At 34.9% G+C, this 144179-nt stretch overlaps 1 non-coding gene and 1 pseudogene across 1 annotated transcript; both read right to left on the bottom strand.

Annotated features, from left to right (window-relative positions):
- Window positions 1-19072: 19072 nt before the first annotated feature.
- LOC112133959 (U6 spliceosomal RNA) lies at window positions 19073-19179 on the bottom strand. The gene has a single exon (XR_002915557.1). It is a non-coding gene; the product is annotated as a U6 spliceosomal RNA (small nuclear RNA).
- Window positions 19180-33285: 14106 nt separating this feature from the next.
- LOC129059835 (ATP synthase subunit a-like) lies at window positions 33286-122533 on the bottom strand (annotated as a pseudogene).
- Between the last annotated feature and the right edge of the window lie 21646 nt (window positions 122534-144179).

The raw sequence follows: 144179 nt of genomic DNA, 5'->3' as shown, positions 1-144179 counted from the left end.
GTCAACCCATTGTTGATTCATTGTAGATATCAGAAGAAACAAGGCAAACATAAGCCAGAGGTCAGAGAAGGAGTTGTTATTGGACTGGCAAAAATAAAATAAAATAAAATTACTTTGCTTACTGATCAAGGAAACTTTGGGTATAGGCATGATTTGCAGAGATATGAGAAATTTATGCAAGGCAAGGGTGAGTTTAAATGGATGAATTTAAGTGGTTAGATACAATATGGACCCTCGTGTAAAATTCCTCATAGAAGAATTTCAGAATGTGGGTAATTTACTCCAGTTCTCTTGGCTCCCAGCTGTATTCTCACCATTCTGGGTTCTCCTTTGCATATCAGGGAGCTCCAGCAGTGTTGGCAGTGGTTTTTAAAGAGCAGAAGCAGGAGTGCAAATTCCAGCCCCTTAGCTGAGGTACAGTTCAGTGGCAGTGGATGCTTGAGAGTGCAGGCAGAAACATGGGAGACACTTCGGGCTCAGACAGAGAACTGGGATGCCAGTAATTCTGTCCCATTGTCTAAAGGCAGGTAATATGACGGAACCCAAAGTCAAAGAGTTGTGATCCTTTAATGCAGGGTGTCAAATCTTTAAAATCTGCATTAAAGGATCTGCATTAAAATCTGTTGTGATCCTTTAATGCAGGGTGTCAAATTAAAATCCTTTAATGCAGGGTGTCAAATCTTTTGGCTTCCGTAGGGCACATTGGAGGAAGAATTGTCTTGGACCACACATAAAGTACACTAACACTAACAATAGCTGATGAGCTTTAAAATAATTGCAAAAAAGATCTCCTAATGTTTTAAGAAAGTTACAAATTTGTGTTGGGCTGCATTCAAAGCCTTCCCGGGTTGCGTGCGGCCATGAGCCGTGGGTTGGACAAGCTTGCTTTAGTGAAAGTAACTGCAAAATCACGTACAAAAGACATCAAGGATTGGGGCAAATAATGCAGTCTGCCACATGTGCTTACTATGTTCCTAATTAGACAAGAACTGACATTAAATGCAAATGCCTGAAACATGATTGTCTGGCTTGAGGAACATAGACTGCAATTATTCATCTTTACTGTTTCTTTAGAAAACAGGGTAATATAATAGGAAGAAGGTGAAGACTCTGAAAAAAGAAAATTTTAACCAGAACAGATTTAAATGTACATTTGGTCAGAAAACAGCAGATAAATAATCTGAAATCTGATTTACTGCTGAGGATTGTTTTTGCTGCTAAATATAATCTGTGTCAAAAAAACCTGATTTCTATAAATATTATAAATGAGTGATGATCTATTAGAAATTTTTTTCATTTCTATACATAGAGACATTAAAAAGTACTTATATTTGTATATAAAAATATTTTCCATCATATTATTTTGTATAACGCTATTTTTTCTGTTTTTATTTTCCTTAAGGTGATACAAAATCACAAAGATTATGTTTGTACTTTAATAGCATTTTTAAAAAAACCGTCCTCAGATGATGCTAATTTGTGGCATACTCAAAGACTCTAAATAGTAAAAAAAAAAAAAAAAGATCTAAAAAAGATATAAAAGGGCTATGAAAATCCTCAAAAAGACAGAATTCTATCTTATGCCCAAGGGCATGCTATAGAGAAGGCATAATTAGTTTCAGGATTTCCTAAGTTTGCCTTTTTTAGTCAATAAAAATTATGACTGCATTTGAGCTTTCTGATATTTTAACTATGTAAGAAATTACAAAAAGGTTCTTGAAACTCTGCGATACAATTAAGAAGGTTTAAGAGGGAACTAGGGACAACTACAAAGAGAAGAAGCAGAAAAGCCTAGAAGGTATTTTTATAATTTCGTATCTTAACTAGAGTGTTTACTGGTGAGCTAAAAAGTACTTGACATATGTGAATATATCCCAAAATGCAGTAGCATTCAAGAAAGTGGGAACAAATCAGTTGATTATCGATATTTCAATAGCAATCTGAAAAATATGTATATTTAACATCATTTATTCCAGTATCCAAAGACAAGAATGCAATTTTCTGTGAAAGTTGAGGTTTACACATTAACAAAATTGTCATTTTTCATGACAAAAAAATGGAACTAAAAGTTTGGGAGATGCCAAGTCGATGCTCTACTCCAATGAACATACCTCTCTGTGTTTTTAATTAAGCTTTCTGTAAGGGGTCCTTTCATCTCAATTACTGACCCTATTATGGAGAGGTCATTTCACCATGGCAAATGGTAATCAGAGACAATGCATTTGTATGCCATGATCAATTTTTAGCCATGGTAAAAGTCCTATAATTTAGAAATGACCTCTAGTTTTGCATGTGTGTGTTAGTGTTAGTTTTCTTTGTTTTTAAAAGGAGATTTTTGCTTCTTGCCGTGGTGGAGTAACAGAAACTGGATTTGCCTTTGTGTTGTAATAAAAATAAGAAATCTGGGCAAAAGATATGAAGCCATAGGTATAGGTATTGGAAAATAAGCATGGCATGGCTGTGATTCTTGAGGAAAGAGAAAAATAAAAATACTAAGTGAACCTTCAGTAGCCCCTGACTTTATTCCTGAAAGCACACTCCAGAGAGATGGCCAGGCCAAGTGGAGTAGGGTGGTCCCACTGAATCTAGGGCACAGAGATTGAAGTTAGTGACACTGAGGTGAATGGAAATAGCAGGCTGAGGTTCCAGACATGAAATGGCTCTATAGATAAGTTCCAGAACTTTGTATCGGGGTCTTTGAAGGGCCTTGTGTCTTTGGTAAATACAAAGTATGCATGTATAGGTTAACATGCTTTGAAATTGGGCAAAGAGTGAGTCTTGAGGTTTTGCTGAATACAAAGATGTTCATCTAACCCAAAGATGGGTTAGATCTCAAAAACACCTGACACAAAAGCAACTGGGGAGCTGTGAGTTGAATAGTTCTCAGAGCTGTCATGCTTTGGAGTTCTACCTAGTCATGGTGGGGAGCCTCATCTGTCACTCACTGAATTTAGTAGAGATGCCAGAATAACAAACTCTAATAGTGGGGCTAAATCCTCCCTAGAGTAAGACTACCAACTACCCACCCCAACGAAGATCATTCACAAGCCCTGAAAGGATTAAAATGAACCATGAGTAACTTAACTGGCTACCCAAATAAAGCCTTCCATTTTTGAAAAGGAAACCAAAATCCAGACACTCAATAATGTAAAATCAAGATATCTATCATGGCAACCATCAAAATGTATTAGGTATATTATGGCACATGAAAACGTGACCCTTAATCATGAGAAATATCAGTCAAGGGAGAGAGTTTGATTTTACATAGAAATCAAACTAATAGATCCCAAGAAGGAAAACCAGAACCTTTCTCAGGTAAGCATAGTTCTTTTCCTTCTTAGGAATACTCAGTTCTTTTCCTTCTTAAAGACACCTGTCTATCTCTAGATTTGGGATTGATAGTTCGCCCTACAACCTCAAGTTTCCAATGGGTTAAAAAAAATTGTAATTGGCACTTTATTCAGATATTTTTATTTTGGTAAGTGTGGGAGCAATGCTTTTTCTGGTATTCCACATCCTGAACTAAACTGGAAACCTCAACACTCTTTTAATAATTAGAATTTATAATATACTTTTATATTTTATAATTTCCATCCTATTAAAAAATGGGTAAAAAATGGCATACATCACTTGTTAGAGATACATGTCATTCCAGGAACTCTTTTTTCTGCTAATTAAAATATGAAATTTAATTTGCATTTCCTAATTGGTCAGTACTCTATATAAGAATCTGTTTTATTCTTCATTTGTAGTTCTATGCTCTCCATTTTGATGAGCTCTATTTGTTTGGCAATTGATTCCATTGAATTTTCTAGGTAGACAACCACGTTAGCTATAAATAAGAACAGCATGCCATCTTATATCCAATATTAAAATTTACTCTTTTTTTCTTGTTTTTGTACTGATTAGTATCTCTACCACAATGGTGAATACTTGTATTGATTTGGGAATAATTGCAATTTTTCTACTTTAATGGGAATGCTTCTACTATTTTGATATCAAGCATAATATTTGCTGTTGGTTTGTGATAACTAATATTTATTATTTTAAGCAATTTTCTTTCCCTTCCTAGTTTTAAAAATCATGAACAAATGTTGCAATTTATAAAATGCCCCTGCCTTCCTTCAAGTTAAACATATGACTTTGCTCCTTTAGATTTACCTAAAAATTTACACTGAAAAAAAATTCTGGTGTCGAACAATTCTTACAACCTTAGGATAAACTTGCTTGGACATACCCTTTTAGTTCATGGTGGTCTGTGCTATTCCTGTTCTGCTTGGAACCTGAGTAAACAAGAGCTGTAAAACAAAGGTATATTCTGCATCCTGGAATCATTTCCTAAGATAGGAGTTCTCTGTGTTCTGTGCTGTCTGCAACATGCCCTTCCCACGGCCATCAGAACTATGTCACCTAGCAGGAAGAAGAAGCTCCAGCATTCTGCCATAAGAACCTCATTCTGTGATAAGAACCTCACATCCTCATACCTCCGCTGCCTCCCTCCTCAACTTAAACAGCTTCACTACTGCAACCTGTCTCCACAATCGTTAGGACTGGTTTCTCATTCTTTTTTATTCCTGTTTACATTGATAATCAAGAAGCCTATATCTTCCAGGTCACCACGTGTACTTCATTCTCAAATGAGTCTGTACATCCTCACATGGCTCCTCTCTTCACTCCCTGCTAAGCATACCAAACTGTCACTGAAATGTCAGGTTCTCTGTCCATGTTCCATTGCCAGGGAAGAAGCCTTTATTCCAGTGCTGCAGACAATGAGAATGGTTTTATGTACATCTCCCTGAACCAACTAAAATTAGGGGTTTATATAGTAAGGAAGGCAGGAGAACAGGAATTAAGGAGGGATAAGGAAGAAATCATGATGGATGAGGAGTCTGGTGTCTCATTGCCTGCATACAGCTATCTGATAACTTTCAGCTCCTTGCCTGAGCAAGGAATTCAGGTAAGGCAAATGTAAGTTTCAAGTTTTAAGACCAGGGAGGGTCCATTTCTCTGTTTATTCAAAAAAACATAAATAAGAGTTCTGTGGAACAATTGGGCTGGTTTCAAAACTATGCACTTTGCCTTCTATAACTAATGATCAATAAAAGAATTCTCTATGCCCTTTCTTCTCTAGATGTTTTCAATGTATTACTCTAAATAAAACCTAACTATTCCCTCCAATAACACTGTTTCCTTATAGCTGTCTTAAGTGGTGGCTGATTTATCTTACTATTGTCATGGGATTGGTACTGGAATAGGTATTTCCTCTTTGCTCCTTTCGTCACTATCTTTCTTTCTAAAAGCTCACTGCTTGGAAGTTCATTCTAGTAGTATATGCCTCAGTTTTCAAAGACTGTTCTCCATTCATGAGTTAGTCAATCTAACCAAGAGTGTACCCTTGGTCCCCTTCATTGTGTGAAGATTTTAGCTTCTAAATCCAACCCTACCCAACATTACCTCATACTTTTTTGGTGACCTCAATATCCATTTAGATAATACATTCAACACCCAACACTCTACATTCTTTGACAGTTTTTACTATAATAATCTTGACTTCCATTCCATATTAGCTTCTTACTGCCAAGTTCATACTGAATGCCATGTTATAACCAATAATTGGACTTCATCTGTAAAATATTAAACACCCTAATATTTTCTGTTCTAGTTTACTGCCTCCAGGACTCTGACTTTCATAATATTTTAACTTGATTTTGATCTGTACTTAATTATTTAAAAAAAAAACTATCATCAGAGTGAACAGGCAACCTACAGAATGGGAGAAAATTTTTGCAATCTATCCATCTGACAAAGGGCTAATATCCAGAATCTACAAAGAACTTAAACAGATTTACAAGAAAAAACCAAAACACCCCATCAAAAAGTGGGCAAAGGATATAAACAGACACTTTTCAAAAGAAGACATTTATGCACCCAACAAACGTGAAAAAAAGTTCATCACCACTGTCATTAGAGAAATGCAAATCAAAACCACAATGAGATACCATGTCACGCCAGCTAGAATGGCGATCATTAAAAAGTCAGGAAACAACAGATGCTGGAGAGGATGTGGAGAAATAGGAACGCTTTTACACTGTTGGTGGGAGTGTAAATTAGTTCAACCATTGTAGAAGACAGTGTGGTGATTCCTCAAGGATCTAGAATTAGAAATAACATTTGACCCAGCAATCCCATTACTGGGCATATACCCAAAGGATTATAAATCATTCTATGATAAAGATACATGCACACATATGTTTATTTTGGCACTATTCACAATAGCAAAGACTTGGAACCAACCCAACTGTCCATCAATGATAGACTGGATAAAGAAGATGTGGCAGATATACACCATGGAGTACTATGCAGCCATAAAGGATGAGTTTGGCCAGGTGCGGTGGCTCACACCTGTAATTCTAGCACTTTGGGAGGCTGAGGCGGGCAGATCACGGGGTCAGGAGATCAAGACCATCCTGGCTAACATAGTGAAACCCCGTCTCTATTAAAAATACAAAAAATTAGCCTGTCGTGGTGGCAGGTGCCTGTAGTCCCAGTCCCAGCTACTCGGGAGGGTGAGGCAGGAGAATGGCATGAACCCAGGAGGCGGAGCTTGCAGTGAGCAGAGATTGAGCCACTGCACTCCAGCCTGGGTGACAGAGTGAGACTCCATCTCAAAAAAAAAAAAAAGATTGGGTTCATGTCCTTTGCAGGGACATGGATGAAGCTGGAAACCATCATTCTCAGCAAATGATCTGGATTAAGAAAATGTGGCACATATACACCATGGAATACTATGCAGCTTTTTAAAAAGGATGTTCATGTCCTTTGCAGGGACATAGATGAAGCTGGAAACCATCATTCTCAGCAAACTATCACAAGATCAGAAAGCCAAACACTGCATGTTCTCACTCATAAGTGGGAGTTGAACAATGACAACACATGGACACAGGGAGGGGACCATCACACACTGGGGTCTATGGGGGGTGGGGGACTAGGGGAGGGATTAAAAAAAGGTGGTATGCAACAGTAAGAAAAGACGTTTTACTGATATATGTAAAACATGCAAAAACATAGAGAATCTCACAAACATGAGCAAAAGAAGCTAGACACAAAAGATTACATATTGCTTGAACTAACATGAATCTTAATGACAGGCAAAACTTATTTATGCTAATATAAGAGTGGTAACTTTTGGGGAGTTATTGGCATAGAGGGGCATAAGGGACAATTCTTAGGTAATAGGAATGTTTTGTATCCTAACCTAGGTAGTGTTTATTTAGGAGTACAAATATGTGTATTTGAACTGTACAATTTTCTTACTGTATATCTACTGTAACATTAGTATAAATAAGTTTTGCCTGTCATTAAGATTCATAAATTAATTCAAACAATATGTAATCTTTTGTGTCTAGCTTCTTTCTCATAGTTATGTTTGTGAGATTCTCTATGTTTTTGCATGTTTTAAATGCATCAGTAAAATGTTTAGGAGTACAAATACATGTATTTGAACTGTACAATATTTTTTACTGTACTATATACTTATATCCCAATAAAGTAATAAACAATGACAACAACAAAAAAGAAAAGTAAACAAGCCTGTTAATTTATCCAGAAGTGTTGTTTTTGTAGGGGGTTAGATTTTTTATTAAATTATTGGCAGGCTCTAATAAGATTGTGAATATACAAAAAAAGTTTGTGTGTCATGCCATTCTATATGTAAGTTAAAATTAATGCTTATTTTTAAATATCAGACACAAAACTATTAATTGACTAATAAAATACTCTCCTAAACATGGAATTATTAAGCCTGGGGTCTTCTTGTCCCTTTAAACATGCAAAAGCCCCAAGTTCCTCAAAGACAATAGTGTGTGTTGTTTTCTAAAATGTCCCCTATAAAGCTTAATTTTAATTTATTTTTTACTTTTACCTATAAAACTTTTTGGGAAAATTGAAGGTCCTCATCTCCATCCTATTATCTTTCCTCATTTCTCTTCAGCACAAACAATACCATGTACCTCATGTTTAGTTACAGTCTTGGAGAATGAAAGAGCTTTAGGTGGAAGTCAGATTCTGGCATTTCTGTGCTTTGGAGGTTAATAACTGGTCTGGGACAGGCCTGATGAATTACAGAAATTCTAAAACAGTTTAGCCAGTGAATGACCCCTCCAAACCATCTGTGAGATTTAATCATATAGTCTTTGGGATCAATTTGATGAAATTATCCTATCATCATCATTACTGTGGTTGGATGAACAACTACTTTCAGGGCTAGAGGAAGGGTGGGAATAAACAAAAATCTAAGAATAATTGCTTTCTTAGAAACCCCAAAAGAACAGGTGCCATTTAATTGGACTGTACTAGGCATGTCAAGGAGCAAATTCAGAGCTGACATGTTATGGTGCCAATAATTATAGGAACAGTTTTCTTTGGCCAATGATACTAGGTTCCCTGCTTAAAGAATGTTTCTTCGTTTGAAGTGGCACCCACAGTAAAACAATATTCTGATCTAATTGTTTACCTATGGCTAAGTGAAATTTTGCCAGAATTTTATAATAATTTCTCCCCTTGAAAATCAATCACTTCCTACTGAAGTTAATGTCTAACCCAATAGATTAGAACATTGTCTATAAGCCAAGAGAAATTAATTTGTTTTTCATTGTATGTGGACAAATTAATCTCATTAAAATTAATTGCAAATAGAATATATTAATGAGGACTATGATTTTTAACTGCTCTAAAAAAAGCAAGATTTTAATACTGATTCCACTGCTTATGAACTGTGATCACAAGTGAGTATATTAATTTCCCTCTGTTTGTGTTTTTCTCACATACAAAATAGGGCTAACATGAAGATTGTTTTGATGATTAGTCTATTTTTGCCATCTTTTTAAATATTTCACCCAGTCATAAACGAAATTACCTTATCTTTATTCATCCCCACTCAAAAAAAAAAAAAAAAAAAAACAGCCTGTCATGATAATTAATGGATGTCTTTTTTTTTTTTTCTTTTTTTAATTATTATTCTTATTCTTATTCTTATTATACTTTAGGCTCTATGGTACATGTGCACAACGTGCAGGTAAGTTACATGTGTATACATGTGCCATGCTGGTGCGCTGCACCCACCAACTCGTCATCTAGCATTAGGTATATCTCCCAATGCTATCCCTCCCCCCTCCCCCCACCCCACAACAGTCCCTGAAGTGTGATGTTCCCCTTCCTGTGTCCATGTGTTCTCATTGTTCAATTCCCACCTATGAGTGAGAATATGCGGTGTTTGGTTTTTTGTTCTTGCGATAGTTTACTGAGAATGATGATTTCCAATTTCATCCATGTCCCTACAAAGGACATGAACTCATCATTTTTTATGGCTGCATAGTATTCCATGGTGTATATGTGCCACATTTTCTTAATCCAGTCTATCATTGTTGGACATTTGGGTTGGTTCCAAGTCTTTGCTATTGTGAATAATGCTGCAATAAACATACGTGTGCATGTGTCTTTATAGCAGCATGATTTATAGTCTTTTGGGTATATGCCCAGTAATGGGATGGCTGGGTCAAATGGAATTTCTAGTTCTAGATCCCTGAGGAATCGCCACACTGACTTCCACAAGGGTTGAACTAGTTTACAGTCCCACCAACAGTGTAAAAGTGTTCCTATTTCTCCACATCCTCTCCGGCACCTGTTGTTTCCTGACTTTTTAATAATTGCCATTCTAACTGGTGTGAGATGGTATCTCATTGTGGTTTTGATTTGCATTTCTCTGATGGCCAGTGATGGTGAGCATTTTTTCATGTGTTTTTTGGCTGCATAAATGTCTTCTTTTGAGAAGTGTCTGTTCATGTCCTTCGCCCACTTTTTGATGGGGTTGTTTGTTTTTTTCTTGTAAATTTGTTGGTGTTCATTGTAGATTCTGGATATTAGCCCTTTGTCAGATGAGTAGGTTGCGAAAATTTTCTCCCATTTTGCAGGTTGCCTGTTCACTCTGATGGTAGTTTCCTTTGCTGTGCAGAAGCTCTTTAGTTTAATTAGATCCCATTTGTCAATTTTGGCTTTTGTTGCCATTGCTTTTGGTGTTTTAGACATGAAGTCCTTGCCCATGCCTATGTCCTGAATGGTAATGCCTAGGTTTTCTTCTAGGGTTTTTATGGTTTTAGGTCTAACATTTAAGTCTTTAATCCATCTTGAATTGATTTTTGTATACGGTGTAAGGAAGGGATCCAGTTTCAGCTTTCTACATATGGCTAGCCAGTTTTCCCAGCACCATTTATTAAATAGGGAATCCTTTCCCCATTTCTTGTTTTTCTCAGGTTTGTCAAAGATCAGATAGTTGTAGATATGTGGCATTATTTCTGACGGCTCTGTTCTGTTCCATTGATCTGTATCTCTGTTTTGGTACCAGTACCATGCTGTTTTGGTTACTGTAGCCTTGTAGTATAGTTTGAAGTCAGGTAGTGTGATGCCTCCAGCTTTGTTCTTTTGGCTTAGGATTGACTTGGCGATGCGGGCTCTTTTTTGGTTCCATATGAACTTTAAAGTCGTTTTTTCCAATTCTGTGAAGAAAGTCATTGGTAGCTTGATGGGGATGGCATTGAATCTGTAAATTACCTTGGGAAGGATGGCCATTTTCACAATATTGATTCTTCCTATCCATGAGCATGGAATGTTCTTCCATTTGTTTGCATCCTCTATTATTTCCTTGAGCAGTGGTTTGTAGTTCTCCTTGAAGAGGTCCTTCACATCCCTTGTAAGTTGGATTCCTAGGTATTTTATTCTCTTTGAAGCAATTGTGAATGGGAGTTCACTCATGATTTGGCTCTCTGTTTGTCTGTTATTGATGTATAAGAATGCTTGTGATTTTTGTACATTGATTTTGTATCCTGAGACTTTGCTGAAGTTGCTTATCAGCTGAAGGAGATTTTGGGCTGAGACAATGGGGTTTTCTAGATGTACTATCATGTCATCTGCAAACAGGGACAATTTGACTTCCTCTTTTCCTAATTGAATACCCTTGATTTCCTTCTCTTGCCTAATTGCCCTGGCCAGAACTTCCAACACTATGTTGAATAGAAGTGGTGAGAGAGGGCATCCCTGTCTTGTGCCAGTTTTCAAAGGGAATGCTTCCAGTTTTTGCCCATTCAGTATGATATTGGCTGTGGGTTTGTCATAAATAGCTCTTATTATTTTGAGATACGTCCCATCAATACCTAATTTATTGAGAGTTTTTAGCATGAAGGGTTGTTGAATTTTGTCAAAGGCCTTTTCTGCATCTATTGAGATAATCATGTGGTTTTTGTCTTTGGTTCTGTTTATATGCTGGATTACATTTATTGATTTGCGTATATTGAACCAGCCTTGCATCCCAGGGATGAAGCCCACTTGATCATGGTGGATAAGCTTTTTGATGTGCTGCTGGATTCTGTTTGCCAGTATTTCATTGAGGATTTTTACAACAATGTTCATCAAGGATATTGGTCTAAAATTCTCTTTTTTTGTTGTGTCTCTGCCAGGCTTTGGTATCAGGATGATGCTGGCCTCATAAAATGAGTTAGGGAGGATTCTCTCTTTTTCTATTGATTGGAATAGTTTCAGAAGGAATGGTACCAGCTCCTCCTTGTACCTCTGGTAGAATTCGGCTGTGAACCCATCTGGTCCTGGACTTTTTTTGGTTGGTAAGCTATTGATTATTGCCACAATTTCAGCTCCTGTTTTTGGTCTATTCAGAGATTCAATTTCTTCCTGGTTTAGTCTTGGGAGGGTGTATGTGTTGAGGAATTTATCCATTTCTTCTAGATTTTCTAGTTTATTTGCATAGAGGTGTTTGTAATATTCTCTGATGATGGTTTGTATTTCTGTGGGATCGGTGGTGATATCCCCTTTATCATTTTTTATTGCATCTATTTGATTCTTCTCTCTTTTTTTCCTTATTAATCTTGCTAGTGGTCTATCAATTTTGTTGATCCTTTCAAAAAACCAGCTCCTGGATTCATTGATTTTTTGAAGGGTTTTTTGTGTCTCTATTTCCTTCAGTTCTGCTCTGATTTTAGTTATTTCTTGCCTTCTGCTAGCTTTTGAATGTGTTTTCTCTTGCTTTTCTAGTTCTTTTAATTGTGATGTTAGGGTGTCAATTTTGGATCTTTCCTGCTTTCTCTTGTGGGCATTTAGTGCTATAAATTTCCCTCTACACACTGCTTTGAATGCATCCCAGAGATTCTGGTATGTTGTGTCTTGGTTCTCGTTGGTTTCAAAGAACATCTTTATTTCTGCCTTCATTTCGTTATGTACCCAGTAGTCATTCAGGAGCAGGTTGTTCAGTTTCCACGTAGTTGAGCGGTTTTGAGTGAGATTCTTAATCCTGAGTTCTAGCTTGATTGCACTGTGATCTGAGAGATAGTTTGTTATAATTTCTGTTCTTTTACATTTATTGAGGAGAGCTTTACTTCCAAGTATATGGTCAATTTTGGAATAGGTGTGGTGTGCTGCTAAAAAAATGTATATTCTGTTGATTTGGGGTGGAGAGTTCTGTAGATGTCTATTAGGTCCACTTGGTGCAGAGCTGAGTTCAATTCCTGGGTATCCTTGTTGACTTTCTGTCTCGTTGATCTGTCTAATGTTGACAGTGGGGTGTTAAAGTCTCCCATTATTAATGTGTGGGAGTCTAAGTCTCTTTGTAGGTCACTCAGGACTTGCTTTATGAATCTGGGTGCTCCTGTATTGGGTGCATATATATTTAGGATAGTAAGCTCTTCTTGTTGAATTAATCCCTTTACCATTATGTAATGGCCTTCTTTGTCTCTTTTGATCTTTGTTGGTTTAAAGTCTGTTTTATCAGAGACTAGGATTGCAACCCCTGCCTTTTTTTGTTTTCCATTTGCTTGGTAGATCTTCCTCCATCCTTTTATTCTGAGCCTATGTGTGTCTCTGCACGTGAGATGGGTTTCCTGAATACAGCACACTGTTGGGTCTTGAGTCTTTATCCAATTTGCCAGTCTGTGTCTTTTAATTGGAGCATTTAGTCCATTTACATTTAAAGTTAATATTGTTATGTGTGAATCTGATCCTGTCATTATGATGTTAGCTGGTTATTTTGCTTATTAGTTGATGCAGTCTCTTCCTAGTCTCGATGGTCTTTACATTTCGGTATGATTTTGCAGTGGCTGGTACCGGTTGTGCCTTTCCATGTTTAGCGCTTCCTTCAGGAGCTCTTTTAGGGCAGGCCTGGTGGTGACAAAATCTCTCAGCATTTGCTTGTCTGTAAAGTATTTTATTTCTCCTTCACTTATGAAGCTTAGTTTAGCAGGATATGAAATTCTGGGTTGAAAATTCTTTTCTTTAAGAATGTTGAATATTGGCCCCCACTCTCTTCTGGCTTGTAGGGTTTCTGCCGAGAGATCTGCTGTTAGTCTGATGGGCTTCCCTTTGATGGTAACCCGACCTTTCTCTCTGGCTGCCCTTAACATTTTTTCCTTCATTTCAACTTTGGTGAATCTGACAATTATGTGTCTTGGAGTTGCTCTTCTCGAGGAGTATCTTTGTGGTGTTCTCTGTATTTCCTGAATCTGAATGTTGGCCTGCCTTGCTAGATTGGGGAAATTCTCCTGGATAATATCCTGCAGAGTGTTTTCCAACTTGGTTCCATTCTCCCCGTCACTTTAAGGTACACCAATCAGACGTAGATTTGGTCTTTTCACATAGTCCCACATTTCTTGAAGGCTTTGCTCGTTTCTTTTTATTCTTTTTTCTCTAAACTTCCCTTCTCACTTCATTTCATTCATTTCATCTTCCAGGGCTGATACCCTTTCTTCCATTTGATCGCATCAGCTCCTGAGGCTTCTGCATTCTTCACGTAGTTCTTGAGCCTTGGTTTTCATCTCCATCAGCTCCTTTAAGCACTTCTCTGTATTGGTTATTCTAGTTATACATTCTTCTAAATTTTTTTCAAAGTTTTCAACTTCTTTGCCTTTGGTTTGAATATCCTCCCATAGCTCGGAGTAATTTGACCGTCTGAAGCCTTCTTCTCTCAGCTTGTCAAAGTCATTCTCCGTCCAGCTTTGTTCCGTTGCTGGTGAGGAACTGCGTTCCTTTGGAGGAGGAGAGGTACTCTGGTTTTTAGAGTTTCCAGTTTTTCTGCTCTGTTTTTTCCCCATCTTTGTGGTTTTATCTACTTTTGGTCTTTGATGATGGTGATGTACAGATGGGTTTTTGGTGTGGATGTCCTTTCTGTTAGTTTTCCTTCTAACAGACAGGACCCTCAGCTGCAGGTCTGTTGGATTACCTGGCCGGCCGTGTGAGGTGTCAGTCTGCCCCTGCTGGGGGGTGCCTCCCAGTTAGGCTGCTCGGGGGTCGGGGGTCAGGGACCCACTTGAGGAGGCAGTCAGCCCATTCTCAGATCTCCAGCTGCGTGCTGGGAGAACCACTGCTCTCCTCAAAGCTGTCAGACAGGGACATTTAAGTCTGCAGAGGTTACTGCTGTCTTTTTGTTTGTCTGTGCCCTGCCCCCAGAGGTGGAGCCTACAGAGGCAGGCAGGCCTCCTTGAGCTGTGGTGGGCTCCACTCAGTTCAAGCTTCCAGGCTGCTTTGTTTACCTAAGGGAGCCTGGGCAATGGCGGGCGCCCCTCCCCCAGCCTCGCTGCCAACTTGCTGTTTGATCTCAGACTGCTGTGCTAGCAATCAGTGAGACTCCGTGGGCGTAGGACCCTCTGAGCCAGGTGCGGGCTATACTCTCCTGGGGCACCATTTCCTAAGCCCGTCGGAAAAGCACAGTATTCGGGTGGGAGTGGCCCGATTTTCCAGGTGCTGTCTGTCACCCCTGGAAAGGGAACTCCCTGACCCCTTGAGCTTTCCGAGTGAGGCAATGCCTCGCCCCTGCTTCGGCTGGCGCACGGTGCACTCACCCACTGACCTGCGCCCACTGTCTGGCACTCCCTAGTGAGATGAACACAGTACCTCAGATGGAAATGCAGAAATCACCCGTCTTCTGCGTCACTCGCGCTGGGAGCTGTAGATGGGAGCTGTTCCTATTCGGCCATCTTGGCTCCTCCCTCCAATTAATGGATGTCTTAACTGCCACATCCAATGATTTCCTCTCGGTCTTCACTCTCTTGAGATGTCTTCACTATTGCAGTTTAATCTTTTAATCAAGAAATTATTTTGCCTTGGCTTCTTTGATAATATTATCTTCTATCTTTTTTCTGACTCCATGAGAGCTCTTTTCTCTCTTTAAATGCAATGAGTGTCAGTGTTTCTTGGTCATTTATTTTTGTCTCATTTAACACACTTGTCTTGGGTAATAACGCCAGATATTACCTGTTCAGTGGTGACCCAGAATTTTTATCACTTAGGATAATCTCTTCCAGATTAATCCAGATATTCTAAAGACATTAAAGTTATCATATATCCAAAATTCCAGATTACTTTTATCCCCTTGTATCACAAAGGGTCCTAAACTGAAAGCTTTCAGTTGTTTTCTAATTGCCACGACAACTACCATCACCATCAGCATCACTGTCAGAAATGTAATATCTACCTATTATTGAACGTTCACTGTAATCCAGGGATCAATAAATGATTTGGGAACATTATCTTATTTAATCATCCCAAACACTCCATGTAACAATATAAGAAAATGAGGGTAAGTGAGGTTAAACCAATTGCCTATAGTGTTATTGTTATCAGGTGGCAAAGCTGAAATTGTATCAAAATTGTATCATTGTTTCATTTGACAGCCAAGGTTATGATTTTAACTACTACTCTCTATTACCTCTCTCAAAGGACACTTATTTATGTCTCAAATGTGCCTCAAACTTTTCTCATCTGGTTATTATCCTCCTACTTCAGATTTTTACTTCTCATTTCTAAACAAACCAATTTAAGACTAATTTTACTTCAACTCATATTTAAATTAAAAGGAAAATTCCTTGCTTCTCAGGAAGGCAACACTTTTTTATCTTCATTTTTATTCTTAAGATATTCCTTAGTTTCAAGGGTACATGTGCATGTTTGTTATTTAGGTAAACTGCGTGTTGTGGAGGTTTGGCTACAGAATATTTTGTCATTCACATAATAAGCATAGTACCCAACAGGTAGTTTTTTGATCTCAGTCTCCTTTCACCCTCCCACCTCAAATTGGCTCTGATGTCTATTGTTCCCTTCTTTGTGTCTATCTCTACTCAATGTTTAGCTCCCACTTATAAACGAGAACATGTGACACTTGATTTTCTATTCCTGCATTAGTTCACTTAGGATAATGTCCTCCAGCTCCATCCATGTTGCTGCAAAACGCATAATCTCATTCTTTTATTTTATGGCTGTGTGGTATTGCATGGTGTACATGTACCACATTTTCTTTATCCAGTCTACTGTTGATGGACATTTAGGTTAATTCCATGTATTTTCTATTGTTAATAGTGCTGTGATGAACATATAAGTGCATGTTTCTTTATGGTAGAATGGTGTATTAGTCTGTTTTCACACTGCTGATAAAGACATACCCATACTGGGCAATTTACAAAAGAAAGAGGTTTATTGGACTTACAGTTCCACATGCCTGGGGAGGCCTCACAATCATGGTGGAAGGCAAGAAGGAGCAAGTCACATCTTACATGGATGGCAGCAGGCAAAGAAAGACAGCTTGTGCAGGGAAACTCCCATTTTTAAAACCATCAGATCTCATGAAACTTATTCATTATCATGAGAACAGTATGGGAAAGACCCATTCCCAAGATTCAGTTATTTCCCACTGGGTCCCTCCCACAACACATGGGAAATGGGAGCTACAAGATGAGATTTGGGTGGGGACACAGAACCAAACCATATCAAATGGTTTATATCCCTTTGAGTATATACACCCAATGATGGGATTGCTGGGTTGAATGGTAATTCTGTTTTAAGTTCTTAGAGAGAGGATCAAACTGGTTTCCACAATGGCTGAACTAATTTATATTCCCACTAGTGGTGTTTAAGCATTCCCTTTCCTCCGCAACCCCACCAGCACCTGTTATTTTTTGACTGGTGTGAGATGGTATCTTCTTGCCATTTTGATTTGCATTTCTCAAATGATTAGTGATGTTGAGGATTTTTTCATATGCTTGTTGGTCCTGTGCATATCTTCTTTTGAATAGTGTGTTCATGTCCTTTGCCCACTTTTTAGTGGGGTTGTTTCTTTTTTTGCTTATAAAATTGTTTAAGTTCCTTATAGATTCTAGATATCAGACTTTTCTCAGATGCATAGTTTGCAAATATTTTCTCCCATTCTGTGAGTTATCTCTTTATCCTGCTGATGATTTCTTTTGCTGTGCAGAAGGTCTCTAGTTTAATTAGGTTCCATTTGTCAAGTTTTGTTTTTGTTGCAATTACTTTAGGTATCTTTGTCATAAGATCTTTGCTTATTCTTATATCCAAAATGGTATTTCCTAGGCTTTCTTCCAGAGTTTTTATAGTCTTAAGTTTTATATTTAAGTCTTCTTTTTTTGTTTTTTTGCAATGGGGGTCTCACTCTGTCACCCAGGCTGGAGTGCAGTGGCATGATCTCGGCTCACTGCAACCTCTGCCTCCCAGGTTCCAGCGATTCTCCTGCCTCAGCCTCCTGAGTAGCTGGGATGACAGGCATGCACCGCCACACCAGGCTAATTTTTGTACTTTTAGTAGAGACGAGGTTTCACCATGTTGGCCAGGCTAGTCTTGAACTCCTGACCTCAGGTGATCCACCCATCTCGGCCTCCCAAAGTGATGGGATTACAGGCATGAGCCACCACATCCAGCCTACATTTAAGTCTTTAATCCATCTTGAGTTGATTTGTATATGATTTAAGGAATGGATTCAGTTTCAGTCTTCTGCATATGGTTAGCCAGTTATCCCAGTGTCATTTATTGAATAGGGAGTCCTTTCTCCATTGCTTGTTGTTGTTGAATTTGTTAAAGAGAAGATGGTTGTAAGTGTATGGCCATATTTCTGGGCTCTCTATTCTGTTCCATTGGTCTGTGTGTTTGTTATTATACAGTATCATACCATTTTGGTTACTGTAGTCTTGTGATATAGTCTAAAGTTGGGTTATATGATGCTTCCAGCATTGTTCATTTTGCTTATAATTGCCTTGGATCTTCAGGCTCTTTTTTGGTTCCATAGAATTTTAGAATAATTTTTTCTAATTCTGCGGAAAATGTCATTGGTAGTTTGATAGGAATAGCATTGAATCTGTAAATTGCTTTGGAAAACATGGTCATTTTAACAATATTGATTCTTATTATTCCTGAGCATGGAATGTTTTTCCATCTGTTTGTGTTGTCTCTGATTTCCTTGAGGAGTATTTTGTAATTCTTATTGTAGAGATCTTCTTTCATGTTAACCTTGAAAAGTCTGATGAGTATATGTCTTGAAGATGCTCATCTCGTATGTTATCTTGCAAGGGCTCTCTGCATTTTCTGAATTTAAATGTTGGCCTTTCTAGCAACGTCAGGGAAATTTTCATGAACAATATCCTCAAATATATTTTCCAAGTTTCTTGCCTTTTCTCTCTCTCTTTCAGGGAAGCCAATGAATTGTAGATTTGGTCTCTTTATATAATCTCATGTTTCTTGGAGGTTTTATTCATTCTTTTTTTTTCTTTGTTTTTGTCTGACCGAAATAATTTGAAGAATTGGTATTCAAGCTCTGAAATTCTTTCCTCAGCTTGGTCTATTCTGCTGTTAATACTTAACAATTGTATTATGAAATGCTTTTGGTGAGTTTCCCAACTTTATCAGATCAGTTTGGTTCTTTCTTGAAATGGCTATTTCATCTTTCAGCTCCTGTATTTTTTTCCTGAATTCCTTAGATTCCTTGCATTAGGTTTTGGATTTCTGCTGAATCATGATGATCTTCATTTCTATCTTGATTCTGAATTTTATGTCTATCATTTCAGCCATTTCAGTTAAGGACTATTGCTGGAGAACTAGTGTGGCCATTTGGAGGTAAAAAGACACTCTGGCTTTTTGAGTTGCCAGAATTCTTGCACTGGTTCTTTCTCATCTGTATGGGCTGATGTTCCTTTAAACTTTGAAGTTGCTATCCTTTGGATGGGTTTTTTACTTTTATATTAAAAATATGGAATGCTTCACAAATTTGCATGTCATCCTCGCACAGGGACCATGCTAATCTTGTCTGTATCCTTCCAATTTTAGTATATGTGCTGCTGAAGTGAGTGCAAACAATTTTTAAATTTTAGTTTTACTTTATGTTTGTGATGCATATGGCTCATTATATTGAGAGAAGTAAGAGGCAATAATATAATTTGTCAAAAATGGAAAATAGACTCAATCATGGTTTGCTATTATCATGTCAGTGTTAAAAATGTGGCATACACCTTTTATTTAATTTGATTCTATTAGATTAGTAAATCAGGTAAAATATTTAAATCTAATTGGGATGCAAGCATTTGTACTTCTAATGAAGAAAAATGTACTGAATATAATCCAGGGTAAACCATTAACTTTTCATATTATTCTATTACAATTTTATATTATTTTTATAGATTTAGAAGCTATAACCACAGTTTTGTTACATGGATATATGACATAGTTGTGTTGTCTGAGCTTTTAGTGTAACATTGAACTCATTAATTTCTTATCCCTAATCAACCTCCCATGTTTCTGAGTCTCTGATGTCTGTTATTCCACTCTCTATGTCCATATGTACACATTATTTAGCTCCAATTTATAAGTAAGAATACCTGATATTTGACTTTCTGTTTCTAAGTTATCTGACTAAAGATGATGGCCTTCAGTTCCATTCATGTTGCTGCAGAAGACATGATTTCATATTTTTATGGCTGAGTAGTATTCCTTGGGGTGTGTGTGTGTGCATGTGTGTGTCTATTACATTTTCTTTTTTTAATCATTCATTCATGGACACTTAGGTTGATTCCATGTATTTGCTATTTTTAATATTGCTACAATAAATATATGAGTGCAGATATCTTTTGGATATAATGATTTCTTTTCCTTTGGGTATATATTCAGTAGTGGGATTGCTGGATTCAATGGTAGTTCTGTTTTTAGTTCTTTGAGAAATTTCCATACTGTTTTTAATAGAGATTATATTAATGTACATTCCTAGCAATGGTGTGTGTTCTGCTTTCTTTGCATCCTCGCCAACATTTTTTTTTTTTTTTACATTTTATTAATAGCCATCTCACTAGTGTAAAATGGTACTTCTTTGTGGTTTTAAGTTACATTTCTCTGATGATAAGTGATGTGGAACATTTTTTCATGTGCTTGTTGCCTTCTTATGTATCTTCCTTTGATAATTGACTGTTCATGTCCTTTGCCCAACTTTTAAGGGGTTATTGGCTTTTTCCTGTTGAGAAGTTCAAGTTCCTTGAAGATTCTGGATATTAGCCTTTTGCTGGATGCGTAGTTTGCAATTATTTTCTCCTATGTTGTAGGCTCTCTGTTCACTGTGTTGATTATTTCTTTCACTGTGCAGAAGCTTTTTAGTTTAAAAATCCCATTTATTTATTTTTGTTTTTGTTATATTTGCTTTTGAGATCTTGGTTATGAATTCTTTGCCTGGGTCAATGTCCAAAAGAGTTTTTCTTAGGTTTTCTTCTAGAATTTTTATAGCTTCAGGCCTTATGTTTAAGTCTTTACTCCATTTTGAGTTAATTTTTGTGTATGGTGAGTGTTACAGGTCCAGTTTCATTCCTCTGCATGGGGCTATCAAATTTTCCCAGCACCGTTTATTGTATAGGGTGTCCTTTCCTCAGTGTATGTTTTTGTTGACTTTGTCAAAGATCAGTTGGCTGTAGGTATGTGGCTTTTTTCTTGGTAATTTTTTATACTAAAAATATTGAATAAATCACATGCAAAAAATCAATGTTTATGGAATGAGTCACATGCAGTTAATATGTAACAGATCTTTTCCATTCAAAGTAATGCTTTTTAAAACTATCTGATAAGTCAAGTTCATGATAACCAGTATTTATTGAGGGCTGAAATAGTATCAAACATTGTTCTAAGCACTTTACGTGAATCAAACTATTTAATCATACCAACCCCAATTTGCCAATGAGAAATTACGGCACACAGAGGTGAAGTGATTTGCTCACAAAGCCAACATTTAACACCTGGCAGTCTAGCTCCAAAGCCAAAGTCTTAAATTATCTAGTCCATAAACATATTTTTAATAGAAAGAATCAAGAAACATCTAATATATCCTTAATAATTACTATTGCACATTGTTTTTGTATTTATCATTATAGTTGATATGGTTTAAAAGACAGGGTGGGTAGTGTGCAATTTGAGAAATCATGTAAGTGGATCTTATAATAAACTAACACATTACTAATAGAGACCTCTTATATTACAAATTTAATGACAAAAAAAAATGTGTGCTGATTTAAATGCAGGTGGAATTCACATACCAGAGCCTCTATCAAGAAGTGCTGTTAACACTATTTCAGCAAAACAGTGGAGAACAGACCAACAAACAAACTTATTTAAATGTGATACTTTCCAATATCTTAATCACTGCATCACAAGATGATTTTCCCCAAATCATGCTGCTATAAAGACACATGCACATGTATGTTTATTGCGGCACTATTCGCAATAGCAAAGACTTGGAACCAACCCAAATGTCCAACAATGATAGACTGGATTAAGAAAATGTGGCACATATACACCGTGGAATACTATGCAGCCATAAAAAAGGATGAGTTCATGTCCTTTGTAGGGACATGGATGAAGCTGGAAACCATCATTCTGAGCAAACTATTGCAAGGACAGAAAACCAAACACCACATGTTCTCACTCATAGGTGGAAATTGAACAATGAGAACACTTGGACACAGGGTGGGGAACATCACACACTGGAACCTGTCGTGGGGTGGGGAAAATGGGGAGGGATAACACTGATGAATTAATGGGTGCAGCACACCAACATGGCACATGTATACATATGTAACAAGCCTGCATGTTGTGCACATGTACCCTAGAACTTAAAGTATAATAAAAAAAAACAATGCAAATCCAATGAATAATGGAATTTGCATTACAATTTTGGCATACATTCATCTTGTTGGAATGAATGATTTTTCTATTTTTCAAAGTGTGTACAGTCATGTGTCACTTAACAGCCAAGATCTGTTCTGAGAAATGTGTCATTAGGCAATTTTGTCATGTGAATGACATAGAATGCACTTACACAAACCTAGATGGTATAGCCTAATACATACCTAGGCTAAATATTGTAGCCTATTACCCTTAGGCTACAAATTTCTTCAGCATACTGCTACACTGAATACTGTAGGAAATTGTAACACAATGATGAACATTTGTATATCTAAACATATAAAAGGCATAATAAAAATACAGTATTTAAAAAAGAAAAAAAAGAAAGTGTTAATTTTTCCCCAGGGGAAAACAATTCACGAGCTATTACCTAGGAAAATGGGTTAAAACTGAAGCATTCAGCCTTCTGAGATTACCAAGCAGTAAGGTGAACTGGTATACCTGCCCTCCACGAATGATTTCAGCCTCCTAGTCCCTTAACCAATTTTGTTGTAAAGTGTAGCATAGTAATAGTCACTGCAGATGGCTCTTTCAAGGAAAATGGGCAAAGTAACTAGAAATTCAAACAAGTTAATATAGCGTGACTTAATTTATTGCATTTTAATTAGTTTTGTCCAGTGTTTCTTCTTTCTTTTTCATTTTTCAAAGTTTATTTTTTTCTACCTTATAGGGAATGTTCTGTTAGAGACCTACTAATTTTTCCTTCTTTAAATTTGTGGGGCATACTTAGAATTCCTCTTGTAGTTCTAGTTCTTAATCTTAAAGAGAAAAAGATAGTCCAGATGCCAGATGGTCTATATGCATTATGTGATTCATTGAGTGTCTTCTTTATTCCTCCCTTTAATAAAATCTAAGTTGTTTTACATGATCTCATTTGCATTCTGCAGTCTTATTAGCATTCATCATAATCACTGAGAGAAATCACCAAGATAAATCATCCCTTATTTCTTAGGACTTCATCAGTTCCTTGCTTCATCTCACAGAGCTTTTACAGAACAGGAAAGCTTGTAAAAAGATCATTTTTCTTTTGTGAAATCTCATTATATCTAAAATGTTGTGAGCCTTTTTTTTAAGCTTTTGGGTTTCAAAGAACATGAAGAAATGTCTTTTCCTCATATCTTATTATGGGCAGTCTCACGACATATCATTCTTAGATGTTCTGAATAATCTCAAAGTAAAGGGGGAATTTTGGATATCAAATATTAGCTGAAAAATTAAAAAGTGATTGTTGAAATATGGAGCACAATCAGTAGCACTTTTCTAAGAGAATGCACTGATTTGCTCCTCCTTGCAGAACTGAGATACTGTCTTGATTCCGTCGATAGTTTTTCAAATGAAGATTTTGTTACATAACTTCTTAAAGTTCCCAACAAGTATGTAGGAATGATATTGAGCATAACTGAATAAACTTTTCTTTTTAAAAATGTTATATTAGTCTCAAGAAAGAACTTATATTTGGAGGTTAGATTAAGTTTAAAATGGAAAAAAAAGTTCGATTAGAATATTGTCTTTATAAAATTCGGTTAGCATACAGGTCTCAAGATTCAGAGCTCAAAATCTGAGCCTACACTTTAAGGAGTATTAAAATAAACTTAGTGTGAGTTTATACGGCCTAATAATGAGAAAATTATTGCTAGAAAGGAGAGTGTCATTGAAAGGGTTATGTACTATAGCAAACATTTCTAAAATGAAAACAATCCTAAAATTCATATCCTCAAAGCAGTGGCATCAACCGTTACAGATATTGTAATAGCAACATATGCAATGCAATGTAATACATTATCTGCTCGTGATGTTTCCTCGGTGGCTTTATGAAAGAACCACTTTAAAATTGCATTGTTTTGATTCTCATCTAAGTGGCTGTGGGTTCTAACCTAATTTTTTACCCAATTGACCCTATAGGAAAATGGAGACAGTTCAATTTCAGACCTCTCAACATGGAGTGCTGATGAGAGCCGGTAAATCAAAACAATGCTTGGGCAAAACTGTATACAGCAAACACAGCAAACAATTTCATGTTTTCATTATTTTCATTGTTTTAAATTTTAAACAAGGCAAGATAGAGATAAATGGACTAGGAGAAAATCAAGAGATTACAAGGAACTGCAAATAGAATTCCATTTGACCCAGCAGTCTCATTACTGGGTATATACCCACAGGAAAATAAATCATTTTACCAAAGACACCTGCTCTTGCATGTTTATTGCAGCACTATTCACGATAGAAAAGACATGGAATCCACCTAGGTGCCCATCAGTGGTGTATTGGATAAAGAAAATGTGGTCACCGTGGGACACTACACAGCCATAAAAACGGAAATCATGTCCTTTTCAGCAACATGGATGCAGCTGGAGGCCATTAGCCTAAGTGAATTAACACAGAAACAGAACATCAAATACTGCATGTTCCCCCTTATAAGTGGAAGCTAAACATTGGATACACATGAACACAAAGATAGGAACAATAGACACGGGGACTCCAAAAACGGGGAGGAAGGGAGGAGAGAAAGGGCTGAAAAACTACCTATTGGGTCTACTTATTGCGTGTTGAAAAGCTACCTATTTGAGTGACAGGTTCAACTGAAGCCCAAACCTCAGCATCATGCAATGTATCCATGTAACAAACCTGCACATGTACCCCCAAATCTAAAATTAATAATATTAAAAATAAAGATGCAAAAAAAAAAGTTTGAAAAATTCCAAAAAAATTAAGCTCGTATAAATCAACTTAAAGGAATCATTGCTAAATTTTTATGATACTTATTTCCAGTCTTCTAGTCTTCTTCTAATTCTTTTAAAAAATCTTAGTAAAATACATATAGATTATTTAGCTTTTTTATGCATTGTTTACTAACAATGATGACATACTTTTTCTAGAGTTGATCTATAATACTGTAATTATCTATAACATAATTACATCTATAACATATAATTAAGTCATAGAACCATTTTTAGAAAAGTGACATCTTCAGTGTTTGATAAGTGCATCAAATCATCTTAGTCAGCGTTCTGTTCCCTACATATATAGTGGGGATGCACATTCGTATCACTCGAAGGAGTATCCTTCTTTTTCTCCACTAGACAATTGTGGATCACCTATGTGAGGGTTTTTTACCTGTGCTGATTCTTAGTGTCATTGTTGTTTTATATGTGGTTCAAGATGTGGGAAAGGCAAATTACTAGAACTGTGTATAAGGTGAAGTTAATGTATTCAGGAGCAAGGCAGGAAGTTCAAGGTCAGAGAAATCCTGATATCAAAAGTGCTTTGTTTCTGAACCCAGATCTGTTACATCACTAGGGTGTCAATAAAATTTGGAAATATCAAAATATATTTGCAGATATGACATATTGCAGAATGAACCATAAAGTAAGCAAAAATAAGTAAATGAGACAAAAGACAGAGATTTTCATTAGCTTTCACATTTTATAATTCTCAAGTCCAAATAGAAAGATATTACAGTCAGCTTTGCCTTAATTCCTATTTTGAAAACAAATTTGGTCCAATGTGACTAATATATTAGGGAACCATTTGAGCATAACTTGAATTTCATGTTTACTTATGCTTGATTTTATCTGCAAGAAATACTCTGAATCAAAAAACTGTACCTGGATGAATCCAAGGGGTAGAAACACATAAGAAACACACATGTACTCACCTCAAACACCTACCAGCTACCTCAGTTCATTGTGCATATTTTGAGCCACGCCCATCCATATCTGGTGCTGGAAATTTCCATCTGATTTCAGATAACCCTCCTCCATCACTTCACAAAAATTCGTAACCCGTAATCCCTCAGATACCCACTTCCAATTTTTCACCAAGTAAAATGTTATATTTACTATAGTAGTTATGTATTTTTAAACAATCAAATATGTAAAATTATGCTAAAGTTTTTATTACTTTCTTTTCCTATTTTTTATATATCACAGAGTTGTTTGGTGTTATGCTCCAAAGCCCATTTTTCCTTATTCTCTCTAAAATTTTATTATTGATTTTGCCTAGAGCAGAAATTTTTAGGAGTTCATGTCAGGTTGCAGCAGAACTGTTTGGATTTTATGCTGAGGATCTCAATTAGTGTATAAAATCTTGTTTTCTTAGTTGTTAAATGTAAACAGATATTAAAAATAAATTTTAAACTACATAAAAATTGGGATACAGGTCAATTATAGAAACTTTCACTTGTTAAATTTAGAAACATATTAAAATACGTTTTAGAAACAATTGGAAAAAGTCTCACTAGATAACTCATCTCAATTTTATTTTTTAAATGCTTAGAAAAAATGTGAAAAATTATTGGCTTTAGAGAAAACTATTATGGAGACACATTAAAGTCTAGAATAATCATGGCTATGCTAGTATCATGAACTGTACCATAATATCTGAGTCTCATATACAATTTACTTAATATGAATCTTTAAACTTAAAAAAAGGAAATTAACATAAATAAATAGGGACAAATACCATGCCATTTTATTCTGTTGGTAAATTATTTGTAGAGTCACAGAAAATGTTGAAGAAGAAAAGAGAATACAAGGTAAATTGAACCTGCAAGCTTCCAGCAACTTCCAAAATTAGCTGATTTAAACTAAATGAATGCTGATGTCTCTAAAATATGTTTTGCAAAATTTTAGAAAAATGGTAGCGTTTTTATTATTCATTAAGAAACTGGTTATTGTTGATCAAGTTTAAACTTACTAAGTCCTAAAGCATGTATTAGCACCTCATCAACATTTTCTTTATGCAGGGGCTGAAGGTTTGATAGGCAACTTTTATTAGAAAGCTCAGATGCCACAATTTGCATTAATTATAATTTTTGTTTTTTCTACTTTTAAAGGTATTTTCTACTTTTAAAGGTTTTTCTGCTTTTAAAGGTACCTTGCTTACTGATGTTAAATTGCTTAAAAATAGATCGTGGATATTATTGTCAACCTTAACTGTTAAATATCGAAAGATATTGTTGATACCCATCATCCAAAGACCACCAGGAACAAATCTATAGTCAAATAAATGTGGGCTTCTTGACTCATTGCAATGAGAGAGACAATATACTATGGGCAATGATGTGGTATCTCAGTAACAGGATGTTAGGAGGGGTGTGCTACAGAATTTGAACTTGTATTAATGATTTGTAGAACAATTGAGACAATAGTGGTTTTTCTCAGGATTGCATCATATTAAAAGTGGAGGCAGTTCTATCATTGAATCCTTATATTTTTTATCTAGAAGGCAGGATGAATGAACTGGAGCTAAACACTAATTAGCAAAGCAACAAAAGTTTTTCACACTAGCCAAGAGAGAGGCATGTTTGACCAGTTTTGTGGTTGGTGCATTGCAATCTTGTCTGGTGTGGATATTCTGTGAAATTGTTTATAATCAACAGGAAAACACTGTGGTCCAGCTGTTAGTGCCAGACTAGCTCCCATCTAATAGCTTTCATCTCCCACATGCCACATTTATTAATTTTTGCTTTATATACTTTATACATAATGTTATTTTCTTGCCTATTTTTAGTTTTCAGCAGATTTTTCCTTTTATTATTATTTAGGGTTTACTTTGAAATAAATACATTTTGTATAATATAATACCTGATATGAATATCATACATAGTTTTTTGTTGTTTAGTGTTTTCTAGGTTTAATAGTTGCTATGATTTTTTCCATTCCTTTATTTTCAACAAGTATATTTTTTTCCACAAAACGTGACTTCTGTAAGCTTTATATAGCTGGATTCTAATCTCTCTCGTGCATCCTCTCTCAATCTCTTTTGCTCAGTAAATTAGCTTACTCCAGTAACATTTACGTGATTAATGATCTATTTGTATTTTTTCTGCCATCTATTTGTATTTTTAATTACCATGATGGTATTAGTTATCTACTGGCTATACAGCAAATTATGACAAATTTAACAGCTTAAAATAATACATATTTATTAGCTCATGCTATGATATAAATGTTCACATCCCCCCCAAATTCAGATGTTGCAATATTAACCCCTAAGGTGGCAATATTAGGAGGTGGAGTCTTTGGGAGGTAATTAGTTCATGATAGTAGAACCTTCAAGAATGGAATTAGTACCCTTATAAAAGAGACCTCAGAGAGCTAGCTAACCCCTCCAACTGTGTATGGACATGGTACATGGTACATGGTATGAAGGCAGTGTCTATGAGGAAGTAGTTCCTCCTCCTGAGACACCAAATCTGTTGCTGCCTTGATCTGGGACATCCTAGTTCCAGAACTGTGAAAAATAAATTTGTTTTTTTAATAAACTACTTAGTTTATGGCAGTTTTTGTAGCAGCCTGAATTAACTAAGATATATTACAACCTGTGGGTCATAAATCCAGGCATATCTTAGTTGAATAAATCTTCTGCTTCAAAAAACTGAATCCAAATGGTGGCTGCAGCTGTCTGAATACTTGACTGGGGAAGGCTTCACTTCCAAGATCACTCATATGGTTTTTAGTAGTTCCTTAATGGTTGTTACAGTGGGGGCCTCAGTACTTATCTGTCTGTTGGTAAGAAGCCCTCCTTCAGTTTCTTGCTATGTGGACTTCTTCATACAGCAGCTTGCTGTATCGGAGTAACATAACACATCTTGCTTTATCGGAGTAAGCATGAAAGAAGAGCCACAGAGAGAGAGACACAGACTGAGACAGAGACAGAGACTGGAGAAAGGGAATATGCAAGCCAGATTAAAACTACCATCTTTTATTACCTAATCTTGAATGAAACATCCCATCACTTTGCATGTTAGAAGCAAACCACTGAGTGTCAGATAGCTGGCAAATCAATAACAAGATCTTCAGCTGAGTTGAATCTGCCTGATAGCATTTAAAATTTTGTTTAATTGTCGCTATGGCTTGAATGTTTGTGTTTCCCTATATTTATATTCTGAAACGTTAATCCTCAATGTGGTGGTGATATTTGGAGATGGGGCCATTGGAAGGCAATTAGATCATGAGAGTTGAGCTCTCATGATGGGATTAGTGCCCTCATAAAGAAAAGTCACAAGATAATTCACTTCCCTCCAATCTCTTCCATGTGAGGACACAACAAGACTTCCATCTGGAAACTAGGAAGAGGGCCTCCACTAGAAATATAATCAATATTCACCTTGATGTTGAAAGCCTTGAACTTCCCAGCCTCCAGAACTGTGAGAAATAAACATTTGTGGTTTACACCACTCAGTCTATGGTATTTTTGTTATAGCAGCCTGAACTGAATAAGACAGTTTTAAATAAGGTATTTTGAACAATTATTATTTAAAATATATTTTTTAAAATTGATGTATTATGTTATAATTAAAACAATAAATATTCAGAGTGAAAAAGAGACTTAAATATTGATTACTGATTCAAATATTAAGATTTATTTTTAACTAAAAGAATGTTTGATGGTCCAAGGGATTATTTTAAAATATCAGGTCTATTTTTCCAGATTACTGTGGCAACTTGAACATTACTAATCATAGTAGCTGGCATTGACATTATATGAAACTTGATTAATAAGAGTAAGCTAGCATTGTCTGACTCATAGTTCACCAAGAAGATATGCTTGAAAAATGGGGGCACTGCTGAAATAATTTCTTTTGTTTGTAGAAATATCAATCGCAAAATAAGAGTGGCAAGCAATCATCTTTATCATTTGTCTTGGATAAAAAACTCTTCCTTATTCATATTATTTATTGAAAGCCTTTCAAATTGTTTAACTAATCAAATCATTGCTAGAAACATGTGCATTATTTTTAGCTGATAAGCAGTATAAAATGAACTGATTTTCATTTTATCTGGACTTCCTTTAATTGAATGCCTTTAGAATGAATTAGACAATTGTTCATATAATTATGAAAAAAATTTACTTTCCATGGTACTTTCTGTTTATAAGTCTTCCTTTATTTTTCAAATATGAAGTCAGATGTTGTCTTAATTGATTCTTTCAGTAATCTTTTGAAGTGGATGAGGTAGCTATTGTATTTAAACCTCAGTTCTTCCTGTGAAATTAAATTAAAATGAAGTCATTCTTTCTGAAGAAAAATAATTCATTTTGCACCATGTATAACATCTTAAAGTTTTCTGTCCTGTAGTTAAGATGCTTCATTTGAAACTAGTAATCTTTATTGTTCAATCATCCCTGGAGGATTAAGAGCATTAACATACAATATTATCCCGATGCAAAGTTCCTATTTGTATATAGACTTCTTGGTGTTGATGATTGCCAGTGTTTCTTTCACATTCTCTAATGACATACACTTGTGAAGGAAAATAAATCTTGGGACCCCAGACTCATTAAGCCAAAGGGAAAAGTTAAGCTGGGAAGTGGGTCACGCAAACCTGCCTCTCCCTTTTTGTTCCTAAATAAGATGGTTACAAGATGAAAAGCTACACACCTTCCTCATATTTTGCCCACAAGGAAATTCTTAGTGAGCTCCAAGATATTTACCCTATAGTATTTCTGTTAAAATTCACCATGGCAATGTAAATGGATAGCTTATCTTTATAGATGCAGTCACTCCTCTGCCCACCTGCCACAAATGCATATCTGATTGTTCCCCTGCCCCACTTATCTTTGTTGGCTTATGTAAAAACACAGAATCCCTGCATTTTCCCCTGTTTGTCTATGCTACCTTATGTAAAAATGCAGATTCACTGAGTCAGACGAAAGCATGAATATGTTCTTTCTAGTCCCCTCTTACATGAAAATTGTGTACTTCTCAACATCTAGCATTTTATATAGGCCGTGGTGCCTATAAAACTTCAGGCCGCTTGAATGAGAATAGCTACCGTAACGAGTGCCATGTGGCTTATGGAGGAGTAAGCAATGAGTGACTTTAGACCGGTTTGGCATAGACAAATGGAGCCTGTCATGATTATTCCCCATAGGGATAGTATGAGGAAAGAGTAGGCTATGTATTCTGTCATGGGATTAAAGATTAGAGTGAGCCCTATCATTCCGTAGCCGCCTCATTTTAGGAGTACTGCTGCAAGTACTACTGAGCCAGCAATGGGGGCTTCTACGTGGGCTTCAGGGAGTCACAGGTGGAGTCCAGAGAGAGGCATTTTTACCAAAAATGCCATGATGTATGCTAGTCATAGAAGGTTGCTGGATCAGGAGGTTGCCAATTCTTGGGAAGTATATGTTGTTATTAATATGTTTAGTAAGCTGAATGCATTTTGAGTATAGATAAGTGCTACGAGCAAAGGTAAAGATCCTACCAGTGTATAAAATAAGAAGTATAAGTCTGCGTTAAGGCGTTCTGTTTGATTACCTCAACGCGTAATAATAATTAGGGTGGGGACTAGCGTGGCTTCAAAGAGAATGTAAGATGTGATTAGTTCTGTGGCTGTGAATGTTATAATTGAAGATATCTGTAGAGAAACTAACATTAAGATATAAAGCTTCTTTTTTAGGAGTGATTCTTTGGGTAGATGATATTGGCTTGCTAAAATTATAAGGGGCAGTAACCAGTATTAGAATTCAGTAACCAGAATTAGAAGGGGTGATGACAGTGGATCAGGAAAGAAAGTTAATGAGAAGTTGGATGAATCATCATTAAATTGGTTGAAGAATAGCAGGCTGATGAGACTGATGAGTCAACTGTGGGAGGCTGTATTAATTCAGATTATAGAGTTCTTAGAGCATCATGTTATTGGAAGTAGTATAATAGTTGGGATAATAATTTTTAACATTGGAGTAAATTCAGGCTTTGTACATAATCTAGCCCATAGGTACTGGAGGACATAACCAGTAAGACTAAACCTACAGCGGCTTCACAGGCTGCCAAAACTAATTGGATAATAGGTATTATGGATGCTAGTGTGAAATGTATGTTTAAAGTTATGAGAGTACTTATGATAAATATTGATAGTATTATGCCTTCTAGGCATAGTAGGGATGATATCAGGTGGGATCGATAGATTATTACTCCTATTAAAGACATAATAAAAGGTAATGTAATGTTAATATAAATAGAGGGCATTTGGTCATTATAATCTATCATAATTTAATGAGTTGAAATCATTTATTTTGACTTAAACTAATTATCAACTCAGTTCATTCTAATCCTTTTTGGGTTCATTCATAGGCTAAGCCTAAGATTAAAATGATAATTAATATGAGGGCTGTACTAATTATTAATTTTAGGTCAGTTGTCTGAAAAGCTCATGGTAGGGGTAGTAGTAGGGAAGTTTCTAGATCAAAGAGGAGAAATGTGTGACTACTAGGAAAAACTTCATGGAAAAGGGGAGGCGGGTAGAGCCTATTGGGTGAAACCCACAATCATAGGGGCTGGATTTTTCTGTATAGATGTTAAGTTGTAGGAATCAAAATGCGATTGTTACTAGTAAGAGTGTCAGTAAGGTGTCAGTTGCTAGGGCTAATGTTAGATTAATTACTCTTTTTCACATAATACCAAAGCTAATTGTTTGGAAATCAATTGTACTATTTTGTACTAAAAGAGTAAGATCCTCATCAATAGATAGAAACATATAGGAATAGACGTACTGTATCTACAAAGTGCCAGTACCAGGTAGTGGCTTCAAATTCAAAATAGTGGTAGGATGAAAGGTGAAATTTTGGTGGGCGGAATAGGGAGACAGTAAGAAATGTTGATCCAATAATAACATGAAATCCGTGAAAGCCTGTAGCTATGAAGAATATTGAGACGTAAACCCTGCCAGAGATAGTGAAAGGGGCTTCAAAATACTCTGAGGCTTATAGAAGTGTAAAGTAAATACCTAAGGCAATTGTGATGGACAGTGCCTGAAGTATGTGACTTTGGTTACCTTCTATTAAGTTGTGGTGAGCCCAAATAATTGAAACTCCAGATGGAAGTAAAACAGATGTATTAAGGAGAGGGACTTCTAGAGAGTTAAAAGGGTAAATGCCTGTTGGAGGCCAGCATCTCCCTAGTTCTGGAGTCGGGGCTAGGCTAGAATGGTAGGATGCTCAGAAGAAGCCAGTGGAAAAAATCACCTCTGAAATAACAAGTAAGATTATTCTGTATCGAAGGCCTTTTTGGATGATTGATGTATGGTGGCCTTGGAATGTGCCTTCTTGGATAACATCACATCATCATTGATGTATTGTTAATGTATTGGTTAATAGGCCTAGAGTTAGTTAGGAGAGGAGTAGAGTTAAAATGAAATCATATGGCTAGGCTGGATGTTATCAGTAGTGCTGAAAGGGCTCCCGTTAGCGGTCAGAGGCTAAGGTTAACTATGTGGTAAGCATGAGTTTGGTGGATCATTATGTGCTGTCGTGTAGGCAGAGGCTTACTGGGAGTGTAAAGACATAGGCTAGAATAAGGGCTATAGCAAAGTCGAGGATGGTTAGTAAAGCTAGAATAATAAATGTAATTGAAGCTGTGGGTAAACTAATAGTTGATAATGCTAAAGTAGCTTCTCCAATTAAGTGCATTAGTAGGTGGATGGCTGTAATGTTGTCTGTTAATCATAAAGCTGGTGCTATTGGTTTAATGAATAGGCTAATAGTATCAATGATTACTAATATGGGGATAAGTGGGATAGGTGTGCCTTGTGGTAGGAAATGGAAGGAAGTGGGTTAAGAAAGCTTTTTTCTTAAAGTGGAAGCTGGTGATCACTGCTCCAGCACACAAAGGAATTGCTATCCCTTAGTTTATTGATAATTGAGTAGTTGGTGTGAATGAATGAGGTAGAAGTCCAAGAAGATTAGTTGAACCAATAAAGAGAATCAGGGAAATTAACATAAGGGATCAGGTTCGTCTCTTGATATTATGCATTGTTATTATTTGTTTAAATACAAGTTGGATTAGTCACTGTTGAATAGAGGTCAGTCAGTTGTTGACTAAATGGCTAAGGGTGGGAAGTAGCAGAGTGGGAAATAAAATAATTAAGATTGCCATAGGTAGACTTAATATTTGTTGGGGTAATGAACGAGGCAAATAAATTTTCATTTATTTTAATTCTCAAGGGGTTGAGTGTTTTTGCGTCTTAATTGCTTTTGGTGTGGGATTCAAAGGGTAAATAAAACTTGAGACTTTTAATTGAAAAATGATGAATAGAGTTATGATTATGGATAAAATAGTAATGAGTCACATGGATGTGTCTAGTTGGGGCATTTTACTGCAGGGGAGTTTAGAATCCTGAATCTTTAACTTAAAAGGTTAATGCTAATTAGCTTTACAGTGACATTGGAGTATGGATGTAGATCAGGTTTCAAAGCATTTTAGGGAGACTAATTCTAGAACAATGGGTATAAAGCTGTGGTTGGGTCCACAGATTTCTGAGCATTGGTCATAGTAAAGGCCTGGCCATGTGGTGGTCAAGATCATTTGGTTTAAGCGCCTGGGGATGGCATCTGTTTTGAGGCCCAGTGATGGGACAGCTCATGAGTGTAGAATATCTTCTGATGAAATTAATACACAATAGCAATTTCTACTGGGAGAACTACTCGATTGTCAACTTTGAGGAGTTGTAGTTCTCCTGGTTTTAAGTCTGTTGTAGGGATTATGTAAGAATCGAAGCCTAAGTCCTCATAATCTGTATATTCATAAATTCAATATCACTGATGGCCAATTGTTTTGACAGTGAGAAAGCGGTTATTAATTTCATCTATCATATATAGGATATGCTGAGATGGGAGGACAATTAAAATTAGGGTAATAGCAGGCAGGTAAGATATTCCATATAGTTTCTACTTCATGGGCATCTGTAGTGCTGGTGTGTGTTAATTCTGTTGTCACTATGAGGGAAATAATATAGAAAACCAGAGAACTAATTAGTAAAACAATTATAAGAGTGTGGTCATTAAAATTAAGTAATTCTTCTATAGTAGGAGATATAGCATCTTGAAGACCTCATTGAAATGGATGAGCCATTAAGACACATAGAGTTTTAACCTATAAATTAACTTTGACAAAGTTATGTAATAGTTTTACCAATATCTCATGGAAAAAGTCATAGAAGTTATGAGATTGGCTTGAAACCAGTTTTTGGGGTTCAATTCCTTCCTTTCTCCCTTTAAATTTGGAGCCCTCAAAACCATCTTCAGAGAAAGGGATAGACTTGTCTTCTGGGAGTGCATCCTTAACTTTGGCAAATAAACCTCCTAAAATGACTGAGACCTGTCTCATCATTTTTGTCAACTGACACACTTATAACCAAAATTCTTTTGGAAGGTAAAGCCAGTTTGTATTATAGCCATTATCTTCTATGCACAGACTGTGTATGCTTACATAATGTTGTTGTCAAATGTACAACTTGATAAAATTGTTTTATTTAGTCCCATTGATGATGAGGATTAAAGTTGTTATAAAGAGGTTATTAGCAAAGTCAATTCAGGCATGGATAATTTATTAATATGGATAATTTATTCAATACATTATAGATAATTTACTGATTTTTTTAGTAAATGGATAATTTATTAATTCAACACATTATGTTATTTAAAGGGGATTATAAAAAGAGGAAGCAAATATATTCGTAATAAATCATCATGAAATTCAAACTTGGCAATATTTTATGTTACACTTTGAGCATAAGTGACAGTCTTTGCATCTCTTGTTCCAAAATAAAGCTAAATGATTCGGAAATTCAACAAATAAATAAAATCTTCTTAATCTTATATTATGTGTTGGTCTCTACTCCTTCCTTGCAAAATTTATTCAGACAAATAGATTTAATAGAGCAAGTAATGCATGACTATGCTTTATACAGCCACAGAATAAAAAACTTAGAAATAAAACTAATGTTTAATAAAATACACTTTTTGATGTATATTCCACTTTGCATTATCCTGTATTACTTAATGTTTTGATACACGAAAGCAACATACAAATAAATAAAACATCCCAATGAGATAAGCCTTGCTGTGATATTTTACCTAGTGGAAAAAATAGTTTATTATCAATTTTAGTTAATATGGTATAAGTTAAAAATTAAACATTTAATAATTTTAGTGTAGTGCACAGATAAAGATTGTATAAGAATTTCTATATTGTGGTAAAATGTTGTCTTTTTCTTCATTTTAATATTAATCATTTTTTAAAATATAAGGTTTAAATAATCAGCTAAAACTAATATTAAAAGTATAAAAACATATTACTCTTCATTTTTTATTTGAATAGTTTACAAGGTCCATTAGACTTTTGAGATTTTTGAGACTATATTATAATCAAGTACATTCAAAGTAAACTTTGAAAGGGCTGTTACACTATGAAATACCCCATGGAACCTACGAACCCCAAAAATCTGAGACAGGTCTCAATTAATTTAGAAAGTTTATTTTGCCAAGGTTGAGGACACACACCCATGACACAGCCTCAGGAAGTCCTGATACATGTGCCCAAGATAGTAGGGGCACAGCTTGGTTTTATACATTTTGGGGAGACATGAGACATCAATCAATATGTGTAAGATGTACATTGGTTCAGTCCAGAAAGGTGGGACAACTCAAGGTGAAGGCAGGACAAACAAGGTAGGGAGGGGGCTTCCGGGTCATAGGTAGATAAGAGACAAATGGTTGCCTTCTTTTGAGTTTCTGATTAGTCTCTCCAAATGAGGCAATCAGATATGCATTTATCTCAGTGAGTAGAGGGGTGACTTTGAGTAGAATGAGAGGCAAGTTTGCCCTAAGCAGTTCCCAGCTTGACTTTTCCCTTTAGCTTAGTGAGTTTGGGACCCCAAGATTTATTTTCCTTTCACAAACTGAACTAAATAATAACTAGTAAAGAAACATGAAATCAAATAATTTAAAACTGTATAAAATTCAATATACCTTGAATTAATTTTGGCCATTGAAATATTTTGTTGCAATTCTCCCTTATAAATATGTACATTAAAATGTTTTTAGATAGCTTAAGAATTAAGATAAGAAATATTTGTATTAAGACAAAAAATATTTTCAATTCAGGTACACTTTTTAACACAAGATAATTGTATGTGAGGAATGATGTTAACAAGTTGGTAGAACAGAAAGCCCCAGACCGTTTTCCTCCAAAGACAATTGATCTAACAGCAATATATTTCCAAAAAGCTTCTATAGAAACTTCAGAAACCAGTTAAGAATTTGTAATCCACCAAGCAAGCAAAAAAGCCAAGAATAGCCACATTGGAAGGGGTAAGAAAAACCATTGCATTTTCTCTTTGATGGCCCTTCCTTAATCTGGCACAGCTAGGAATAACCAGGAGAAAAGGTTCAATTTACAGCTATTCTCTTGTGAGGAAATGTAAAGAGTGGGTCTAATGTTCAATGTCCTGGTGTTTGGGAGGTGCAGAAGGAACTGGTTTCTGTTTTGCCTGATTTGTAGCATTGATGGAGAACTGGCATAATTTGCATGGCTGGAGGCTTCTGAGAACAAAGGAGAGATTGGTGGGTTCTTGAAACACAATAGAGCCTGGACTACTGTAGACAGACACCAGAGGGAGGAAGAGAATACGAGATGCTAAAAAATAAACTTTGCAACTTTTCTAATTGGAAAGTTAGATCTGCAAGCCAAGAGAAGTCATGTCTCCAGAAAAAGTTGGAGAGGGCTCCAAAATGTTAAGCTAGATTGAGTAGTGAAGCTCTTCCACTCTGTGAATCCAGTCCTTGAAGACTGGGAGAAGTAACTGTTTTGTTTTAAGTGCCAAAATCCCAGTAAAATTTAACAAGACATATGAAGAAACAGGAAAATCTGATCAAATCAAAAGAAAAAGAAACCTCCAGAAAAGTATCCTAAAGAAGTGAAGATCTATGAACTACTTGACAAAGAATTCAAAGCAACCATTTTAAAGAAACTCAATGAGCTAAAAGAGAACAGACAGACAAGTAAACAGAATCAGGAAAATAATGCACTGACGATGAGATAGGAACTATATCAAAGAACCAAATAAATTCTGAAGCTGAATAATGCAATAACTTAAAGAATTTACTAGAAATGTTTAACAACAGACTTGATCATGTAGAAAAAAGAATCAACAAACTTAAAGACAGATGATCTGAAATTAGCATTCAGAGGAACAAAAAAAAAGTATGAAGAAATGTGAAGAAAGTCTAAGGAACTTATGGGACACCATCAGGCAGACCAATACGTGAATTATGGATGTATCAGAAGGAAAATAGGAAAAGGGGCAGAGAGCTTATTGGAAGAAATGGTGGCCTAAAACTTCCCAAATCTGAGGAAAGAAATGAACATTCACATTTGAGAAGTTCAATGTACTGTGACTAGGATAAACTCAAGAAGGCCAATATCAAGGCAGGTTATAATCAAACTGTCAAATGTCAAAGACAAAGAGAGAATCCTGAAAGAAGTATGAGAAAAGCAATTTGTTACATACAATAGAACTTCCATAAGATAATCAGTAAAGAAAATAATAAACATTAGAGCAGAAACAAACAAGATACAGAATAGAAAACAATATAAAAAAAATCAGCAAAACCAAGAAAGGGTTTTTTGAAAAGAACAACATATAGAAAAAATCTTTAGGCTAATTAAAAAATAAAAGAAGACTCAAATAACAAAAACTAGAAGTAAAAGAGACATCACAATACCACAGAAATAAAACGAATTTATGAGACTATCATGAACAATAGGCCAACAAATTGGACAACCCAGAAGAAGTAGATAAATTCAATACGTAAAACCTGCCATGATTGAATCACGAAGAAATAAAAAATCTGGATAGACCTATAAATAGTAAGGAGATTGAATCAATAAACAAAAACCTTCCAACAATAAAAATGGCAGGACCAGATGGCTCCACTGGCAAAATCTATCAGTCATTAAAGAGAGATTAACAGAATCATTTTCAAAGTCTTTCAAAAACTGAAGAAGGGAGAACATTTTCTCATTATATGAGGCCAGTATTACCCAAAGCCAGACAAAGATACTACCAAAAAAAAAAATTATAGGCCAATATCCCCTGATGAGTATTGATGCAAAAATTCTGAACAGAATACAAGCAAATCAAATTCACAAGTACATTAAAAGAATTATACAACCATAAACAAATGGAATATTAATATAATCTTGCAACGAAAAGATAGTTCAACTTGTGAAAATCAATGTATAAAGCACATTAATCGAATGAAGGTCAAAAACTACATGATTATCTCAAATCATGCAGAAAAAGCATTTGACAAAATTCAACACCGTTTCATGGTACAAAAACTCATCTCGTTAGAAATGGAAGGAAGTTACCTCAATATAATAAATATTGTATATGAAAAGCCCACAGCTAGCATTATACTTAGTGGTGAAAAACTCAGAGCTTTCCTCTAAGATCAAGAACAAGGCAAGGATGCCTACTCTTACCACTATTATTAAACATAATACTGGAAGTCTTAGAGCTATTAGGATAGAGAAAGAAAGAAAATAAATCCAAATGGAAAAGGCAGAAGTAAAATTATCTGTTTGCAGATGATACGATCTTACACGTAGAAACCATAAGATTCCACAAATTTATCTATTAGAATCAATAAACAAATTAAAGTTATAGATACAAAATATATCTCCAAATACACCTCCAAATTAGTAGTTTTTGTTTATTTGTTTTTTTGAGACAGAGTCTTGCTCTGTCGCCAGGCTGGAGTGCAGTGGTGTGATCTTGGCTCACTGCAATCTCTACCTCCCAGGTTCAAGCGATTGTCCTGCCTCAGCCTCCCAATTAGCTGGGATTACAGGCGTGCACCACTACACCCAGCTAATTTTTGTATTTTTAGTAGAAACAGGGTTTAACCATGTTGGCCAGGCTGCTCTCCAACTCCTGACCTCCTTATCCGCCCACCTTGGCCTACCAAAGTGCTGGGATTACAGGCATGAGCCATTGTACCTGGCCTAGTAGTTTTTAATACATGTACAATTAATAATCCAAAAAGAAAATTATTAAAACAATACCATTTCTAATAGCATAAAAAATAATACAATATTTAGGAATAAACTTAACCAAGCAGGCAAAAGACTTGTATACTGAAAACTGTAGAATATTGCTAAATGAAATTAAAGTCATAAGTGAATGGAAAGGCATTCCCTGTTCATATATGGAATATTTAATATTGTCAAAATATTTATACTACCCAAAGCAATCTACAGTTTCAATGCAATTCCTACCAAAATCCAAATGGCACTTTTTGCAGAAAAAAAAAAAAAAAGAAAAAACTAAAGGACTCACACTTCCTGATGTCAAAACATGTACAAAGCTACCCTAATTAAAACAGTATGAGCCAGGCACAGTGGTGTGTGCCTGTAGTCCCAGCCACAAGCAAAATGGCAAAATTCTATCTTACATTGGAGATGAGTGTTTGAGTCTCTCATGTATTTTGCATGTGAGTGGTAAGATTGGATGTTAATTGGGGAAATGTATTGTCAATATGATGTCCTTTGTAATTTAAATCAGTACTCCTGATTTGCAGAGGAATCTTCAGATTCATGCTGGAATCAGATTCATGGCTTCATGCTGGAAGCCAGTTGAGTAAGTTTAAATGTTTTTCTGAGACTATAGCAAAGTCCATGTAAAATGTTCGCTATTACTATATAATAAACTACCCCAAATCCCAGTGATTAAAGCAATAGGAATTTAGCATTTGTCATGAGTTCACTATCAATTGGGCAAATCTGCCTGTACGGTCAAGTTTGACTGATCTTTTCTGGACTTGCTAAGGTATCAATGATCAGCTGACAGGGTTGGCTAGTAGCTTAGCTGGCCATCTAGGATGGCCACTCTAATATATCTGGCTGTCACCTTGGGTGATGGGTGTGAATAGCCATGAGACTCTTAACATCTAGAAAACTGTTTTTTAGTCAGTGGTTGAATTTCAAGAGCAACAAGGGGCAAAAGGCAACATTTGGAAGTACTTTGCCAAGTTTCTTTTTAGGTCACATTTAGTACCATCCTATTGACAAAAGCAAGCGACGAGGACGGCCCAGAGTCAGGAGCTGAAAAGTCATGTTGCAAAGGACAAGTATTTAAACAAGTTTGAACAACTGGGGGGAATTCTTGCAATAAATCTTCCATCAATGTATGCAATTTCAAGATCTCTCACGCAATCAGTGGCTATGGGGTCAAGGTATAAACATGCCAGAGTCAGGAATATACAGGGAAATTTTTAAAGAGTTTTCCAATGAATCAAGTAGAATGAGAGCACACTTGTGCTTTGAATTTGCTCTGTCATTCCAGGATTTCTTTTTATCCATGTAAGCTTAGAACAGCAGACTGTAACTTGGAATTATGGTGTTTTTCTCAGCAGTATCAAGGATGATTTTTTTTTTAAATAAAAGGTTGCATTAAATTATATTTAACAAAGAAATGAAATCTGTAAACTAATTTTTATATCAACTAGATTTTTTTCAAAGTTTCAGGATAAGATTGAAAAATTATGTTTGTCTAAAAGTAGAACTATAATCCACTTATCTAAAACAATTTTCATGAGAAAAGTAAATTTCAATTAATGGCCTATTGGTTTAAAGAAGAAAAACATACATGTGTATTTTTTAAAGCAGGCACTGATTGATTTAAGTTTGAAAACTGTACTTCTAAAATGGATTTAGACACAGAATGATATGTCCTCAATTTATATATGAGAAGCATTTTGATGCCTAGTTATCCATGAAGTGTTTTTGGAAAAGAAATTTATACTCTCATCAAAGGTACTTAAACTTGTACAACTGGGGCTTTTGGAAAGAGAGGGGAAGGGGGAAGTAGTATACTTAATGTGAACTGAGATTTTCAGAAGAATGGATATGTCTCTAGAGAAAATTGGCTAAAAAATAAATTTCATGGAAAGTATGAAAAATAAATTTCATGGAAAGTATACTTCATTGGGAAGTATGGTGGTGTAATTAATTATTTAAATCAGTAGACATGGAGTAAAGCAGATTACCCTCCATAAATGTGGCTGAACTTCATCTTATGAGTTAAAGGCCTTAAGAGAAAAAAACTGAGGTCCCTTTTGGAAGTTGGATTTCTGCCTCCAGACTTTCAGACTGAGACTGCAACATTAACTCTTCCCTGCTCTCATTTAAGATTTGCCAGCTCCCCCACAATCATGTGAACCGACTGCTTAAAATAAATCTCTCTCCTCTCTCCTTCTGTCTCTTTTTCTCTCGATAGATAGAGGATAGATAGATAGATAGCTAGATAGCTAGATAGATAAATAGATAGATAGATAACCTTCTATGGGTTCTGTTTCTCTGGATAACCTGGATTAATACAGGGAGTTAAGAAAGGACACACTACACTACCCATGGATGCAGTAATATTTTCAGAGTCTCAGGGTCAACATTTTATAGAAGCAATACTAATTTGCATAAGAAGTTGTTATATATACATTGTTTATCATTTAATTTATAGAAGTGATTCTAATTTGCATAACTATTTAGTGAGTACATCCTGCTTTTCATTATATTTTAAAATTAAATTTACTATTTATTCCTTCCCTAGAAGAACCATTATATATGGTTGTACATATTTTTTGCTACACAAGAGCGTCTAGCTGAAGGGGCAAATGGGATGGGAATAAAATCTCTGCTCCACATGTAAATTGATTACCCTGGGAATAGGATGCACTCACTTACAGAGATCTCTTTTCCGTATAAAATAACTTTCACTTGCTAAACTACGATTAAATGACACTTTGTTTACCTACAGTAGGTGGTTTTTTTGAATTTGCTCGAAGATACTTTATGTGGTAGAAACAGTCTTCTCCCTCCCTAATTATTGAGAACTTGATTCCATTTGTATTCTTACATTGTATGATGACAAAGCTACCTCATGTTGTTTCATGCAAAAACAATATATGTGTTTCAAGCCAAACTTAAAAGCTGTGTTTTCCAAAGTGAATAAATATGAACCCTCATGTAAAAACTTATTTATTAGCTAAAATATTGATTTGTGCATTTGCAAAAAGATATGTAGGGTTTACTCAGGTTTGGATTAAAACAATTATTTTAAATGAAATTTTCAGTAGAATTAATAGAAGTCAATAAAATGAAATCAAATCATTGTATAAGTCAGGTTATTATCTTGCCATAATTGATTAACATTGATATTTTTAACTCAAAGAAAAAAATAAAATTAAGTACATCATGTTCTAAGCCTCAAACTTGTCATTTAATTTAAGCAGTCCCATTCTTTTAATGATCTGGTTACATTATATGGAGCTTGTGTTGTGGTGGCAAAATGAAATGACATTTTAATCATTTTTCAAATTATGTTGAGCCAAGCGTATGATCAGTTCAACATAACTTTTTTATCAAGTACAAGACTTCGATGTTTCCTCATAGTATTTAAATGCTTCTTTAACTTATTTTCCCATGGCTTTAAAATCACTTAGTCATTCCTATGAACATATTCAAAATTAAACAGTCATTTTCTTATTGACTTTGCTCATAACTTTTTACTTCTGTTTAAAATGTTAAGAGCATTGACACAGTCACCAACACATTGCATCCTCTCCACCTCCCTTTCTCATTTAATCATTATTCCTTTCAATGCTGTCTCCCGTCTGCTTGCTTGATCTTTCTCCAACTTCGCAATCCTACTGCCGCTTCATTTTCGTAACAACTGTTGAAATACTTTCCTAAATGATCTTTCTGCTGTCTAGCCCTAATACTTCAGTGAACAACAGCCAAGCAATAAATAAGTGGTGTGGCGTGTGTGTGTGTGTGTGTTTCCATGCATGTGAGCATACTGGCATTTGTTTGTATGAACAAAGGTGTGGATGCAGAATGATACTATTTATACTAGTCTGTTAGCATTGGACACCTCCGGGGGATGGCGCTGAGAGAAATAGTAATATTTTATTTCATAAATCTTTGTAACATTTGACTGCTAAAAAAGAAAAAAAACCTAAACTTTTGAAGATGCTCTATTAATTACCTTTATTGTGACCATTTTTAATACTGTATTAAAACCACAGTATGGTGCCAATTTCTTAAAAGCTGTCTTTGTGGCAAGGTTAACAGATAATTGCCAAATGAAAGCCAGGCAAAGTCAATTCAGAGTGGAGCTTTTTCTATCAGCAAAAATAGGTCTAATGACTGAGAAATTTGGCTTATAGTCTAGAAGAACGAATAAATAACCCAGGTGATTATGTAATGATTATGTTTAAAAATGCGTGTAGACACAGTATCTAAATAACACAACACCTACAAATATATGTGCATACTTCTATTAAAAACAGAGTTCACCATTTTACTCCAGTTTGGCCTAAACATTTCTAAAGGAAAGCTCACTGTAATTATCAATGGGGATACCTGATTTGGCACTATTATCGTATAGATTCTTTCAGTGGAAGAACTGAGGATTGTGCACGAGGGAGGGAAAAGGAACATGACTTCTGTTAACAACGTATCTGGATGTAAATCTACTGAGATGGTATTTTCTAGTGTATTTACACACATTTAATTTATTCAAAATAAAATTACATTTCTGAGTTCAACCTGAAATGTTTAGGGAAAGGTAATGAAATGTGTATGTGGGCATTTATGCATGAACACACATATATTTGTGAGTATTGTTAAAAAAGAATTGCTCAGAAATTTGCTTGTTTCCCCTTCTGTTTTACCCTGCAGAATATATATATATATATATATATATATATATTTTTTTTTTTTTTTTTTTTTTTTTTTTTGAGACGGAGTCTCGCTCTGTCAGCCAGGCTGGAGTGCAGTGCAGGATCTCGGCTCACTGCAAGCTCCGCCTCCCGGGTTCATGCCATTCTCCTGCCTCAGCCTCCCGAGTAGCTGGGACTGCCGGTGCCCGCCACCTCGCCTGGCTACTTTTTGTTGTATTTTTAGTAGAGACGGGGTTTCACCGTGTTAGCCAGGATGGTCTCAATCTCCTGACCTCAAGATCCGCCCGCCTTGGCCTCCCAAAGTGCTGGGATTACAGGCATGAGCCACTGCACCATGCCTACCCTGCAGAATATTTAGTGATGACGCATCAGTCTCACAGGCATCATCGAATCTTCTACAGCCTCAATAACATTTTCCAACCAAATAGGACACAGTTATTTAAGAAATCAGTTTAAGGAGGGTTACAGTGAATCATAAAATTGTTGATTTCTGCAAACTTAAGCAAAGTTCCCAGTTTATTAGAAAGAAAAAAATCAATACCAATATGAAATATTACAGGATGTGAAGTGTCTTTTAATTTCAAACTGCAGAGAATGCTTGGGTATTCAGAAGATAATCAGATTTGATGTCTGTTAGCTAACTTTGGCAATGCAAAAGAATTGCTGAAGTCTTGAATCTGACAAAATAGGACTCAAAATCAGCAGAACAGAATTTTGCTTATTGACTCTGGTTTTCCCTTTGTGACTCAAATTTAACTCTGGCAACAACCACTGAGTTCATTTAGAACAATCTTCTTGTTTTACAAATGAGGAAACTTAGCTTCATCAAGCTTAATTGTCAAGGTTATGTCATGGCACATCACAGATTAGAACCCTGGGCTTCAGTAATGCTTCAATTTCAGTGTAAAAAGGTGGATGGGGGAAATGAGGGTGGGATAAATGGGAGGGGCAGGAATATTCCTTACATCCTGCCTGGAAAAATATAGTGTGGCTGAAGCCCTATCTTTGGAAAACCACTGACAGAGACAGACCATGGACCTGGTCAAGGTTTACCTACAGGTCTTCCTCCTGTCAAGCTTCAGCAGTCTACAGTCATCCCTGGGTATTTGCAGGGGATTGGTTCCAGGACAAGTCAGTGGATACCAAAATTTATGGATGCTCTAGTCCCTGATGTAAAATGGTATGGTATTTGTTTATAACCTATATATATTCTCCCATGTACTTTAAATCATCTCTAGATTACGTATAAGGCCTAATAAAATGTTAAATGCGGTGTAAATAGTTGTTATTGTATTTTTGTTTGTATTATTATTATTATTATTATTATTATTATTATTATTATTATTATTTTGAGACAGGGTCTCACTCTGTCATCCAGGCTGGAGTGCAATGGCACAATCTGCACTCACTGCAGCCTTGACCTCCTGGATTCAGATAATCCTCCCACCTCAGCCTCCCAAGTAGCTGGGACTATAGATGTGTGTCACCGCACCCAGCTAATTTTTGGTAGAGAGGGAGTTGTGCCATGTTGCGCAGGCTGGTTTCTGACTCCTGTGCTCAAGCAATCCTCCCACCTCAGCCTCCCAAAAATGCTAAGATTACAGGTGTGAGCCACTGTGCCTGGCCTTGTTTGCATTATTTTTTATTGTTGCATTATTATTTATTATTATTTTCCAAAATATTTTGTATCAGTAAAATCTGCAGATGGGAGCCTATGGATCCAGCGGGCTAACTGTAAATTGACTATAGGCAGTCACCAGGGGAGTACTTTTCCTTACAAAGAAAGCTGGTAAGAGCTCCTTGCTTAGGTTGGTTAGAACATACTCTGAAACATAATCTGACTCTTGGTAAAATCCTATGAGTTTGTTAAGAAATTATCAAATAAATATTAAATATTTATTTCAAATTCTAAACTTTATAAACTGCCGTTTTATAGAATAACTTTCAGAGTTTCTCAAAAATATTTCGCTTAAAAAATCAAGGATATGACAAAGATTACTAGCTGTCCATCAAATATTCATGTTCTTCTTTCCATAGCAGATAGTTATTTTTTAAATGGTTTGTCTCCAAGAACATCATATCCCAGGTATCTCCAGTTCAGTGTGAGCATGTGGCTTAAATCTAGTCAACGGAGTGTACTTAGGATACTAGGCATCACTTCTAAGCCTGTTTCATAAAATCTTCCCCGAGACGTTTCTCCTGATCTTTTGTCCAGCTGGCTGCTTATCACGGACATCTTTTCAGGACCACCTGCGAACTCCCAAGTAGATCACACAGCCTTGCTCAGCCTGAATCTGTGGAATATTGCATGGAAGTACACCCCTAGCCTACCAAGCCCCTAACCCCTTAGATATGCTTAGCAATTGGCACTATCTATTCCATGATCAGGAAGTAAACTTACATTGTGTTTGAATCAATATATACCATGAATTCATAGTATACATAGCAATCAGGCAGCCTGAGCAAATGAAAAGTAAAATTCAAGATGGACACAGTTGTATCAGATTCAAATATTGTTTTTAAGGATAAAATGTAATTCTTTTAACACCTACTGTTCATAATTACAAATATATGTACCTACAACTTAATTACCTTCTTACGTCTGTGATCATTTCAAGATTTCTTTGATATGTTTTATATTTACTCTAACCCCACCATTATAAAGATAGAAAATGTAAAAGCACTAGAGATTATTTAGTTTATCTCTCCAATTTCATCAGTCAAGGAATTAAGTTGTTAAGATATGTAATAAATTATGGAATGTCATACTAATGAAGTGATGAAATCAGAATTCTTTCCCTGATTCCTAGAGTGTTTATTACAATAGATTGATCTTCTTCCAGAATAATAATTGCACCTACATTTCCTTCTTAACAATGGTTTCTACACTGCTCTTAGCATAATGGGTATTCAAAAAATGTCGTCTAGATGTATCAATGAGCTTAGGAATTAAATAAAAATTAACAAACTAGATTTATATAAATTTCTGCTGGGAATGGATTGGGTTACTAAAATGGTATTCTCTAAGCAAACAAGCTATTTCATGACAAAATGAAAATTAAATTTTGTAACCACATAATGCATTTTTGGGCAAAGCATATTAAATATTAGATATTATTCCTTTTAATGAAAGTTCAATGCAAATTACATATCTTGCTCATTATTATAAGTTGATTTAAATATCATTATTTTCTAAGTTGAAATGTGGACTGTCTTTTTTGAACTTGGCACATCTAAGCAGCAAAAAATTTGAAACTAGCTCTAATGAATACATTTTATCATTTGTCAGATTTTTAAATTTGTTTTCTGTATATATGTTTAAAACTTGTTTACTAGTTAAACCTGCCAATAATATAAATGTAATTACTGAATTGTATGTCTCTGTATAAATGAACATACTTAGAAAGTAGTAAACATTAAGTATGGTTTTCAGTTGTACAATTCATGATAAATGATTTGGTTGGTAAAGGATAAAGTTATGGCAAATTTCCAAAAAACTTGGAAAATCTTTGGTTAGAAGGAATGCTTACATGATAGCTACTTTAAAAAGTAAAACCTACATCTAACCACTTATACATTTAAAGTTATATTTTTGTTTTAGAATATTTTCATAGTGTTATCTTTTAGAAAGATTTTTTATAGATAGAAAATTGCTTTTATACAATTAATTTAGGTGTTATATATTTAAATATCATATGAAATAACCTACTTGTGTCTTTAGTAGTATTGAATTTTTCAGTATAAGCCTTGTTTCTTTAATTGTCTTATTCATTTTTATGGTATAAAATATATTTTACTATACATAATATCTCACAGTACCACCATACTGTTGAAACATTTGTATGGTGAAAGTTTTGAGAAAGCTAAAATGTACTTGCCACTTCTACTCATCATTTATCACAAAAATTGCCTTACATGAGATAATTTGAAAATCAGTGACAAAATCTAAACCCCTTCCAAGAACAAAAATAAATTAATACCCTGAAATTATGTTTTATCCTTTTCATCTGTATTTTCCCTGTCTTCAAGATACTAAAAGGGAAGCTCCTTCAGAAGCATTTACAACCTCTGTTATGCTTGAAAACAGTCACCTGAAAGGTGAGCCTACTCTTTCAGGCGCTTATTTTTAGGAAAGGGTTTACTTCCAGGGACCAACAGATGGATGACAGATGAGCCTTTTTAGGTGACATGAGGGTGTGATCAGAAAGATATTAAATGAGATACAGCCTCATTAGTCATTGGAAGAAAACTGGGCATATCTTATATTCACGTGTTAAAATACTATTTAGTAGTGAAAATGAATAAACTACCACTTCAAAAGGATAAATGCCACAAATATAATGTTGAACAAAAGAAATGTCGCTCAGTTCAAAAAATATTTTTAAATGTAAAGTCAAATATGTAGAATGTTGTATATTTAAATATAAAATACATACATTAATGTATGTTTATATAGTAAAGCTAAAATTTAAGTGAATGACAAACACACAGCCCTTCATGATAGCCATATATATGGGGGTGGGGAGGTTGGTGTTAATGGCAAAAGGGATGAATTCACCAATTGACTGGATAATCATCTATATCTTAATCTCTGTGATGGGCACTTTGGGGTCCTTTTATTGTTACTAATTTTGTGAATAACAGTATGCATTATTTTATCTGTATGAAATATTTTATTACGAGCAATAAGATAGATTGAAAAATTAATGGAAGGTTGATTCCTCAGGAAAAATGTGAAGGAGCCACTAATGAATAAAATATCAGATGCAGCTTTTCTTGAAGTCTTTCTTTTTCCTAAAGAGAAAAATGAGCAGTTTATTACCTGTTAAACATGGTATTTAAATTAATGGGTTTGCCTATTAGTAAGATAACCATTGAAAAAAATATATAAACCTAGATTCCTTTTTTGCTACTTCTATGTCTCAGGATTCCAGATGCCCTTAGATGACTAAATGTAAAAATATAAAAGCTATTTAAAAACCCATAAGTAATTAATTTTATAATTTTGAGAGGGGAGATCTTCCAAATCCAGGGCTGGGCTAGGATGAACTGAATGAGGCAAGTGCCTCACTGACCTCTTGTGCACAATTAGAGGGGATGCCAAAAAGCTCAGTGATCAAGATAATACTTAAAACATTATGCTGAAATATTTTTAATATTTAAACATTCTAAAAATCAAAGCTATCTATCATGAACAAAATTTTAACTAAGGAGAGGATTATTATTATTGATGTTTGAATTAAATCGTTGCCCTAAATCCAGAAGCCGTGAAGAAACAACAAAGAACAAACATGATAACATGAAAATTAAATGATGAATGGTGATGATAAACTATGTATGCCCACATTTTTACCAAAAAAAATCAAAGGACAAGAGAGAATTGAGTATAAATTGATTATAACATGTCTTACAAATGTTATAACATATCTTACAATTCAATATAAAAAATTGGAAAATGATATAAAAGTTTTAAAAGAATAATAAATGTTCAACTAATATATAAAAATGTTTAACTCCAAACATAATTAAGTAAACACATATCAAATCAATAAATTATCATTTATAATGTAATCAGATAATTTATAAACTATTATAGGTAATATATAATTAATATATTCTGATAAATAATAACAAAGATATATATGTACATATATATAAAACAAAGTTGATATCTTGAAATATGGTCATCACTTATAAATTGCCATGCAAACTTGAACAAATAAAATGAAATTTAATTCAGTTGGACAAAAATAATTGTTTAACCATTTGATTCTAGAAATCAAAGAACACAAATTATTACAATAATGAGAAACTAATCTCATACTCTAGATGAGAAAAGAACAATAATTAATGATACTCACTCTTTGTAAACCGTGATTTAAGGAAAGTCTGAGATACTTCTGCTCAGTGTATGGTAATTTCAATTCTGGAACTTTCCCCAAGAAATAGTCAAAAGACAAATGTAATGGAAGTTCATTTCAGTGTAAATTATATTTGTGAAAAATAGAAAGAGATATTGATAAAATAAAAATTAAAAACCTGCACATTAAGACATAAGTTTTATTCCTGTTGATTAATTTGGAAAGATATTAGTAATAAAATCTTATCTGAAAAATCAGGTTACAAAATAGCATGTATAACATGATGTCATACATTTTATGAATATAGATGTGTGTGTTCATGTGTTCCTAGAACATTTTGGGAACATGTTCACTAAAATGTTGTCGTAAGACATCTGTTTGGATAGATTAAAGGTGGTTTTCACTTTCTTATTACTATGTTGCATTATTTCCTGTATGATTCGTTTTGTAACTTGACTAAATTACATTAATTAAAATGTAATTTAGAAATTTAAGGGGGGACTTTTATTAAAATACTTGTCAAAAGGAAAGCTAGTCATCAAAAGTAATTAACTTAACCAAAGTTTGGTGACACCTTACCTGTGCTTCAAGCAGTAACAGTTGAAGAATATCATTTCAGCTGTTGAACTGGGATGATGTAGCCTGAATTCCTTTGTCTCATGTATTTTTTTCCTGTAGTGGAAAGCTTGAGTGTGCTCTGCTTAGCATGGTGCAGGTTGGATTTATGATATAATATATGTAAGGCAATAGTACCAGTTTATATGCTTAGGATAAGTGAAAATGAATAAATGCAAATGTGACGCATTTCTTGATAAATAAGAGGACAAGAACATTTAAGCAACATGTCTTAATATCCCAAGTGAACAGGCATACTTGTGAAATCCAGCATCTAGATTGTAGGACTGAGAAAGCAGCTCTATTTGCTTTCATGGGTAAAGTCGGGAAAACTAAGGGTATTGGGACTGTAAAAATATAATCAGATATATTCCATAAAGCAGCTATCATGATGGTAATAAAAATCTCTTATTCTGAAGAATAAGGAAATGCTGGCACACTGGAAAGACAGCTCAGCCAAGTCGCATTATTGGGTGTTTAAATTATTGTTGTTGTTGTTGTTGCTGTTGCTGTTGCCATTATTGTTGCATTGTTGTTGTTATTTTAAATATTTAGGGCATTCATCTTGTGAAAATTGAAGATTTGCAGACAAGATAAACAACCACCCTCGTACTATGCCCCCAAGAATTCTAGTTCCCTGGCTTACAGGCCAGTACCCTTATAGATTCACGTAATGAACAAGGTAAGGAGGTAAATATCTCCATGATACTTCATAATTATCACATAAGCCTTCTTTGATGTTTATATATTTGAGGTTAATGATCTTATTTGCCACCTTTATCATTTTCTGAAACTGTTCCGAAGACAGAAGAGATTTTTAAATGAAATTAACCATCATTTCCTAAAACTGACTTAAAGATTAACTCCAGTTTATTATTATTATTATTATTGTTATCATTATTTTACTTTTTTTTTTTTTTTTGAGATGGAATCTTGCTCTGTCACCCAGGCTGGAGTGCAGTGGTGCAGTCTTGGCTCACTGCAACCTCCGTCTCCCGGGTTCAAGCAATTCTCCTGCCTCAGCCTCCCAAGCAGCTGGGATTACAGTCATACACCACTGCCATGCCTGGCTAATTTTTTGTACTTTTGTAAAGATGGGGTTTCCCCATGTTGACCAGGCTGGTCTCAAACTCCTGACCTCAGGTGTCTGCCTGCTTCAGCCTCCCAAAGTGCTGGGATTACAGGCGTGAGCCACTGCGCCCGGCCAAGTTAAGTGTTTTTTACCACAATAAAAACAAAAACAGAGAGTGATGTTCCCCTTCCTGTGTCCATGTGTTCTCATTGTTCAATTCCCACCTATGAGTGAGAATATGCGGTGTTTGGTTTTTTGTTCTTGCGATAGTTTACTGAGAATGATGATTTCCAATTTCATCCACACTCTGGGGACTGTTGTGGGGTGGGGGGAGGGGGGAGGGACAGCATTGGGAGATATACCTAATGCTAGATGACGAGTTGGTGGGTGCAGCGCACCAGCATGGCACATGTATACATATGTAAGTTACCTGCACATTGTGCACATGTACCATAAAACCTAAAGTATAATAATAATAATAATAATAATAATAAAAGAAAAAAAAACATTAAAAAAAAAAACAGTAATCAGGCCCATATTCTTAATTAGCCATCATTCTAAATAACAGGCTATAAATGAAAATTAATCAAAATTGGTAATGATATATAAATAAAGTCAAGGAATTATTCATTTAAATGCAACCAGAAAACTTAGTTACCAGATTCATGAAATTGGCCATAGAAGCTCCTCCTACATTATGACATTTCAAATTATGAATTTTCATAGCTAGGAAGTAAGATTCTTTCCTGAGGAGAAATATCACCTCTGCCAGCCATCAAATGCCTTATAATTTGCATGCTGTCATTTTTGTCTCCTCTGTCACACTGTTTCTAATCATACTCTGTGCTCATTTTGTCCTTAGTGTAGAGGTGCTTTATAAATAATTTAAACCCATCACATCCAATGAATATGAAAAACCATGAAAAGGTTGAAAGTGCTAATAAGATCGGTAGTGCAGTTAAAATGAAAATGCAAGTAGAGATCATTTAAAAGCCCAAAGGAATTAGAAAAATCACACATGTTACCTGGGCTTATGGGAAAAATTATCAGAGTAAGAACTATTTTGAAAAACAGAGCAAATGATGCAGCATGTAAATAATTTAATCAACAATAATCAGCGAGGGGTGAGGAAAGCAATTAATTAAATAACAACATTTTCGAGTGTGGGCCTAAAGGATTATCGCCAAAGTTAGAAACTTATTTGTAAAATGTTAATTCTGAGGAAGTTCAAGAAGTTAAAAGATAGGCAAGCTGAAAATGCTACCAATAGCAAATTTTACTGAAGAACATATGATTGTACATGCTCAAGTTTCAATTCTGCTAATGAAAATGAGTGGCAAAGCAATAAGGTATTAAGCAATTCTTTGGAACACCTATGGGATGATAAAGAGAGTGCTACTACTCTCATTAGATACCTTAGCACAGAACACACTGTTCTATTTTGGGAGAGGTTCAACAAGGAAATGTGCATCTGTGAATAAGGGAAGGGCATTCTATTTGAATGACTCGAAGGGTAGGTCTATTTCTATTTGGCCTACAAAGTTAGAGCAGCCTTTGGAACCCAACCTTTCTCCAATATAGTCATGCATCACTTAATAACGGGAATACTTTTTCAGAAATGCATCCTTAGACAATTTCATTGAGTTGCTAACATCACGGAGCGTACTTACACAAACCTAGACAGTACAGCCTACTACCCACCCAGGCTACAAAGCTATACAGCAGTCTATTGGATACTGTAGGCAATTGTAACACAATGGTAAATATTTGTGTATCTAAACTTAGAAAAGGTACAGTAAAAATAAGGTGTTATAATCTTATGGGTCCACCTTTGTGGGTGCAATTCTTTGACAAAAGCATCATTATATGGTACATGACTGTAATTAAAAATATAAGTATAGATATAGATTAATATAGATGCATTGTTATCCATAATTTATTTTTAAATAACTATAATTTATAGATAATATAATGTGAGCCAAAAAGGCAAACCACATATGTAGTTTCTTTCTTTTTTGAGATCATTATAAATCAACATGCAGTTGAAAGAAATAGTACCGAGAGATATCTTGTTCCCTTTACCCAGCTTCCTGCATTGGCAACATCTTGCAGATGTATAGTGCAGTATACAATCAAGATATTGACATTACATGGAACATTGTTCATAACAAGCATTTTCATGTGGTCCTTTTACAGCCACACCCAATCCCCACTCACCTTCACTGACTTCTTAACCTTAATCCCTGACAACCACTACTGTGTTCTCCATTTCTATAATTTTGTCATCTAAAAAATGTGATGTAAAAGGAGTCATACAGCATGTAACCTTTTGGTTTGGCTTTTTTTTTTTTTCCATTCATTGTAATTCTCTGGAGATTCATCCAGGTTGCTGCATGGATTAGTATTTTGTCCTTTATATGGCTGAATGTACTACAGCTGTGTTAACCTCTTGAAGGACCTTTGGGTTGTCCTCAATTTTGGCCTACTACAAATAAAAAGTAAATTAGGTACAAGTTTTAGTGTTAATATACATTTTCATATTCCTGGGATAAATGCCCAGATGTTTAAATGCTGGGTTGTATGGCAGTTGCATGGTTAGTTTTTAAAGAAACTGCCAGATGGTTTTCCAGAGTGACAATATTGTTTTCCATTTCCACCAGCAATGTATGAGTGACCTAATTTCTGCGAATCTTTGCCAGCATTTGGTAATTGTCACTATTCTTTAATTTTAGCCATTCTGATAGGAGTGTAAAAATACTGCATTGTGCTTTTCATTTGCACACTTTAATAGCTGATGACGTTGAACATGTTTTCATGCTTATTTGTCGTTTGCATTTCTTCTTTGGTGAACTCTTTCTTTGTATATTTTGCCTATTTTCTAGTTGGATTGATTTTTTTACTGTTAAATTTAGAAATACATGCGTATATGTATGTATACATATATATGTTCTAGATATTTGTCCTTCACCATATTCACAAATATTTTCTCTTACTCTGTAGTTTGTTTTCTAAAATCTTTTCAACTAAGTACTTTGCAGAAAAAAGGTTTTGATTTTGATAATGTCAAATTGATCAGTTGTTTTTTCTTTTATGGACTGTGCTTTTGGTGTTATGCCTAAGAATTCATTGCCAAGTCTTAGATTTCAAAAATGTTATCCTAACTTTTTCTAAATGTTTTATGTTTTCATTTAAGTCCATGATCCATTTTAGTTAACGTTTTTTTGTTTTGTTTTGTTTCGTTTTTTTGAGTAGGAGTTTCGCTCTTGTTGCCTAGGCTGGAGTGCAGTGGCTCGATCTCGGCTCACTGCAACCTCTGCCTCCAGGGTTCAAGCTATTCTTCTGCCTCAGCCTCCCAAGTAGCTGGAATTGCAGGTGCCTGCCACCACGTCCAGCTGTTTTTTGTTTTGTTTTGTTTTTGTATCTTTAGTAGAGACGGGGTTTCATCATGTTGGCCAGCCTGGTCTCAAACTCCTGACCTCAGGTGATCCACCTGCCTCGGCCTCCCAAAGTGCTGGGACTACAGGCGTGAGCCACCGTGCTTGGCCCATTTTAGTTAACTTTTAAGTCTTAGTGGAGTTTCATTTTTTGCCTATGAATGTTTAATTGTTCCAGCAGCATTTGTTGAAATGGCTATTATTTTCCCTGTGTAGAATTGCTTTTGCACCATCTTTGTCAAAAGTCGGTTGGGCATATTTAATGAGAGTCTATTTCTGGTGTTCTGTTCTATTGCTTTATGTGTCTATGCCTCCAGCACTTAAAATCAGGTAAACCAATTCCTTCTACTTTATTCTTATTTTTCAAAATTGTTAAATTTACTCTAATTTCCCTGTCTTTCTATATAGATTTTAGAATAGTCTAGTCTATAACTACAAAAAGTCTTGCAGGGATTTGATAGGAATTGTATTAAACCTGTATATACTTTTGAGGATAATTAACATCTTTACTATGTTGGATCTTCCAATCCATGAACAAAGTAAGTTTCTTAATTTATGTAGATCTTCTTTCATGTCTTTCATCACTGTTGTGTACTTTTCAGTGTATAAGTCCTATTCATGCTGTTATGATTTGGATTTTTGTCTCCTCCAAATCTCATATTAAAATGTTAACTCTAATGTTGGAGGTGGGTCCTGGAGGGAGGTGTTTGGGTCACGGGGGCAGATCCCTCATGAATGGCTTGGAACCCTCGCCATGGAAATGAGTGAGTTCTCACTCTATCGTTCACATGAGAGCTGGTTTTTTAAAAAAGGCTGGCACCTCCTCCCCTCCCTCTTGCTCATTCTCTCACCATGTGACATGTCTGCTCCCCCTGTGCCTTATGCCATAAGTAAAAGCTTCCTGAGACCTCACCAAAAGCCTAGCAGTTACTGGTGCCATGCTTGCACAGCCTAAAGAACCATGAGCCAAAAACACCTCTTTACATAATAAATTACCCAATCTCAGGTATTCCTTTGTAGCAATGCAAAACGGACTAACACAAATGCCTTATTAGATTTACACACAAGCAGTTCATTTTGTGAAGTAGTTATTGTTTCTAATGCATTTTAATTTTGATGTCTGTCCATGTGTTCATTGCTAGTATATAGAAATAGAATTCATTTTTGTGTTGAACTTGCATTTTGTGTGTGACCTTGCTGAATTCACTAATTAGTTCTAAGGCCGTTTTTGTTGAAAAAAATAGATAATTATAATACATGCAAATATAAATAGTTTTACATCCTCCTTTCTGATTTGTATGATTTTCTTTTTTGTTTTTGGTGGGGGGCTTATTCCAATAGAATTCCAAAGAAGAGTTTCCTGCTCTTCTGTTATCTGAAAGAGATTGTATAGAATTTGGATTAATCCTTTAAAAGTCTGGTAAATTTTTTCAGAAAAACCATCTGGGGCTGAATATTTCTTTCACTGGATGTTTTCGACTTTTGAATTCAATTTTGTGAATAGTTATGGGGCTATTCAATTCAAATTTTTTATTTCATATTAGGTGACTTGTGATAAATTGTGTTTTTCAAAGAGTTGGTCCATTTAGTTTAAGTTGCCAAATTTTTTAGTGTAGTCATTTTTGTAGTATTTTCTTACTTATCTTCTTGATGTCTGCAGGGTCTGTAGTGATATCTCCTGTTTCATTTCGGATATTGTTAATTTGTATCTTCTCTCTTTTTTTCTTTATCAGTATTGCTAGAGTTTGTCAATTTTATTGGTCTTTTTAATCAACCAGCTGTCTGTTTAATTGATTTTCTAGATTTTTCTGTTTTAAATTTCAGTACATATGTAGTTATAAATTTTCTAACAGCCGCATTGAAAAAGTAAAAAGAAGTGGGTGAATTTAATTTAATATCATATTTTATTTATTCCAACATAGAATCAATGTAAAATGTATTACTGAGATATTTTAAATCCTTGTTTTTCTTCTATGTCTTTGAAATCTGATATATAATTTAAAATTATCACATATTTTGACTTAGATCAGTACATTTCAAGGCCACTGGCTACCATATTGAATAGTGAAGATCTGCAGACCTTTTTGCTGTAACAAAATGTCAAAATGTAGTGCATTTCTGTGCATCCTTTTAGAATTTGGGAGTAGCAATGGGAAAAAGAAAGGATAGATAACATTGAGATTTAAATAATAGCTGTCAATTGCACTCTCACTTAAAAGTGCTTCCTGGGGGATAGATTTATTGTGATGTCACAGCTTCATTTATTCACTTATTCACTCTTTCTTTCCTAATTATTTATTGCATAACAACATGTGCCAGGTAAATGGGACAAAGTAGGGGACAGGGGAATCAAAATATTTGATTGCTTGCACTTTCATTTTATTGGAGAAGCACAATGAACAAAATAAATTCTAGTATGTTGAATTGACTTGGTGGTCATAAGAGTGATGAAGAAAAATTGGGGAAGGTGGAGTTAGTGTTGAGACTTTTCATTTGAGTTAGTTATAAAGGGCCTTACTGAGAAGATGACTCTTGAGGAATCACTTTATAAAGCCAAGCCCTAATCTAACCCTCAGACCCTTATGTTCCCTTTACACTATGTATGTATGTCCCAACTATAACCTAAAATTCAGAATACCTAAAACAGAAGCATATTTTTCTTTTAGTTTCCCATATCTTCATGAATGTTACCTGTCAACCATCTAGTTGTTTAACCCAAATATCTGATATTAAGCCTCCCATCTACCATCATTTCCCACTGGGCTTAACAAAGTGATTTCCTGCATCCACACTTACCCCACCTGCAATGAGAAGTCAAATTATGTTAATCAGCTCCTGACTGCCTTGTGAGTGCACACCACCATACACACACATATACTCATCATAATCATTTACAAACAAAAGATTTCCAATCCTTCTTAGGATAAAGACCAAAACTGTCCTAACACATATAACAACCCTTTACATTGTCTGTCTCCTTCCACTTCCCCACCTTCAACTAAAATTTGTTCCCTCTACCACTGTTATGTGGACATGTTATGGCTACATTACAATTGATAATTTTGTTTTATTGTTTTGGTGGTTAAACTTTATATTGTTGTCAATTATTTGCTATAAAAATCAATTCTATCCAAAACATTATTTTATATGTGTCCTTGAACATACTTGTGATATTCCACAAAACAGGGTCTTTCAGATTTTTTTACCTCAACTCAGGGTAAGAAACATAATTGATATCAAGTTTCAGCACAAAAGTACATGCATGCACATAAATAGGTGAACTATAACTTTACAAACCAATGCTTTACTTTCTTAGTCATAATACGTTCTGATTTTTCAATTTTAATTGTATATTATTACAATCGGTTAAATTAATTTCATAACACACTAATATGTCAAGACTTGTGGTTTGGAAAATACTCCTCTAGGATATCGATGGAATGGAATTGTTAGGTGAGTGGGCATGCACAATCTTAAATATGCTATGTACTGTCAACATATTCTACCAATCTACATTTCTACTAATAAGCATATATAAGCATTCTGATTGCATCATATACATATCAAAACAATATTCTGACACACAAGATTTATGCCAGCTTGATATATGAAATACCATCTTATTTTTGCTTTAGTTTGCAGTTTTCCACCCATGAGGTTGAGAAACTTCTCATATGTACACTGGATATTCTAGCGTCCTCTTCTATTAGTTTCCTATTGATAGATTTTGTCTACCCTTTTTTAACAGTTATTTCTTTTTTTGCATTTGGAAGATTTTTATATATTTAGGATATTAATTTTTATGAGGTAATTCTATTGTAAATGCTTGTGTTTGTTTGTGATTTACTTTTATTTCAAATATGCATTTTATCTGTGGCTTTTCTGTTCAATTGCTTGGTAATGTCTTTTGATTCATGATTTAAAAAATTTTTTATATAATCAAATTATCTGTATCATTATTGTTTGTGGTTTGTTTTGTGGTTTTGTATTATAATACTCCTTTGTTATAGGATATATTTTTACCTAATGCATTTAAAGAATGTTTAAAAATATTTACTTTTTAATTCATAAAGAATTTTTTGTTACATAGGATTGGAGATAGAGATCATACTACAAACATATTTTTTTCTTAAGAGTAATTAATTGTTTTGGCAGCCTTTACTGAAAAAAATATATACTTCTACTCGAATACACAATGCAATTCTTCCACATATTAAATTTACAGTTATAAATGGAATTATTTCCGGATGTTTTTGCTCATTATTCTGTTTTTATTACAACAGCCTTTTTTCTGAATACATAATAAAGTAAAGTGCTTCCCATATTACCGTGCTATATAAATATAAAATTTTGGATCTATATCATTAGAAAAGCAACAACTGACTGGGCATGGTAGCTCATGCTTGTGATCCCAGTGCTTTGAGAGGCCATGGCAGGAAGATCACTTGAGCCCAGCAATTTGAGACTAGCCTTGGCAACATAGTGAGATCTTCTCTACAAAACAAAACAAAACAAAAAATCAAAATACTAGTCAGGAATGGTGGCATGCATCTGTAGTTCCAGCTATTCAGGAAGCTGAGGCGGGAGGATCAGTTGAGGCCAGGAGGCTGAGGTTGCAGTGAGCTGTGTTGGTGCCACTGCACTCCAGCCTGGGCCACAGAGTGAGACCCAGTCTCAAAAAAAGAAAAAGAAAAAAAAAAAAAAGAAAAGCAAAGAAAGAAAGCAACAACTATCTCTTCTTGGAACTTTAGGAGTTTTTAGGGGAGGTACCTGTCATTATGATACTGGAACTTATTCAGGAGTCCAGCATGTTTCATCATACATGTAGGTATTATTTAAACGATTTTGAAGAAGTTTATCATCTGCTCCATATAGTCTATTTATTTCTATTATTGGATTTCTTCCTAGTTGACTTATTTTATTATTATTATAAATGTTGCCTTCTGTAAATATTACATTATGCATATATTTGTTACTTTTGTGTGAGTACGCTATTGATTTTTGAATATTGCTGAACAATATAAAGGAATGTTGAACTCTACATTAATTTGAATTAACTTTTCTATATTAGATACAGTCTCTTATGTAGAAAATCTTGTCCTTAGTAAATAATATCACAATTCATTCAAATTTATAAGGCTTTTGTTATTTTCCTCCTTTTACTGCTCTGGTTAGCACCTCAAGTTCCATGTTTAGATATATAGCGAGAGTGGAAATACTTGTCTCATTTTAAGGAGATTATTCCAATAATTCACTGCAGAATGCAATGTTTATTTGCTTTCTGAAACCAACTTCATTTAGATTTAATTTACGTGTGATAAAGCAAAGGTGCCTATTTTAAGTGTCAATGAGTTTTGCCAAATATAATTAGCTGTGTAATAGCCATCCAAGCCATGGTATATAAAATGTTCATCACCCCTCAAAATTATCTAGTGCTCTTTTCCAGTCAAATCACCCACAGTAGCTGGCTTAGGCTAACAGTGGTCTAATAGCTCCTGATTGTAAATCAAACAAGTGTGTATTCTTTTATGTCTGGTTTCTTTTACTCAGCTTAATATTTCAGAGGTTCGTCCATGATGTTATATACTATCATTTGTATTGCTGCATAGTATCTCTTTCTAAGAGTATACCATAATATATGCCATATTTCACGGATATCTATTCACCTGTTGAGGGATGTACTTCGTTGGGATTTTAAAAAATATTTAATGCAGTATTTTTAAAAATTAAAATTAATGCCGAAAAAATGATGAACAAATATGAACATTTTAATAATGACGAGACCAGTCACAGTGCTGTGTAGAGCCACAGTGTAGTTGGAGGTGAAAGGAAACATCAGTAATATGGAGTCCCTTTTTATTTAAACTTCTCATATGTTTTTCCTCATTGGAATTTTAATCTTCATTTCCTTATGACTGGCTAAAAGCTCTTAAAATTATACATGAATATTAAATTGAATTAAATGGCTATTCTGCCTCAATAGAGATGATTATAAAATATTATGTGAATAGCAAATTTTCTAAAGTTAAACTACCTTTTAATCTCTCATGTGACAATATTTGCTTATGATGTATAATTTTTAGAATTGCTGGATTTAGCGTGGCAAATTTTTGTTTTTATATTTTGCATCTATGTGAAAGACGGCACTTTTTATTTCTCAAATTGTGTTTATCTTTTTTTTTCTGAAACAGACAGTTTTCTTGAAGATGTATGAGGCTGTGATTATCTGTTAAATGTTTAGTAAAGCTTGCTCATATACGTATATACATCTTTGCATGGTTTTTTTTTTCTTATTTTTATATCTGTTTTTTAGATGTTTTAAAATGACTCATTATATTTTGGGGCTATGTTCTGTTTAGATTTCCCATATATTTTAAAATTCATCTTAGTAAGTTAAAGTTTTAGAGAAAATTGTCTATTTATTCTGCCTCTCAATTATATTTGAATAAAGTAGTTCATATAATTATAATTGTGTTTCATTTGCAACTTATCTACAACTGTTTGCCTTTTAATTTCTTATTTTTTTACGTGAGCTTTCTTTTTTCCTTTAGCAATATTGCCAGAAATTTACCTCATTTATTGATCTGTTCAAATAATCAAATTTTGGTTTTGGCAATATTCTATATTAAATATTTATCTGCCTTAATTTTGGTGTACATTTTCTGTTTTATATTATTCCTTCTACTTTCTCGGGCATATTTTACCTTCTAAAGTTGGATGCTAATAACATTAATGTTGTCTTTCTTACTAATACATGCATTCGAGTTTGTAAATATCTAAATACCACTTTACCTGCTTCCCACAAGTTTTGATATATGATATATTTACTTTTGTCCTATTTTGATTATTTCCCAATTTTAGTGATTGCTTTTTTATTGACCAATTAGTTATTTAGAAATAGGTTACGAGATGCTAACAAATAGTGTTTTTGTATTCGTATATTTTTAAATACTTGCTAACTTAGTTGCATTTAAGTAAAAGAATGTGCTCAGGATGATGCTCTGAAATTTGTTGAGGCTGGAATTCACAGCATTACACGTGATCAGATTTTACATATATTTCATGTGAGCTTGGGGAAAAAATATTTTTAAGTCATTAATTATATATTCCTCTAGATATGATTTTCAGATAAAACTTTGTTCGTGTGTTGTTCAAATATTCCATGACCATACTATTTATCTAACTGTTCTATCAATTACTGAATGAGGAAATATATAATAGTTTTCTGCATAGATTAATAAATTACCTCTTATACTTTTGTCAATTTTTGCTTCTAATACTTTGAGGCTATTTTATTAAGTGAATGCTAGTTTTGAATTATTGTATATATGCATATATATATATATATATATATATATCCTGGTATATTGAATTTTTCCCTAATACTGCCTTTTGGCTTATAAACTCTATTTTTGAGACATGCTTCCTCTTATTTGGTATTCATCTGAAATATAATTTTCCAACCTTAAAATTCAAACCTTTTATGTCCTTACATTGTAAATTTGTACAATGTAAATACAAACATGGTAATTATAACAGATACGGATAGCTGTTACATTAATTGACAAGTTCAATCCATTTATATTTATTGAGATTGTACATATGTGTAAATTTTTTCTTATCATTTTATATTATGCTTTTTATTTCTCTGTTTCAAAGCATCTTGTTTTTCTCCTACCTGTTTTTTTTTTCCTTAAATTGAGTTTTTAAAACATTTGCTTACCTCTAGTAATTTAAAATTATATGCAATTGCTAGTTTGGGTCATTATGATTAAAAATAATAGTTACATTTAACCACATTCTAATTTTAATCAATATCTTCACTTTCTTCCCAAATATCATAAGAACTTAGCATGCTTAGCTCTAATTATATCTGTTCAAAAAAAAACAAATTATTTTATTCCGGAATTTTGTTTGCAGATTATTTTTTCTTATTGAATTAAACATTACTATTACCATTTTGTACAGTTGATATTTGTTTAGATCTACTTACATGTTTACCAATATTTACCTATAAGAAACACACTTCTATAAAGACACACATAGACTGAAACTAAAAGAATGGAAAAAAGATATTCTATGCCAATGGAAACCAAAAATGAGCAGGAGTAGCTATATTTACATCAGACAAAAAAACTCAAGACAAAACCTATAACAAGAGACAATAAGGGTCACTATATAATGATAAACAGGTATATTCAGCAAGGGGATATGCAACTGGCATATGTTGCATGTACATAATTTTAAATATATGTACACCCAACACTTGGGCACCCAGATATATAAAGTGAATATTATTAGAGCTAAAGAGAGAGATAGGTTCCAATACAGGTTTAACTGAACAATTCAACACCCCGCTTTCAGCACTGGACAGATCTTCCAGACAGAAAATCAACAAAGAAATAAGAGACTGAATCTGCACTACAGACCAAATGGATCTAATAGATATTTACAGAACATTTTTTTTCAAGAACTGCAGAATACATATTCTTTTCCTTAACACATGGATCATTCTCAAGGATAGGTCATATGATAGGTGACAAAACAAGTCTTAAAACATTCCAAAAGTTGAAATAATATCAAGCATTTTCTCTGACCACATGGAATAAAACTAGAAATTAATAACTAGGGGATTTTGGGAAACTATAAAAATATATGGAAATTAAACAATATGCTCCCAAATGACCAATGGGTCAATGAAGAAATTAAGATGAAAATTGAAAAATTTCTTGAAACAAATGATAATGGAAACACATATGCCAAAACCTATGGGATACAACAAAAGCGGTGCTCAGATGGATGTTGAAGCTTATAGCTATAAGTGCCTACATCAAAAAAGTAGAAAAACTTCAAATAAACAATGTAATTATGCATCCTAAAGAACTGGAAAAGCAAGAGCAAACCAAACCCAAAATTAGTAGGAGAAAAGAAGTAATAAAAATCAGAGGAGAAATAAATGAAATTGAAAGAAAAAAGCAATACAAAGTTCAATGAAACAAAAAGTTGATTTTTAGAAAAGTTAAACAAAATTGAGAAACCTTTAACCAGACTAAGAAAAAGACAAGATACAAATAAATAAAATCAGAAATGAAAAAGGAAACATTACAACAGATACTGCAGAAATTCAAAGAATCACTAATGGCTACTATGGGCAACTATATGCCAGTAAACTGGAAAATCCAGGAAAAAAATAGACAAATTCCTAGACACATACAACCTACCAAGATTGAACCAGGAAAAAAATCCAAAACTTGGACATATTAATAACAAATAATGAGTTCAAAGCTATAATAAGTCTCCCAGCAAAAAAAAGCCTGGGAGCTGATGGCTTCACTGCTGAATTCTATCAAACATTTAAAGAACTAATACCAGTACTACTCAAACTATTCCAAAAAATAGATGAGAAGGGGTAACTTCCAAACTCATTTTAAAAGGCCAGTATTGCCTTGATATCAAAACCAGACAAATGTATATCAAAGAAAGAAAACTACAGACCAATATCTCTGATGAATATTGATGTAAAAATCCTGAGCATAATACTAGCAAAACAAGTTCAACAATACATTAGAAAAGTCATTCATTATGACCAAGTGTGATTTATGCCTGGGATGCAAGGATGGTTCAACATGCAATTCAATCAATGTGATATATCATATCAACAGAATGAAGGATAGAAATCATATGATCATTTCAATTGATGCTGAAGAAACATTTGATAAAATTCAACATTGCTTCATGATAAAATCTCTTTAAAAACTGTGTATAGAAGAAACAGACTTCAACATAATAAAAACCATGTATGACAAACCCATAGCTAGTATACCAAATGGGGAAATATTGAAAGCCTTTTCTCTAAGATCTTAAAAATAACAAGGATGCCCACTGTCATGACCGTTATTCAACATAGTTCTGAAGTCCTAGCTAGAGCCATCAGATAAGGAAAAGAAATAAAGGTCATTCACATTTCAAAAGAAGAAGTAAAATTATCCTTGTTTGCAGATCATATGATCTTATATTTGAAAAAACCTAAGTAACCCACACATGAAAACTGTTAGAACTGATAAACAAATACAGTAAAGTTGCATGATACAAAATCAACATACAAAAATTAGTAGAATTTTTATATGCCAACAGTGAACAATCTGAAAAAGGAATAAAAAGGTGATCCCATTTACAATAGCCACACATAAAATTACATACCTAGGAATTAACTTAACCAGAGAAGTGAAAGGTCTCAATAATGAAAACTACAAAACACTGATGAAAGAAATTGAAGAGGACACCAAAAAATGGAAAAATATTTTGTGTTCATGGACTGGAATAATCAATATTGTTACAATGTCCATACTACCCAAAGCATTCTACACATTCAATGTGCTCACTATCAATATACTAATGACATTTTTCACAGAAATAGAAAAAAATCAATCCTATAATTTATATGGATCAAAAAAAACCCATAGTAGCCAAAGATATCCTAAGCAAAAAGAACAATATTGGAGAAATCACATTACCTGACTTCAAATTATACTACAGAGCTTTAGTAACCAAAACAACATGGTACTGGCATAAAAACAGACACATAGATCAATGGAACAGAATAGAGAATCCAGAAACAAATCCACACACCTACAGTGAACTTGTTTTTGACAAAGGTGCCAAGAACATACCCTGGTGAAAAGACAGTCTCTTCAATAATTGGTGCTGTGAAAACTGGATATCAAGATGCAGAAGAATGAAAATAGACCCCTATCTCTCACCATATACAACAATCAAATCAAAATGAATTAAAGACTTAAATCTAAGGCCTCAGAATATGAACCTACTATAAGAAAATATTGGCAGGGCACGGTGGCTTACTCCTGTAATCCCAGCACTTTGGGAGGCCGAGGTGGGCGAATCATGAGGTCAAAAGATCAAGACCATCCTGGCCAACATGGTGAAAACACATCTCTACTAAAAATACAAAAATTAGCTGAGAGTGGTGGCACTCGCCTGTATTCCCAGCTACTTGGGAGGCTGAGGCAGGAGAATTGCTTGAATCCTGAAAGTGGAGGTTGCAGTGAGCCAAGATCGTGCCACTGCACTCCAGCCTACAGGACACTGTTCTGGGCAAACATTTCATGAGCAATACCCCCACAAGCACAGGCAACCAAAGCAAAAATGGATAAATGGGATCACATCAAGTTAAGAAGCTTCTGCACAGCAAAAGAAACTATCAACAAATTCAAGAGACAACTAATGGAATGGGAGAAAATACTGACAAACTATCCATCTGATAAGGGATTAATAACCAGAATAAATAAGGAGTTCAAACACGTCTGTAGGAAAAAAGTCTAATAATCTGATTTTTAAAATGGGCAAATATTTGAATAGACATTCCTCAAAAGAAGACATGCAAATGGCAAATGGGCATAAGAAAAGGTCCTCAACATCACTGGATTATCAGAGAAATGCAAATCAAAACTACAATGAAATGTTCATCTCATCCCAGTTAAAACGGCTTGTATCTAAAAGACAGGCAATAACAAATTCTGGTGAGGATGTGGAGAAAAGGAAACCCTTGTATACTGTTGGTGGAAATGTAAATTAGTACAACCAATGTGGAGAACCGTTTGGAGCTACAATATGATCCTGCAATCCCATTGCTGGGTATATACCCAAAAGGAAAGAAATCAGTGTATCAAAGAGCTGTCTGCACGCCTATGTTCATTGTAGCACTGTTCACAGTAGGTAAGCACTGGAAGCAACCTAAGCGTCCATCAACAAATGAATGAGTAAAGAAAATGTGGTACATATACATAATGGAGTAGTATTCATCCATAAAAAAGAATGAGATCCCGTCATTTGCAACAACATGGATGAAACCAGAGATCATTATGTTAAGTGAAATAAGCCAAGCACAGAAAGACAAACATCACCTTGTCTCACTTATTTGTGGGATCTAAAAATTAAAACAACTGAACTAATGAACATAGAGAGTAGAAGAATGGTTACCAGAGGCTGGGAATGGTAGTTGGGGGTGGGGGAGGGAGAGGGGTTGGATAATGGGTACAAAAAATGGTTAGAAAGAATGTATAAGACCTACTATTTGATAGCACAGCAGGATGACTTATAGTCAAAATAACTTATTTGTACATTTTTAAATAACCGAGTATATTTGGATTGCTTGTAACACAAAGGATAAGTACTTACGGGGATGGATACCCCATTCAAAAAATAAAATAAAATAAAGAAAATAAAGCTAATATGCATGACAAAAAATTTAAAAGGCAAAAAACAAACAAAAAACTACCCAATGCAAGCCTTTTGCTTATACATATCCAAAAACCCACCATGAAACTGCATTTTTTGTATAAGTTTATCACTCAGGTTGCATGTTTTTTGTTTTGTTTTCTTTGCTTGTTTGCTTTTGTTTCTAATTTGTTTTGTTTTGCTTTTGCTTTTGCTCTGCAGAATTTACTTTCTTTGGAATCCTGTTTTGCATTTAAACATGTTTACAGTAATTCATCCAGCATTTCTAAATGTTCTGTACACAATTGCCTTTTTCTGGTTATATCTGACTATTATATTATCAATTATTGAAGTACAAAATCTGCTTGTTCACCCAACAGTACATGTTATTTATCTTTTCTATTTTGGTTCACAAGAAATGTGCTTCCGTTTTTTTCTTGTGACTATAATACCGTAATATGAACATTGACAATTTTAGTCATTTCTCCAGCGATGGGCATCCAGATTATTTTATTATTTATTACTACAATATGTGGCAAAAATCAACACCCATATATATGCCTTCCTGTGGAAAAGTGGAAAGGTTTTTCTAGTGGAGAGAGAGGAATATTGGAATCATACAGTGTGCTCATTTTAATTGTAATGAACTTTTATGTTGCCTTCCAAAGTGGCTTTGCCCAGTTATATTGAGGGCAGGATCAGTTTCCTGAAGCCTCTTCAATACTCTCAAAGATAAATTGTGTTTTTTCTTAAATGGGTAAAATATTATACTACATTTGTCTTTTAAATTTGTCTGATTACTATTAGACCGAATGCTTACACATACTGATTAGCCATTTATATTATCTTTTCTTTTGAATTACCTATTTTCATCATATGTCCATTGGGCTGTGTTTTCTTGATGATTTGAAATCACATGAGTCTTATGTTTGTAATATGTTGCAAGTATTCATTCCCAGTCATGTACTTGATTTGCATCAGTTCACTGTGTCTAAGAACAAGCAGAAGAGTAAAGATTACTTTGGGCTGATTTCACAATGGTTTCAGATTTCTTTGCTCTGTTGAACTGATTCTTCAGAGCAAAACAAAACAAAATATTGAATAGAATTTCATGGGTAGTGATGAGCATTTCTCTGCAATTTCTGAAAAGCTGTTAGTGCTTCCAGCATTTCTTTAAGCATTTCTGATGGTGTTCATACATTGTAATAAGGCAGTCTGTTCAGAGAAAAAGATGAGGAAGAGTTTTCTTATTTGTTGTTTGTCTTTGTTTTTGTTCACTGTCCCTTTATGACAATATCATACTCTTCAAGTCACTCCACTACCAGGATCTGGGGAAATGTATAAAATGACACATTAACATTATAACTACAATCTATTTGTGCACTCTTGACAGTCCATGAGATATACTTTTTTTTCTCTTTCTTTTCCTTAGTAAAAGATTTAATAGTGAAAAGCCTTCCTGGAGCTTTAAATCTTTTCCACAAATGAAAAAAAAAAAGTAAAACAATACAGACTTCTATTTCTATCTATCAGAACTGCAGACTATTTTAACTGTAGAATATCAGAAGCTGTAATCCTATAGGCATGCAGAAAGTCTTGTCATAGAAATATACTGGTTACTCATTTAATATCACAAAAAATTAGGACCATAATAAATTGTCTTAGTCCTTTTCAGATAAAACTGTAAATAATACTAATGCTTAGGAAATGAAGAATTATTTAGATAATGAAAAACTTAAAAACAAATTGCTCTAAGAGAATAGTAGCTTATTATGGCTTTGCCATTCCCACCATACCATTTCAGAATTTAGTACAGGCACACCTCAGAGATATTGCACGTTTGGTGCTAGACCATTGCAATAAAGTGAATATAGCAATAAAGTGAGTTACACAGATTTTTTGGTTTCTCAGTGCATATAAAAGTTATGTTTACACTCTACTTGCTACAGTCTGGTAAGTGTACAATGGCATTAGGTCTTAGAGAAAACAATGTACACACCTTGTCTAAAAAATACTTTATACCTATCCCAAATAGCCAAGGTCAAGAGCATTGGCATAGATTATGTGGAAATTTAATAATAATGATGCTGATGAAAATGATAATAATTATGAAGCAATCCCTTTTTCTTAAAAGCAGTGAAAAAATGCAGAGCAGTTGTATCAATTATTTATCACTTCAGTAATGCTGCATAACAAACCACATGAAAAATTAGTTGTATACAATGGCCAATGTATATTATTTGTCATAGCTTTGTGGGTTAGCAGACTTGCTCTGCTAATCTGAGCCAGGACTGACTGAGACTGGCTGGGTTCTCTCATGCATCTGCAGGTAGTTGGTTTGGTAGGCTGGGGGCACGCTGTTTTAAGATGGCCTTTGCTGGGCAATTGAGTGCTCTTCCACATGTCTCTCATAGTACTCTAGGAGGCTAGCTGAGCACATTTTTGTCATAGTGGCAGGGGTCCAGAAGAGAAAGTAGAAATGCGCAAGTCAAATTCAAGCCTCTGCTATCATTGTATGTGCTAACATTAATTGCCAAAGCAAGCCCATGGACCAGCCAGGAGTCAGTATGAGAAGGAACTGTAGAGCTACAAGGCAAAGGACTTTGATTCATGAAAACCATTAAGGTGGGCCCTTAATACAAACAATCTACCTCAGTAGAAATTATATCATATATAGAGTTTTTAAATTTTATTTTATACATGGAATTGTAAAATTAAAAGTTTTAATTCATGCTATGCCTCTTTAAGTGGGACTTTGATCAGCTAATTGCTGAAATATATTTGATAATATTTTATGTGAAATGATTTACTTAAAGGGCTTATCAGACTGGAGCCATTTTGATTTATTTGCAGAGTATTAGGGTTGGCTTTATAAATAGATTCTTGCAAAAAATATCAAGGCCTATTATTATTGGTTTAAAAATGAAAATACCAGCCAGGGGTGGTGGCTCATGCCTGTAATCCCAGCACTTTGGGAGGCCAAAGAGGGCAGATCACCTGAGGTCAGGAGTTTGAAACCAGGCTGGCCAACATGGCAAAACACCGTCTCTATTGAAAATACAAAAATGAGCTGGGCACGGTAGCGGGCACCTGTAATCCTAGCTACTCAGGAGGCTGAGGCAGGAGAATTCACTCCACCGGGAGGCCTCAGAAATAATACCACACATCTACAACCATCTGATCTTTGACGAATCTGACAAAAACAAGAAATGGGGAAAGGATTCCCTATTTAATAAATGGTGTTGGGAAAACTGGCTAGCCATATGGAGAAAACTGAAACTGGACCCCTTTCTTACACCTTATACAAAAATTAACTCAAGATGGACTAAAGACTTAACTGTAAGACCTAAAACCATAAAAACCCTAGAAGAAAACCTAGGCAATACCATTCAGGACACAGGCATGTGCAAGGACTTCATGACTAAAACACCAAAAGCAATGGCAACAAAGCCAAAATTGACACATGGGAATGGGATCTAATCAAACTAAAGAGCTTCTGCACAGAAAAAACCAAAAAACAAAAAAAAACTATCATCAGAGTGAACAGGCAACCTACAGAATGGGAGAGAATTGTTGCAATCTATCCATCTGACAAAGGGCTAATATCCAGAATCTACAAAGAATTTAAACAAATTTACAAGAGAAAAAACAAACAACCACATCAAAAAAGTGGGCTAAGGATATGAACAGACACTTCTCAAAAGAAGACATTTAAGTCGCCAACAAACATGAAAAAAAAACGCATCATCACTGGTCATTAGAGAAATGCAAATCAAAACCACAATGAGATACCATCTCATGCCAGTTAGAATGGCGATCGTTAAAAAGTCAGAGAACAACAGATGGTGGAGAAGATGTGGAGAAATAGGAACGCTTTTACACTGTTGGTGGGAGTGTAAATTAGTTCATCCATTGTGGAAGACAGTGTGGCAATTCCTTAAGGATCTAGAACCAGAAATACTATTTGACCCAGCAATCCCATTACTGGGTATATAACTCAAAGGATTATAAATCATTCTACTGTTAAGACACATGCACACCTATGTTTATTGCAGCATTGTTCACAATAGCAAAGACATGGAACCAACCTAAATGCCCATCAATGATAGACTGGATAAAGAAAATGTGGCCCATATACACCATGGAATGCTATGCAGCCATAAAAAAGGATGAGTTCATGTCCTTTGCCAGGGACATGGATGAAGCTGGAAACCATCATTTTCAGCAAACTAACACAAGAACAGAAAACCAAACACGGCATGTTCTTACTCATAAGTGGGAGTTGAACAATGCAGGGAGGGGAACATCACACACCAGGGCCTGTTGTGGGGTGGGGGACTAGGGGAGGAATAGCATTAGGAGAAATACCTAGTATAGATGACGGGTTGATGGGTGCAGCAAACCACCATGGCACGTGTATACCTATGTAACACACCTGCACGTTCTGCACATGTTCCCCAGAACTTAAAAGTATAATAAAAATAAAAGAACCATCTTTCAGAAGTTTTATCATCGAGCCAGGAAGGATGATCTTAATTGGTAACATTGAAAACTACAATTCTCTTTTGGAATGATGTCTTTTGAGACTAGAATTATCAATGTTTCTAGTTTGGCCTGAAAATGGTCTTACATGCCTTTTTAAAATATAATATTATAGACAATAATAAATCATATCGTTATCAATTGCTATTCTATTTTTAACTTAGCAAGATAAATTTAGAATTTTAAAATTCAGTATCTTGTTCTGTATCTATTTTACATAAATGATTTCGTTTAAAAAAAAAAAAACACCCTTTCTGGAATATAGGAGCCTGGCTCCATGATGCTAAGATCAAAATCAACACAGGCTGAGGAAAAGCTCTGTCTAAGATAGAATCATATTTTCTTAAATGTATGTAGAACTGATTAAATGAGAATTATGAGAAAAAAATCAGTGTTAAACTCAAGATATTACATCAAATTTGTAAATGTTAGAGGCCAGACTGTATTAACAATAAGGAGACTCTCTCAAGCTTATAATGGAGGCATTGGTAATGCTCATACTGAAAAAAATACATTTTATAAGAATCAAATATGAACTTTTGCTTCAGGGATTATTTTATGAATTCAGTTTAGTTAATTACATAATTACTTAACTTACTAAAACACATTTGAGACAGACTTCTTGATATTGTGTGCATTTGAATGCATAGAACACCTAGTCATGCTATAATGAAATACTCATCTATGATGGTACAGTTATTTGGGGATAGGGTCAGCACTACTTTTATCAAACACAGAGTGCATGATATTCCTCTATGATTCAATTTCAAGAATACTCTTTTTCCACTAAAAAAAATCTCCTACCCTAAGTATAAAATGCCTAAATTTAGAATTTGTACGTGCTCCTTTTATTGAGGATGTAGTTAACTCATTATAATTTAAAAGCTCTTGGAAAAGGCCATGCATTGCATTAGTATTTCTTGGCTTATATTTAAATTAGGTTATTAGATCTTCCGGAAGCAGATATCAAAGTGTGTTCAGTAACAACAAAAATTAGGTGCTGTAAAGAAAGGAAAGAGGCAGCATTGCAAGGCTGAAGGCACTGGAAAACAAACTTTCTTCTCAGAGTTGTCTTTTCTCAAAGTTTATATCATATTTGGACAGTAGGAGTATTGGTTCTCTGGTTCTACAGCTTAAGTCTAATTGCAGTTGCTATAATTTATAAACAGTGGTCTTGGGTTCAATAATTTTTCTAAGCCTGTATCCTTTTGATAAAATATGGACATTATTGACTCTCGGAGTAATGCAAGGATTACATAAAAGTTTCTCTCTAAAGCATCTGATGTACACGAAGTCCTTGATGACACCAGTTCCTTTTCTCGGATTTAAGATATGTAGATATTATTATGCAAACACAAAGTCTTCAATTTCTTGAAGATCACATCAGAGGTTAGATGTCTAACTCAGATTGGGTTCAGTGATGGGTTAAAAGCTGGCATTGAATCTACGAGGACTGAGCTGAAGATCATTTTTAGGCACCCTTCAGGGAGAAACTAAAAATTAAACCCAAGTCAGAGAGTAAAGTCACATATCAGTTGGCAATGGCCTCAAAGAAGCAGAACCCAGAAAGATCACAGAATACTGTGGCAGAGTAAGAATTTTTCTAACAGAAGATAAGAGTCAGTGAAAGAGATATCCTGTGTCCTTCAGCAGAACTGTGAATTTCTGGAATTCTCTTTAGGGTACTCACAGACTCAGCTCTGGGTTGGTAGAGCAATATTAAGAACACAAAGCTAGCTGAGTTAGATTCAATTAAATTAAAATATAATGTGAACTGGATTTATTCTGGCAGGATCACTATCATTGAAGTCCAGTAGAAATAAAATGGAAAGTACTCATATCATCTTACTTACAAGTTGTGCATCTTCAATTTTTCAAAAAAATAAAAAAGCAAAAATGTAAGGGGATCTAACATACTTCCACAGTTCATTATGAGAATTTCACATCTGGGAAAACATTATTGAGAGAGTCAGCTGGAGAGATGTTTGGCATTGTCTTTCACAGTGAAGGTGAGAGGTAGAAAGCAGTGCATTTTGAGACTATCCCTCTTTGGTTAAGGATTGATTTCTGGGAAAGTTGAACAAACAAATTAACCAGCAAAAACAACCTGACAAAGACTTATTATATTCCCCAAAGTTCAATATGTGCTGAGAAATATTGCCTGAATATAGCATCACTGCTCTACCTAGAAGTCCTCTGTTCATGAGGTTAAAATTTATGGCTAATGTGATAAAACTAGTTTATGTATTTATTTTCAGTCTAATTGCTTGTGTACTTTTATTGGAAAACAGGAAGTTCTGAGTATCAATGAAAAGATATGGTAAGCTTTGTGAAAATTCTTACAAAGATTCTAATTTTGTAGGCACTGGGCAGCCTGGTGAGATTGATTCATTTGCTTGTTCAACAAATATTTACAGAAAACCTACCACGTGCATGCCCCATGCCAGTCACTGGAGATATTGTAGGAAACCTCACTAACACATTCTTAATTTGTCCTCTCTGTGCTCACTTTATCTGTTGAAAAACAATGAAACCATCTGACTGCCGGCGTCAAATATCTCTGGTTCATATGAGATGAAATAAGTTTTAAGTGTCTTGTAAAATGTAAGTTATGTTGATAAAATATATGCTTAATAATAATTTAGAAAACTTGTTAAAAGCATTTCAATAACCAAGTCAGAAAAATTAATATCTACCAACTACAGCAAGGGTGAAACAGATTTCTAAGTCATTATCCAATTATCCTGTAATTATACAGTTGTAAATCCACCATCATACATCATTTTCAAAGACACTTTATAAAAGAAAACTTCCTGACTGTAATCAAAGCTTTGGATAAAATAGTATTTTTGTAAACCATCTATGTTAGTTATGAGATAATAAATTACATTTTGTATCCCCACATAATAAAGACGCACAAGAATACCTATAAACTGTCATGCTGCAACAAATATGCTAAATAAATGATTAACACTCTTGACACATACATATCTCTTGGAAATCAACATTTAATAACACTAGGTTTTATATTAGACAGTTTTTATTTTGTCTACCTCATATATCTTTTTCTGGGAAACTAACCCCATTTCTACTTCCATGATTCTGGTAAGCTACCAGTCCTGGCATCCAAACCATGACCAAAAAGGTGGCCTCATATAAGGCAATTGGACTGTCTTCTGAGACTTGAAGGTAGTGGAAGGCATTTGGGGTTATGACATATAATGTTTCTAGTCTCCAGTTCTGAGATTCTCAGAGCTACCCTGGTTCCCATCTACCCTGAGCCTTGATTATTATTCCACTCTGCCTGAATCTGTGAATTACTTTCTATTACATTAATACCTTTGACATTGTCAGTGTAAGTTACCCAGAATTGCTTTATGTTGTGGGCAAAAAAGAAAACCTCACTCAAAGTCAACAAAATAAATTTCAAAATTTCACGTTTCATAAAACAGTTAAGTAAATTACGTTTAAGAACAAAATAGTCAACCTCATTAGGAATCAAAGATATGCAAATAAAATCAGTAAGTCAGATCAGAAACCTGCCATCCTCTCCAAATTCACTCAGCGTGAAAGCCTAGGTCCTACAAGTGGCCTACAAGACCCTTCATAATCTGTCATGCATTTATACTCTGACGTCTACAAGTTTCCCTCACTTTCCTCTGTCTCACCCACTTGAGCGTTCTTACTGTTTCTCACACACACTAAGCACAGTCTAGTCTCAGGATCTTCCCTCAAGCCATTCCTTCTGCCCCCCTCCAGCCTTGACCAGTCCCCTCATGCATTCTTGGCTTAAAGCTTCCCTACTCGAATACTTCAAACTGTCATCCCCTCCAGGTCTTTCTTCCCTGTACCCTATTCTAATGTTGCTTTTATATCTAGCACTTATTGCATTTAACATAATATCTAGTGTACTCAGTAATTTATAAGTAATTTATTGAATGAGGTGTGTGTTATTTTAACTCATTCAGTTAGCAATTTTTTTAATGATGCAGATGAGGTGAAATGGAAAAGGGAATGTAGCATAATGTAGAAGCATCCAGAATCCAGGACCAGATTCCAGAACCCAAGACCAGATTCCCTTCTTTCAAACCTTAGCTCCCCCACCTATACTCTGTCCAGCCTTGAACAGTTCACATATTTGTGTCACGGTTTATGCCTGTCTGAAATGCAAAGGATGACAAAATCAACATTATATTGTTCTTGTGATGATCATATATAAAGCACTTAAATATTATCTAGCATATAGGAAACAATAACTGTTACTTATAATAGCATATAACTTAGGCAAATGATGATTTATTTCTGGAAACCCAGTAATGGTCATAGCTCAGTAAATTTGGGAGTTAAACTTAAAAATATACGAATAAATATGAGCAAAGCATAATGAAATATTGGAAAAATCTAGATATTTAACAATATAGAATAGCTATATAAATGATATTTTAGGCATTAAATTCCATCTATAGAGATGTGATAATAGCTGGATAAGCTTCTGCTATGATGGTATGTGAAGAAAGTAGGATATATTTTATAATTATGTCATCTAAAGTATATACAACGTGAATGAAAAACATTTTTTAAAGTAGCAAAATATGAACAATTGTCTTTCTGTTATACATTTGTAGGGAATTTTAAATACCACTTTTTACAGTTTTCTTTTGTTGTACTAGTTTTAAATCATAATAACATTTTTTAAGTAATTCGTCTGACTATGCAGGAAACAAATCCATTTCCCATATGTAGTCTCAATCACATGAATGCATGGTTTAATTCAAAAGTTCCAAGAAAAAGAACAAAATATAACATCTTATGGGACTAACATATATACGCTTCTAGCAATGTTTTCTTTTTTAAAAATGTGGTGTTGCCCAGGCGCAGTGGCTCACGTCTGTAATCCCAGCACTTTGGGAGGCCGAGGCAGTGGATCACTTCAGGTCAGGAGTTCAAGACCAGCCTGGCTAACATGATGAAACCCCATCTCTACTAAAAATACAAAAAACTAGCCAGGCATGGTGGCGCACATCTGTAGTCCCAGCTACTCAGGAGGCTGAGGCAGGAGAATCGTGTGAACCCAGGAGGCGGAGGTTGCAATGAGCCAAGATCGTGCCACTGCACTCCAGCCTGGGAAACAGAGCGAGATTCCATGTCAAAAAAAAAAAAAAAGGGGGGGGGGTGCTGTAGTAGGAAACCTCATCATATTGCGTTGCGTTCCACGGATTGAAAAAGTAAACCAAAGTCTGCTTAGGTATTTTGAATAATGCTATTTTCTGATTAAAATATTTTCTGTACCAGAAATATAATTAGGAGTTAGGACCTGTATTATTAAAGGTCCATGTAAACCTCAATTTCATAAACTTAGTTGTTAATAAATAGTTGAATCTTCGATATGAGTTATTGTGAACACTTTAAACATTTCCTAAACTTAAAGACAGCTATTGTCAACTTCATCTTTGATACATAAAGAGCTTAGAAGTCACTCCCATCCCTACAACAAGTAAAACCTGAAAGTCAATTGTTTTTATTGATCCCATAAGAAAACTGAGGTCCCAGGTCAAATCACTACCCTAAATCTAAAGAGGCAGTTATTTCCAGGGATATATAGCAACCAAAGTCCACTTGCCTGTAGCAAAAGCCAAAAGAGCTATAAACCGGGAGGCAATCTTAAATGTGTGAATTGCTCAGCCTGAGTGAGAGCCAGCACGAGACAAAGAAACTCTGCAAAGTGTAGTTTTAGGGGGCCTCATACACTTTCACTGGCTTTCTCATCAGGACCATCCCAGGTTCTCATGGTGAGGATCCCACAATGATCTCGGTGTGGCCCTGACAGGAGGAGGGGAAAAAGAATAGCTATTTTGAAACATTTTCAGAGTCTTCTCCTTGGCAAAGACCTAATCTCCAGGGGAAAGGACCTTGCCAAAGTGCAATTCTGAAATCTTATCTGAGTTAGAGGAAGGGCAGTTCTCCCCATCCTTGCCTCTTCTGGTCTTTCTTTCTTACCTAAGGAAGTTCGAGAAACATCTATAGTGGGAGTTAGGCATTCAAGGAAATCCACTGGAAATGTGCCAGCCAGGGAAGGGAGTAGTGGGCAGGGCCCAAAACAGCTCTACTACTAGAGGAGAGATTGAAACACATGTGAAGACTACAGCCCTACACATAGGCCCACTAAGTGACTGCGATTTAATTGAACTGGCAAAGAACACTCCCCACCTACCACTCCTTATAACCCTACCAATAGGGATCCAGAAAAATGCATAGTGGATTAAGGTGTAAGAGCTGCCAGCACAGACTCTCTCTGAGAAGAAGTGTTTAGGGAAGAACCAGAGCAAAGATAGATTAAAACAAAAACACTGGACAAAATTGTATCCTCTGGTATCCAAAGCTACAACAATCACTAAACACAGAAAAACTGTTGGCCAAATTAGCATAAATCCTCCTGCTAAAGGACTATTTACCTCAGTCTATTTTATTTAATAAGTCTGGATTTCAATAAAAAATAAGGCATGCCAAAAAAGCAAGAAGGAAAACAGTGTGAAGGGATAAAGCAATCATCAGAGTCACATTCTCATAAAATACAAACATTGGAACTATTAGGTAATTTAAAATAACTATGATTAATATGGGCTCTGATGGGAAAAACAGATAACATGCAAAAGCATATGCATAATATAAGCAGAGATGGAAACTCCAACAATAACAGGAAGTGTTAGAAATCAAAAACACAGCACCTGAAATGAAAATTGTCTTCAATGGACTAATTAATAGACTACATAGAATAGAAAAGATTCGGTGAGCTCAAAGGTAAGTGAATAGAAACTTCCCTAAGTGAAATGCAAAGAAAAATAGTAAGAAAGAATCAAAACAGTACATTCAAGAACTGGGGCAAAATATCAAAAATTGCAAAATACATATAATTGAAATACCAGAATGAGAGGAAAGATGAAACAGAGCAGAAGAAATATTTTCAAAATTATCGACAGGTATGAGACAACAGACCCAAGGAGATGAGAGAAAAACAAACAACATAAATAACAAAAACCAAAACAAAAAAATCACATATATGTATACCATATTCAAACTGCAGAAAATCAGGGCAAAGAGAAAATCCTGAGAGAAGCCAGAGGGAAAATGTCTTACTCATAAAGGAACAATGGTAGGAATTGCAGCATATTTCCCATTAGAAACCATGAAGGAAAAAAAAAAAGAGAGAGAGAGAAAGAGTGGACTGAAATATTTAAAATGTTGAAAGAAAAAATATTAGGTTGCTGCATAAATAATTGTGGGTTTTATCATTACTTTCAATGGAAAAAAAAACGCAGTAACTTTTGCACCAAACTAATATCTTACCAACCTAGAATTCAATATCCAATGTAATAATTCTTAAAAAGTTGAAATGAAATATTTCCTCAGACAAACAAAACCGAGGCAATTTATTGCCAGCAGACCTGTAATGTCAGAAATGTGAAAAGGAGTTATCAGGCATAAGGAAGATTATATAAATGAGAAACTCATATCTATATAAAAAAAGGAAAAGTATTCAGCAACAAATAAATATAAAAATACTTTCTTTTTAAACTCTTAATTTCTCTAAATGATAAGAATTTGCTTAAAGTCATAACAGCAACATATTTAACTTATAGCATTGGAAAGCTGGAAAGCTGCCTTGGAAAGTCCCTGGCTTCGAAGTCACCTCTACATAATTTGACCGTACAATTCTAGCACACTCCATGAGATTCCTTCTTTTTCTCTACTTTGAAATCTATATTTTGTCTAATTTGTCAATTTTTTCTGGTTTGTAGAAAGGAGAGGGAAGTATTCCAAGTATTCAACTATTGTCCCTCTTGGGCTATATTTTTAAACTTGCTTTTGTTTCTAAACAGGAAAGGAACACATTTTTCTGTAGTCTTAAAAAGTATTACTTCAAATAAAATGATATTTTACAATAATGTCATGACAATAAAAATTCTCATTGCTGTTCCAATTTTTCCTCTTTCTAATTTCATAGCTCAATGTAATTTTCTCTAAAAAAAGATGAAGTCTTGATTTGAGACCTCATCTGACCAAATATCAACATTTCATCATTGAACTTGATGCTTACTTCAATAATATTTGATTTTAAACTGTTCGACATAAGCATGTTTTGAATTAGGCTTAAGTTAGGTAAGTTTTAAAATTTTTGTGCAATCAAAATAGCCAAAAGTGTCTATCCCTCATAGCCATATATTTAAATTATGTGCCACAAAAATAAAGATTTTTCTAAAGAAATATTTCATTGAGAGCAAAACTGGAATATGAAATTAATCTTATAGTAGGTTTCTTAACAGGTATCAAGCCTTATAATGACAGTATATTTTTAATTCCATTTTTCTTATCTATCAGAATATAGCTTACATATTCTGACCAAAAAAAAAAAATCACCTAATTTCTCTAAACTTTCGCTCTTTCCTTACTATGCTTTCATGTTTATTGGTCAGGATAATTGATTTTAACTAATATAATAATTAACTCCAGAATTTCGGTAGCTTAGTACAATAATGCTTAATTTCTCACTCATATTACAATTCATTTGTTGTTATTTTTTGTTTTTTTTTTTTGTTTTTTGTTTTTTGTTTTTTGAGATGGAGTCTCGCTCTGTCACCGGGCTGGAGTGCAGTGGCGCAATCTCGGCTCACTGCAACCTCTGCCTCCTGGGTTCAAGCGATCCTCCTGCCTCAGCCTCCTGAGTAGCTGGGACTACAGGTGTGCACCACCACGCCCAGCTAATTTTTTGTATTTTTAGTAGAGATGGGATTTCACCATGTTGGCCAGGATGGTCTCGATCTTTTGACCTCATGGTCCACCCACTTGGGCCTCCCAAAATGCTAGGATTACAGGTGTGAGCCACCGCACTTGGCCAATTCATTTGTTTTTTAATCATTTCTCCATGCAGTAATTCAGAGCTCCTAGGACCTGTCATCCTGCTGGGCCACCACACTCCTTGGGCCTCCTTGGGTTTCTCCACTGCTCTGTGTTCAGTAGGACTAGGGAGTAAAAAGAGAGAAAGAGAGCAAGGATGATTATTTGGGGTATGTTAGAGTCTCAGATCTAATGGTAGCATTTGTCCCTTGAACTCACATTCTACTGGCCAAGCCTCTGCCATGTGGCTCCAAACTCACTGCAAGAAAAAATGGGAAAATTAGTTCCTTTGTACCTAGGAAGAGGAAATAGAATGAGGTGGCTTTAAACTAGGGTCTGCCAAACTTCGGTTAAAAGCAAATACTTGGGAGCCATATGGACTGAGTTAAAATCTTTGTCTTACCACTTTCTTGTTGAAACAAATTACATAACTTCTATGGATAATTATGGAATTTACAAGGCTGTGAAAAAATTAAATGAGTTAATTTATATAAAGTTTTTAGCAAAGGGCTTTGCACTTCCTTGTTAGGTACTCTTATGGGCTGAATCGTGTGCCTCAAAAGTTCACATGCTGAATTTCTAACCCCAGTGCCTCAGATTGTAACTGTGTTTGGAGATACAGTCGTTAGACAAGTAATTCAGTTAAAATGAGGCCATTAGAATGAACCCTAATTCAACATTAGGCAAACTTAGAAGAGGGAATTTGAACACCGGCACACACAGAGGAAAGAGGATGTGAAGACACAGAAAGAAGACAACCATCTACAAGCCAAGGAGAGAGGCCTGGAACAGATGATCTCACAGCCCTTAGAAGAAACGAACCCTGCCAACACCTTGATCTCAGACTTTTAGCCTCCAGGGCTATGAGAAAATAAACTCCTGTTGCTTAAGTCACCCAGGCTGTGGTACTTTGTTACGGCATCCCTGACAAACTAGTATGGGCGCTACAATGTGTTAGCTATAATTAGCCATTTCTTCTGGCAAACAGGCCATTCAATCTCCCTATATAAATTTTACCTTTATGTATAAGGTAATTGGAAAATGCTACTCTTTTCTAGAGGATAGATCTTATGTTACACTTTTATGAGACTAAAGCCTTTCTCTCTCTCAGTAAAATCCCAAATATCCAAAGCACATAACACAATGCAGTTCATGTTGTGGACAATCAATAATTCTCTCCCACTTGTTTCTACAGTTACTGCAACACCCACGTTTTATTCCCATTCCTCCAGCTTGAGTTATGTGCACTTCTCTGAATCAGTCATGATGTGTTAGAAGCCAGAAAAGACCTTAATCCTCAGTTTAGGAGCTCAGTCAACATTTTATAACCATAGCTAAGGCTACAGTTTCAGTTCAGAAATTCTCTCTCTGTTTTCCGTAAATCCTTATAAATGTCATGTATTTTATATTGCAGTAATCCACCTTTGAGGGATTGTATATGGTTTGCTTTCTGAAATATTTCATAGAAGGCAGTTAAGGGCTTTTAAGTGATAACAATAACAACGTTAATGATCATAGTATTTTAGAGTTTAAAGTAATCTTCAGAATCATCGTTCATGCATTGGACTGATGTGGTCAGCAAGCTACAGAAACGGTAAATAAACACCTTGCCTGCTCCCCACAGATGAGCAAGAGGATTACTTAGTTCAGGTCCCCTGACTCTTGGCTCTTGTTCTTCCCACTCATCACAACATCAATAATGAAAATGAAATGCACTTTCTGCTGAGAAAGACAATTAGTAGTATGAAAAATTGAAATTGTTACTTTTCTCCCTATCAAAAGAAATCAGATTTTTTGTTTCACTCGGCCTCGTGCATGACTAAACATAATTCTTCCGTGACTGCAAATGATCGCTCTCTGAACACTTTGACAAACTGAAGCAGCAGAGCAGGGAAGGGACGTCAGTGATTTTTAAGCTCATCGTTTTCAAAGCTGAGATGGCTAACAGACCCCAAAGATGGTGATGATGGTAGAAAAAGAAATATATTCTTATTATAGAGTATTTCTTAACACTTACTTTGTAAAAATGGTTTTAAATATCCCTACCTTTAGAGTCACGTCAAATTAAGACTGACAGTCCGGCCTGAACAGTGAGTCCTTATTTCCATAAACTACTCCTATCACTAAGCACATTAGTAAACTAACAAAATGCAAAATAATAGTGCTCATTCCCTCTGGAAGGAAAGAGACGTGGTGTTGTGTCACAATGTGACGATTGTCACATTTTGTTTCCTCTCCTATAACAAATGGCTTGAAATTTAAAGAGAACTATTCAAAATATTATGCTACTTTTAATAAGAAATTAATATATATATATATGAATCATATATATATGATTTACCCCTTTCCCATCTGAAATACTGGAAAGTTGTGGAAATGAGACAAAGTCCAATGTTATTTTCCTCTATCTTAAGGCCTAATGATTCCATAGCCAACTACTGAAGAGACGGAAGGGAGTTAAATGCTTTTGAAATCACCTAATTCATGGAGATATTATCAATAGAATAAATGAGACCTGAAATATCAGAATGGCAGTTACATTTTATTCAAAGTTTTTCTATTTCTCTTGATGCCAGAAACTAGCAAAATTCATATATATATATGAATCGTATATTTTTTGAATGAAGGATCTGTATTGCATTAACCTCTTTCCAGGAAATTGTTCAGCTGAATGAAATCCCGGATGAAAGTGGCTGTCACAGGAAAAGGTTGTATCCGTCCCATGGGTCATCCTGGTTTGGGGAAGTGTTTCTTCTAGTGTCTCCTTTGCAAAAAATAGGCATTTCTGGCATCAAGAGAAATAGAAAAACTTTGAATAAAATGTAACTGCCATTCTGATATTTCAGGTCTCATTTATTCCATTGATAATATCCCATGAATTAGGTGATTTCAAAAGCATTTAACTCCCTTTCGTCTCTTCAGTGCTGGCTATGGAATCATCAGGCCTTAAGATTGAGGAAAATAACATTGGACTTTGTCTCATTTCCACAATTTTCCAGTACTTCAGGTGGGAAAGGGGTAAATTTTGTTGTTCAACCAGGAAGATTTTATATGTAAAAATGTTTTCCTGTGATTTTAACCTCAGTGGTATTCTGTAATTCATTTTTTAAAAAGCAACATTCCTCTTCTAGACTTTTCTAACCATTTGAAAGGGTAGCAAAATCTGAGAATGCTTTAGTGAAATTGTAATTTGATGCCCTGATCTAATCCTTTTCCTTGAGAATGACAGAAATATTTCACAAAACGGTGAGAACATGATTATTATCCTTATTTATTTGGAATCTTTTGGCAGCACAAAGAACATCTTTCTTGCCCAGCATGACTTTGAACAGGCAGGTACTTTGTTTGACAGGAAAGATTATCACATTGACTGATCTGAACTATGGGCTTCGAGACATCGATCTCCAGGGAGAAACAGCAGCTGTGCTTCAATTCCAACTCGCTTGGAAGAAATAAACTATTTCTTTAAATGGCTTTTCAAACAGTGTGCACAACATTTGAAAAGACTTTCATTTAACCATGCTTTTCTGTACATTAGTTACTTGTCCATTAATGCCACCAATATTAGCCACACATGAGCAATGGGCAAAGCTATCATAGCGATTCCAATTAGACCTGGTTATCTCTAAAACTTTAAATAGACTAAATAAGAATGTGTCAAATGAGTCACAACAGGAAAGGCTTGTCTAGTTTTTCTGTTTATTAGCAGGATGACCTTTCTCCTTTGAAGACAGAAAAGTCAAACTATAAAAAGCTTCTTATTTATTCATTAATAATGAGAAAAAAGTCTTACAGGTCCAGAAAGTCTTTCTGTTTGATGATCACAAACCTTACACTGAAAATAAAAAAACAAATCTTTTGCATGTGTTAGAGAAGGGCATGAACTTTTCCAAGTATCTGGCTGTCTGGACGTCTCTCGCCTGCCAGGACACTGCTGGCCCCTGCCTTCTTGTGTCGTGGTTAACACCTTCTTACCTTTGAAGATTCAATTCAAAGTAGAGTTCCTATACAAAGTGTTTGTTAAACACTGCTCTATGCCTCCTCATTCTCCAAACTTGACCATTTCATTCTATTTATTCTCCCTGATTTTTTTATATATATATACTATATATATTATATATTATTATATATTATATATTATTATATATTATATATTATTATATATTATATATTATTATATATTATATATTATATATAATAATATATAATATATTATATACTATATAGTATATAATAGTATACATCAGAAGTATAATGTGTGTGTGCATATATATATATATATATATGTACTTCAACCTTGGTATCTTCTTTTCCGAATTCTCCCCTTGAGAATGTAAATTAGTTAACAGCAGGGAGCTTGCATTATTTATGTTCCATTCCCATTGCCTCATGTAATGTCTTGCACGTTATCAATAATAAACTCATACTTAATGCTGTAATAATAGATTAATGACAAAAACCCATAATTTTCTTTCCACACATTTATTCTATATCAGTGTGTATGTATACACACATTCATATATATTCTCTATATAATTGCAATCACTTATAAAATTATAAAGGATATTTATAAAATAATTATAAATTATAAAATCACTTATAAAATTATAAAGGATGTTTAATAATATTCAAACATAAAAAATAAAACTATTTGGCTAGATTGTTATCTCTGTAATGATCTGTTCTGCATTCTCTTGTTGTTTTGTCCAAATTTTGCCAGCTGTATTTGGCACATCCTACAATAATCTTGCCCCTCGCCAATTATATCATTTTCCTGACACACAGACCTCATCTCCAGCTCACACAAAGTCATTTAAAATGCCATCCGTGCTCATTGATCCCACGGAGTTGTCTCTGCCTAGCTTGCCTACTTTCCTCTTTATCTCAGGATGGTTGCACATTCTGTTTTTCTTTATATACAATAACACTATTTTTGAAAATTTTTAAGAGAAATACCTTCAGTTCCTGTATGCAAAAGATCACAATGAAAAGCAGTTTGCCTGAATGTGTAGAATATGCCTTAGAAAACTCCAGTGGTCTTTTACTATTTCTTCACCCAAAGCAAATAACTAGAAAAGCAGGAAAAAAACTATCAGGTTCAAATGGAATATTTAACTTCATGAGTACACATTCATAAGTCCTGAGTGATGTAATATGTAAATAACATTAGTGAAAAAAGATCACTTCGTATTTCATTATAATAGCCTATTTCTCCACACGTCTTGCATCTACTGTGTGCACATACTCATCTGCCGCAGATCTCGTCATTTGTGTTAATTTCATTAGGCCAGAATAACTTTCCACACGTTGAAGGCACAGTCTATGTTTTCCTAGGTCTGGTGACTCAGAAATAGCAGCCTATTTTTTCTCAGAAATCTTACATCTCTCCTTGCACATGATTTTCTCAAAGTTAGCTCTAGTTACAATCTATAGTCATTGATTTCTGCAGCATATTCCACCGTAGAACATTTCCTGATGCTCTGTCCATTCATCCAGGAATGTTTCACATTCTGCAAGAATTTTTTTTTATTTCAGATTTTTTAATAAAAATTTTGTGTAACATAGAATTATCCTTTATTTCTTTTTTTCTTTTTTTAATTTTATTATTATTATACTTTAAGTTTTAGAGTACATGTGCACAATGTGCAGGTTAATTACATATGTATACATGTGCAATGCTGGTGTGCTGCATCCATTAACTCATCATTTACATTAGATGTATCTCCTAAAGCTATCCCTCCCCCCTCCCCCCACCCCACAACAGGCCCCAGAGTGTGATGTTCCCCTTCCTGTGTCCATGTGTTCTCATTGTTCAATTCCCACCTATGAGTGAGAATATGCGGTGTTTGGTTTTTTGTTCTTGCGATAGTTTACTGAGAATGATGATTTCCAATTTCATCCATGTTCCTACAAAGGACATGAACTCATCATTTTTTATGGCTGCATAGTATTCCATGGTGTATATGTGCCACATTTTTTTAATCCAGTCTATCATTGTTGGACATTTGGGTTGGTTCCAAGTCTTTGCTATTGTGAATAGTGCCGCAATAAACATACGTGTGCATGTGTCTTTATAGCAGCATGATTTATAGTCCTTTGGGTATATACCCAGTAATGGGATGGCTGGGTCAAATGGTATTTCTAGTTCTAGATCCCTGAGGAATCGCCACACTGACTTCCACAATGGTTGAACTAGTTTACAGTCCCACCAACAGTGTAAAAGTGTTCCTATTTCTCCACATCCTCTCCAGCACCTGTTGTTTCCTGACTTTTTAATGATTGCCATTCTAACTGGTGTGAGATGGTATCTCATTGTGGTTTTGATTTGCATTTCTCTGATGGCCAGTGATGGTGAGCATTTTTTCATGTGTTTTTTGGCTGCATAAATGTCTTCTTTCGAGAAGTGTCTGTTGACTTTGATAAAGAAAACAAGCAAACACATAAAACCCTTTTCAATTGTAATTGCTTTAATCCTCTGCTGCCCCAAGTTCAAGTGGTATAGGAAAAGTGATGTCATTTGATATTCTTTGGATCAACTGAGTGTTTTGAAAACAAATAAAGCAAACAAAAAGCTGGCATCCTAGACCACACTTTCTCCAACTCTCATGTGCATATGAATTACCTGGGGATCTTTTAAAATGGGGTGAAAGGGAGCCTGAGATTCTGATTACTTAATAAGCTCTGAGGTGACATCAACCTGCGTGCCCAGGGCCACACTTTGAGTAGCAAGGCCTCGGGCTTCCGTTACCACCTGTGTCTCACAGTGGGACCAGGCACTTTTGTTCTCAGTAAGCTTCCCCGGTGGGACACAAGTAACCAACATAAAACTTCCACAGTCCAACATTTGGGAACAAATGGAATACATGATCTTTCACTGATGTTTTGTGTTCTGTAATTGAATGTTCTTTATTTTTGTGAAGACAGCATTCTAACAAGTGCTGAAGACTTTTAATTCAATACTTCAGTTACTACAGGTGATTACTATACATTGAAATGAAATAGAAACTTAATTGTATCCTAAGGTAACTTGCATGTAAGATTAATCATTTTTCAAATTGAAAACATGAGTAGCAGGAATTAATGTGCATGTACCCTTAACTACATGTGCTGTACCAATAAGTTAACTGAAATGACTATTATTTTTCATAAATGGCTGCAATTTTCAAAAAAAGATGTTATAAAACATGCTGTCACTAGTATGTGGAATTTTTCCCTTAAGACATCTCTAGCATTATTAAGATCTCAAACCCGACACGACAAAAGCCTTTCATCAGCTTTTATTACCTAATTTCAATTTGAGAAACTTTCCCTTCAGTGAAGCATCTGAAATTATTGATGAAAAAATTTGAAAGCTAAGTTATACAAAGTTGCATTTCTTATTGGAAAAAATATCTGGCAGTGGAATGAAACAGATTGTCAAATAAATGACTACTATTAAGTGTTGTATAGGCGTCTAGAAAGATTAAGTAAAATGAATTTCTGATACACATTCAACATATAGCAGGCTTAGGATAAAAATATTTTAAGCACTAAGACTTGAGCCTCTCTCATTCCCCTAGTGTCTGATTTTATTAGCATGGTCTTTGACTATCATGAGATTTAACTTTAGGCTATTCATCCACTTCGGGAAGACGCTAAAATGTAATTTTGTGCTAATGATGCTGTGGACATATAATTTGTATCACTCATTGGTGGCTGCTGCTATATGTGCTTAAATTTTTGTGGGGTCACTGTACTCAATTGTATCTATTACTTTAGTATTTTGTTGTGTACACAGGAATTCTTACAGTCCTATAGGGAACAGAGACAAGAACCCAGAAGATTCTTTATACTCTGCCTAGAGCCTTTCTGGATGAAAATTTTTGGAAGATTTTTATCTAAATAAGAAAGAATTTCTTTTTTAGTTTTTTAACATTGATTATATCTTTGAGATGTCTGACGGCTAAAGGAATATGGTACTATCTTTTGAGCTCAAATCATATGATAAAAATAGAGGCAATTACAGAGCATAAGAAAATTTGATCTTGACTTCAGCTACATAAATAGATATTAATAATCTTGATTTTACTCTTTCTACCTCTCACTTAAAATTGTAATGATGACTTTTGGAACTTTCTCTATTATGATCATAGTGTTAAATCCTCTCAAATTATATTTGAGAACTCCTGTATTTTTAACAATTAAAATATTTTTGATTCTTTCTTTTGTATCCTTAAGGAATACTATCTCCCATCTCATTTGTGACCATAAAGAAAAAGTAAGCAGAATATCTTAGAATTTAAAATCTTAGCAAGCCTTGATAATTTTCACTTTATTCTCTCTAAAATTCCTCCTAATCCTTCAAGCCATACTTAAATTAATAATAAGCACTGCACACTTTGGTCACACTCCTACAAATGGCACTACCATCCTGTTATACAGACTGCAAAATCTCTTAAATAATGCCTTCTCCCATGTCTACTTACTTCCTAAGTTGGTTAGGAGAATCATATATTTCACAGTAATAAGAATAATAATTGGGCTGGGCATGGTGGCTCATGCCTGTAATCCCAGAACTTTGGGAGGCCAAGATGGGCGGATCACCTGAGGTCAGGAGTTCAAGACCAGCCTGACCAACATGGTGAAACCCCATCTCTACAAAAATACAAAAATTAGCCAGGCGTGGTGGCGGGTGCCTGTAATCCCAGCTACTCGGGAGCCTGAGGCAGGAGAATCGCTTGAACCCGGGAGGCTGAGGTTGTAGTGAGCTGAGATCATGCCACTGCACTCCAGCCTGGGCGACAGAGCAAGACCCCATCTCAAAAAAAATAATAATAATTGGAGAATCTTTAGACATGAAGAAATATTTTATATCTTATTAAAGGCAACTGAAATATGCAGGGACAAAGAATCTCAATCTTTAGAGAAGACCAAGGAGATAGTAAATATACTTAAGCCAAAAATGTGTTAGCCAATCGGCAACAGTTCTCAAGTATAAAATGCTTGCTGAGCTCAGGGAGGAGAAAGGAAAATAAAACATGTATCTAAGAATCACATTTGAATTAAAACATACAACATACCTGCTATGCTATCTCTAAGCTTGAAGTGGTTTCTGAGCTTTACATAATTACATATCATGAACTATTCAAGTGATGAAGCACATGAAAATGTCTCCAATGCCTCCTTGTTCTCACCTAACATGGACTTTTTCTAAGTGTACATCCGAGTTAGGTGTATTTCTTTCTGGTTTCCGACTCATATTATTTCTTATCTATTTCTGCTTTCCTGCTATTTTGAGTTTTAATTCATTAACACAAGCATTTTGCTTTCCTCAAAACTGCTGTACAAAAGTGTGGCTATGGAATCTTCAGGTCTCAGTGTCTCTAAATTGGATGTTACTGATCTGTAAAAATCAGCAATTATACTCTACACTGGACCATGGCAGGCATAGTGTTTTAAAGTCCTTTTGGAATGAAGGAAGTTTCCTGGCTTGGAGTCTGAATTAAAAAATAATGACTCATGCGTGCTGTCACTTTACTTGCCAATTCCTCTGTGACACTATTTAGCAGCCCTCAGTCAACAGTGGTGCAGAATATAACTCTGTCATCACTTATGGAAATTTTGTGAGGTTCTGGGTTGGTGGGAATTGGAAAATAATTAAAGTTATACATGTGCCTTTTTATAAAATGCATATGAAAATAATATATGTGAACATATTCTTATAGTACAAAGCAGTAATGAAAACTGAGTGGTTATTTCTGGGCTGGTGAAATACCATCATCAATACTTTTAGGCGAGGTAGAAGGGAGATCCAAAAAATTTTAAGAATCTTGGAAATGCTTTATTAAGACAGCATGAGACAGAGGAAATTGGATATTATGTGCAATCACTAATGTAACAATGGTTAAGACAGTGATTAGAACCATTATTGGCTATAAAAAGGGGATATTTGATCCATATTTCTACGACCCATAGACGACATGGCAGAAGAATCAAACTTTAAAGTACAAGACACAATGGAAAGGGCATCTGGGGAAAACAGTTGTCCAGAGTAATGTAAATAACTCTGGAAAAATAGATTGTTCTCTGAAGAATCTTGATACAAATTGTATTTCTTCTTAAGACATTTTGTTTTTGTTCTGTTGTTTGTTTTTTGTGTTTTTCAGGGGTGGAGAAAGAAGCAAAACTATTAGCTCTGCATATCTAATTTTGTAATTATTAAAGTTGGTAAAAGAAAAATATGAAAAATAACTGGCATTAGTCCTATCAACATAATAGGTTGATGTAAAGTGACTTAAGAAGATAATAGACAATAATGTCTATCACTTATCTAATAACATGTTATTGAATACTGATTATATGTTTTCAGGTGACATACATTATGTCTGCTTACCTAAAAATTGGCCTGGAAAGTAAACATGTTATGTTCATCCTGTAAGTGAGGAAACTGAAACCCAGAGATGATATATAGCTCACCCAAAGACACACCTTTCTGTGGCAGGTGAGAGGTGCCATAGTATGGCCATTTCTAGCTCAAGTTTCTCTGATTGCAAATCATGCCACCTCCTGAAAGTGAGGAAGTGAGCATGGAGAAGCTACATTTAAAGTCAACGCATTGAATCCAAACAAAAAGTCAACATAAAAATGAGTACGACCATGCCAATACTGCCTGAGATTTGCTGAATGTAATTATTTAAATAACAGGAAATAAAATAAAAATGGCTGATTTCTCTAACATGTTTGAGCAGCCCATTTAATGACCAAGATTTAAATAGATAACTTTATATTTTTAATAAGACATTTTAAATTAAGAAATATAAATACCTTTGATGTCTGATTACTGTAGAAGAACAAACACAGGGCATCTACCACCATGTGGATTTCATAATACAGTACTTCACAGCTGAGTATTTGATGATCTGAGGAATAGTTTAATTTTCAAGGAAATTTAGCCTTTGAAACAGATCCCTTGGGATTCCTGAATGAAAATAATCATGCTAGTTATGGGCCTGCCTGATTTTTAAAAAGCCTGGGCATCTCTTTGGTTTACACCAGATTAGTCAATCATCCACAGAAACCTTACTAAAAGTAAATTCTGTATTTTTCAAGGCTTAATAAATTAGGCTATAAATTTTCCAATCCCTGTCGGCTCTTGAGAGACAATGTATCTTCTAAAGCTCTCAACTCATTTTGGGCTTATAATTCACAATACAATTAGAAATTATAATTTATAATCAAGTTATAAACAAAAGGCATTTTTAATTAGTAGAATGAGAAATGTCTGATTTCAAAATTTGGCTCTTTTACTTAATAGCAATGTGACAATTTCTTCATCTATATGATCAAAATAGTAAAAGCACACCTCAGCTTTCTTGTTAGGACAAAAATGAGACAATGTTTGTAAAATGTTTAGCACATTATTAGCCTAATGCTGAGTTATTTGCTCCCAGGCTGTGTCTCATGTCTTTCTTCCTCTCTTAGCATTTTCTTTGCAGTCACAATTTTCCTATTAGAAACTATAGCAGTGTTGAGTAATAGTACATGCCAAAATAATATTTGATAAATGAAGTAGAAATATGTGAACATACCTCAAAAATTCTCTGGAATCTATTTCTTACATGCTTGTACATTAAAGCAGAGGGCACTGTGTTGTGTGGACCTTTAATGGACTTCTCCATGTTGATATTTCTCGGTACTTAGTAATCACATAAGTACTTGTTTATTTACTGATTAATACAGGCAATAATGAAACCCTAGAAATGATTTGTGTTCTCACTTGCACTTTAAAAAATTAAGTGTGATTATCTTGAGTTTGCATAGATTCCTTAATATATCCCTATCTGCACCTATTGTATCAACACATAATTAACTGAGATTATATATTTTCTTAAGGTAAACAGGCTAAAAATAAACCAATCCCCCCACTATTATTACATATTTAAAATAGATCTAGAATATCCCTATCTGCACCCATCGTATATCCCTTTATTTATCCCTATCTGCACCCATCGTATCAACACATGATTAACTGAGATTATATATTTTCTTAAGGTAAACAGGCTAAAAATAAACCGATTCCTCCACTATTATTACATATTTAAAATAGATCTAGAAGCATACTGCAAAGACCTGCCCTTTCTCCTCTTCCCAAATGCCATGAAAATTTTGAATCCAGCAAACTTTATTTTTAGGGTAGCTATGTGTGTGCACATGCACACAAACCTGTGCATGTTTAATATGATAAGTAATTACCTATGAGTATTTTCTTTTTTCTGTGCAGGGAGTTGAAATCTTCCATTAATGTAACAACAGTTTGAGACATTCTAAAAGAGGTCTGATGGGTGATGAGGAACTAATAAACAAAAATGACATTAGAAGTAAGAAGGCTGACAGTTCGGACAGGCTGCAATCTTCTTACACTGTTTGGAACCATATTTGAGGGCATTAGGGCTATTTTGTTTGTATTAGAAATAATAAAGGGCTAATTGTTCAAAAGGGGTTATAGACACAAAGAAAGACAAAGAAACTATGAAACATCCAGAACAATTGGTCAAAGAAAGAAAGGAATTCAGAATTTCTTTTCTTTTTTTTTATTTTATTTTTTTTTAGTAGAGATAGGCTCTCACTTTGTCACCCAGGCTAGACTACAGTGGCACAATTATAGCTCACTGCAAAGTTGAACTCCTGAGCTCCAGCTATTCTCCGCCTCAGACTCACAAGTAGTTAGGACTACAGGCAGGTGCAGAAATCTTTTTTTTTAAAGGCTTTTTTCGCGGGGGGAGGTGAGGGGCTGCCTTTGTATGTTATTAAACTGTTGTAATGCTTCAATAACTGGTTACATTTATCTAGTTAGGAGATAAGGCTGATGGGATCCTGCTTATAAACAAAAGAGGTTCTCTGATTTCCTTGTTCAGCAGCTTGGATATTTCTTTAAAAAAAAAAAAAACGGAGTCTCGCTCTGTCGCCCAGGCTGGAGTGCAGTGGCGCGATCTCAGCTCACTGCGAGCTCCTCCTCCCGGGGGATATTTCAAATACAATATATTAACTTTGCAAAGGCTTACCTGTCAAGTACTAGAAATCCGCTGCATTTGGAAATATTAACATTATTCTGTGAAGCATACAAAGTTTAGTAAAAATATGAATAGTTTACAAGTAGTAAAAATAAATAAATTGAATCATAAAAGTGATCATGAAGAAAGGGCAGACTAAAATATCTATCTTTTAAATAGAAGAAAATGTTTTCTAACATGCAAGAATATGAAATATTAATTTTATAGGAAATGAAATTAGAAATTAGAAATAACTCACTTTATGAATTGAATAAGAAAAAATCCACTTGTACAATGCATTTTATCAATTGAAGGCATTTGATAAACATAGCATCATTACTATTGACAATATCTGCAAAGGGAACCCTGATATCCTTTGAGTTTGGTCAGTTAATTAGTTTTGCTCAGAGGTTATCAGTTGTATTAACTGTTTCAGAGAAATACCTTTTGGCATCTTTACTATACTGTTTGTCTCTTTTTATTTCAAATATATATTTTCTTTCTTTCTTTAAAAAATTTTACTTTAAGTTCTGGGATACAAGTGCAGAACGTGTAGGTTTGTTACATTGGTATACGTGTGCCATGGTGGTTTGCTGCACCCATCAACCCGTTGTCTAGGTTTTAAGCCCCGCATGCGTTAGCTATTTGTCCTAATGCTCTCCCTCCCCTCGCGCCGCCACCAACCCCCAGAGATATGTTTTCATCCGAATTATTTCCTTCCTTCTACTTACTCGGTGTTTAATATGCCTTTTTCTAATTTTCTATGCTGGAAACATGCCACTGATTTAAAACCTTTCTTCTGTTTTTATGTAGGCATTTAAAGTATAAATTTCCCTAACTCACTGCTTTTGTTGCATCCCGGAAATTTTGAAATGCCATGTTTTCATTTTTATTCAGTTAAGAATATCTCCTCATTTCCTTGTGAGTTCTCCTATAATTCATGGATTATTTAGAAGTATTGTTTAGTGTCTAATATTTGCAAGTTTCTAGGTGTATTTTATTATTGATTTCTAATTTAATTCTATTGTCAAAAACACACTCTGTAATATTTCATTCTTTGGAAATGTATGGAAACTTTTGATGGCCTGGCATATGGTCTACTTAATAATATTCCACGTGCATGTGAAGCAAATATGAACCTGAAGTTGCTGGTCATAGTGCCCTAGAAATATCAACTAGATCAGATTATTTGATAGTGTTACTCATAAATTTTGCTCAGTTACTAGGAAAGATGCATCCTAATTTCCAGCTATAATTGTGGGTCAATTCCTCTCTTAACATTTTTTTTCCTTTCCAATATGGATGCCTTTTGTTTTTTTATCTTGTCTTGTTGCACCGAATGGAACCTCCAGTATAATATTGAATAGGACTGGTAAGGCAACTATCTTAGCTTTTTTCCTGATCTTAGGAGAATAATTTAATCTTTTACCATTAAATATAGTTTTAGATGTAGGTTTTTTGTGGATGGCCTTCATCAGGTTGAGGACATATCCTTCTACTTACATTCTGAAGCTCTACTATTAGGTGCACATTTAAAATGGTCATGTCTTCCTGATGAATCATGCTTTTATATTCATAAAGCATAGCTCTTATGATGGTTATCCTACATGTCTACTTTGTCTACTAAAGTCTACTTTGTCTGATATTAATAGAGTCCCATCAGCTTTATTATGCTGTAACATTTGCACTTTATTACTTCCATTTACCTGTGTCTTTATCATTGGAATCCTTATGATTGGGTTTAAGTCTACCATTTTACTATTACTTTTCTATTTTTTACCCTCTTCTATGTTTCTCCCTTCTGATTACCTTGCCTTCTTTTGAATTAATATAGCATCTTTTAGCATTCTGTTTTATTTCTTCCACATGCTTTTTAGTTATATAAAAATTTATATAGTCGTTACCTTTATATCTTTTTTTATGAATTTTACTGGTTGTTCTAGGAAGTATGGTATTTCTCTTAACTCATCACAATTGACATTAAATTTATATTATACCAATTCACACCTTACAAATGTAAAAACCTTTCAATATAATTCCATTTAATATGCCCTTGTTCTTTGGGCTTGTAGTGTCACTAGTTTTACATAGATTTTAAATCCCATAATGAAGAGATACCGTTTTTACCTTAAGTAGACGTTAATTTTTTGAAAAAAAAGTCTTAAAAAATAAGAAATAGCTAGCTTTTTATATTTACCTTCTACTTGTATTTCAAATAGAAGTATTAGTACTTGTATCTTACAGTTTAGGTGTGCTGGTGGCAAATTCTCTTAGCTTTAAAAAAAACATAAAATATCTTTTTTTTGAAGAATATTTTTGCTGGATTAAAAGTCTGCAGTAAGTGTTTTTGTTGTTATTGTTGTGGTTGTAGTATGTGTATTTTGGCGTTCTTTACCCTGGCCCCCGCTTGAAAGACGTCATTCTGTTACTTCCAGCCTTGCTTCTGATGAGAAGTCAGACATAATTTCTATTGTTCTTTCTACCTTTTTCAATGTCCCCTTTTTCTCTGACTTTCAAAATTTGCCTTTTATATTCAGGTTGGAGCAGTTTGTGTATGTACCTAGGTGTGTTTAGCTTTTTGGTATTTAACTTGGTTGAGACCTACTGAGCTTCTTGTAACTTATCTGTAAATGGATGCCTTTCACCAAGTTTGGGAAATCTGGACATTGTTACTTGAAATATTTTCTCTGTTCATTTTCCTCTGTCCTCTCCTAGAACTACATTTATATTTTTTCTACTTGGTATTGTCTCACAATCACTGAAGTGCTATTATTTTTCTGTAATTTACTGTTCTCTATGTTCTTCAGATGGAATAATTTGCATAGTCGTATCTTCAAGTTCATGACCATTCTTCTGTACGTCACTCATTTTTCATCAATTTTTTATTACAGCTATTGTGTTGCTCAGTTCTAGAATTTTATAAAAAGTCTGTACTCCTCTATATGTAATGTGTCATTTTTCTATGGCTATTTTAAAGATTTTTCTTTTAACTGTGGTATTAGTAGTTTTACTATGATGGGTTTGATGTGGATTTCTTCATACTCATCCTTCTTGGAATTGTCTAAACTTCAATCTCTTAAATTTATGACTAAATTTATGAGACATTGTAAATCATAATGTATTTCAAAATTTTTCTGTACCGTTTTCTCTCTGCTCTCCTCCTGGACTCTAATTACAGGCATGTTACCTTTTAATATTATCCCAGAGATCCCTGAGGTACCATTTATTTTTTAATCATATTCTCCCTCTTTTTTTTACTAATAAAACATCAGATAATTTTTATTGATCTATCTTCTAGCTCACTGACATTTTTCTCTGTCGTCTCCAATCTGCTTTTATACCTACCCCAAGAAGTTTTTAATCTTTAATATTTTATTTTTTAGTTCTAAATTTCCATTTGTTTCTTTTTATAGTTTCTACTTATTTGCTTTGGTTTCTTATGTTTTCATATATTAGGCACATTTTTATTGTTATTGAGCACAGTTATAATAGTTGCTTTAAAATATTTCTTGCCAATTCTAACATCTAAGTATTCATAAGGTTTTCCTGCAATGATTGTGTGTTCTCTGGAGAACTGGCCATATTTTCTTCTTTCGCTGGTTGAAGTTGAGTATGATGAGGCTGTATGTACCCTGGACGTTGTAGAAGTTATGATGTGAAATTAAGCCAAGATTATTATTCAATGTTCTCACAATTTAGGTTTTGCTCTTGAAAAAAGACTTGTCTTAAACTATTTTTATTTATGTAGATTCATTTTAAATTACTCTATTTTTATGGTTTATTTAATATGAACTAGCATTAGTCATACTTCAATAGTGCGGTCAAATGAGGAAGTGTTTGACGGATGGAAATTTTAGGAACTCTTCTCAAGTAAAATAGTTTCCAAAGTGAGTTTCCTGGGAATCAGAATAATTATTTTTACTGCTGAATTAAAGTTAAAATTCCAAAGTTACAACAAAAGCCTACTGCATGTTGTGGAAGTGTAGAATCATCATTTTGAAGGAACACTCCAACTGACGCGTATTCAAGCAAATATTTTATAGCTACTTCTACTAGAAGACAACATTGGTTTGTTTGAAGACAACATTGATATAGTTTGGAGGTTTGTTGCCTCCAAATTTCATGTTAAAATGTGATCCCCAGTGTTGGAGGTGGGACATATTAGGGGGTGTTTGGGTCATGGAAGCAAATCCCTCATGAATGGCTTGGTTCCCTTCCCATGGTAATGAATTCACAGGACAGCTGGTTGTTTAAAGGAGCCTCGCACCTCCTCTTCTCTCTCTTCCTCCCTCTCTTGTCATGTGCCACGCTGGTTGCCCCTTTGCATCCTGCCATGACTGTAAGCTTTCTGAGGCCCCCCACCCAGAAGCAGATGCTGGCACTATGCCTCATTGACAACCTGCAGAACCATGAGCCAAATAACCCTGTTTTCGTTATAAATCACCCAGTCTCCTGTATTCCTTATATCAATGCAATGGAATAACACAATTGGTCATATATACACAGAGAAATGCACATATATGTACATATATGTGTGTATGTCCATATGTATTTACTAAACACATATATGTGTTTCTTTCATATACACACATTAGCACACACATAAACATAAGCATATAATACTCACATATTTGTAATTTTTCCTCATACCTTATTAGCTGCTTCCATCAATAGATCTATATAAGAAGATACAGGTTATTTTGCCCTCTCTACTTGTCCCCATTGCTACATGGACACCCAGAGGAGATGGCTGTCTGTTCACATTCACGTGGACAGGATAACAGTAGATTTGTCATCTTGCCCTAGGGTTACAGTAACTCTCTCACCCTCTGTTACACTATAGTCAGAAGGCATCTGGAGCATCATACCTTCTTCTAGTCTACTCTATTGACAGCGTCAAGATAATGATATCAGATGAGGAAGAAATGGGAAGTAGACTAAAGGCTTTGGCAAGAAACGTGCACTTTCAGGTGGTGGGAGATCAAGCCAATAAAGAGCTAAGGAGCAAGTTAGTTGCATTTTATGGGGAATGCTGAGACATCTCTTCCAAAATACAGGGCTATTTATTGAATTGTACACTTTGCACCAAGAAAATGCAGAACAAAATCTGGCGGCTGTCTTTGAGTTATGAATGTAACTTGGTATTAAGTTTATTACATTCGAAATGGCAGCAGTCCATCTTGACTGGAATCAGCATATATTCTGGAATTTCATTTGCTTGTCCTGCCTTTAGTGACCAAGTCCACATTACTATGCAAGGGCTTATTCAGTACTTGATTCAGCAGCACAGGATCAGGCATAACATCACATTAGCCCATGACACTCCCACATTACAGCAAATGCCATGCCAGGATGCACATGCCAGTGGATGCATGGCCATGAGAACCACCATCCATATCACATATTGCAGCTCCAGGAGCTCCACTGTGATAGAGCAGTGAAATAGCCTTGTGGGGGTACAGCTGATGTGCCAGCTTAGAGATGAAACCTGGAAATGATGTTGCACCACCCTTAGAATGAAAAATATACCCTAAATCAATAACTATTCTATTATGCCCTATGAGGCTCAAGAGCCCAAGAGTGGCAGTAGGCCTGCCCACATTTACCATCACTTGACAGTGACCCACTTGAGGAGTTTGTGCTTCCTCTCCCAAATCTCTCCGTTCTGAATGTCTAGACATTCTAGTTCCCAGAAAGGTAACTTTTCCACCAAGAGACACGGCAAGTGTCCCACTCAACTTTAAGTCATGGCTGCCACTGGGTCCCTTAGGCAGCTTTTCCGAGAGAGCAGTAGGTAAGAAAAGAAGTAATCACATTGGTAGGAGTACTTTTCTCTGATTATCGGAAAGAGCTTCTATTTCTGCTATTGCTTAGGGGGGCTGTGAAGAATACATTTCACACCCTAAGGATTCATTCATAAGGTTCTGATCTTCCCCGGCCAAGTTTTGATGGTAAAAGCACAGGTGTAGCATCCATGTCCTGAGAAGGGCATTGGGACAAAATCATAGATTTCAAAGAGAGGGTACCGGGGCCACCCTAACAGGTAAGTCACCTAGACTCAGGGGCTAGCTGAGAATGAGAGGAATCTAGGATTGGTATAGAGGAGAAAGATGATGGGTATTCATTTGCAGCCTGGATAAGGGCTGGTGTGATGGGGTTGTAGTTTGTTATACTGACCTCTGTTTTGCGCATTTTTCCATGAAAAGAGACCAATCAGAATCCGTGAGGAGCTGTGCAGAACTTATATGAAGCAATTTTTGTTTGCTTGTTTTTATTTTTTATTTTTGAGATGAAGTCTCACTCTGTTGCCCAGGCTGGAGTGCAGTGGCACGATCTCAGCTCACTGCAACCTCTGCCTCCCGAGTTCAAGTAATTCTCTTCCCTCAGCCTCCCAAATAACTGAGACTACAGGAATGCACCACCACGCCAGGCTTATTTGCATATTTTTAGTAGAGACATGGTTTCACCATGTTGGCCAGGCTGGTCTCCAACTCCTCACCTCAGATGATCCACCCATCTCAGCCTCCCAAAGTGCTGGGATTACAGGTGTGAGCCAACACGCCCGGCCTATATGAAACAATTTGATCCAAGCAGTCCAAGAGATGAACTGCAGTATGAGCTTATGCAGTATGAACTGCAGTGTGCTGCTAAGAGCTCCCTTTCAGTACTGACACATTGTCCCAGCTGCTAGGAGGGTTGGCACTAATGGCTGTCAGCCTAGTCTCTCCCATGGGGCATTCAGCTAAATAGATCCAAGACCCTGGCCCTTCTCCTGAGTGTGTGCACATACAATGACTAATCAATGTGGGGTACAGGCAAGCCCCAATTCAGCTCAATTTCGAAGGGCCATCCCAGCCCCGGAGCCTCTGCTGCAACTGTATCACCTCTACCTTTGCCCATTCCTGTGTAATTCACCTCCCACAGGTTTTATTTCCCAAAACGCACTCCAATACATCTCTCCCTACATGAAAATCTTGAGTCTTGGTGTTTTCTTGGGGAACCCAAACTATGACAACCGGAATGAGGTTACCGCAGTTGAGGAGCTTGCTTCCTCAACTCCTGCATTTCTTCTACCAACACCAAAGAATGAAAAATTTTCTCTCATTTCTACCCACACGCCTGCCCTAGTGAAGATCAGAGAAGAGTATATCAACAAATGTTGCATGTTACTAGGAAATTCGGTCAAGAATAGAATATGTCCTGAAAATTGACATCTAATTTGCTATTTATTTCAAAGTGCAATTGGCTTCCAGTTTATATATAATTATATTTATAAAATAATGAAGAAAATAGTAAGCTATAGTAGTAATCGGTGCAGATGTTATATACACATAGATACGCAGATTAAAATGAAGACATGTGTCTCTCTGGTTATCAGTAAAATAAATTTAAAAAACAAAATAGTAATTTACACATTAGTAATCCAATTAATTGTGTAAATTACAAATTACTTCCCTGGTTTTCTATTAAATCTGTTTAATTTGGGAGAAATTTTTTTTTTTACTTTTATGTTGAAATAATTTGAGGCTTACAGCAGAGTCACAAAAGTAGTACAGAGTGTTCCCATATATCCTTCTGGCAATTTCCCCTGGTGTTAACATCACCATAGTAAAATTATCAAGACCAAGACAATAAAAGTGTTACAGTGATGGAAAGGAAAGGATGTTATTTTAATTTCCGACTGGAGGTAAATCTCTCTGGTAACCTGCCTCGTGCAGACTTCTGACAGCTGAGAAGGTAGCTGCTTTATCTGTCTCATGCTGAGCAAATAGGTCATTACACAGGCAATCAAAGCTAAAATCTCACAATCTTGGGTAGCTGTTTAAAACATATAGAGACTAAACTGCCCTTTATCAAATAACTCTGAAGTTTTTTGCATATTAGTAAAGATTTGCAGTTCATTACTTTAAAAGTTCCCATTTTCAGGGACGTTCTAATTTTGAGAAGGCACTCTTAATATTGATTGCATGTTTAAGTTTTTTTAAAAAATTTAATCCTGACCTATTGCTATGGTCTGATTGTTTGTGTTTTTCCAAAATTCCTATGTTAAAATCCTAACCCCCACAATGATGATATCAGGAGGTAGGGACTTTTGGGAAGTAATTAGGTCACAAGGGTTCTATCCTCATGAATATTATTAGTGACCTTATAAAAGAGGCCACAGAGGGATTGTTTGCTCCTTCCACCATGTAAGAACACAGCAAGAAGACACCGTTTGTGAACTAGGAAAGGGGCCTTCACCAGGTGCCAAATCTACCAGTGCCTTGATCTTAGAATTCCCAGCCTCCAAAACTGTGAAGAATAAATTTCTGTGACTTTTAAACCACCCAGTCTATGGTATTTTTGTTATAACAGCCCAAACAAACTAATGCACCTATTACACGGGAATTTTATCTGTTCTTTTTGGCTTAATCAGTATGCATATGATATGGTTTGAAGACCATTTACCATCTATTTAATTTCCTCAGTCTAAACTACAATGTATTAATATCATTTCCAGTATATTGTACTCTGAACTTACAACTTAATTCTCCAACAATTGACTAAATAACATATTATAAACAAGATGCACTATATCTTTTATCTTGAATACTATACTTATATTAGTTCAATCAGTTGCTTTAGCATATTGGTTAACCTTATCATACTGTTGACTTGCGTTTTACTTGATGTCACACAAAACCTCTGAAAACTACTTACACCTGGTGCTGTTAAACTAGCTATACTAGCAATGCAAATATTGAAAATCCTGGAAATCTGTTCATTTCAGTAAGTTGTAAATATTTTTATCTGAGCCTGTATTTTGGCAATGTAAGAATATATGCAATATCTGTTTTGTTATCTTATCTGAATATTTAGAAACCTGTGACTTAGAAAATATCAGACAAAATAATATATTCTCCTAACCTGCTAAGAATTATTCAAAACTATAGACATGTTGACTTTTTATTTTCATCACAGAAACTCTAACAGTAGGTAATTTGGGATTTAGATCCAACAATCTATATCATCTGATCATTCACTGTTTCCTGAGTTACTATACAAATGGATTTTTTGCATTGAGAAAGCTTTCATAATATTTACATCCTGATGGATTGTTTATTTCAAAATGCAAATTTCTTCAGAAATTATGACAGTATAATTACTTTTTTACTATTTGAACTCTTGCCAAGAAATGTCACCTTGAAACTTGTTGCCAAATAATCAGTTTGATTGCAATAAAAATAATAATAAATATTAAAGATTCCGATTTGTATTGACTCATATAAAATAGCTAACTGCCACTTAAATAAATTTATGTCTATCTGAGAAAAATATCAAATTATTGTAGGAAAAAAGCCCACAATTTTGTCAGTATCTACGTGATATCTCACTAGTGATAATGTGAAATTAATAACGATACAGCTCATACAACAGATATTGACATCATTTGTTTAAAAAGTATCAGAATTGTTTATTCTAATCATACAGTTATAATACAAACAAAAACACCTACCAAATTAAACATAAAATCATGTGTTTGTGTTTTTTCTAATCAAACTAGATAGTTTATGATCACTTTGAAATGGTTTTATGTGTTCATTATTAATAATATGAATTTATAGTTCAATGTGGTGTATGCGTTAGATTGATTCACTATACATGTATTCCAACATCTTTCTAGGTTGCCTCTCTGTGTATTGGAGACTGTGAAACTAACACCTCATGTCTCAAAAAAAAAAAAACAAAAGACTTACAAAAAACGATTTATACGTGTTTGGCATTCTGCTGATACTATGCCCTTGCTTGGTCCTTGAAGTAACGGGGATACCATAGCGTGTTAGAAAACAGTTTTCTTAATCTAGTAGATGGCAGTTGTTCTGGTTGCTACAAATTTACTCTGAAATCTCAGCTAGAATGTTTTAACCCAAAGCCAACAAATGTGACAGCAGTTACTTAATGGCCCAGCTCTCTGATTGTGTTATTCTCTGAGCAGCCCAATTCCCAGGGTTGTTCTGGAAACGCTTTATTGAAATCCATCCTAAAATCTGCCCCTATGATTCTTCTAAAAATTTTATAAACATCAGTTTATGCTTAAAATAGCTGGAATGTTTTCTATCATCTGCAAATGGATTCTTACTAATAGAATAATAACAACCTATTATGATTTTATTTGGAATGCTTTTTGGGGCATTACGTAAATTTAAACTCCTATCTAAATGAGCTTTCCTCCATCTAAAATACCGAATTGTAACCATAGTAAAAATGAATATTCTGCCATTTATGTAAAGCCATTAATCACCACTGAATTTATCTAGTAATAAATGTAATAAGTTGTATCTCTTTGAAATATACAGTTGTAAATTGAGTTGAATAAGAGAATAACTGAATGTTTCTTTACCATCACATTCTTCCTTTATGAGTCAATTGGATAGAGTATGTAGTAGTCTGTAACAGGTTTATTTTAAGGGCTATAGTAGGCAAGTCAGCCAATCTGCCTTTACTATCAGTTTATAACATGAGTTTGAAAGGAATAATATCAAACTTTTTGTGTATTTTTGGTATAGATAGAATCTGTATCTATCTCATAGTTTTTATCTCCAAAAGTAGTATTTCTATACATTATATTAATTTAGACTAATTATTACTTCATGTCAACACAGTAACATAATCAAACCAACTGTAATAATCTCTGAAAAAATTTTTAAAGAAAAGCCAATATAAATTGGCCAGAACATACGGGTAGGATTGCCCTCAACAATATTGTGTCTTGACGAACTGACAATTTTAGGCAACCAACTCCTGCTAGATAGAGGCTGGAGTTTAATATGTAGTATTGTGTAGCCACTTTGTGTAATATTGTATTTTGAAGACAATGAAAAACTTTATCATCTAATTCTTATATCTCAAGTTTTAATGTAACAAACATTTGCTGAGGGCCATCTACTCTGCTACGTATAGACATTGAGATGGAGCAGTTACTTATCGCCAGAACTGAGAGGACACAGACTTCCAGTGAGACTTCCCAGAGCTATGCTGCGTGCAAGCATCTATTCAATCATATCATGCATTTTTTCTATTTACAATATGTTCTAAAGAATCTTTTTGCATAGTAAAACAGAAAAAAATAATAAAAACTGTACATGCATTCTATGGTTTAAATATTTGGCCCCTCTAAAACTCATGTCAAAATTTAATCTCCAGGCCAGGTGCGGTGGCTCACACCTGTAATCCCAGCACTTTGGGAGGCCAAGGCAGGCAGATCACCTGAGGTCAGGAGTTCGAGACCAGCCTGGCCAACATGGTGAAACCCCATATCTACTAAAAATACAAAAATTAGCCGGGAGTGGTGGTGTGTGCCTGTAATACCAGCTACTCAGGGGGCTGAGGCAGGAGAATTGCTTGAACCTGGGAGGCAGAAATTGCAGTGAGCCGAGATCACGCCATTGCACTGCAGCTGGGGGGACAAGAGTGAGACATCGTCTCAACAGCAAAAAAAATTAATCTCCAATATAGTAGTTTTTGAGAGGTGGGGCCTTTGAGAGGAGATTGTCTATCTTCATAAATGGATTAATCCATTTGTGGATTAATTAATTAATTAATTAAAGATTGATGGATTATCTTGGGGATAGGACTGGTGAAAGAAGGAAAAAAAAGATTATAAGAGAAAGAGAGCCCTGAGCTAGCATACTCATTCCCCTCACCATGTGATGCCCTGCGCCACCTGAGATTCTGCAGAGTAACCATCAGCAAGAAGGCCCTCACCAGATGCAGCCCCTTGACCTTAGACTTCACAGCCTCCATAACTGTAAGACATAAATTACTTCTTTCTAAATTACTCATTTTCAGATATTCTGTTATTAGCAACAGAAAACAGACTAAGACAACATATGCCCACACACGTGATATGTAATATATTGTAGCTATTCCTCCCAGTTGTAAAACCATATTGGGCTCATTTCAAATGCTGTCTCAATGTTAATCCACTGGGATCCTGTATAGTATAAGAGTGCCTACACCAAAAGATCATTATCTGGAAATATAATTTAAAACTAGAAGAAATTATTGCAGTTCACATTTGAAAGGTGAGGAAAACCATTAATTTTAATATAACTCATTTTTCATCTAGCTCACTCAAGGAGAGTAATTTAATTTGAAAAGATCAAATGCATTGATGGAAATATAAATTTCCAAATACTCAACAGGAGGGTATTGGTAATGAAAAGAAACTTGGCTTTCATCTTTATGTGCTGAGCTTTAGCATTTTAATGAATAGAGCATTTTAAATAGAGTCAAAGGCTTGCCATTTGATATTAAGGTCATCCTTTCTAGAAAGGCCATGTTTTCTCAAACTATATTCAACTTTTAAATATCTTTTTTAGTTGTTTTATTTCTATTTTACTATCAATTATATATTACTATAATTGATAGAAGATGAAAAGCAAAAAAAGGGTTAGGTTTTCACAGATACTAAAACAAATGCTTAAATAAGCTTACAGGTAATCTTTTCTTTCCTTCTTTCAACCAATACACAGTAAATTTGATTTTTCAAAAGACATACATTTAAAATTGGTTGTTTTGAGCTGAGAGGATTCAATGAGGAGTTGGCTTAGTCTAATGGCAAGTCCTTGAAATGATTAATTATAGGAGGACTCACTGGATCTCAGACATTTTCTGAGTTAACAGTACAGGTATCTGTAGGAAGACACTGTTGCCACCCCTACAGAGTAAACACATGGGTGTGTGCACAAGCACGACTATCTCATATTACAAATATTATATTATAAGTTGATATACTTACCATTGCAATTTAATGGGAAAAAATTGAGCTATCAATCTAGGTACATGGATTCAAATTTAAGACCTGCTATTTATTTTACTAATTCATTCCAGTGAATAGGCCTTCTTTTATTAGAAAATGTGCAATAAATATGATAAAGTAGAAAATGAGTCATATATTTGTAATTATGTATATTTTAAATATGAAAAACATTTATATTAAAAGCATGTTCAAAAGAATATTATGCCTTTGGATTTACTATTTAAAAAGAAGATATTTTATTTGCATATTAAAAGCCCAGTGAGGCACATTCAATCTAGTTTTCCCTTCGAGCTTAAGGAAATTCTAATTTTATGACTTGCTGAGCATAAGATGAAATTACATTTTTTAGCTTGCTTTCTGGAAGTTCTTCCTTGCCATCCCATAGCTCTTCCCCCAGTGATTCTCAAAAATAAATGAATATCAGAATTTACTGTGGATCTTTTAAAAATGATGATGCTCAGTTCCTGCTTCTAGAAATTCTGATTTAATTGGTATTTGGGGAGCTGGCAATTGTATTTATAAAATTGTATTCTAAAGATGTCTTTGGGAGTTCGGAATTGTAATTTTAAAATTATCCTAGATTACCCTAATGTGTCCAAGAGTTTTCTTAGATAAAAGAAGAAGCACCTATTTGCCTCATGAAAGTAGCCCTCCTTTCATTGTCCTAACCTCTAGGTTGCTAATAGGATCTAAATCCTAGATGGAATATCTGAAACCTGTGAAAACAGGATGTCATAGGGCCAATTTTGTGGTCTGTTGGTGAAAGATGGAAGTACAGATGGCAAAAATGGGGAAGCAACATTCCTCAATTTATAAAGTATCAAGTGATGAGTACAAGGTTATTGAGTCTTTCTTCCAAGTTGATATACACTTTCACATGCATTGTCTATTCTCATCTTCATTCAAAATTCCAGTTATTCAGGAAGAATTTTTATCTCAGTTTTAGAGTTAGAATAAACTTGTTTTATGGTGATGAGGATAAGAGCAACATGTAAACTGGTTTAACGTAAAAAAGTGAATTTATCTTGGAATATAAGTTCTTGGAAACCCAGTGTTTTTCTGCCATGCACTCTTATTCTTATAAAATCAAGTGTACATATTCGATCACTGTCAGTAGGTTGGTAAAACACACATTCCTAATTAATTTTTAGCAATGGTGATAGAATGTAATTGATGCCCTTCAAATCTCTTTTACAACCCACTTTGTTAGCAGTGAAATGTGTTTGAAATATGAGTTCCTAAGTTTAAAGTACAAGTAATATATACAGTTACCACATAAGACTCACTAACCCTCAGAGAAAATCACACTCAGGACCTGAACTTTCTTAACACAAGGCTATAAATAACTCAGAACCTTGAATATGATAGAAATGTACTTACGTGAAATAACATTTCATGGGCATCTACTTTGCATGAATCATTTTTCCTGATGATGTTAAGAGTGTAACAAGTAAAGCCAGATTGTTTGGTGTCTAGTAGGAGGAGTTATACCACTCTGGAGCAGTGGTATAATGATGAGTACTATAGTAACCACAAAATAATGCGCTAGAAGAATGTGTTGGCCAGCCTTCAACTTCACAAAGATCCATGCCTCTGATACCCACACCTTGTTCAGCCTCCCCTCCCCATTACACTAAGGTTGGTCTGTGTGACCAATACCTCGTGGAAAAAGTGATTATATGTCACTTCTAAGATTATTGGCTGGCATATTGAGTGCTTGTTGTAGCTTTCTCATGGATCATGTGCTCTAGAGAAGCTACATCACAACCAGCCCTCAGGAGACGATTATGTAGGGAGGTATGGAAGCCTTATGCCAACAGCCATGTGGGTAAAATTGGAAGCAACATCTTCACCCCCAACTAAGTCTTGAAATGACCACAACCACTTTACTGCATCCTTGGAAAAGATCTTGAGCTAGAAGTACGTACCTAAGCTGCCCCTTGGAAAAGCATTAGATAATAAATGTTTCCTATTTTAAGCTGCTGAGTCATGTAGTACTTATTTACATACCAGTAGATAATGAATACAGTGACTATAAGGGAGGAAGAGGGAGGGGGAGATCTGCTATGACTAGAGAGCTGGAAGAAAGCTTGGATTTGAAATAGGACTTAAGATGGTAGGGGATTCAGAAGTGGAAGAAGAGCACAGGCATCCCACAATGATGGAATAGTCTGTGTTAATGCTTAAAGTTGCACTGCAGCTGGCATGATTGATGGAAGGTGAGAGATGGGCCACTTCAACTCCCCCCATCCAACCCAAACACACACATCGACAGGAATGGCTAGCAGTGATGAAAGTGTGGGAGGGCTTTGACTGATGGAAGGTGAGAGATTGGTCACTTCAACTTCCCCCCCACCCACTGAAACACACACATAGGACAGGAATGGTTAGTAGTTGTGAAAGTGTGGATGGACTTTGAATGCCAGCCTGAGGAGTGTGTATGTTGTCAGCTAGAAATCTGTGTTTATAGGAAACAATTCCAGTAATTTTGGCAATGAATTAGAAGAGAAACTAGCAGCCTGTCAGGGGAATAATGAGTCCTGCAAATGCTTTGGCTCAAGGAGCAGAAAGGAAGCTAGAGGGGAACAATTTGGTACACACTATGGAGGCCTAATTGAGGGGATTGATGGCTGAATTGATGAAGGGGGAAAAGAAAGGGGAGAAACAATGACTCGTGTTTTCAGCCCGCAGGTCATGGAAGGAGAGTGACTCCATGAGTCTAACATAAAGAACACAGGAAGAGGGAATGTTGAGAAGTTGATGAGATGTAACCCGGCACATAAGTAAGTTCTCACATTTGTGCAGCACTTTAGCATTTACAGAGTAATCTGGAGCCATAATATTATTTGTTCCCCACAGCCATTCTGTGGAGGAAGGACAAACTTCATCTTCATTTGGGAGATGAAGAAAACCAAGGCAATTAGGTATAACGAACTCAATTAAAGTCACAAAACTGGTCAATAGCACATCTGGGACTAGAATTCATGTATCTTGATGAATAGTTCAGTGTTTTCCTATTACACCCAACTGGTAATGCAGTCTGTAGCATAATTTTTAATAAAATGCTATTTAGGTATATGTGTGTGTGTTTAGGGCAGTAAGGTGTGAAGGAAGAAGTGAGGGCAACAAAGCTGCCACATAGGTATTTCTACCATCAACCTAGAACATCAGTGACTCACCTTGGACTTAACCATTTCAGGGACCTACCATCAGACTAGGGGTAAGAGAGCTCATTTTTCCTCAGCCTTTCTCAGCTTCTCATTAACAGATTTACTACCTTCTCTCTGAAACTCATATTTCCTTTATGTCTCTTTATGTCTATTGAAAGATTTTCAGATCTTTGAAACTACACTCTAACAAACATGAAATTTTTTTCTTTTTTTTGAGACGGAGTCTCGCTGTGTCACCCAGGCTGGAGCACAGTGGAGCGATCTCCGCTCACTGCAAGCTCCGCCTCCCAGGTTCACGCCATTCTCCTGCCTCAGCCTCCCGAATAGCTGGGACTACAGGCACCCGCCACCACGCCCGGCTAATTTTTTTGTATTTTTGGTAGAGACGGGGTTTCACCATGTTAGCCAGGATGGTCTCGATCTCCTGACCTCGTGATACGCCTGCCTCGGCCTCCCAAAATGCTGGGATTACAGGCGTGAGCCACCGTGCCCGGCTGTGAATTTGAATTATATGAACAAAATGGCTTATAAGTACACACCATGTTTCTTGTATATGAACTTTCGTTTAAGAGGTGTAGATGATGTTATTGATTAAAATACCAGTAGTGCACTGGAATTCTAATCTAGTTTTTAGATTTATTTTAAATCAAAAGTAAACAAGCAGTTACACCTACATTGAATTTTTTTTTGAATGGTAACACAAACTTGTGAACATTTTGTCCCTATTTTGAGACAGACAGTCTGATAGATTTACCAGGTAACTGGATAATTCGAGGAAAATAAGATTCCTATTGTTAAGGCACTTTAGGATTGTCATAAACATGTATTTACCAACAGGAAATTTTCTGATGGGAAATTGTCATTTTTAGAACAGAATGTTTGCGATATTATGCTTTAAAATTATAGTTAAAACAAGTTTAAGTTGTATTTGCTACTGGCTCTGCATTAACTCTAACATGCAGAAGCAGCTTAAAGAAGTGCATAAATTCTTCCAGAAGCCCAAGGAAAGACTTCACTGAGAAAATATTATTTGAGATAGGATTGAAAGGATGAGTAGAAGTTCAAAATGAGGATATAGTCGAGGGCAGAGCACTCCAGGCAGTTAGAAGAGAAAAGGCAAAAAGACATGGCGAGTTAATGTATTTCCTGATATTTAAGTAGTTTTGTGTTGTTAGAAAACTATAAATGGAGCAATTAAGGCAGGAATTGGTCAGGCATCAGATATTAAGGTAGCTTGGATGTGATGGTTACATTGACAAACTTGCTCTAAATATACAGATTTCTTTAACATATTTTGATATAGAGGAATAATGTAATAAGACTAGGGTATTATGAATATCACTCTGAAGTCAGTTTGAAAAATTAAAAAGAGATAAATACAAAGGAAAAGAGAATTTATATCCAAATAAGAGGAGACGAGACCTGAGCAACTCTGGAAAGAAGATAGAGACATAGGAATTATTCAGCAGGAAGAAGGAGTGAATCTGGTTGAAGCAAATGGATGAAGACGAGGGAGCAAATTATTTTTCAACAAAATGTATAAGCTACAGGTTGTGTAAATCTCAAAGACTGGGTTGGTGCAGTTCTAACACATGCAAATGACAGGCAGCCTGCCAAGTCTTGCATGGTGGCTTGAAAAGAAAGACAAAATCCCCAGTGGAGCCTTTTTATCATGTTGGAGTTGGAAAGATGAAGAGTTCAGTTAGATGGAGTTGGTGAATTCAGAGGAACAGGAACAATGGGAAAAATTGGGTGAAAATTGGCTATAAACATTCTGATGCAAATTAGACCTATAAGAAATTGGAAGACTGCGATTTGACAAGTAGTAATACATGCTAAAAAATGAAAGCAAAAATAAGAAGAAAATACTAAGAAAGAGATAGAAGTAAAGGAAAAGATGTGGAACACAGCAAAATGTGGAAGATAATGAAATGTATCTTGAATGACAGGAGAAGCAAGAAGAATTTCAAAATTTAGAGCTATTCTGACTAATGTAGGATTTTGATTCACATCATGTAATTCAACATAGGAGACTTTGGAGACTGAGAAAATGTGGTTTCTTTTTCTATGAGAATACATTGCAGTTTCTGTGTAAGATTCATACGGTTCTCTTAGGCAGTCTCCTTCTATAAAAGAACAGTATGTCCCAGCAGTCCAAATCAGATATTCACATCTTCTAGTAGAAATGTGCCTGCACCAGGGTTGGTGAGATCATTGACTGGCTGGCCATGCCAACTCCTCTTAAAATCTTTTTTTTTTAAGTATTTAGGAAGCAGCAGTTCAAAGAAGAGAAAATTGATTCATTCTCATTGGTTTCAATTAAAAATTTTTCTTTCTTAGCATTAAAATCACATTTTGAAAAGATGATAGCAAAATCTCCTCTTTATTTTTAATTATAGTGGGTTTAATGTCCACAGTGCATTCGTTTTCCCCAAGATACTTGATTCATCTCTGGGCACACCAGGCACTTCTAACATGAAAAAAGAGAAGAGATCCTTTCTAAAACAGACATTTCTTTTCCTTTCATTACAACAAGTTTTCTTACACAAAGATACTCCAGACTGTATATATCAAGTCAACTTTTCCTAATATACAGAGAACTGAAAAATAGTTTTGTTCCAGTCAATGTCTAGGTCATTGCCTCTACTCACATTTACTTATTTTGTGAGTTGTTTGAAACTAACACCTCAGTCTAATGTTATGGGCATGATCCTTTCTACATGAGAATATCACTTTGGAGATAGCAATTTTTGCAGGGTTTATAATATTGTAGGAATTAGCAAAGTCCATTTTAATGGATTAGAGTTAGGTGATCTATAAAGTCAACCTTGCTATGAGATTCAGCAAGTCTGTGTTTACAGAGCTATGTCTTGATAAGTGTGACAACTACATCCACTGATAAGTAAAAGAATTTTGAAGGAAAGTATTTTTTTGTGGTTCTCTTGCTCCTTGGGTTCCTGGAAATGAAAGTCACAAATCTGTCCTCAAGCTTTGTCACAGGCCTTTTCAGTTTCTGTTCTTTCAGAGTGAAGTTTTCTTTCTGTTTACATCCTGTAAATTTGACAGAAACAGAAATGAGAGATGACAGAGTTGATAAAATGAAACAGATTCAGCCAAAAAATAATGTTCACAGAAGTTTATATATCAACAGCTTTGTTACTGTTTCTTATTCTAACTTTGACTCAACAGTGAAATTGAGTTTAGATTAGATGAATTCCACAAAAAGAGAATAAATTTTTGACATGTGCCTCAGTAATTCCACTGGCATTTAAGCAAAGAAAGGAAAGATCAGTATCATTCAGTTTCAATTAAATGTTGTTAGCTTTTAAAGTTTTGTGTGTGACATACCTTATAATCATGAATATTGTGCACAAATGCTTTTACTTTCATGTTAATATTCTAAAATGTCTGTTTAGCTACCTTCCTCTTAGGTAATAAGATTAAAGAAGCGGAAAAATTTACATAAACAAATGTTTATCTAAAAGTATTTATTGAGTGCCAGGATATTCTCAGTGATGAAGCTATTGTGATGTTCAAAACAAACAAAATACTGCCTTTGAGGTGCTAGCATTGTCGTGAGGGAGATATAATAAGTAAATAAGTAGAAAACGTGTTTTAGATGGTGATAAGTTCTATCAGATAAATAAACCAGATTACATACAGGGAGTTCAGGGTAGTGATTGGGAAGTATGTTGCTATTTCTCAGATTCCTTTTTTATTGCAATGTTACATTTGTCTTGAAGAATTTGCTGACTTCAAGAAATAGTGTATTGTTTGTTGGTAATTTGACAATACCATTGTGGTTTTTTACAGAACATTGCCTCTGAGCAAAGAACTAATTTTTTAAGTGTAGTTAAGGACCCAAATTATGTGCTAACAGATGAGAAAGAGCTAAAAATAATGTGTGGGCAGTAAGCTGTAATACAGAGCAGAAGAAAATTTGAAACCTAGATGGTAATAAAGGATGTAAGATAAAGAAACAATGTTAGAGATATATGGGATACAAGATATAATTGGAATTTCAGAAGACAGAAAAGAAAGAAATAATATTTGAATAAATTATATTATTTGAATTGGTAATGGCTGGGAATTTTCCAAACTTGGTGAAAGACATCACAAACTAGATTCAAAAGTGTTACAAATCTCAAGCATGATAAAAAAGAATAGTTTTTGGTCTCCTATGAGAGTGTTTTTATAAGTACGGAATGGTATCATCTTCAAAAAAAGACTGTTCATTTCTTCTTTTCTAATGTTAATATCAGTTATTTCATTTTATATTTATGTTGCTTTTCCCAAAACATCAAAGAAAATTCTAATTAATAAACGTATTAGTTAACATTTCTGTGAAATTCTTGTCCTTAGTTGATTTTACTGTTCACCATTTCAGAAAACATTTTCTATTGTTTTTTGGCCAACAATTATTATAATTAGCTATTTTCTTTCCAATTTGATGCCACTTATATATATTATTGGATTTTATTGGATTTTCTCACCATCTGTGGATATGTTCATATAATCTTTTCCCTTTAATTTTATGATGTAATGGGTTGGGATAATAGAATTTCTAATTGTGCTCCATCTTGAATTCACTGCTTTGTTACAAGGTATAATTATTTTTATATAAAACTAGATTTCACTTGCTTATATTAATTTACAATTCTTTTCTTCTGTCATGCTAAATAACGTCATCCTTAACTGTTTTTTGTTTTTAATTCATTTTTTGTCATATTTTATATTAAATTTAAATGGGGCTGTGACATGAAATGAGGAACTTTCTACTTGTAGCTAAGGTCTGGAATAGTACAGACAATCTTTAATTTCTAATAGCTTTATTGAGATGTAACTCGCATACCTTACAACTCACTTATTTAAAGTATACACTTAAATGGTTTTCAGAATATATAGTTGTATAATCATCACCACAACCCGATTTTGGAACCTTCTCATTATCTCAGAAAGAAACACCCACACTCCTTAGCCTGCCCCAGAAACTCAAGCCATCCTCTCTCCTCCAGCCCCAGGCAGTTGTTAACCTACTTTCTGTCTCTATGGATTTTCCCATTGCCCATTCTGGTGAGTTCATATAATCGTTTAATATACAGTCTCTTGTGATTGGCTTTTTTCAATTAGCACAATGCTTTCAAGGTTTATCCATGTTGTAGTGTGTTGATGAATAATATTCCATTGTATGGATATACTACATTTTTCATTCATTAATTAGCCAAAGGACATTTGACTTGTTTCCACTTTGGGGCTATGATAAATAATGCTGCTATGAACATCCGGGTATAAGTTTTTGTGTGGACATTTGTTTTCCTTTTTCTTGGGTACATACTTAGTAGAATTGCTAAATTAAGTCGAATTTTTACTGCATGCCTCAAGAATTATAGCATACTAATATACTCATTGTCTAAAATTCTACTAGTTATTAGATTCCTACAATATTAAATTTTGGAAATAAATACAGATTTAATTATGTTTAAGAATGTCAGTTAGGCATTTTATATTCTTTGAGGATATGTTGTGCTTTTTTTCTTATGTTTTTGTGGAATATAATATATGAAAGTCAGAAGAATTGAAACACACCCATAAACATGTTTAGGTTCATCAAATCTGAATATGTTAAACCAAAAATACATTGATGGCCACCTTGAGAATTGCTTAGTTTTTCAATCAGCCGTCTTAGAATCCATCACAACTGAATCCAACCTAACAAAATTCAAATGTAACATAACATTTTCTATTTGGTTGAGATTCAAATTAAAGGAAACATAATTTACATCAAAGTCAATTAGAAGCTTTGCAGAAACCAGTTCAAAACATGCGGCTCCATCAAAAGGAGCTGTCACAGTTTACCTGGCAATGTGCCAAAGAGTAATTTAGAATTAGCACAATTGAGTACTTACTCTCTACTGTGGAAAAAACTTACCAAAGGCTGAGACATAGACATTATATTTAAGTCTCTCAAAGTAAATAACTAAGAATTTTGTGTTGTATAAAGTTGCACACCACAAATGCAAAAAGTTATTTCCAAAGTATCTGTTTTGAATTGTTAATTATGTGGCTCTAGTAGCCACTCCTTTTTAATGTTTATAACGGTAATATATATGGTTATAAGACTTTCCAGCTGGGTGCAGTGGCTCACACCTGTAATCCCAGCACTTTGGGAGGCCGAGGTGGGCGGATCACCTGAGGTCAGGAGTTTGAGACCAGCCTGACCAACATGGTGAAACCCCATCTCTACTCAAAATACAAAAATTAGCCAGGCGTAATGGGGCATGCCTGTAATCCCAGCTACTTGGGAGGCTGAGGCAGGAGAATTGCTTGAACTTGGGAGGTGGAGGTTTTAGTGAGCTGAGATCACACCATTGCACTCCAGCCTGGGCAACAAGAGCCAAACTCCGTCTCAAAAAAAAAGACTTTCCAATATAACATCTATGATACAAATTTCAATACATTCCAGACCAAATGAACCCTTATAGGTGAAAAACGTGGTGATCCGGTTTTGAGGATGTATTTTGAATGCATGAAGGTGTGTTTGGATGTGTGTGCATACATGTATATGAGTACTGTATTATTAGTCTGTTTTCACACTGCTATAAAGATACTACCCAAGACTGGGTAATTTATAAAGGAAAGTGATTTAATTGACTCACAGTTCTACCCAGCTGGGGAGGCCTCAGGAAACTTATAATTATGGCAGAAGGGGAAGCAGTCATGTCTTACATGGTGGCAGGTGAGAAAGACAGAGAGAGAGAGAGACGCCTAGGGAAACTACCATTGGTAAAGCCATCTGATCTCATGAGAACTCCCTCACTATCATGAGAACAGCATGTGGGAAAACCTCCCCCATGATCCAACCACCTCCCACCAGGTCTCTCCCTCAGCACCTGGGGACTGCAATTCAAGATTAGATTTGGGTGGGGACACAGAGCCAAACCATATCAAGGATATTTGGACTGGTGGATAATCACAGCATGTGAGAGAATTCAGACCTATTAATAAAATATCCATCAGAAAGGAAGAGTTGATTTACTTGCCAGATAATTTTTTTAAATTTGTAGCTAATATAAGGTTTTCACTGGGTAGCTATTTTCATACTTAGAGATACTGTTCAAATGAAATCTCTAGTCTAGTAGGATAACCAGTTGACCATCGTTTTTTAAATTTTTTCCATGGAGAATAAACCATCACTAAAATTGCTACTCAGTACCAAAACTATAATGGTAAATATCAACTTCAATGTTACGCCTGCATTTTGGCAATCTAGAAGTAAAATTAAAAAACCAATAATGAATCTATTTACTAACTTATTGACAAGAAAAATTAAATTGAGAATAGGCCTTAAAGGGGAACGAATATTGATAGACAGAAACTAATCTTTCTATTAAAGTTTTAGATAGGGACAGATGTGTGAAATTTCAATTTTCAAAACCTGGAGAGTACAGATAATGGGAACTCATAAAGCAGACTGTATCTCAGTATGTACTTTTGAGAGCATTTGTTCTATGAGATATTTTTCAAAAACAGGGTGAGTATATAAATAAGTTTGTGAATCAAACTTGCTGCTCCATGATACGTTTTATGTTCTTGATATACATTGTATAGTGTAGACTCTAAGAAGGCTTACAGAAAATAATCAATTCAACTTTCTTTTATTAACTTTTAATTAATCAAGTTAGATTTGATAAAACTAGGGCCATGCAGAACACACTATTGGAAATTCTGCCATAACAAAATTCTATAAATTTATTACTTTTTATGTCCTGATTTCAGATGCTGAATGACACAAATATTTAATCATTTGTGAGATGGTAAATCAAGGAAAGGAGAAACTAGAGAATTCATCTTGCATGATAAAATGTCATATATTATACATGTCTTTTTTGTATCAATTGATTCAGCCAAATTCTCCTATATCTCATGAATTTTTAGCAGTTTTATTCTTGGAGCTTTTAAAGCACCTTGTATATACATATATTATAATATGTAGCATATATTAATTTAATATTTTAATGTTAAAAATAATAAAAATTTTGAAGTACACACAAACACACTTATTTTTTAAATTAACACTCATATACTCATTAATCAGGTTGTGAAATACAATTTACCAGAAACTAACAGTATTTAACAAGTTCTCTATCATTCCTCACTGATTGCATTGCCCTCCATTTGCAGATAAATTACTATAATAAATTTAGTTTCACCATTGAATAAAAATTTGGGGAGATTTACTTCCTGTGTATTCTTGGATAGTATATTACTTGTAGTTATAGCATTACTGAGGTCTAATTCATGTATTACTAATTTTATCTCTTTCAAGTATACATATAAATCAGTTTTTGTAGATTTGTAGTTATGTATTCATCACCCAATCCAGTTTTATAACAGTTCCATCACTCCTCAAAGCTTCTCTCTTGATGATTTGATATAAATTCCTGTATCTATTAATACCTCCAGTCCCAAGGAACCACTAATCTGCTTCTGTCTCTGTAGGCTTTTTTTCTATAAATTTTATACATAGGGAGTAATACAATATGTGTGCTCTTTTGTGTGTGGTTTCTTCCTTATGCCACATTTTTGGTGTTCATACATGTTTAGGCATGATTCAATGGTTCATTCTTTTTTGCTACTGGGTTCATATGGATATGATGTTTCTCCATATTTTTCTCCATTTACTGGTTGATAGATGCATATCTTTAGTTTTTGAGTAACATGACTAATTCTGTAAGCATTCATGTTCAAGCCTTTGTGTGACTTTTGTATGTTTTCATTTCTCTTGGTTAGATACCTAAAGGTTAAATTGCTGGGTAGTGATGGTAAGTGTGCTGGAACAATTGGACGTCCACATGCAAAAAAATGAATACAGGCATACAGCTTATATTTTAAACAGACATTAACTCAAAAAGGATTATATACCTAAATGTAATATGCAACAAAAAATCTTCTAAAAAGATAACATAAAAAATCTAGGTGCCCTTGGGTTCGGTGATGAGTTGTTAGATACAACACTAAAAGTAGGGTCCATAAAAAAAACATGAAATTTGCACTTCACTAAGATTAAAGAGTTCTTCTGTGCAAATACATTGTTAGAAGTGGAAAGAAAAGCTACAGACCTCAAGAAAATATTTACAAAATTCATATCAGAAAAAAAGACTTTTTCAAAATGCATAAAGAATTATTAAAACACAATAATAAAATAAAAAATGGGCAAAAGATCTAAATAGACTTCATTAAAGAAGATATAAAGATGGCAAATAGGCATATGAAAACCTCAGCATAAGATGTCTTGATGAACTACAAATTAAACAACAACAACAATAACAATGAAGTTCCATTACTCACCTATTAGAATGGCTAAGATACAAAACCCTGACAATACCAAATGATAGCATGGATGTGGAGCAGTGGGAACTCTCATTCACTGCTAGTGGGAAGGTAAAGCAGTACAGTCACTTTGGAAGACAGTCTGGCAGTTTATTACAAAATTAAGCGTCATCTTATCATATTATCCAGCAGTCGTGCTACTAGGTATTTAACCAGATGGGTTGAAAACATATCTACATGAAAATCCCCACATGAAGGTTTATAGCAGCTTTAGTCGTAATTGCCAAAAACTGGAAGCAACCAAAATATCCTCAACAGGTGAATAGGTAAACTGTGGTATATACACATAATGGAATAATATTCAGCCATCAAAAGAGGTTAACACTCAAGTCATGGAAAGACGTGGGAATCTTAAATGCCTGATAATAAGTGAAAGAAACCAGTTTGAAAAAGCTACGCATTCTGTGATTCAAATTATGACATTTTGAAAAAGGCAAAACTATAAAGATAGTAAAAAGATCAATGGTTGCCCAGTGATTTAGAGGGAGGGAAAGACGGATGAAAAGATGGAGCAGAAAAACGGGATTTTCAGGGAAGCAAACTCTTCTGTATGATACTGTAATATTGGATGCATGATATTACATACAATTGTACAACACAAAAATGGACCCTAATGTAACATCTGGACTTTAGTTGATAGTAATGTATCAATATTGCTTCATCAATTGTAACATATATATCACCAATGCAAGATGTTAAAAAATAGAAAAAATTGTGAGCAGGTGGTGGGGAGGGGTGTGTGGAAATTATGTACTGTCTGCTCAATTTTTCTGCAAAAAAACTGTCCAGAAAATAAACTATTGATTTTTTGAACAAAGGTATGCACTAAATCCAACAGAATTTAGGAGTGTATACATCTGGCATGAATGAAAAATGGTATATTTTAATTAAAATTAGAGCAGTCACCGTATATGTGAGACTGAGATATCAAATAACTAAAATAAATAAAAAGAAGTAGACTTCAAATTTCTACTTACATAGTTTGAACATTTGGACCACTGTCAAAAATTCTAAAAGTATTATTCTAAACCACTTCAGTGTGCTTTATAAGTAACTTCTAGAAAAATTAGAATTTCCATTTATAAAGTCCTAGTTAATTAAATGTTGCCTAAGCGATTGTTAAGAGTTCTTGGCAGACAGCAGATAAAAGTTTTGGGCACTGAAAATGTTTATAAATGTATGTTCACTATCTCACTTTAGTTTGTGCTAGGGAATTGAACTCTAAATATATTTGAAAATATATAAAGAAATATTTGCCCAAGTAATTTATTAAAGTTGTGAATAAATGTTTGCAACTATTTTCAGCAGGGCATTGTACTAGGTGCTGAGGTTGTGGAGATTCTGTTTATAAATAGTTTGCAATCCTGAGATAATTCTGGGAATAAGGTAACATGTATGACCTGGCAGAAGATCAATCCACTAGGGATGTCTTACAAAATTCACTTTCTTCAAGTATTGGTGCAAATGGCACATTCTCAGTGGAGTGTACCCTGACTCACCCTTTTAAAATTGTGAATTCTTCCCATCACAGCACTCTGTACCCTTACCCTGCTCTAAGATCCCCTGTAGCATTCTCAGCTACTGAAGTATTATACAGTGTATTGATTTTCTTAATTTTATTTTCTGTCTCCCCTGGTTTCTTTTCAAACATGCTAGAATGCCACCTTCATATGGGGAGAATTTTTTTCTCCTGTGTTCTATTCATTGGTTTGCATATTTTAAGTACTTTATTCATATTTTTTTGGTTAACAAACAAGAAAAGGGATCTTGGAGTACGCATGAAATGCTTGGGGAAACAATCTTAAAAGAACAAAATCTTCGTGTCAGGGAGAAGAAGGAGAGTAACCATAGGCAAGGTTGTATTGTAGAGTGTCTTGAATAAAGCAGTTGTTTCTTCTAGCACTTAGTTTAGTATGGTCTTTCCACAAACTTGATGAGTTACCATTGATAGAGCATGATATAGGCATTCTCTGAAAAATTACAGCAGCAGGATTGAATATAGAATATCATTAGAACCGTTAGAATAAAAAAATTTGAACCGTGGAAAGAAAATGACAAGTTTGAAAAAAAACACACACACACAAAACAACAACAATAACAACAACAACAACAATAACAACAACAACAACAACAAAACAGAAAAAGAACATCTGGATCTGGATTGTAGTTCCTCTGTATTTTTCTTCTTTTTGAAATTGCCAGCCATATAGTACCTGTTTAAAGTCCATCTTTCTCTGCAAATTTTATTCTATGCAGAAAGACCAATGCAGCTTTTGTGGCACACTGGATTTTGAGCCCACAAAATGCTGGAGTAAATCATGAGAAAGAAGCACATGTAGCCCCAGGTAAAGACGTTATCACTCCGTATTTACAGTGACTTGTTCAGTGAGTCTAGGCCTCAAGAACTTGTGTAATTTATTCCAGAACATTGACTTCCATATTGTATTTATTCAAAAGTTAAAAACATAAAACACTTGTTTAATATGCAGACGTTTTGCTGTGTGGCAATGGAAATAAGCATTCCTGCCAAGCACTTACGGAAAAACTGTGAAGGACAGCCACTGTGGTTATGATGGCACTAGAAGTTTGAGAGCTGAGCTGGTCCAGTGTACTAGAGTGTCTCAGACAGGCTGTCCTGAAATCTAGTACTGCTAAATCCTATACCAGCCAATCTGTTCCCTCAATCAGCAAGGTCACCATGAAAATGATTTTTGAAAAAAAAAGAAAAAGAAAAATTGACCTTCTCGTTTTCATCTGGCTGAATGATGTTCACCCTTGTGAACATGACCATGACCCTGTGTCATGGTTAAGGATAATTAGCCAGTCCGGTAGGTGAAACTGTGCCCCACTGGCCTGGGCACCTTACCTTGGGAACACTGTTGTCTTCATTTCTGGACTTCGTAACAAACGGAGCACGGTCATTGTTTAGACCTAGAGTAACCGCTACTGTAATACACACTTTTAAAATAATACAACCAAAAATGTACATTTTCACATGTCCTTCACACTGCTAACACACAATTTATCTCCTTTACAATATTCCTTTCAGTACATTAAAAAATGAAATATAAATTAATTAATTAATATATGAACTCCAGCAACAGCAAGATACAAATTTGTGTGAGCTTAAACATTTTAAAGGAAGTTTTTATAAATCAGGGCTATCAAAAGGGCTTATGTTTCCTTTGAGGAAAAATATCCCCTTCTTCTCTAGTTCATACTATCCTCCTTCCCACAATCTAGCTTCACAGTAACTTATTTTGGAAATATGATCGCCTCTCAGTATTTGTGGAGCGTTTGTTCGAGGACCTCCCTCATTGCCCAACACAATTCACAGATGTTCACATCCCTGATATGCAATGTTACATTAATATTGTATATAAATGTTATATTAATAATGTTATATAAAAATATAATTAATGTTGTATTAATATAACATCTATTAATACCTACATCATACACACATTCTCACACATACTTTATGTCATCTCTGGATTACTTATAATACCTAATACCTTGTAAATGCTTTATAAATAGCTGTTATATGTTTTGTTTAGAGAATAATGATAAGAAAAATATCTGTACATGGTTCATCACAGACACAAACATTCTTTTTTTTCCAAATATTTTCTGTCTGTGGTTAGGTGAAATCATGGATGCAGAACCCCATGGATACAGAGGGCCAACTGTATATATGAGAAAGACCAAATTTATTTTCCTTTCCAAGTCAAAACAGAATACTTATAAGTATTATAAATATGAAAAAAAATCCTGAATCTTCTTTTTAATGTTTCTGAGACACTTTGAATATAGAATGAAGTAGAAAGAACACTAAATTAGGAGATAAAATATTAGGATTTTATTTAAAATATTAGGATTCTATTTTTTACTTTATAACCTTGCACAAATCACAGAATCTCAAGAGCATTCATTCTTTCATCAGAAAAATGAAAGCAACCATAAAAATCCCATTGATCTACCTATGTCACACTGAGTTGTTGGGACCAAAATATAATGAATTTGTAAATAAACATGTACACATCAGGCCTTGTGACAGTGGAAGACATCTATTAGCCACAAATCAGCATACAGGAAAGTGAATTGTAATATATCTTAGGAAAGACATGCCATTATTTCAGGTATTTCAGCAGAGTCAAATGCATGAATAGCTGTGCCTGGGGCTCACTAAAGCGTTTGATTTTCTCTTTTTAAATTTTACCAAATGCAGAAGTGCATAAATTCTGCCATTTAACATTATTTCAGGTTTACTGTCAAATACATATTATTTAGAATAATATTTAAGCCTTCTTTTTTTAATCATTTTTAAATGTGAACACTACAAAAGCTTTTCTATAAGATTTTAAAAACAATTTGATGACTGTGAATATAGTTCAGCTAATGACTCTCAGATACTTTAAAATCTTCTGTACATTATTAATTTCATATTTGTAGTTTTCCACTAATGCCATCCACTGTATATACAAAATGGACCAATAGACATAATGCCCAATGACAGTATTTCTCAGGATACTGGCAAATATGTGAGCTGGCTTACAGATCTTTGACATTTTCATAAGTCCAGTCTATTTTATAATATTATATAGCTATTTCCCACATATCTCATCCTCCAATTTAAGCACATGAAGTAGGCTATGCTATTTATACATGTTTACTTTAGTCCATTTGGGGGATACAATTATTTTTTCTCAAGATTATTGTAATGGAATTTTTTTTCTTCTCTGCTCTATCCTAAACATAACTTCATCTATCTCTTTGTGAGGGTAATTTTATTTTCTTTTTATTTATTTTTAAAATTGAGAAACAAAATTACGTATATTTACTATGTACAGCAGGATGTTTTGAAATATAAATACATTGAGGAATGACAAAATCTAGCTAATTCACATATGCATTGCTTCACATATTTTTGTGATGAAAACACTTCACATCTACTCTCTTCTCATTTTTCCAAGGCACACTAAATTATTAACTGTAGTCATTATGTTGCACATTAGATTACTTGAACTTATTTCTCCTAACTGAAGTTTTGACCAGCATCTCCCAAACCCCACTCCCCAACCACCCAAGCCCCTAGTAAACTCCGCTACTCTCCACCTCTGTGATCAGGTCATATTTGCCTTTCTGTGTCTAGCTTCTGTCACTTATCATACTGTCCTCCAGGTTCATCTATATTGCTGCACATAACAGGATCTCCTTCTTTTTATGGCTGAATGGTATTTCATTGCATATATGTACCACATTATCTTTATCCATTCATCTTTTGATGGACACAGGTTGATTCCATGTCTTGTCTATTATGAATAGTGCTGCAATAAACCTGGGGGTGAAGGTTATCTCTTTGGTTTACTAACTTCATTCCCTTTGGATATGTACCCAGTAATGGTGTTGCAGGACTTTTCCTTAGTTCCACTAAAGATGGGGTTCTTTGTCCCACAGCCATGAAAATTAAGGCTCACAGACAATTTGAATGGTGAGTAAGACAGAGTTTTATTGGGTGAAAAAGAAGGAAAGGGGGAAACAGGGGCTCTCGCTAGGCCAGAGTCCATCCCGCCCACCACTTGAATCTCAGTTTCCACACAGGAAGAGGAGAGGCCAGGCTCCTCCCCAGTGCAAATGGCACAAACTTCCCGAGGCTCCACAAAGTGGGCAGGCTGGTTGGGGGTCTTCCAGGGAACCCCTCCCACCTTGCTGTCTCAGTGGGTTTGTTGGATCACATGGTAGTGCTCTTTTTAATTTTTTAGCAAATGCCTCACTGTTTTCTATGATGGCTGTACCAATTTACTTCCCTATCAATAGTGTGTAAGGGTTTCCTTTGCTCCACATCCTTGCCAACACTTGTTACCTTTGAAAAAATAGCCATTCTAACAGATATGAGGTGATATCCTATTGCAGTTTCAATTTGCATTTCCTTGATAATTAGTGATGTTGAACATTTTTTCTTTTACCTGCTGGCGTGTGTGTGTGTGTGTGTGTGTGTGTGTGTGTGTGTGTGTGTGTGTGTGTGTTTGCGGTCTTTTTTCCATTTTTTAATCAGGTTGTTTGTTTTCTTGCTATTGAGTGGTTTGAGTTCCTTATATATTTTGGATATGAATCCCTTATCAGATGTATAGTTTGCAGATATTTTCTCCTATCCTCTAGGTTGTCTTGTCACTCTGTCGATTGTTTCCTTTGTTGAGTAGAAGCTTTTAAGTTTGATGTGATCCCATTTGTTTATTTTTGCTTTATTACCTGTGCTTTTGGGGAGATATCCAAAACACCATTATCCAGACCAGTGTTATGAAGCTTTCATTCTATGTTTTCTTGTAGTAGTTTTACAGTTTCAGGTTTTATGTTTAAGTCTTAAATCTATTTTGAATTGATTTTTGTACTTGGCATGAGATAAGGGCCCAGTTTCATTCTTCTGCATGTGGATATACAGTTTTTTCAATTCCATTTATTGAAGAGGCTGTCATTTCTCCATTGTGTGTTCTTGGCGCCTTTGTCAAAAATCAGTTAGCGGTAAATTTCTGGCTTTACTGCTGGGCTCTCTGTTCTACTCCAGAGTAATTTTTAATAGTAAAACATTTTATTCCCTGCTTGCTTATTAGCAATAGATTGTCATTTGGTTTGTCTTCAGTGAAGACATGTGAATTACTGCATTATAAAATTCCAGAAAAATACTAATCTCCTCAATTGTTTGTATCAAAAGTTTACTCCATCACTTTCATTTTTAGAGTGTCTGAAACTTATTTACAAAGTCCCTCAGTAACTAACCCCATAACTGATATGTCTGTTTTCTCCAAGTGGAACACATGTACATAATAGTTTGCACCAAGATGCATATTATGATGAAATTTGAAGTATTATTTGAAGTGTTACTTTGATTCTCCCTAGAAAATGTTAATGTACAAACCCAATTTAAATGTGAAATGCCCCTTTCAATCATAAATACTCCAGTGATATATAATCATAAATTGCAATGACCAGACTTAAGACTTCATTTCAATTAGCCATTGAAACTTACTAGGTTCTTGGTAAGTTCTCTACAGTTCCTTGGGTGACAGAATACTTATGGAAATATTCTTTCTATTTCTTCAAATGTATACCAAATGATAGCTCCTCTTTCTGATTCTTCAATTCTCAGGGCTAAGGCAAACTCTTTTTCTGTATTCCTCCCAGCTCCACTCTTCATGAGGCAAACTCATACTTAGAAGACTATAGGAGGGCTTTACAGACACTCCTCTGTTACACTAGAAATATGAAAAGAAAGTATATCCAAGGAAGGGAATATTTAGGGCTACATATCCCTATGAACAGTGCCCCAGAGCAAACAGGATACAAACCTTTTTCTTCATGACATCAGGCAATGCTAATTGTTTCCCTGGAGAAGAGTCAAATCTGGCAGTTCAAGTCTGCAGAAGGGCTATGTTTGTTTTACACAGTAGCCTGCTTTTGTATTAAACCACTATGGAGAAAAGTTTGCAGGTTCTTCAAAAAACTAAAAATTGAGCTACTATATTATTCAGCAGTCCCACTGCTGGATACATACTCAAAAGAAAGGAAATCAGTAATATCAAAGAGATATCAGCACTCCTATATTTGTTGCGGCACTGTTTACAATAGTTAAGATTTGGGAGTAACCTAAGCGACCATCAACAGATGAATGGATACAGAAAATGTCATACATATACAGAGTGGAGTACTATCCAGCCCTAAGAAACAATGAGATGCAGTGATTTGCCATAAAGAACTGGAGATCATTAAGTGAAATAAGCCAGGCACAGAAATACAAACCTTGCATTTCTCACTTATTTGTGGCATCGTGTCGATTTGTTTGGGAGATAACCTGAAAGCAAAGTCCTGCCAACTTGCCATCTGTATTCAATCTTACATTCTCTAGAATATTTTCATACTACAGGAGCGCATTGTCTTCTAGGAAATTAGATTTCAAATGATGTTCTAAGAAATATACACATTTTCTGGTATTCAAATAGGGTTTTAGTTTTTTTTTTGATCATATTTTATAGGACTATATGTTTGAAAATTACCCCCAAAATATATGTGTACAGAATATAAGCATATCTTAAATTACCCACAAGTTGTCAACTTATGAGAAAAAATTCAGTAAAATAGGAAATTTAAGTTGAAAGAGAAGACATGTTAATGAATTACGTAAAGTATAGAACATTTTATTTGGGCAAAATGTAAACTTTACTAAACCTTACGGTCAAAGACTTTCAGTAAAAATAAAATTAAAACTAGCATCAAAATTTATAGCTGATTCAGAAGAGGAAATTAAAATTAATTGAATATTTTAAACTAAAAAAGTACAGGGAGTTGTGAACATGCATCAGAGTATCAAATCATTTTTACTCTAGGGATGTCTTGTTTTCATTCTGTCACCAATTTTTGTGACTTTAGTTTTTGGCTGATTTCCCTGTTTGACTTAATGACCAAGATGTTTTCAAAGCTGAATGATTCACAATGTAATGTGGCACCTTTGTTGTTTGTGTCAGGAACTGGCTTCAAACTTCTTGAGCTTTTTAACAGTAAACATTGCAAAAACAGTCCCTTGATAATTTATTGCCTTAAGTTATGCATTTAGCCATTAGCAGACAAGAGATAAACAATTGTATGCCCTTGGCAGAAACCAGGTAAGTACAGCGAACTCTTTAACAAAAAAATAAGAGAGGTAGGAGAAAAAAAAAAAAAGATCAAATATGTATCTAACAGATTTAAGAGGCGATGTGAAATATGAATTGGCTACAAATTTTCCAGAATTGGTAATATACATGAATTTTCATATGCAGGAAACAAAACGAATCTTAAGTACTATAAATAAATACAAATCCACTCATGGGTTACATCATAATGACAAAGAGATAAAACTTAAAGCCAGAAATAAAACACAAATTAACTGTGAAGTAAAGATAACAAGACTGCAGTGAATATGTTAAAAGTAACATTGAAAGCCAAAATATAAGGGAATATAGGAATGTAAAAAGTGGTTCAGACACTGTAGACAACACTACACCAGTTTCTAGAAAAAGTAAACGTGCACTTACCATTATGGTCAAGTAAGGCACTCTTGGGTATTTATGCCAGAGAAATGACAAGCTATGTTGACACAAATTCCTGTACACAAATAGTCATAGCAACTTTATAATAACACAAAACTAGAAACAGACAAAATGTCCTTCATAGGGTGAATGGTCGAACTAACTGTGGAATATCCACACCATAGAATGCTACTCAAGAATGAAAAAGAACAAACTACTGATGCATACACAGCAACTTGGATGGATCTGAAGAACAATATGCTGAGTAAAAAAAGTCAGTCTCGAAAGGTGATGCCCTCTGATTCTGTTTATGTAACATTTTTTGAAATAACAAAATTATAAAGATTGAGAGACAATAATAGAAAATAGTAGTTGCTGGGGGGTTGAGGTGGGTGTCTGTGGTTGTTAAATCATATCTATCATGAGGGGTTCTCAGAACAGAACTCTTCTATATTTTGACTGTGTTGATTGACAGAAACTACAAGTATGTTAAAATTGCATAAAAGGAATACACTCACAGACACGTGAGTGAATGCAAAATACCTGAAGTCAAAGATTCATAGACTGTATCAATGTCAATTTCCTGTTGTGATATTTCACTATAATTATGTAAAATGTAATAATTAGGGGAAACCAGCTGGAAGATGTAAGGTATTACTCTGTATTATTTTCTACAACAGTATGTAAATTTCAAAACAATAAGTTTTTAAAAAAAATTTACTGTAAGAAATAAAAACTAAAAAAGAGATTAAAAAGGAGGGGATTGATGGTCAAAAATTCAAAGAGAATTATCAGTTGCCATATTTCATTCCAAATTGCAGTTAGTATGTAGGGTACAGAATCCTTAAGGGCTGAGAGAAAATAAATATTACTTAAAATATTATATCCAACTCAATTTTCATTTTTAAAAAAGCAAGTAAATACTTTTAAAAAGACAGCTAAAAGTGAGGGTGTTTTCGACATACCTCAGTGTTATAGACTGAATAATGAATGCCCTGCCCTCCAAATGTATATACTGAAGCCCTGACCCTTGATGTATTTGGAGACATGACCATTAAAGAGAAATTAAAGATTAAATGAAATCATAAAGGATGGGGGCCTAATTGGATAGGACTGGCATCCTTACAAAAAGAAGAGACACCCGAGCTTTCTCTCTCCTCTGTGCAGAGAAGAGGCTATGTGAGAACACAGTAAGGAGGTAGCTGACTACAAGCCAGGAAGAGAAGACTTGCCAGAAACCAACTCTTAGGGCACATTAATCTTGAACTTCTGCCCTCCAGGATTATTAAGAAAAATTTTCTGTTGTTTAAGCCACTCAGGCTGTGGCATTCTGTTCTGGAAGCCTGAGCTGACTAAAGCAGACTCATGCACTCACTAAAGAAACTTCTGAAAAATGCACATAAGGAAGAAGAACTGAAATCAGGAATAAAATGATGAGTAAAGTTACAGTGATGCATATCAGGGAAGATCAAAATAAGTAATGACTGCACAAAACAATATTAAAAATAAGGATTGGATTGAAAGAATATATGCAACTGTAATAGAATTATTGAGCAACAATAATATACACATTTGAAAACGGTGATAAAGAATACAAAAGATCTATTATTTGGAAAGAAGTAGACATATGACTCTTTTGTCTTTAACTTAAGAAAGCACATAAGGCCTGGCATGGTGGCTAACGCCTGTAATCCCAACACTTTGGGAGGCTGAGGCGGGCGGATCGCGAGGTCAGGAGATAGAGACCGTCCTGGCTAACATGGTGAAACCCCGTCTCTACTAAAAAAATACAAAAAAGTTAGCCGGGCGTGGTGGCGGGTGCCTGTAGTCCCAGCTACTCGGGAGGCTGAGGCTGAGGCAGGAAAATGGCATGAACCCGGGAGGCTGAGCTTGCAGTGAGCCGAGATTGCGCCACTGCACTCCAGCACTCCAGCCTGGGCAAAAGAGCGAGACTCCGTCTCAAAAAAAAAAAAAAAACAGAAAGCACATAAATACAAAAACCTACCAGTAGTGCCTACTGTATAAAAGAGTGAAACTGAAAGATTTTATTTAAACATAGGTAAATAATTCGAAAGAAATCAAGAAAGAAAGGGTTATTTTGGTTTAGAAGTTCTTATATAGTTTAGATACAAAATCTTTGTGAGGTAGATATATCAAAAAAGATTTTGGTATATGTGTGTAATACACATGTAATATTCTCCCAGGATATGGCTTGCCTTTTCAAATTCCTATTGGCGATTTTGAAAGCATGGACATTTTTGTGTTGAAGTATAATTTATCCCATTATTTTTCTTTATGATTAGTGATTTTTTTAATCTTAAGAAATCTTTGCCTCAACAAACTTGCAAAAATACTCAGTTGTGTTTTATTCTATAATAGTTGGTAAGTGTTTATTAGGCTTATTCAGCTTTTTGTCCTATGAAGGAGATAGAGAAAAGAATCTGGACAAATTCAGCAGCGTCTTCTGTTTTCTTTTCCTTGAAGAGGGGAATGGGAGGGAGTGGTGGAGCTATCACCAGTTACCCCTTCTCCCGGTGGGAGCCTGCTGGTAGGGTTCCAAAGGAATCGACTTTGATTAGGTGTATGTTAGAATTTTTCATTCTCCCATTTTTGTTTCACTTTTCCTCATATTCTCCATTTGCTTGCAATATGGATAATTCTTAAGGTCTGACAGCCTATTTAATACTTCTGTTTGAACTTATGTCTAATATGCTATTGCAGGTTTTTAAAAAGTTACATATATATCACCATATGACACAGTGATATCAGTATTTCCCCCAAGTAAATAATACACCCAAAATTCTACATGCAAAAATTTAGAGCAGCTTTCTTCATAATCACCAAAAATTTGAAAAAACCTGTATATCCTTTAACCAGTGAATGGAGAAACAAATTGTAGTACTTTTGTACAATGGAATTCTACTCACCAATAAAAAGGAATAAGACATTGATTCACACAAAGACATAAAAGAATCTTAAATATAGTTTGCTAAGCAAAGGAACCTAAGCTTAATTGGGTACCTATTATTATTCTAAATATACGACACTCTGAAAAAAGCAAGACTACAGGGAAGGATACCTATTATTGGTTGCCAGGATTTGGGAAATAGAGGAAGGGAAGATATTTTCTGTGAAAGAGATGCATAATATCAGTTTCATGAAGCTATTTTATGTGGTAATGAGGTGATGAATACAGTTCTTATACATTTGCCAAAATCTGTAGACTTTTCTACTACAAAGCATGAATTTTATTATATGCAAACTTTAAAAATTAATTAGCATGTCAAGGGATCCCAGAATAGAATATAGACTGTGATAAATGGATCTAACCATATTACAAATATATGATATATGCACTGATAGGACTGGAAAAAGATGAGTTGACTTTTGTAACTTCAGAAAACAGTGTTTTGACTGGACACTGAAAGGCTAAAGAAAAAAGTATACATAAACAATGTACTCTAGTTGGTAAATTTGTTTCTCACAGCAGTATGGGGTTATCAATTCTCAGAGTACTTTCCATGAATACTAAGGTTGAGCCAATAAATCAATCAATCGTAGATAATGGGAGCTAGGTTTCTCATGTCAGAGAAAGATGTTATAAATATGCAAAGAGTGATGGCTAGAGCAGAACTTACTGTGCTGTACTAGAGATGGAGACATGAGCATACATCTTTTTAATATTTTACAGATACATGCAGGAATAAATACAGACAGGTATATATAAATGGGTTAGGATACACACATTGATTTTCACATCATGGAAGCAGTGACATATCAGCAGCAATAAGCATACCCAGCCCCCCAGATCTTGGTGTCAAATCCTCATTCTGGAATTAAAGGAAACAGGGCTCCCTAGAGAAATGGCTCTGTTTGGGGGTGGGTTAGAGAAAAGATATAATGAGCCTAAAAATAAAGTGTGTCACAAAGTAAGAACTCTAAAAAAAGAAGAGTTTGTATCAAAAGGATACAGGAATCCCACCTGAAAGTGCTCCCAGTTGCCAAAGCTGGGACAATTTAAACACATTGCAAATAAATAATGTGAATATAAACAATGATAATGTTTGATTTTAAACCAAAGAACAAAATAAATATCTGAGCCCATACCGATAATAAATAAAGCGTATATGCATAAATGGAAGAGAAGGGACAATTTTTTTTGCAAAATAATTCCAGGTAACAAATGTAGAAATAGTGATGGAAATAGAAAATCCCCAGTAGAACACCACAGTAATAGCTGCTACAGTCAATATCTGCTGGTGAATGCTAAAATTAATTGGCAATGCGAGGGAAATAGGATATTTGCATAGCTTCAAAGTATCTCTTCATAAATATGTACTTATTACTACTATAGTCAAAATATATGCCAATGCATTCTTTGATACTTCACTCACCAAGTGTTGGAGTTTAATATCCCTACTATCATAAGTGTAGTTTGAACTTAGTAACTTGCTTCTAACACAGAGTATAGAAAGGAAAAAATAATTTGACAAAGGAGAAATTTGGCAGACATGACCTTAACCAAGTGATCAAGGATAACATAATCAATTATAAGTCATGTTGACATCATGTACCCCCTGATATGTTGTGAAAAGAAGGGGACATCACCTTTAAGATATTCCTCACCAAAGCTTGTATCTTCAGTTTAATCACACACAGTAAAGGTCAGCAAAGTCAGGTTGAGGAACATGACACAAAATATTTGAACAGTACTCTTCGAAAGTGTCAGCAATACAACAGAGAAAGAAAGACTGAGAAACTGTCAGAGATTGAGAAAGGACGCTAAGGAGACAGGACAACTAAATGCAGTATGGTATCCTGGACTGGATTTCGCAACAGAAATAGAATATTAGTGAAAAAACTGGGGAAATCCAAAGAAAGTCTCTAGTTAATGAATATATTTTCTCAATCACCACTTTCATTTGGCAGGTGTTAACCAGTTCAACACAGCAAGTAATATATAAAAGGCAGGCCAGGCACAGTGGCTTACTCCTGTACTCCCAGCACTTTGGGAGGCCGAGGTGGGCAGATCACAAAGTCAGGAGTTCGAGACCAGCCTGACCAACATGGTGAAACCCGTCTCTACAAAAAAATAGAAAAATTAGCCGGGCATGGTGGTGCACACCTGTAATTCCAGCTACTGGGGCTGAGGCAAGAGACTCACTTGTACTCAGGAGGCCCTGGGTTGTGGTGAGCCAAGAGCGTGCTACTGCACTCCAGACTGGGCGACAGAGTGAGACTTCGTCTCAGAAAAAAAAAAAAAGGTGAGAGAATTAGAAAGGTAAAAGCAACCAGCTCTTGCCCCAAATATTATTATTGACATAGATAACACAAAATAATTTAACAATACATTTTAAGAGTTAAAAGCATAGCAGTGTTGCTAGTTACTAAATCAATATATTAAAATAACTATATTTCTATAATATATCCAATAACAAAACATTTAAAAAATTAACATTAAATAAATTTACAACAGCAACAAAAACATCAAGCACCTAGAAATAAACATAACAGAATAGATGCAGTATTTCTACCAAGGGAATAAAACTGTACTGAGAAATAATAATGTAGAACTTACAACATGTTCATAGAGTTTTTTGCTCATTTATTTGACAAATATTTATTTATTGAGTGCATACTATCTACTAGCTGGTCCCTGTCAAAATAGCAAATTTTGTATGCATGAATATATACGTGTGTGTGTGTGTGTGTGTGTGTGTGTGTGTTTGACAAGTTTCTTCTGAAATATATGGAGAAATGCAATAAATCTAGGATAGGGAAGACTCACTTGAAAAAGAACAATACTGTACAAGAACTTGCACTATTGGTTAGTCAGATTTGTTATAAATCTATAATTATTAATACATTCTGGTAATAGTGCAAGGGTAGATAAAAGACCAACGGCATAGAACATTGTGATGTGAACAACTAGCTTTATGACAAAAATGGCATTGCACTACAATGGGGGAAATGATAGTCTTTTGCATTAATGATTCTGGGCTGCTTTAATATCAATATAAGAAAGAGTAAAAATTAATACCTTTCCCAACAACATGGGCTAAATACAGATTTGTTTAGCTTGAATCTTACGCAATTATGGAGATTTCTTAAAATACAACAAAAACGAAACAAAATTACAAATACAAGAGTAAGATAAAACTAGATGATTTTCATAATGTTTAAAATGAAAAAAAATACTGAACTCTGACAAATACAGACATCAAAAATCCTAAAAACTAACAACTTACTTTACTCATTAACTGACTAAATTTTGTTATCCTTTATTTTTCCACATGGCTGCATAGTCTTTATATAACAATAATTGTGATATCTTCTTCCATAGAGAGTATAAAAAGGCAATTCAGTCCTACTATCATTGATGAAATTTGCTTTTTTGTTTCTTGATAGCTGGGATGCATACAATATACAGCTTTATAAACCTACCTTAAACATAAAAAGGTGCAAGAATATGTTTGTTATAAAAGTCAAGATAATGCTGAACTTTGAACAGTTAGGGGCAGACTGGGGATATGGTGCTGATAGAATTCTATCAATGATCTGTGTGGTGGTTACCATAGACATTTGTTTATAGTAAAATATTTAGCTGTACATTTACATTGTATTTGCTTTTATTAGAAGTGAGTTACTGTTCATAACAAAAAGATTTAAACACTGAAGAGAATTGTTAAATAGCACATTAGCAACAAATGAAACTAGAATTTTTAAATGCACCGTGAGACCTTAAGGATCGTCCAAATTGAAAACAGATGGAGAATATGAGGAAAAGTGAAACAATTTGCAGGGCAGAATGAAATATTCTAACAAATAGCCAATCAAAATCTCAGCAAAAGGAATAAAGAGAGTTCAGAAAGAGAGCATGCAGAGGGAAAACAGATAAGAATTTAAGAACTTTGATCTAGGAAGCCTAAATTTAAGAAAATGTCTCATTTTGCATTCCTACCAGCCATGAGTCAGATTTCCTGTTGCTTTGCATTCCCACCAGCTTTTGGCATGACTACTTGTTTATGTGTTTATGTTTTTACCAAGTAAATAGGTGTATAGTGATGTGAATTTACACTTTCCTAATGATTAATGATTTTGACTATATTTTATGTGCTTATTTGCCATTCATACATCTTCATTGAAGAGCTGATTTTTTAGATCTTTAGCCCATTTTTTAAATTGAGTGGATTATTATTATTACAGAGTTTTTTAAATTCTTGATGTATTTTGCATACAAGTCCATTATTTCACGTATGTTGTGAAAATACTTTGACTTGTCTTTTTTAACGGTATCTTTTGCAGCAACTTTAACTTTTATAAATCATAATTTAATTTTTTAAATGTATCACAGTGTGTGTCATGTAAAAATGTATCTCCGAACCCAAGATCAAACAGACATTCTCCGATTTTTCTTCTGAAAGGTTTATCATTTTATTTTTGGATTAAGGTTAAATTAAGTTAAATTAATTTTAGTATAAAGTCTGAGAGATGTGTCAAGATTTCTTTTTTCTTTTATAGGAAATTTAATTATTCTAATTATTCACTGAATTGCCTCTACAACACTGTCAAAATTAGTTGGCTGTATTTGTAAGGATCTGTTTCCTGACTCTATTTTATTATGTTAATGTGTGTGTCTACCATGCTCACTTGATTTCTGTGGCTTTATAGTCAATCTTAACATTAGGTAGCATGAGCCCTCCAATTTTGCTCTATTTTCAGAATTGTTTTGGCTATTCTAGTTCCTTTGATTTTCCCTACAAATGTTACAGTTATTTTGTTGATATCAACAAAATAACTTATCATTTTTATTGATATTTTGTTGAAATTATAGAACAAAATGTGGAGAATTAGCATTTTAATAATATTGAGTCTTCCAATCCATGAAAATGCTATATCTCTCCATTATTTAGATTTTCTTAGATTTGTTCCATCAATATTTTGTAGTTTTTAGCATACAGATCCTGTACATGTTTTATCTGATGTATATTTAATATTTGTACTGCTACAAATAATATTGCACATGTTAATTTCAATTTCACATCTTATTGTTGGTATACAGGAATACAATTGATTTCTTTTTGCATTTGTTTTGGTATCCTGCAACCTTGCTGAAATAAGTTATTGCATTTAATAGATTTTACTTTTGGTAGATTGTTTTGAGATTTTCTATGTAAACAATCATGTCTTGAGCAAATAATGACAGTTTTACTTCTTTCTTTCAAATGTGTATACCTTTTATTTCTGAGAGAGACATCTTCATGAATAGTGAGTATCCGAATGATGGGATCTTTCTTTAACAAAACGCTAATGTGTTCTGTTAAACACAGCGTTGTGTAACTGTAGACTTTATTAGTGTACTTTGTAATGTTAAGGAAATTATTTTCTATTCCTACTTTGCTGCGAGTTGTTTTTTATTTTGTTTTGTTTTACAAACGAACATTAAATTGTATAACATATTTTCTGCATCTATTTAGATGATCATACAGTTTTTCTTATTTAGTCTATTAATATGACAAATTATATTGATTGATTTTTAAATGTTGAACCAGACTTGTATTTCTGGAATGAACTTCAGTCAGTTGATATTATATATACATACATACATATATACATATATGTATGTATGTATATATTTGATTTGCTAATATTTTCCATATTCAGGAAAGGTATTGTTCTGTAATTATCTTTTTTGTAATGCCAATGTAATGTAATGATATTAGCATAAAACTGGACTCATAAAGTAGGTAGCAATGTGTTCCCTCCTCTTTGTTTTTGTGACAGTATCATATAAAATTGATATTATTTCTTCCTTAAATATTTGGTAGAATTTACCAGTAAAGCAACATGGGCCTGGAGTTTGATATTTTGGAAAGTTTTTAGCTATAAATTTCATTTCTTTAATAGACTTGATATTATTCACATTGTATATTGTTTCTCTTGAGTGACTTTTGGTGATTTAAGTCTTTCTTAGAATAGATCCATTTCATGTAAGTCATCAAACTTACAGGTATAGAGTTATTCATAGAATTCTCTTATTAGCATTTTAATATCTTTAGGATCAATAGTTACTTCCCCCTTTTCATTTTTGATATTGGTAATTTTTGTGTTCTCTCTTTTGTTCTTGTTCAGCCTGGCTACTGGCTAAGTTTTAATGATATTTTCAAAGAACAAGCTTTTGATTTCATTGATTTTAAAAATTATTTTTGTTTTATATTTCATTGATTTCTGCTCATCCTTGTAATTTCTCTTTTTCTTTTTGTATGAGGTTTAATTTTCTCTTCTTCAATTTCTTAAAATAAAATCCTAGGTGGCTGGCCATGGTGGCTTACACCTGTAATCTCAGCACTTTGGGAGGCCAAGGTGGGTGGATTGCTTGAGGCCAGGAGTGCAAGACCAGCCCGGCCAACATTGTGAAACCCCATCTTTACCAAGAATATAAAAATTAGCCAGGCATGGTGGTGCTTTCCTACACTCCCAGCTACTCGGGAGGCTGACGCATGAGAATTGCTAGAACTCAGGAGGTGGAGTTTACAGTGAGCCAAGATGGCACCACTGTACTCCATTCTGGGCAAAAGAGCAAGACTCTGTCTCAAAACACACACACACACACACACACACACACACACACACACACACACACACACACACACCCCTTGGTTATTGATTTTGTAATTTTTTGTTTTCTGTTATGGACATTTACTAGTATAAATTTCTCCCTAAATACTAATTTAGCTGCATGCCAGATATTTTAATAAGCTGTGTTTCTATTTGCATTTAGTTTACAATATTTTTTAGGTTGTCCTTGAAACTTCTCTTTTACCCATGGTTTATTTTAACATGTTGTTTAATTTTCAAATATTTGAGTTTTTCCAGATATCTCTTGGTCATTGATTTCTAGTTCTGATTGGTCTGAGAACCTAAATTGTATGACTTTTATTTATTTTCATTTGTTATATTTTGTTTTATCATCCAGGATATGGTCACTCTCAGTGGCATATTCCATGTGCATCTGATAAGGATGTATGTTCTGCTCTTCCTGGGTAACGTGTTATAAATTCAAATTGTTGATAATGTTCAGGTCATCCATATACTCAATGGTTTTCTCCCTGATTCTTTTATTAACTACTGAGAGAAGAATATTGGCGTGTCCACCTATAATTTTGAATTTGTCTGTTTTTCTTTCAGATCTGTCTGTTTTGCCTTAAACATTCCTTATCTTTCAGAATAATTAAAAGAAAAAAAACATTGTTACTTGTTTTTTCCATTTCTCATGTTCTCCATTTTGTTGCACAGATCCAAGTTTCTGAGCTTTTACCCTGTGAATCAGTCATTTTAAATTTCTTGTCTTATGTGAGAGTTTAGTTCTGATTACAGCTTTCTTTTCAGATTGTGCTTTATTGTGTATTTTCATATTCCTTGTAATTTTTTATGTCAAAAAAATTGTGTATGTGCAAAGCTGAACATAGGACAGAAGACACTGAAGTAAATGTTTTCATGCTTGGAAATGAGCAGGCCTTTCCTCCTCCTCTCTTTAGTCGTGGGTTTGTGCTTGTTTAGTTGAGTTGGGTTTGAAGTTTGTTCACCTTTGGCTTTGGGTCTCCTAACCTGACTTTCTGTGTTTCCTGGGCACTGCTCCCGAGATAGAAACTGTTTCTGGGCTATCTTCCAGTTGGAATTCCTTACTTGATTCTTATCAGCAAGGTTTAGGAAGGGAAACATGTTTTGGGGAAGCCTTGGTGTTAGGCAGGCACTGTGTCTTGAGCGGGTGGCCTTCACCAGGTTTCTGCCTTCTCCCAGTGGCTGCCTCTCTGCCAGTTATAGAGTTTTTTGCTTTATTTTGTTTTTCTATTCCCTTCCTCAGTCTTCAGTGCCAGGCTACTATTTGGTTGCCCTTCCCCTGCAGAGTAAGGAGGCTTTTCTTCCTTAGGTAGATAGGGTGCATGGTACATAGTCTAGGTGAACTCTTAGTGCTGGCTTCTGTTCCTCTTTCCCAGGTACAGTGCTTTCCACAAATTCCCTTAGGCAGCAGTCTTATTTTATTAACCTTTTGCCAAGCAGATTAAAGGTTTTGCTCCTTAGAGAAACAGAAGAAATAGGCTGGGCGCGGTGGCTCACGCCTGTAATCGATTCCAGCACTTTGGGAGGCCAAGGTGGCAAATCACGAAGTCAGGAGTTCAAGGCAAGCCTGGTCAATATGGTTAAACCCTGTCTTTACTGAAAACACACGCACACACACACACAAAATAGCCTTGCATGGTGGTGCGCTCCTGTAGTCCTAGCTACTCGGGAGTCTAAGGCAGGAGAATCGCTTGAACCCGGGAGGCAGAGGTTGCAGTGAGCCGAGATCTCGCCACTGCACTCCAGCTTTGGTGACAGAGTAAGACTCCGTCTTAAAAAAAAAAAAAAAAAAAAAGAGAGAGAGAGAGAGAGAAACAGAAGAAACAGGTTCGGACAGACTTTGCTCAGTGACTGCTGTTCCCCTTGTCCAGCCAGGCCAAGAGAAATGCTTTCTCTGGTTTCTGTCCATCTTCTGTATGAGTAACTGGATGGGGTCCTAGAGAACAAAGCCTGCAAGAGGAGGCCTAATCCCCAGGTCTACCAGCTATGCTCCAGCCTGGATACTCTCATGCTAGCCTACATTCTTGCTTTTAGCAATTTGATAAGCAATTGTAGGTGAAAACTCTTCCCAGTTTATATAGTATTTAGTGGCATCTGTCCTGGGTAAACAAACGCTTGGGTCCTGTGTTGCCCTGCAGGTTTCTTTTTCTGACCAGATTTCTAGGTAGTTGTTTGCCCTGAGAACTCAGTCACCTAATGGGCTTCAGAAAAGTCATTATGTGGTTAGTTTGAAGTTTGCCCAGATTAGTTTTTTGTTGCAAGGAAGAGGACTATGATCTTTCCAGCTCTTTAAATCTCCATGCTGAAACTACACCTTGCTCATATTAATTATATTATTATTTATTAAACACTGTTTTCACAGATGTTTTACATTCTGCCTTTGATAGTTTCTGTTTCTAAAGGGCTTAGGGATATGCTGTTGATTCTTGCTTATTTTATTCTGTTATCTTTTAAGGATTCATATTTTATTGATATTTTACCAGGGGCCTAATTTGGGATTGATCTCTCAAAGGGGAGAGTTTTGCTTATAGCATAAGCCAGAGAACCACTTTAGACCATTTCTAGACTTACAGCAACATTCTAAGGCTCAGCTTTCTTATCTTGTTTGGGCCCAGTAGCAAGTCTCAAACTCAGAATTAGAACATTTGTTCCTTAGGGAAATGCCAACTTTCTCATTTAGGAGGTGTTTTTTTTTTCTTTTACCTTTATCTTTTTTCTTTCTCTTCTTGTGAATCTAGTGATATACTTAAAATATACAATATGGTTTGGCTGTGTCTTCACTCAAATATCATCTTGAATTGTAGTTCCCATAATCCCCATGTGTCATGGGAGGGAGCCAGTGAGAAGGGAATCATGGAGGCGGTTACCCGCACGCTGCTGTCCTCATGATAGTGAGTTCTCACGAGATCTGATGGTTTTATAAGAGGTTCTTTCCCTTTGCTTGGCACTTTTCTCTCCTGCCACCATGTGAAGAAAGATGTGCTGCTTCCCCTTCTGTCATGATTGTAAGTTTCCTGAAGCCTCCCCAGCCATACAGAACTGTGAGTCAATTAAACCTCTTTCTTTCGTAAATTACCCAGTCTCAGGTATTTCTTCATAGCAGTGTGAGAATGGACTAATACAATATGTTTTATTGGAAACCTAGTCCTTTTAAATTGACCTGTGTAAAATTGTCTATTTTTAAACTACAAAGACAGCATTTTCATGTGGCTCAACCTTATGTTTTTAGTAATAGATTCTTTCAGACTACCTCTTCCACTATATTGCTTGATAAGTGTATTGTTCTCCTTGCCCTAAGAATATCTAAAATATTACTTAATAATGTTAGATATTTTTAAGAGTAGAAGCAGGTGATTACAGGTATTCCAGATAATTAGGCTTTGGTAAGCACACACGTGCAATTTGGAATATTCATAATAAATTTAGAGTAAAGTGACCATTAATATGTTCTGCCAATTAGTAAGAAGAAAGTTTATAAGAGCAATATGAGGCCATATTTTTAAAGTCTTAAAATGCCAGTTTAACATTTTTGCTTATAGGATGTAAGCAAATTAGGGTCACCAAAAGATTGGGAATGAGGAAGAATTCTGATTTTAAAAATGTCTTAATAAAATTCATTTGACACCAGAGAAAACACAGACCTGAAGACAGAACCTGAAGGTTAGAAGATGGCAAGAAGTTCTTCTAATACTCTAGGCCTGAAGTAATTGGACTTAAAATCAGAAAAGTGGCAGCAAGAGTGAAAAAGAATGTGTGAAAAATGCTAGGATTTCACATTTGATGGACTGAAAGGGGAACAATAGACAAAGAAAGACTCAAATGATTCTAAGGTAAATCACCTTGGGGAGAGGAAATGTTTTATAAATAAAAAAGACAGACATGCAAAATCATTTAAGACATGTTGACTTTGAAGTGTCTGGCCAAAGGATCTGCATTTAAAGGAAGAGAATTCTCTTCTGGCATGAAACAAATACCCTAACATATGTAAACTGAATATGAATATAAACACCAAAATTATCTAAAAAACAGATAAAATTAGAAAAACAATTATAATCATTTTGGACTAGACTTAGTATAAAGGTAAGGCTGCAGATCAAATTATTTTATTGTTTCTGTCTTAGAAAAACCTCTATATACCAAAGATTTTTGTTGCATTTGTTTTCTACGAGTGTAGGAATTTAGCATGTAGAGTTCGGGTCCTGTAAGAAAGTGCAAAGGTCTCCTAAAATTATGAGAATCCATTGAACTTGTGAAATGAGCCACAAGAAACATGTACGTACTAAGAATTAAAATAGCATCAGTATGACACATTTATACTTGGAATTTTCCCACAATCAGTTGACATTGCTTCATTGTCTTCATTTGCTATATACTTTGCATGGTGCTTTTGGTTTCGAAAGAGCCATAATGCATAATTAGAAATTCAAGATGAAATGTATCAACATTCATACACAGGAAGAACGCATTCTTTCCCACAAAGAATTTTTTTCTTAATTTTTAGGACAGCTTTGAAATTGAGCAACCAGGGCACATCACTTTTCTCAGCAAAGTGGGAATTCTTGAAAGAGTTACAGGTGATGAATATTTCAAGAATCATTTGCAGTGTAGTTGATTGCAATTTAAGTTCTTATGATTTCTAAGAGGTGCCTGCCAACTGAAAATATAAGATAAAACATACTAGGCCATATTCAGAAGCAAGTTTTAATTAAATTACAAATGCTAAACCAAAAAGCTTCTGGATTAGTATCATTAAATTGCAAAGGTTCAATCATCCACTAAATATAAAGGAATAATTTACTGCTGTGGCAATATCGATCTTATTAATATTTATTCTGTCTATGCTTTATGCCAGAGGCAACTTATATATATGTGTGTATATATTTATATGTACATATATAAAAATACATGTATTTTATAACATATTTATTTGTATATAAATATATGCACATTTGTATATGTATGTATGCATATAAATATATTTATATATAAATATGTGTATTTATATACATATAGTTATATAAATGTGTATTTATTTATATGTACATTTATATACATATAGATATATAAATATATATTTGTATTTTTATATGTACATGTGTATTTATATGTATTTGAATATAAATATGTGTATCAATGAATCTATACCTGTATACATATATTCATTTATATACATACACATAAATAATTAGTGTAATTGGAAAATAAATTTTATTAACAGACATTGATAGAAAAATATGCTAATCACTGTTTGAAGGGCTTTTCTAATCTTTTTTTTATATTTATTACACTATATAAAGAAATTGTGACTCCAAGATTTTTAAGTAACATGCTTGCTTGAAATCCTGTTATCTAGGAAGTGGCAGACCATAAATTTAAGCTTAACTCCAAATACACATTTCATATTTATTATATTTTGTAGAAATGACTTTTGGACAAGAAGGGTGCTACGTGATGCCACTTAGGTAGGAAGCTTCAGAATTTCAACTCTACATAGCTGGTGACTTCAGCTACCTGGGTGAGCCTCAGCAAGGAGGTGGCTGAGGAAGAGGTCACATCCCAGCCCTGGGGCTGGCACAGTGCTGGTGGTGAACTGATGGCAACTTGTGAAAGAAAGAGGTAATACAGGGTATCCGTGCAAGCTCATAAGGTTTGTGTCGGACACCCTTTCCATTCCAGTGGCCAGAGTACTAAGAAACAGAGAACTTGCTCTGAATACTTCATTTCATGTCAATTGCTCCCTAAACTGCTCACTGGGTCCCACTCAGCCTACTAAGAGCTGAGACAACTTCCAGAGGAGACTCCACTCCTAACTTGATAATACCTCACCAACTACTTACAGTCATGTAAGACAAGGAGGAAATCTTCAACCTATCAGACCTCCGAAGCAC

The sequence above is a fragment of the Pongo abelii genome, chromosome 5, assembly GCF_028885655.2.
Source record: "Pongo abelii isolate AG06213 chromosome 5, NHGRI_mPonAbe1-v2.0_pri, whole genome shotgun sequence".
In the NCBI taxonomy this organism is placed as follows: Eukaryota; Metazoa; Chordata; class Mammalia; order Primates; family Hominidae; genus Pongo; species Pongo abelii.
Note: the sequence above shows the minus strand (reverse complement) of the source record. Positions and strands in the feature narration are given on the sequence as shown.